Below are 105,107 nucleotides of genomic sequence, written 5' to 3'. Positions count from 1 at the left end.
AGACAGCTGTGGTAAAAATCAGGCAGGAGCTCAAACCAGCCCAGCCCCAGCTCACTTGGCATGAACAGCCTGGAGAGCACACCCAGACAGCAGAGCCAGCTGTAATGCCTGCAGCAGCTGGAGGAGAGCTCACATAATGACATTCCCTGTGCCTAATGCATATGGAAAGAATCAGGTTCCTTGTAAAAAGCACAGGTTCACCTTCCCTCTTTCGGCACCACACTGATGGCCAGGAAGTCTTTTCAGAGTGGCTGATTGTTCCAGACACAAGGGCCTGGTGTTAGAAACATCCAGACACAAGTATTGTCTCTCCATACCTTTAATCTGATGGGCCTAAATGTCTGACCTTCCAAAGAGTGAGAGCTTCATGTCAAATGGTCTGAGAGTTTAAAACCAACTTTTGTATAGGGTTTAAAATAGGTGTTACTGTTCAAATGACTAGTAAGTCAGTGTAATTTCATTTATAGTAACACAAATCAGAAGTAATAGTTTGACCAAATTTATTATTTTTCTGACTGTATTAATTTTACAAAGTTCTTATTTAAGCAACCACATTTAACTAGCATAACAAATTTTGCCTAACAAGGCAAAAACATACCATTATCAAGATATTTTAAAGCATGTTTTTTTCAATAACAGTTTAATTGGAACTTATATTTCAAAGTTTGCATGTTCATAGGAAGCTTACAGACATCTGGATTCCAGTTCAGGATTTATTTGCATACAAAAATATATTATAATGGAGAAAAGCATTAAAGTTTTCACCTATATAAAATTACAAATATATTTGCATAAAAGCAACTTTAAATTAAAATTCAAGCTATATTTTAAAGCAAAATACAGCTCTAACATTTAAGTTATTCCATCTGCTGCAAAGTAAAAAAACCGAAAGCCCAAACCCCAAAACCAATGTTGCCAGTTAAATACTTGTAGGAATTTACAAAGGTTATGTTCAGAGGGTATCTTGGGGAGCGAAGTTATCAGACAAGGACAGCAGTTCTCACTGATTGATGCAATTTATCCTTCAGAGGACATTCACATGCAAGCACAATGCTGAAAATTCATTTCACATACCTGAAAATACAGAACAAGAAAGATCACTAAGCTCTCTATTAAATAAGATTGCATGTTGTTGACATATCAGACACTTGCCTAAGCCCAGCTTGCTAGACTACCTGACAAGCCAAATTATGTCTTTTTATAAATTAACCTGAAAGCTGAAATGCTGGTGTGCAAAAAAGACAAGGCAAGTACTGTTCTAACAAGTGCATTAGGCCTGAAACAGTACCTGAACAAAGTTCTGTGTAACCTCAAGCATATACACATACAACTCCTCAAAAATATGATGATAAATACCAGATGGAAGTTGGACTTCTTCCTCACTGTACAGTGATACTGTACAAATGAACCTCTGCCAAGATCACTGGAGATTTTTCTACTTGAGATTAAAAAACAAAAAAAAAAAACACACCAAAAAAAAGAGAGCACAAAACCACTAGAGGAGGTGGCTGTTCCTGCCTTCACCTTTGATGTACTTGACAAGCGAAAAATAAAATCTGCATATTATAGGCAGCCCCTTTAGAGCTGCAACATGGCTGTGCAAGATATAGCAGTGCAAATATTTGCCAGTTTGGGCTTTCATTGTCCTACAGAAACCTTCAAAAACTTGGATTTTTTCAGAAGAGTGGTCAATTAAATTTCAGTGGTAAAGACGGAGTTAGCTCAAGCTCACTTCCATGACAGAAGACAGGAAACTAAAAAATGTATTTTAAGCATGAGAAGTGAAACCAGGAATAAGATACAAATAAGACAGCAGGGAAGCAGGAAGCTCATAAGGGCAGCTGTCTTGAATTGAGTCCCTATCTTCAAGAAATACAGAGAAGGGAAAACACCTAATGAGTACACAAAACTCTCGGTTCATAGTTTGAGAGGGCTTTGTTTATGCTGTTATTAAGGTCTAGTCCTACAGCTTGTCAGTTTGGGCTCTATAGCCTAGTTCCACATAAAAAAAACTCCAACCTGAAACACAAAAGAAATGTTATTATGTCCACAACAGAAGAGGAAGAAGCAAAAGGAACAGGCAGAGTACATGGTTGGCAATAGGTGGCCAGTTTTTTTGTTGTTTTTCTTTAAAAATCATAATGAAGAATTCATTACTGTAGCTGAAAGATACAATTTCTAGACAGTGCCACAAACAGTGATCCAAGTTCAATTCCTGGTAAAAACAAGCACAGACAGGATTTTGACATTAAGTCAATAGATACAGATATCTGCTCCTTCATTCTTTCATAAAGCAAAGTCTAGAACAAAAAGGTTGTATCCTCACCAGAGGATACTCCTCCAGTTACTTAGCTTTATAATGAAGAAATAGAACACCAGTTTTTAAACTGAGTTTTGAGTATTTAAGAAACTGATGTTTATTTATTCATCCACTGTCAAGGAGGGGTGAATTGCAGCTGACTCAGAGATGGGACCAGGGGTTCATTGAGTTCAGCCTTTGTTACACAGGATAAACTCCATGCCTTGAACATTCAGGCAAAGTCTGAATTTAGTCTGTTTTACCTTTTTATCTAGCTAATGATCCACAGGACTAGCAAACTAAAAGGAAGCCACATTATATAAACTATTCCTATTTTTCCCTTCCTTCTCTCCCTATACATTGGCTTTCAACAGTCTTTGAAACAAGTTCTAAGTGAGATGCAAGCAACTAATAAAAATCCACTTACTTGCTAGTGTTCTGTCAAGATCAGCAATGAAGTCCTCCAGCTCTTTTGTGTCTCCAAGCTTTGCTGCTAAACAAGAGTAAATACTGATTAGATAGGACATGTTTCTCTGGCTAGAAGAAACACATGAACCTCCAGATAATTTTCAGGGGTAGCAAATATGCTATGTATTATTGTCAGCAAAGTTCAACAGAGTTGCTGCAATATCCAAGAGCACTTTGAGAACATGGGAGACTGAATTGAAATTCTAGCTTTCATAGTTTTCTACTTGACAGAAGCAACACAAAGCAATACTTTATGTAGTCTCCTTTAAAAAATGGGGTTGCAGTGAAGAATAAAAGATACATATCAACTAATCCATGTCTTTGCTACTGTGGCCATGTTTCCTCTCTTCAGATGCTGCATGCAAGGCCCTAATCAATCCCTATGAGCTCCCAGCCCTACTCAAATTCAGCCCTTTAAAATCATATCAGTATCACAACTTTGCTGTTCTGCCAGATCCTTTCATCTTGGTTCATACACTATAAATGTGTAACTAAACAGCCATTAGATTTCCCACTCCTGGCAACACCACTGGTTCCATTCAATCTAGTTTTACTGCAAGTTGCTTCCTTATCTCATGCTGGTGGTCTTTTCCAAGACAGTTCCAACTCTTTCTGTCTTCTCATCAGGAAGAGCATATTGTCCTTTAGTGTAATTCTCCACCAAATATTTCCTGTCAGTTTAGCTGAGCTCTTGATTCAGTTCTTCACAGAAACTGTTACCCATTACTTCCCCTTAATATCCCACCAATTGAAAATAAAGCATTCAACTTGTTTTTTTGTGACTGGCCACTGTGGAAAACGCGAAAGCATGAAAGGCTATTGAACATGCACCACATAGTATAAATGTATGAATGTTCACTTATTGATATGTCTGCTCCAGAGTTAATCCAAATTCACCTGAATGAAACATTGTTCTGGGAAGTCAGATCAGCTGCAAGACAGAACCCTCTTTGAAAGAGCATAGCTTCAAAGAAGGGAGAAATTGCTCATATGTGTCTTGTATAAACACTGTGTAAGGTCTGCATGGATCTGAGCAATTGTATTAAATTAAATGGCAGCATATGGCTTCAGAGGAGACCCTCTACTCCTGCATCCATGCTAAGCATTTTTATAGAGAAATGGCACACTTAAGACACTTAGTTGCTTCAGTGTTTAGCAGAAGTTAGCTCAGTGTTTCAAAACCAAAAGACTTGCCAGGCCACCTGCAAAGTGCAGATATAGAATGGTATTGCCATTTATAATCAAGACAGCAATACTTGGATTTGTAGGGTTATCAACAGTAATCCTTAGTTTTGTTGTCATTTAAAAAGAAAAACAAACCCAAAACCCCAAACAACAAAAAAACACCAAGAAAAAAACCAAAAAAGTCCATCCAAGCATGTGAATTCTGGCTCCCAGCAAGAAGCTCATATAATTGAGGATTAGGAAGAAATGCCAGCTAAAATTAAGATACCTTTACAAGGAGTTACTGAAGGGGATGGCAAGCTTGGAGTAGATGCACTTGAAGAGTTGAGCTTTTCATCACTGAGACTGAAACTATTTCTGTAGAGGGAATCTGCACCTGTAAAAAAGCAACATTATAAAGTAAATTTGACACCTTCTGAAGTCTGCAATATAATATAAATCCAAAATGCAGCCTTTCCCATACAGACTTCAAAGTATGTAGAACTCAAATTTAAAGTCTTCAAAACCAGAGAAGTGAATAAATAAAACCTTTATTGTGTGAAGGCTGCTGCTCCCACTCCTACTGTTAAAAAGAAAGCAGGAATAGGCTCAGTCCTCACCCCCAACAAGGAAAGCTTTCCCTGAAGTCAGCACTGTTTGAAAAATTAGACAGAAATTACAATTATCCCACATCAGCAAAATTAGATCTGGTAGGACCTGCCTAATTCACAATATTCTGGGAAATTGTTAACTAAATTTTTCAAAAGTTACCAAAAAACTGACTAGAGAGCTCCAGGACAAGGACAACCCTTTAGAATAACAAGTATATTTAGTGCTGTGCTTTATTCCCAAAGCAAGTGTACCCCTTTCTCCATACATTACTCTGCTGCTTTAAGCATGACATTTTAAATTATTTTATTCTGCGATTCTCTGGAGTTCATGAAGCAGTACACTGATACACAAGATATCCTGCAATCTTATTTTAGGTGATCTTTCAAAGAAGGTCTTATATGTCCTGGAAAAGAACAGAAAAGGCCCCTGTACCATTTTGATGTTCTTGTATTTTAGAGAAGGCCTTAAGCTTGAAAAGCATCAAAAAGTATCTGTAAGTACAGGGACACCTCAAGTATTAGTCCTACCTCCACTGGAAGGAGGCACTGTCATCCTGCTAGAGACTCTAAAACTGCTGACCCCGCAGCTTCGAGACAGTGACCTGAACACTGTAGTTCTACAAAAAGACACCTTTGTGATACAAACGTGTCCATGGACTCCGTTTACTTGGCACATTGCCTAGGACAGCAGTGTGTGTGTCTTAAAACATGGGGTGGCGACTGGCAGTGCTTGCAGGGAGGCCAGCGGTTCTGCTCCCTGCAGCACGCACAGCACTCGTCCCTGGAGCCACAGCCTGGAGGTGCTGCACTGCAGCACCAAGCCCAGTGCAGAGAGAATTGCCACACTTCCTTGGAAGCCTGCTCCGTTTGCTGTGCCAGGAGAGGACTGCTTTAGCTAAATTAAGGGTGTCTAAATGAATTGGCAAAAGGGGGCAGGACCACAGCTAGCCTTGCCAAGATCTGCACATCTCCACCTCCACTGAGTGTCTGGATGTCTCCCAACAGCAGGCTCTGAGAACATCCTCTTGCAGACCAGTGCCTCAAGTTCAGCTGCCTTTGGGAAGAAGAGTGTGTGTCCCCACCCACCTCCTCTAGCCTGCTGTCCTCTCCAGCACAAAAGCACCTTCCACAGGAGCATAAGGCATAGTGACAAGGCAGACCAGACAACTGCACCTACAAAGCCTCTCAAATCTTTCCTCAATCATAAAAGCTGATTTGTTTGTTCTGTGCTGGCTTCCAAGCTCACCTCTGTTACAACACACACTGAAAAGGCTTGCGGGAAAAGCTTCAGCCTTTCCTCTTTCTCATGCATTTTGGCACACCACTGGGCTGTATTTTCAGCTCCCTTTGCCATCATCTTGGCTCCTGTTCTGGCAAAACACACGACCAACAGCACCACACAAATGTGAGCGATGATGTGACTGACATCCATCACCTGGGGCTATTTCACCTGGTCAGCCACCACTTGCTATTTCTTGTTTACAGACATGGGTATAGAGTTTGATGGCTTCTTCAAAGAACCCTCTAATTGGAATTTCTTTATCTCCACTCTTAAGAAGTGCTGTTCTTTCCAAACTTCAGCAGATCAAAACCAAGCTACTTGAATCATCAAATATAAGAAGGACTTCATGAATACAATGCAGAAATTAAATCATTTTAGATAGAAAAATGGGGAAAAATATAAGCCATTTTAAAAGCAGCTCCTAAAAACAGAAAAAAAAACCCAAAAACCTAAGGTAATGCTCTGCAATGATGTGTGTCACCAGTGCTACACTACATACACCACAGGAACCCTGTACATTAGTTGATACTTTCTCTCCATTAAAGGTATGGCAAATTTCCTCTGAAATCAGTTTACAGAACAATTGCCTACTAAGGCTACATTTTTTCCACCAAGATGCAAACCCCAGTGACTAAGAAGCACAGAATGGAAAATTCTAGCTATTCAGGGCAAACCCCTACCATCATAAAAAAACCAAGTAACTTGTAATAGCTGACACAAACAGTGCTGCAGCCAAGACTGTAATTCACTGAAACACTGACAGAACAGGCCAAAGATAAAACACTTTTCAGGCTATTTATTTGAATAGGGAAGAACAAAAATTTCCAAATCAATTAATATTTTAAAGATTTTACAGCTCATTTAATTAATAAAAAATACAGAGAACTATGGTTATAAATCTGAGTATACTTCTAATTGAACTCTCTGATACATCCAGACACCAAATGTAGCAGGGCTGGGTTGACATCAGAAAATGTAATTTCATACTGGCTTCCACAAACACGATGCTGGGAAATATTTACAATTGGACAAAGATAAAATATGACAAAACTGTTACTTTAAATCTCTGAATGTTTTTCTTCCAGTTTCAAAAGGTGAAATATTTTAACATAACAATGTTATCTTCTGATGGGTTGCAATAGTTTCAGGAAAATATAAACATTTATCTTTCTCAAAGCAAAATATACTTTAGCTACTGACTGCGGCTTATTCATGCCACCAAGTATCATAAATTCTAGTGATGTAAGAAGGAATGAATGCATTGACTCCACCAGCAAGGTCACTATACCTGCTGAAAACAATGTACTGTTAAAAAATACTTATGACATGCAGCACAGAAAAATACCCTCTTTGGCAAAGTGTGGCTGTAGTGCAGAAAGCTCTGGGGAAAGAACATTTCAGTCTTTGCTCTCTACCAGCTGTCCAAGCCAAGATTTGCTCATTCACCTCCAATAATGGCCCTTGGAAGAGTTCCACTGTCAGACAAATACAACATCCTCTGCAACCCAATAACCAGGGGCTGATGCCAGGGATCTCACTGCTGCTGTCCTTCCTCATCCAGCTCCTTCTCTCCCACAAGTTTCTAATTCATGATCTATTTTTCACTTTGTACATTGATTCTAGACCCAGTGCTTGTATGCAGACTATGCCACTTCAACTGTTTCAAAAATAACAGTCTCTCCAAAAGTAAAAAAACAAGCCTTAAAATCTGAGAGTTTTGTCAGTGAGTTGATTGGCATCAGTCAAGCTACACTGCAAAATTAGGGGGTAGGAATAAACATGGGTGTATTTTACTTTGGCAAAGTAATCTATAGTTAGTATAACTTTATTGTTCCAGTATATGGTTAAACCACAAAATAAACCATGGCAACACCATGTAAATATAGAAATGTCCCCATGAAATGAGCAATTGAAAGGCTCTCAGCACTAATGGACTGAAGGAGGAAAGCCTCAAACTTTTCATTTCAAAACAGACAATGGAAAAAATCAGCTGTGTCACTTCTTTAGTACCACGCTCTTTCTAGAGCCATGGCTCAAGATACAGTTTTGAAGAGCACTGGTGTTGGTAACATTTTTACTGCAGTTTTTGGTGGGGAAAGTTTGAGGGGAAAAAGTTAAAGCACGTTCATAAAGCTTTCAGAGAAAAGCTTCACAAGTCCACTCAAGTGCCTACAAGTAATTCATTATAAAACAGTAACTCAGCACTTAATGAGCAGACCACACAAATAATTCCTAACAGAACATAATCTACTTGCTAAAAAAAAATCAGAAAAAAAATTCTGGAAATGGTAATGTCACCAGAAGTGAGAAACAAAAAGCCCGTTTCAAAATGCATAAGTTTCAGCCCCCCAAGGACAGTGTTTATTTTTATCATCATCACAGTTACACTTGGCTGCATTGTTTATTTTTGTGGGGATTTTGCTTAGCTAACAAACATCTGTTTCAATACTGACCAAAAAATGACACCTTTTCTCTATTGACACACCTAAGCATCACTACTTAAAGTATTTCAAATCACATAGCTACACAAAAGTGATCTAGGAAGCCTGAAACCCAGATGCACAAGCATGTTTTCTCATTATATACAAAGCTACCTTCCCACTCCCCACCATGTTTACCAGCTATGAGGCAGTTTCCAACTCCAGCCTTCCCTTTACTAATCTTCCTTTCTAATGAGTAAGAGCAATGGGTATGCTGAAGTGACAAGAACAGGAAATCTTATGAAAATTTCATTTCTCAGCACACTGAAACACCTGTAGAGAAGGCTACACACCTGAAACTTCCAATTTTTCTTCCCCTTGAACATCAGTAATGTAATAAAAATTTTTCTCACATCATTTTAAAAAAGGGACTTTCTCCAGAAGAGAAAGTCTTCACTTTTTTCATTATAAGCATTTTATTGTCCTCTTGTTTGAGACAAGCCATAGGAAGTTCACAGGCACAATCCACCTCCTTTTCATGTTACAAGACTGACATTTGTGGCAGAGAACAAAGGCTCATCTGCTTCACATCCTGTCTCTCACACCAGCTCACAGCAGATGCCTGCAGAGGAGCTTCAGGGTGCTGCAGCCACACACTGATAGTTGCAGGATGAGCTCTACCAAGTTCTCCCAATGCACATACCAGTCTCTTTCCTGAGACAGCAGTGGCATCAGCCCAAGCAGTCCTCAATGGCCCCTGCTGGGATTTTATCAAGTATTTTTTAGTATGTGAACTTCTAATATCAATAATACCTTAATATTTAACTGCTTGTGAAGGAAATAATGCCTCATTTTTTTGAAACATGCTAATTTAATTTGACTTCCTCATACTGGTGACATAGCAGTCACTTTCCTAATGTCACTTAGGATTCCCTGGAAGACTGTCTTGTCCCCACCCAAAACATCTCTTTTTTGCCTGACAGTCCCAGGATATTTAAGCATTTGGAAAATATTTTACATCTTCAATCATTTTTGTTGCCATTTTCTTAGCCTTCTTTATGGTCACATATTACCTGACTGATAATGTAAACAGTTTTTTTGGGGCGAGTGCTGCAGTACTATCAGTGGCTGATGCTTCATCTCTGGATGGCCCAGGCATCAGCATGAGCATGTGGAGCCACACCTATGTAAACACAAGTGCTGCCACTACACCAAGCACTTTGTTAAAAGACCCTGCTCAACCCCCCTGCACCTACTTGATTTTAACATTAATAAAATTAAGAGTTCTAGATGCACTCAGGATTTCTTGTGTTTAAAAGCCACGAGGCACTGCTCAGAAACCATTTACTTACCCCTAAAAAACAACTCCAAAGAAACACTGCTGGCTGTATGAGAACAATAGTTTAATTGATTAATTTATTTTGCAATGCTTTTAACAGAGAGGCAGGAAGCTGAACCTGCCTCAAGAAAACATGGAGCTACAAGTGTCAAACATTTCTGAGAGAATGACAACAGATTCTAATGTAGTTTTTCAGTGTTAGAAACACTAAAGCACTTCCCTTCTCAACCTCTCATAAAGTCTAACTTCCCATTCATTATCCTTAGTCTAAACTTGGAAGGCTGTGCTGACACTGCCATAAACTGTACTGGCACTATGCACTGACTGGGTATGCATTTCACACGGGCCAGCCCGCACTCTTCTTTGCAAGCTTATTCTGACACAAGAAGACAATGCTATCTGTAAGTTCATTAATACAGCTGCAGCTACACAAGTGGCTTCTGCCAGCACAGCACTCTCTAGCACAAATCTTCCTTTATCACAGCCAAGATATGCTGTGAATAGCAAAGAGTTATAAAGTATTCCTTAGAAGCTCAATTAATAACCTAAAGAACGAAGCTGCTGGGCTCCAATTCGTTTGAATACGTCAACTTGAAACATAACTGGTACTCACTCACAGTCCAGAAGCTCTGGAATGCTGGAGTAACTCAGCAGTTGCATCACGATTTCCAGCACTGACCCACTCAGCTGTGGTGGTGAATGTAATACTCATGGGCCAGGATCATCACACATCTGCACTCAGAGCCTCCCTGTTCAGCAAGGTCTAGAGTCCATTGTGCTGCGTACAAGGCTTAGCCACAGCCAAGCCAGGCCTTGTCCAAAGATCATTTAGTCAAATGACAGGACAAGATGCGGGAGAACAAAGTACTATTGCATCCATTTTTATACAGAACCTTCAAAATCTTACTTTTTCTCAGGAGCCAGAAATAGGTAATATAAGAATTTAAAGTAGTATTTTTGGAGCTAGCTTCCTTGGGAGATTTTAAGGATAACAGAATATTTTCAGGATTAACTGCATTGACAGAGATATTCTGTAAACTTTTCTATTAAATTAAATGGGCTCATGCCCATGGCAGATCCCCCAGGAGAAGAAAGGCTTCCCTTACCCTACTAAACAATATTGTTCAAGTACGACCACTTGACATCTGCTAGTAGCTTCTCATGAAACAGAATTTAAGGCTGATTCAGGGGCACTGCAACAAACAGTTGGAACAGTTTAAAATGTTTCCTTCCCTTACAGTTCCATCTCTGAGTGGAAAGATATCACTGCAGGAGTGGCCAAAAGATACATATAATCAGCCGCACCAAATCAGTTAGGAGGATTAGATCAAACAACAAACAACAGATAGCACTAAAACATGATAGTCTGAACTGTTCTATACACACATGGTAAAGTGTACTTGAAATAGTCTTGGCACAGGATAACAAGATTTTACAGAGGTGTAAAGAATCTTCATTAACAAGATGATCATTCAAAGTACCTGCACACAATATGGTTTTTAAAGATTCATGTTATCAGAACTTATTCTTTCAGCCCAGTTACCCCTTGATTCTGCAGTGGCATTTTAACCTAACCCTTATCACAGTAAGAACAGTAAGGTCATGAATTCAGCACTATACTGACTAACACCAAATTCCAGAAATCAAAGGGAAAATAAACTAAATAAATACTTGAGTTTGAACTGAAAGAACCTGGGTAAGTAGGCAACTCCCTGAATTTATTCTTAAAATAGATGTAGGGAGTGTAGCTGGATTACATCAGACACTAGAGCCTGTTTTATAAAAAGAGCTCTTCATAAATCCACAATTACTCTCCAGTCCTACCATAACTTCAAAATAAAAAAATTACTGCATTGACTGACTCCTTTAGGAAGAAGTGTTTTACCAGGCTATTCCAGAGCCATGAGCAGAGCTGGCTGGTTTTGTTCCTTTTCCCTTAAGCATACCCTCATAAACTCTGGTGCACCCTCCTGTCCCTCACAAGCTGGTGCCCAGAAGGCAGTGACTTTGACTTCTCCAGAGCCATCTTTCACATGATACATCACCTAGGGAGCAACTCAGGCATGGAACAGGGTTTGAAAACTTGACAAGTTCCTCATACAACATCTTTGAGGACTTCATATAGAGCCATCAAACCCTGTCTATCCTACTACTCCCACTACTGTCTTCAGCCTAAATCCATGTGAATTTGCCATATATATTTTTATTTTCTAGATCTTCCTGAAGATCTGATCTGCCCATTTACATGAGCATGCTGTTTTCTCACCAGGCCTTCTGCCCTGCCAGAGAGCACTGCCATCTTCCTCCAAAGATCCTTTTTGTCAATTCAAATGGAGCAATTTTAGCAGTTTTCAATATTTAATTTTTTTGAACCACAGCAGATAGATATCTGTAGTTACTTAGCATTCTCCATACAAGAAGAATAAGTTCTAGATACTGGGTTGGGATTTTTATAATTTTCTCAACAGTAGATTATTTCACTCTGTCATTACAAGTGTCTCAATTGTGAAACACAATAAGTGTATGTGAGAGGTTAACATATCACAATTATGAAGGCTGCACAAGTAACACTAGTAACACTAGGGCTGCCAGTTTGACTTGGTAAAGGCAGATTTCACCATATACACTCCCTCAGCTAGACAAAAGAACACTGTTCAGTCTAAATTTGGCACAGAGTTCAAAATCCTCTTTGGAGGTAGAGATTTTTAGAAAGAGTTCTACACTCACTACATTATGAAACAGAAAAATAGCATCTTGATCCATGTACTTCCACAGAAAAAAACCCAAAGGCAGTGCTAGGCAAGGTATTCAAGTTCAGGGCAGGTAAAACAATACCTGACAACAAAATGAATTACATCCCTGATGATGAAATAAAGGGCTCTGATAATCTGTAGTGTCTATGCTCTCATAGCTCAAGTACTAGGGAGATAGCATTAGTATTTAAGCACTAAATCAACAGAATGGCACCTCGAGTCCCTGAACTGATAAAGAGGCAGAGCAGAAATTAGAGGAGCAGTCTTATTATAAATAGCTGCAAAGCATGTATATTTCATCAAACTTCCCATATAGTTAGGAACTTAACAAAAAACCAAACAACAACAACAACAAAAAAAAAACCTACAAAAAAATCCCAAAACAAAATGCAAACAGAAACCCCCAAACAAACGAACAAAAAAACCAAACACAAAACTCAAACCAACAAAACTGGTTATATTTTGCATTTAGCAAGACTTACTTCTAAGAAAGTAACCTACTGCTCTCAAATGAAACAGCAGTTTCCCGCTTCACTATCTGGAAGAGGAAAGATGTTTTCTCTCCCTGATTGGTAAAGCCAGTAAGAGGGGTTGAACTTTTTTCCAAGGTTAACTAGAAAAAATTTAGTTCCAATTCTACATTTTCCTGCTCCAAGTAGCTTTCTACCCTCCCTGTTCCATGTTCTGCACACATCATTCACGTACATCTAGTGTACTTGGGCACAAGGTAGCTTAAAATCAGCACCTCTGAAACAGTGACAACACTGCCGTCCATGCAGATGGACGGATGGATGGATGGGTGGATGACCATTCATACAACGGGGGAACCTGGCTGAGTTTCATGCACATTTTGGCTCGCTCGCTCTGTCCAGATGATTCTGGTCACCGAAACACAGCAGACAGTCCCTGTGAAGACGGTCCCCCTAAGAGACATCTTTCTCTGCAGATGCCGGGACGTCCCGCAGCCCGACCTTCTCCCAGCGACAGCTCTTTAGGCTCCGCTCGTGACTCTCCCCTCGTTCAACACCAGCGAGTAAAACCAGCGGGGCCAGCCCATGCGTCCTGCACTTCCAACCCAGAAGGCGAAAGAGAAGGCACGGGTGTTACGGAAACAGACGGGTTCCCGTCCCGGATCCTTGCCTCGCTCAAAGAGGGCGATGTGCTGGTTTAGCACCCGCTCTGGAGCGTCGCTCCCGGCCGCCCCCCGCCCCCGGGACCGGCACGGCCGGACCGACGGACACTCACTCTCGGAGTCGCTGAGGCCGCTGCCGTCGCTGGCGCTGGCGCTGCTCCGCCGCTTCATGCGCTCCAGGTGCTCGCCGTAGAAGAAGCGGCGCCGGCCGGCGGGGCAGGAGAACTCGGCCAGGACCGCGTCGAACTCGCCCAGCGCCTCCGCCAGGCCCCCGCCGTCCTCCCCCGGCGCTGCTGGGCGGTGGCAGCGGCGTCAGGACCGGACCGGACCCGCCCGACCCGACCCTGAGCCCGCCCGCCCCCCGCGCCCCCATCCCGGCGGAGGGAAAGGGAGGGAAGAGAAGGGAGAGAAGGAAGGGGTCTCGCCCGAAGGGGTCTCGCCCGAAGGGGTCTCGCACGAAGGGGTCTCGCACGAAGGGGTCCCGCCCGCCGCTCCCACCTTGCCCCGCCGGGCGCTGGGCTGCAGGAGACTTCATGGCGGCGGGCGGAGATGCCCCAGCGCCGCCGCCGCCTCCCGCCGCCTCCCGCCGCCAGTGCAGGCGGCCGGCCCCGCCGCTGTCCCTCTTATAGCGCGGCGGGGCCGGGCCGGGCCGGGGCGGGGCGGCGGCCCCGGGCGGTGCAGGTGCGCCCGGCCGGCTGTCCCAGCGGCCGCAGCCCGGCCAACAACGCCACCGACAGCGGGAAGCGCCGCCCGGCGCCGCCGGGAGCGCGGCTCCTTCGGGGGAATCGCGCTGCGCTAAGCCCGGCACCGGCTGTGCGCCCGGCTGCTGCGGAGGGAGCGGACAGCGGGAGATGTATCCTGTTGTCAGAGCCCGCTGTAAGGAGGGACTGTCACGGGAACGCAGGACTGGGCCAGCCTTACCCAGCCCCATGACTGCCAGCAGGACAGGGCACACAGCACGACGAGGAGGCAGCGGCTCGCTTGCAGTGAGCCCGTGGCTTTGCATGCAACAGCAATGCTGCAATGCTGCTCGGCCACCCGCGGGATCCCCTTCCTTCCCGGTCCCCGTGGGATTAGGCTGGCATCTGCCTGTGGTTATTGCCCTGCTCCGTACATCGGTGAGCTGTGGGCACGGCCGTGGAGGCAGCTGGGCCAGTTAATCCCAGAGGATGACCCGAGGAGAAGAGCATGTGGCAGGGGACACGCAGGGAATGCTCAGGCAAAGGGAGTCGCGGCCCCAGGTGCGTCAGCCAGGGTGTTCTCCAGTGAAGTGCTTCACTTGTTCTTAGCAGGAAGATTCTGGCACTTGTCCTGAAGTCAGGTAAACCTGATGTTTATACATGCCATAGCTACGGAGTGTTGCTCTTGTCTGTCTCTTGCTCGTTTCAAATGTAAGCTGTCTGAGCAGCTAAAATACCAGTTGTCTTAAATATTCATTGGGGAAGACTCTGTCATGTTTACTTATGGCCAGAAATATGAAAACAGACATCAGGTGCTATTCTGTGAGAATGTGTCAGGAGTTATGATTATGTTTGTGTGCTGATGAAAATATTTAGAATTAGTAGAGTCAGGGAGAGGTAAGAAAAAACATCTCTGAAACTTTTTGACATTTTCAGACATGCTGTCATTGCTCCTGCAAGATACAAAATTAGAAAAACAATGTTCTAGACAATAAAACAGATTTGTCCACCACTCCTTACTGGCTGATATGAAGGCATTTATTTATTTTTGCAATGAACCAAAAGAAGTTCTCATGATGAAGTTCAATTGTTGTTTATTCTGTGGCTTCCTCCTCTCTGTAGTCTTCCTCTGTTTTTCTTTCTGCTAATAAAAGTGTCTACAAACAATCCTTTTTAAAGACCATAGTGACACAGAGGGAAAGCGAGGTTAAGAAGTAGGGGACAAGAAGATACAAGGGCATGACGTCAATAGCACAAGCAGGATGAAAGACAATGGATGCAAGGCAGAAGGGGGAACTGTCGAGGACGTGACTAGGCACAGCTCACAGCCCAAAAAGACAAGGACCTGGCCCTGCTGTTGATGTCAAATCTCTTTTGCTCAATCACATATGATCAATCCTACCTGTACCACACACATCCCCACCGAGCGCTTGCTGCCAGAAAAGGGGAATGACCTCCTTCTCTCTTCTTGTGCTCCTGGCCTAGACTTTTAAGCAGGTTTTTCTCATCTGCTGCTGAGCCAATTCAACACTTTAGAACAGCAGAAAACTAATCCAGGAAGAAAGTGAGGGATTTTCTGATGAATTGAGTCGAATGGGTTCAGCTCAGGGAGCTAATAAAAGGAGAGTATGGATAGGCAGGGGAAAAAAACAACTGCTTCCCTCTAGTGATAGAAGAATTTATCCCTGGCATTCTCTTTAAATTATTATCTTTCACTCAAATTGACCATTTTCAGAGTAATTTCTAGGCATTCTGAAGAAATTATTCTATAAACTTTCGTTCTTTATAGCCATGTGTTTGGCAACTCTTCTTTCCTTAAGACAACCTGGACTTAAAACTACTTAGTTGTGTTTACTGCTCCACAGACTAATCTCTTAATATTTCTTTCAGTAAATACTCATGTTTTCTTCTAAGCAGCCATGATTCTGATTAATGCTAAAACTCACCAAGACAGCTGGTGAATTTTAGTTTAACACATAAACCATTAGCTTATACAAGAGGAAAAAAAGATTCACTTTTATGTTTATTGGTTCTATGTCATGGACCATGTAACTATGCACATCCATAAATATTCTTGAAAGGTCTCAGCATGCTCCAGCTGAATAGGCTGCACTTTTGCTACAGATGCCAACAGGAGCAAACCACATCTGGCAAAAGGAAGAAGTCACTTTTAAGTGCAGTGCCTTGAAACTCTGCAGGCTGATGAGCCTGGCTGCTCATGCTTATGGGGAGAAACATCCAACACAACTCCTAATGTAAACCTCAGCTACTGAATCCCTCTCATTTTCTAGGCAGCTGTCCAAGCTGTATTTAAAGTGAATTTCTTCTTGCCCATTCGACACAGTGTCTCCAGATCCTCCTCAGCTGGTGACGCGATGTTTACAGTGGTTTCCTACTGCATTTTTAACCTCACAAACTTGTGAGCCACACAGCTATTTAAATCAACAAATCCTGCCTGGAAACACGCTTCAGGGAAAGGCTTTTAAAACAGGCATTTTGATACAGTCAAGCTGCAAGGCTCATGAAGCACTAGTTTTCTAAACAAAGCATGGAACAATTTGGGACACAACACATTGTGTTGCTACACTGAAGAGACTCCTAGAATGGGTTTTAAAAGGCATTGATGCTTCAGGTTGAATAATCTAGTTGCTTCCAAAGCATGGCACAGACATGCCCACAGATCCATGAACATCTTCTGAGGCATTCATATAAAACAGAAAAAAAAACAAAACAGAATGAGAAATTTATTGGAAACTGTTTACAATTCACAGTACAGGTGCAGCACCATATGCACATACACAGAAACTGGAACTGCAGAGGGGAGAATTTGCAAATCTGAAATGGCTGAGAAGTTTTTGTCGAATGAGTAATTTCTTTTCACCACTTCAAAGATCAAGAATAACCCAAAATATCAATTTTGTTGAGTAATACCATATTCCCACAGTTAAAAACAAATGTGTTGTGAAACCTACACCTGTCTTCTCATTGGTATTGATATCAGACAAAAGCCAGAGTGCCAGATCCCTGCCCATGGAAGCAGCCTAGAGTTTTTGAATATTTAATTTCTAGACATCTTTTAATATTTATTAGTATGTGAAAATAACAATTCTTTACATAAGTAACAACACCAACTTGTTAAAGAAGATAATTAAAAACCTGCAAATGACAAACAACAGTCCATCATTGCCAAACTTCTAGTTGAGGGAAGCAAGGGTGCTCAAAATTAAGACAGCTGTCAAACAGAAAAACTAAAACTGCCAGAGGATGAAAAAGCACAGGTGCCAGCCAGACTGACACACAGGGAAACCCAACTCCTTGGGCTGCAGAGCAGGAATAGATCAAACATCACCAGTGCATCACAAACCTGCCCTCAGGATGCTCATTTGAAGGGAGTCAGTGGTTGACACTCCAGCCTATTTTTCCTTCATGCTGCAAGTGGAATTGCCTGTGTGAGCTAATTGCTGAACTTGTTTTGTAATGAGGAGAGCTGACTAATCAAACCTTGTCAGAGACATGAGCCATGCATTTTACATAGGCTGCCTAATTACCATCCAAGGTGTTTTTCTACTTCGTCTGCCAGCTGGGCTAAATAAAAGCCTATGACCTGTAGCTCAATCCACACCATCAGTGAGAAGAGCGAGTGACTTATAGCAATATATTAATCTTGAAAGATTGTCAAATAAAAAAATCTTTTGCCAGAGGTCTTTCACAGGACTTTATTTCCTCTTCTCTCAGTATGTGCTGTAGACCTTGAACTGGAACCTGGAATTTTAACAGACTGATGCATTATTTCCTTTTGGTTTTCTCTCTGCCCTTGACTGATGTACAGTGGATGCAAACTCATGGACCTGCTCACAATCATTCACAGCTGTGGCCTTGTGAGCAAATCATGCACCTTCCTGCTGAATTCTGCCAAAACCGAAACTCACTTTCTCTGGCACACTATCCTTCTACATTTTCTGCTTGTCAAATTAACCTCCTGAATGTGAACACAGTATGGTCTCTGTCTCTGTCTTTCAGTAACTAGAGGCAGAATCTCTTGGAGTTTTGAATGGATGTCTTCAAATAAGTTAATAATGCTGAAACAAATTTATGGCAGTTTGGATTTAATCACTATTGTCGTAGCTGGATTAAAACTAATTTAAACTGATAAAGTAGATTTGTAACCTATATTGACATCACTGGCATATAGTGTTGAATGTTGAGCTTCTGTCCACAGTAAAGAGAGATGCAAAACCACTCAAGATCTTGAATGTTCTGGGTCAAGGGACTTTGGCTGAGCACTGCATGGGAAAGGAAGAGAATTTCAGGTAAGGAGAGGGATGGCAGTGAGTAAATAAGACATAAAGAAGTTTGTAGTCTTTTTCCTGCAGTGCAAAGGAGCCACCAGAGAACAAACAGGGAGAAGGGGACAAAAAGTCAAGAAAATGTAAGCAAAGGGACCACGGCAGTAAGCCAGGAGGGGGAGAGAGCCTGGCATTTGGAGTGCTGTGTGGCAATTAGAGATGAAGAAATTGCCTCCATTCTGGCTCTGTTTTCAGGCAAACAAGGCTGTGCACATTAGGGTGCACATCAGACTCTGCACAAGACTGAGTGGAGGAAAGGGTTTGTTCTTCTTCCATAAAGTCCTCCCACATCCAAAAGTGTCCAGTAGCAGTAAAAATCCATTTTAAAGGGTAATGTGGGGGGGGGGGGGGAAGGAAGGAAAAAGAATACTTATGAATGTTAGATAAGAAATTTATTTCCTATGTTATGTTGTGGGCTCAAGCTCAGGGCAAACCACTTTCTCTACCTCTACCCAATGTTGCCGCCACCATATCAGCATCCATATATAAGGATCAGTGAATTCTTTACTTTTCTGCCAGTTTTGCTTCAAAATCTTTCATGACTACCACTCCATCAAGAAACTTGTACTATTTCAAATACAAATGAAAAACAGGTGTTGTTTTCCACCTAGTTTGGCTCTGAATTGTTGATAAATTGAGGAGTTAAAATTGCTGGATACTGTACTACTTCAGAAAAAAGTAGCAATTTTGTGCAAGGGAGAAGGAATGCTCTCTCAATAGTGAGTAATTACATATAAGGAAAAAAAAAGGGAATTTAAGGCTTGGGAGGCTTGTATTTTATAAAAAATATCTGACACACAAACCACATTGGAAGAAAATTTAAAGCCTTGTGAAGCAAAACATATAAGGGAAGTCTTATATATTAAAACAATAAGATATCTCTCCTAATTTTTCTCCTCCATTAGTAAAATAAAAGGTAGCAAATTTCATAGTAGATATATTTCACATCAGTTATTTACTGTGACTAAAAATTACACATTTTGTATTTTTCCTGTTGCATTTCACACACTTATATACACAGAGCCTGCTTGGCTCAGTCATCTGTTACTTCCTATCCAACACTGTTTGTGGACTCTGTGTTTCCAGAGCCTTAAATCTTGCCAGGAAATAGAGATTCTAAATAGATGCAATTAATAACTACAACAATAATAAAAAATATTTGTGGCCAAAATACCTAGCCAAAAATATACTGATCGCATCTAAAGGTATAAAAACATTTCTTGCTAGACAATTCAAATTAGATTTCCCTGGAAATGTTGAATACCCTCTGGGTTTTTTGGTTTGTTTTTAAAATGTACATAGGTTTCCATTTGGTTGTTTCCACTTGTCCTTGTATTATTAAACCACTATTTTGAGTTTTCCATGGTGTATTGCACCAATCTCAAGGAAATTTATATAGCCACAAGAACAGGGGAAGTTACGAAGTTAGCAGGGGGTGCTGGGTGTTGTTCCCATCCATCCCACTGAAGCAAGCTACCAAAACAGGCTGAAACAATCAAGACTTACTCTCCCTCCCATGCTCTATTGGCTGAAAGGCAGTAGGAGGCAAAGGGAGAAGCCAAGACTGCTTGTTTGCTGAAAGCATGTGGCTGCAGAGGCTAGAACACGAGAGAAGCTCTTCAGTTATTTGTGTTGCAGTAGTGGCAGTCATAGACCAGGACCCCATTGGGTCAGTCACCATACAAATGTGAAGCAAAACAAGTAATCCTTGAGCTTTGGTTAGCCAGTGATTCACACCCCTTTAAGGGATGGGGATTTGCATGTTTATGGTTGGGAAATAACAATGTTTGGGTCCGTTGGAGCCTCTCCTGTTTCCAGTGCACAGGGGATTGTGTAGATGGGAAGAAAAGAATCAATATTACAGCCAGTGACCATGAACTGCATCCAGCCCTTTCCTCTGAGTGAGGCAACTGCACTTATTTTTAGGAATAATTATTGAGCCATGGGTGTTTTCCCCATTTTTCTCAGCTTCAAATAATTTTTGTGACAAGCCATAGCAGAATCCCGTTTTCATCAGAAATGGGAGTTAAGTAAACCATGCTCTAATTCTCCTAGCCAGAGGGAGGATCTATGACAGCAACTTCTTCCAGATGCCCATCTTCTATTTTCAACTCTTATTTCATAAATAACAGGCTTATGCTCTCTCCCTACTGCCCAGCCCTACTAGTTGCACATCTACATCAGAGGACTTGCATCCAAAACTGGAGCTTAGAGCATTTACACAAGAGAGAGGCAGTTTAAAAAAATGAAAGAACATGAAACACCACTGAAAAGCAGAGAATTTGCCATTGCAGACACTTGAAAAACACAGCTCTGCACATCCAGATTTATCCTGCCATGACACCGAGAAACATTTGTATTGTGCCATTGTATCCAGGGTTGCTTGGGCCATAGGTCTTCCTGAAAGCAAATTCAAGGAGCACACATCTACTCAACACTTACACAGCAGGGTGCCACACTTGGCACTTGACACAGATGTGAGTTTCCCCTTTATTAGAGCAAGATTGCAAGCCCACAGTGACTAGGAGGAGACAAAGAGGAAAAGAGGTGGTTACCAGAGACAGAAGTAGCTTATGTTTTTTAGAGGATCTCTGCAACCAATTGATATCATGGTAAGCCACGTACCTGGTCAAACCAGCATGGCCACTGCCCACTGTGGCCGTCATTCCTTAGGCCTTCTGTCCACATGGTCGATGCTCATGAGAGGGTGTCTAATAATAAAGAACCAAATGCAGCGACAACTTTCTTCTGCTCAGTTATTTGCTGCTGCCAGTTCCACAATGCCCCTGCCCCCTAGCCTGGCTCCTCTGAGATGGGCAGGATTGTGAGAGGTTACCTGTGAAATATGGTAGGGAGAGCCACGCATGGTCATAAGAAACCCAGAAGGATCACAATTTCTTCTAGAAAAAACATACTTCCTAAGATGGAAGGTGATTGAGAGGAATTTTTAACTTCCTTGAATAGAAGGTCATGTACAAAATAGCCTGACACACACCTATGTGTGGACTGCTCATCAAATCCTTGATTAGCCTTTGCTGTCTTCTCATTGCCTGTCCATCTGTAATTGGTAGGCAAGCAACCCACATTTTGCCAGGTAAGGTTTGTAATAAGCTGTTGACTTGAATCTGTTCACAGAAGCAAACAGGAAGTGCCAGAGCCTGAAGTGGAGAGAGAGACTGAAGAAATACACTGGGGAGAACATAAAAAAGCTTTTAGCAACATATTGTCAGATAAGCTAAGGAAATCACATCAATATACATCTTTCAGCACAACTGGTTATAGTCTAGGTGGCACTTCAGCAGCAAAAAGAAAATCAGCCTTGCAGAGTTCAGTACTGTAATAACTATTTTTAGATGTCAGCATCCTGAGGTGCCTATAGCTTTACACTGGATATAGGGAGGCCCCTATATACAACAGAGCTCTCCAGCCTTCTGATTTTTTAATTCATTGCCTATTAAACCAGAAAGACTTCTCTGAAGGTGTAAGCTCCCAAAGAGAAGACGGACTACACCTATTGATATCACTACAGGGCTGTTGGTTTTCATTACCCATCCCCTGGAGAATCACCTTATGGGTCCCTCAGCGCTCACAAATGACACAGCTGAGGGTCGTGGTCCTGAGCAGTGCAGGAACAGCAAGGGACTGCTGACATTCCTATACCACTTTGGGGATGGATACTCTGCAATGCCTGAGCTAATCGTCAGTGCACAGCTCACCACCTGGAGTAGTCCTCCAACACCTGAGCAAACAAATCATGCTCTCTCTTACAGATCCCCCCAAAAAATCTATTCATGGCAAATCTAACGGCTTCATCCCAGTGGTCTGAATTTCCCTGGACAGGTATTTAGACATGCAGGGAATGTCTTACTAATAGAAAAGTTCCTCCAACTTCAGGAACTCTCAGAGATCATTTTAAATACAATCAAATGCATGGATTAGCTAACATTTGATTAAATGTCTCCAGTGACAGTTAACAGACTCCTTTAGTGCTTGAAGCTTTTTGTGGATTCCTGGATGTCTCTTGCACTACTGTTTACAGAGCCTGGCCGGCAGGTATAGTTTGCTTGCGTTTACAGATAGGCTTTATGACAGTTTACGACCTGTGGAATAAACCCTTGTCTCAAATGAGTTCTCTGTGCTAGGCATTGTACGGGGAAGAAGAAGATAGCTCCTGCTCTTGTCCTTGCTTCCTCCCTTCCATGTTGCTTTAAATATGAGCATTTATCATATGAAATCAGTCCTAAAACTACCAGGTATTAGTTCTTCCATCTTACTGCATACCTAAAATACATCTAGAAACCTCTCAAAACCTGAGCCTCCTCCTAAGTGCTAACAGCATGTTCTCAAATACTTTGTCTAGACTTGAAACATGTTCAAGCAGCAAGGTCCAAGTGGGGAACAGACAACATGTTTAATTCACGATAAATTAACTGGAATGAAGGCTAATCTTCAAGGCTGACACGTTCTGCCTCTCTTCAACAGCCTGAAGGCAGGAATGGAATTGAGCAAAACTTTTTGCACAGGACATGGGATTTCCCAAAAAAGCCAATCTGATCATCTGTGGCCTCAAACATTTTCCCAATATGTCTGTTCTCCAATGCTTTGAAATAAGTCCAACCAAGCTGCGCTCTCAACTTGAGATCCCCACATCAATGCCTACAGCTAGGTTATACAAACACAAGTCTAATTCCGATTTTTAAGCACATAGGGAACAAGACCTCTCTCCAATACCTGAAAGGAGAAAAAAATATAAGCATTTTCCTATTACTACAAAACACCTATAAGACTTCAGCGTTTCGTTACTATGAAAATATTCTGGATGCAAGGCTGTCCTCTAGTGGAAAATCCACAAACTCTTCATTAGGCGCTGCAGTTGAGGCAGTGAAAAACAAATGCCGTAAGTACAGATAATGCTGCTGCTGAAACAGCAAGTTGCAAGTGCATTCACACATGCCAACGTGATTATGCTTCAGCCTTCTGTGTCACACTTAACGCTTGACCTCCTCCTAGACGCTACAGCTGCAGAGATGTAAGAAACCACCCCTTTCCCCGTAATTGCCAATTCAGGACTAAATGTTTGCTATCTACATACCTATCAGCTCAGGATTTTCCATTAGTCCATGGGTTTTGGAACAAGCTTATTTTCTATCATGAGAAGTTTGTCAGCCTTGGGGTATGCCTGCTTGCCTGTGGGAACAGGAGAAGGAAAGAGGGCGTACTGTGTGAGATGGCATGACCCTATGTAAGATTAGATGCTGAGTCAATGAGATCTCTTGGCATTTATGCTGTCAACAAAATGATTTGGTTGGTGCAGGGATCAGCAAAAAGGATTTTAGAAAAGCCACTACAAGCTAGCTCAAAACAAAAGGTTTTCAAAGATCCAGAAAACAAGACAGGTAAGTAAATATGTGTACCATAATTAATAGCAATCATAATCAAGGCATCTACAGCTTCACATCCAGGCCTTGGAAAGAAGGACATTTGAAGGTGTTGCCAAGACTGGTAAAGAGCAAATGAAGCCTAATTAACTTATATAGCAAGAGACCACAGAATATTTCACACAATCATGGGGCTGCAGCACATCTTCTGGGGGTGGGCAGCAAAACCTAAGGTCAAGTCAGAATTGTGCCCAAGCCTTGTTGCACACATATCCCAGTGGTATTAGTTCTACATTCATAATTATGTATTCAGGAAGCACTGCTGCTGCTCCTGTTGTTCTCGGTTCCTCCTTATGTGGTTTCACAGACCCTGTGGAAGGGCACAGCCACACCAGATCCAGACTGAAATGCCAAGCCAAATAGGCAGCTTCTTGCACCAAAGGTGCAACATTTTGATACCCTGCTAGTCAGCATGGATAAATCCTGAGCCATGATAGCTCACAGTGCTGGCACAGTGTCCCAAGCAGTAGCAGCACCTCCACTGCAAGGGAAGAGGTCAGACTACTGCTGCCACACTTCTCCTGTACTGGGTTCTGGCCATTGTCTGATGAACTTGTTAACCACCAGAAATCAGAGCAGTCAAAACATAAAATATCTCTATCAGCTCAGCAAGCTTGTGAACGATCTAATGCTGCCAGCCTTGTTTAGATAAACCAGGTCCTGCATTCTACCAGCAGCCTTGTTCTGCATGTGCATATTTTCCTTCTTTCTGCCTGGACACCTTAAGGTAGCAGCAGGTAGTTAGGGTACACAGCACAACCTGCCCATCTGCAATGAAGACAAAGTTTGTAGATCAGACTGCCAAGCATGTTGCCCCAAGAAGTTCACACCTGCAATGACAGCCCTGAGGAAAACTCGGCAGGCTGTATGCCTCCACATAAGCTAAGAGAAAACCAAACCACTCACTGCATGACAGAAGACTCAAATTTCCAGAATTCTCATAAGTTCCCACAACTCTTAGCCTATAAATCAGAACTATTCATCTACATTATCAAGGAATCCACTGCTGAAGGGGTACCCCTGAGTGTTTTTGCTCAAGTCTGACTTCAAGTGTCAAGCTAAACAGCACAGGACTGGATAAGCAGTCCTATTAGAGTGCCGCAGCCTTCTTTTGAAGGCATGAATTAAATCTCTAGCAAAAGAAGTGTTATCACTAAAAAAAAAGAAGACACTGTATCACTTCATGTCTTTACCATATGTTGCCAATAAAGTGGTTCTCAGGTGCTGCTAAGCCAAAACAATCCCATTATGGCCCACTACCTTTCCCTGCCTGAGACATTTTTGAGCAAGCTGTTCCACAGCAAATGGCACATGGTGAATACTTAAGGCAAAACCACATCACCACTTCTCAGGGTAGTGTGTTACTATCACAAAATGGTTTGAATTGGAAGGGACCTTAAACACTGGTTCCAACCCCCCTACCATGGGCAGGGACACCTTCCCTTAGCCCAGGTTGCTCAGAACTCCATCCAACGTGGCCTGGAACACTGCCAGGGATGGGGCACCCACAGCTTCTCCAAACAACCTGTGCAAGTGTATCATCACCATCACAGGAAAGAACTTCTCCCTGTTATCTGATCTAAACCTACCTGACTGCAGTCTGAAGCCATTACTATTTATAGATACACAAATCTCAATCTGCTAAATAGTAATTTTTTTCTTAACTACTTACAGAGTTAACGTTAAACCGGTGAACAACACAACTCAATAGAAAAAAAAATTATGTCCATAAATATGCAAAAATTCCAAACCAAAGGCAAATGTGTACAAAATAATTTATTACAGCATAACATATGTTGGCAATATTTTACAGTGAATTTTTCCATTCAACCACTTTTTTAATCTAAACAGATGACACACAAAGGAGAATTTTAATTAGAACAGTTTATTTGTCTTAATAAAATCCCCTCTTCATGAACTGGTATTTGCCTTTGAGGGGCTAGTTAATATTACTGAAATTATTTACATTGCAGTGAAATAAAAACAAACCAAGATTGAATAATTCCATTACAGTTTCCAGAAATTTTCTGTACAAGCCACAGTATAATTATGTTTTGATAGCAGTTCATATAGAATGTAAAGCTGTCATGTGATATGTAGCCATTCTGTCTAGCAATGCTATGCTTTAAATAGGTATATTAGATTTAAACTTCCATTTCGATGCGTTGTATATTTAATCGTTAATGCACCAGAATACAAAGTAAGAAAAAGGTTCATTATGATTTGTAGTCTGCCTCTTTGTGCTCCCTTAAACAGTTTTAAAATGTAAAACACATTTCTGTTTTGCCTCACAGCACCTACAGCAATATCATTTAGGCAGGAGAAATTCTGGAGTATTGGCCATAATACTTAAGTAGACAACTAAGACTTTTACCCACCAGTGAGTTTTTTTATGATGTAGAGAAAAACTGTATTCCCCATTACTGTACCTTCTGCACTCATGCAAAATTGGAGCAGCTTTTTTCATCCTAAGTGTCAATAGGTGAACAGATGGGGAGAAACCAGAGGAAGAGGAGGACAGGGGAGATGGAACAAAGGTCAAACAGTATTCAAATTCACTGTCTTCTCAGGGAATTGCTTCAGGGTATTAAAGCTTTAAAATGTTAAACTGACTATCAAATTAAGGAAACAATAACTATGGAACACAAGGTAGAGGGAATAGTTTTCAAAAAGCCTTAGGTATTTGTTGGTTTAGGTTTTTTTTACAGAAACCTAATCTTCATATCTGTCAATACTGGTTCCATAAAAGACACGCACCTGACAAAAACATGCAACCCCCACAATGCTTTCATTGTTGCTGTGCTTCAAAAGAAACCAAACTGACCAAACTAAGAAATCCAACCAAAACAACCCAGAAAAAAAAAACCCTAAAGAACAGTAAAGACAAAGAGGGCAGTTCAAGCAGCACTTCAGTCTTAATCTGCTAAAAACTCTCAAATGATAATTTACTAATAAGATATGTTCACATATATCTGCATATGTAACAACACTTAAGTGAAAGCAGTCTTTAATATCCATATTATTGTGAGGGAGGGCTGATGAATTATTAAAAGACTTAAACCTGTACAAGTATAAACATGAAAAATGCTGATTAAAGATGTTTACATAAATATTGGCAGTTTTCATTGGGAGGGAAAAAAACCCTAATAGCATACTCCATTTGACTATCCAAATATTTTGTTTTAGATACCTGTTAAAGATATTAAAATACAACCTGGAAAAATAACCCTGATCTGTATCCAGCCAGCATGTGATGAGAGTCAAAGTTTCATATACATGTGTGTATGTAGGTATACACACACACAGGGGCTTGCACACATTACTTCAGATTTCATTGGACAGCAAATCATGGTTAATGGCTGTGTGATTTACAGATGCAATGCTGCTGTTGTCTTCATTTGTGGCAGGCATGAAGGCAGACGTGAAAGGAAACAGTTTATGACATGCAGCTTGATATTCTTCACACTGAGCACGGCAGCTTCCAAAACTGCCATCAAGTAACGCCTCAAAAACCTTTGTTAATGTCTAAAGAAACAAAAGCATCAGTTAATAAATGCAATTCACAATTGTTTTGTTTCTAAGGGCACATACTGTTAAGCAATACTAGTCTCAGCAAACAGGTTTCTCTGTTGGTATTTATGCATCTTTTACTCACAGGAAAAATCTGAAACCGTGTTCTTTCAAGTAATCATTTATCACAGTAAATGAAGCATGCATATTATCCTGCATTAAATTATACACTATTTAAGATCTCACACAGTGGCTTTATACACTGTATCTTTTACCTTCACATTTTTGTCTCTCATGTTTTTATCCAATCTAGTTGCAACAGCAATTGCTTTTTCTTGTCTTGATTTGTCCAGGAAATACATCATCTTTGCACCTTATCACAAGACAAAACCCACAATGTTTAGTTTTTCTAAATGCCATACCACATATACAGACAGACACACAGAACCTGAAAACTTAAGTATAAACCTGAATTAAACTTCTTACAAGTTTTAATAAACTATAGCTTCCTCCCTGATTTGTAACTGGAAACTAATGAAACAAAAGCCATTTTGAAATTTATTAGAAGCATAAGGACTGAATAATACAGGACAGCCGTTCCTGCAAAAGTGACATGCCTCACTTGACTGACAGATCTTCAGTACAAAAAAATATCATGGAGTACATTGATGACAAGCCCTTCAAATCAGCAGGCTAAATGAAATCCATCCAACAAATGCAGGAGTGAGTAGTTCTCAGAGATGTACTGAATTCTCTTTAGAAATACTGGAGCTAAGTGAACAGCAGTTACTAAACAACTGTGGAACATGGCCCAGTAGAAGTTCAGACCAGTCTACATAGCAAACACAGGACCATGGCTGCTCATCTGGAGCTAAGGACACAGCTTAGGTACAAGGAAAGTGCAGCACAAATTTGGTGCTTTGCCTGGACCAGACTACATTGGTGGAAAGGAAAACACTGCATCATGGAACTACACAGCTTCTCAGACAACAAACAGCTTACTAAAACTGGTCTGGGCATCTCTGCAAAATTCTGCTCCTTGTATTGTAGCTGCCTTAATCTAAAATCTCATCTTAATGAATGTGCTGGCAATTCATGCACTTTCCTTTACCCAAGTATAAAGTCCAAGTCCATTCCACTATGTAATCTACTGCAAAAACCAAAAAGCTTAATCATTTTACTGGAAAAGTTAAAACTCCACATTCTGGATGGTTTGACTGTCTTTTGGTTTTGCTCAGCTCATTTCCCCAATTATTAGTTTTCCCAATTAAATAAAGATTTCCTAGTTCTTCCTGCTTTTTGTAAGTTTAAGGAAATAAATTGCTAGACTCAATGCAGACTGCAGATAAAGATTCTGGATTTACCTCACTTAAATCACCTCCTTTTCAAGAACATGAAAAAGTAAGACAAACCTGACAGTTGGTGCTGAATGGAGGTAGCATTGTGTTTGAGAAATTCTTCATTGAAACTCTCCAGGTTTTTATTGACAAAGATTTTCTGCATTTCTTGAGTTAGGACCTTGCTCACAATTTCTGGGAGGTTACTATGGTCAGACACTAGAAGAGGAAAGGCAAGGGGAGAGAAGAAAAAAAAAAGCCATTTAAACAATTGTAGAAAACACTGAAACCGCAAGCATCACTGCTGAAAGTCCCAGTTTTAAAATTTGTGCACAGAAACACAAATCTCAGATCAAAATGTGTCAACACGAACATTGCTGGTGCATTTAGAGAGGAAACATTCATAAAGAGTGCTCTGTCATGTAAACTTTCTATAACAAGTTCACCACACAAACTATTTCAGTCAGAATCATTCTCCAGAATCTGCCACTTATTTTTGTTAAATCTTAAAGTTTTCCAGGATCCTCAGAACACTCACTTTTCTGGGAAATCTAGCCAAAATGAGTTGTTGGGTCCACCTGGTGGATTAATGGAGGAAGGTATAATACATACACAGTACACTGGGAAGCACAGCCTATGTTTTTTTTTGGTATTGCCATGAAAAAAAACCCATGTTTTTATTTTTCTTTGTATCAGTTTGTGTTTCAAGAGTATACATTACAAAAATATGGAATTATGTCCTTGAAAAATGTAACTTCTTGTGTCTTTATAATTACATATTTCCTACACACATACCAGCTTTAGAGAATTTAATCAAGCACTCATGTAGCCATGGGTTATTCCTGTTGATAGCAAAAGCTCTTTTGACAGACTGTAACATTAACAGAAACTTTCCTGTGGGAAGGAGAAAAAAAATATTAGGAAATCAAGATTAAGACTATAGAACATTTTATCTTCATTATTCATTACTTTCTTTAGTAAATCTAATACAAATACTAGAAACATCAGTTTCTCTAAAGAATTGAAAACAAAGCTTATTTTCACATTCAAATTGCTTGATAAACCAAAGTTCTTGCTGCTCCAACTCTGGCAACACAGCCCAGACGTTACCACCTATTTAGCTTTGGTCTCCTCTAAATAATTAAAGATCAAACCACAAATACCATTCCACAGTATTTAAGAGTATATACTACAATGTAATCTGCTCTTAGGGCTTTTTTGTTTAAGGGTGACTAAACAAAAACTGTATTTACTGTATTATTGGATATGATGCACACCTCAGCTTCATTCATGTTAGTATTCCAGATCACTTTCCACTACACTTGGATACACAGGCTGAACTGAAAGACTAAAATTTTGTAAAGCAAAAAAAAAAAAAAAAGAAAAAAAAGTAGTACTTTACCTTTTCTAAAGTATATTTCAAATGCTAATAAGTGTGTTTCTATATCATCTCCAATAAGATTCTTAAGTGGTATAAGGAACTTAATGGCTTCTTCTAATGGATTTTCTACCTGTTTTAATAAAAGAACAGTAAAAATGATGGCTTAAAATAAATGTCAAATAAAACCCACCAAAAGTTTCTGTTATTCAAATCATTTAAATAATCAGAGGTCAAACGTAAACTGAAACTAGCTTTCTGAATTAAACTGCACCACAGCATTTTTATTTAAACAGCAAGATTTTTTTAAAGTGTTTATTCATCATTTCATGTTGATAAAGACAGCATCATTGCTAACTCTGGCACTGCTTGTGCACTCAGTGCTGTAATTCAGCATTTAGGAAACTATTAAATACAGCCACCTTAGACAACAAGGTTTAAGTTTACTGTGATAACAGACATAGTTCTTTGTGCATAGCAAAACACTGGCTTATGCCTTCAAACTTTGCAAATTGCAGAAATTTCTGTTACTTTTCCCTCTCTTCACTGTATGAAAGGCAGATTTCTTCAGGCCAAACACATATTTTTGTTCAGTATCTGTTTTAATGAAGTATGACCTACTGTTTGGGAAAAAAACTCTGAAATGTAAAGAAAGTAACAATATTAATGTAGAACTTGGATTTATTGAGGAAAAAAACTTCTCTTTAATATAAAAAGAGACTGATTACAAAAAAGTACCTCTGAATGATTTTATAAAAACACCTAGATTATTTTAGGAGAATCTGATAGCAAACCCATGTTATAAGTTTTTTATGATCATCACAAGAGTTTAACAAGAAAGACCATGCTAACCCTTTCCAGTTTTTCAGGAACCAGCTCTTCCCTGGGTCCACTAGTTTCCTCCTCCTCTTCATCTCTCTTTTTCTTTTGATTTTTTTGCTGTCGTTCTCTTTCTGCATGCTTTCTTTCTTCTTCAAGTTTTGCTTTCTTCTGTGCTCTTCTTTGTTTACTGAGCATTTTCTTCAATTCTTTGGCTGAGAGATTTTCTATAGGTTAAAGTAACAGACAGCATAAAGTATTTAATTAAAAATCTTGTTTCTCTCAAACAACTCAGGTCATTATGCTTCTCCCCATCTCTATATGGCAAACTTGTGATTTCCATAACTACCAACAGTCACTAGAGTATCACCACTTCACAGGTCAATACTGCTGCTGGATTACTATTTACAGCATAACAACACTTGATCTTGCATATTGTCTCTTACATGGCTGTTACAGAAACCTTAGTGATTTCAAAGGTTAGCTACATAAAGTTGTTATATCTGTCATAGGTTTTACCTTAGAAAACGATCAATGGCAATACTAAGCTCTCATGTTGACTGGAGCCCAGCTTGCTTCTAATGCCATCTAGAAACATCCAGATGGATTTACACTCCATCTGAAAATATGCTAAACTTGCTATTTTTCATTTAAGTGTCTGACTAATATATAGCCATGTTAACTGCACTGATTTCATGCAAATGTCATGGGATAACTAAATGGAAATTATCAGTTTAGCCAGAATAACACTGCAGGTTCCGGTCTGTTTACTGTGGTGATTCACTGAGAACAGGGTTTTTGCTAAATGTGGCAAAAGAAAAATGGTCTCCCAAGGGACTTGCAGATCTTTTTTGTGGCTATGACCTCCCTGCTTGGGTCATCCTTATTCTGACGCAGGGAAGCAAGTGCTCTTTTTACCCCATCCACACAGTGCTGCTTTCTCCCACAGATAACTTACTGGATCCCAATGAGCAGCAGGCAAATGAACTAACATGACTTCTTAGACACCACCCATCTTTATGATACATTGCTATTCTCTGTAACAGATCCTCCGCCACAAACTAATTATATACAGAAACAATTTGAAGTTAGAGAGAACAAAAGTGCAAGTTCAACTATTTAAACATACATCTTCATTATTTATAGGCAGGTATAGAAAAACTTATTCACCTCAGAATAAAGGTAAGATTTTATTGCAATATTAAGTGGCATTTTTAGTTTAGCTTCCCTTTTTCCCCATGTCAAATATTTTTCCCTTTGCAAAAAGCCAGGAATTAATTTCTCTGCTTTAGTCAACAGCCACTGCAACACTGACCGTTAAGTGCAATTCCACTAAAAGAGAAGCAACTATTTATCCTAAAATTAAAAAAAATCTTAATCTGCCATTGAATCCTCAGATTTCCAAACTACACCCCATTGGCTTCCTAAGAATGTCTGTTGTCCATTAATATTAGTTTTAAATAATGTTCTAAATGCATTAATATTGCTAACACACTTACCCATTTATTCTTTGGTCCTTTTTGGTCTTTTGTGTGAAAAGTAGTAAAACTTAATGCAGTAGTAACTATTATTGCAATGTAATGAATTAAATACATTAGATCAAAATCAAATTCTTGTAATTTAGACTGCTTTTCCACAAAATCTATCAATTGCTCCATAATTCATTAGTTAATATTTATCTAATGGCTGAACTGAATCTGATTTTAATGTTCTGAAACATCACTCCTCCCCAGGTACTCTAAAACTACAGCTAGATTCATTCATGTTCTAGTTCCACAAAGTAATGGGATGTGAACAGAGCAAACTGTAGCCTGTTACCTACGATCTCTTTTCAGTTACTGTGACAGAAAGGTGGAAAAACTTCTGTTGTATTTACTCTGTAACACGTAACTTATTTAGCTTAAGCTTTTACATGTGTCAGACATATGAGCCTTCATTAAAGTGTAGATACCTGAATTCACTTCTTGCTCTTTGCTTTCATTGGTAAGAGGATTATCATGGAGCTTCAAGTAAATTTCAATTGCTGATCGGGCAGCCTTGAAGTAGAAGGCATGTTTCCTGAGCACATCTTCTAATCTTAGAAGGTCTACATAGGCACGGAGAGTCATCTTTCTCATGCAGTACGTGTGGAAGTCAAATTGATCATCTGTTATCTCAAAAAAATGCTTAAAAAAAAATGACACTCATTTACTCATCCTTTACTTAGTCCACCTTTTATTTATTATTTTTATTAGAGGTGAGTATAATTACAATTGATATTATTTACAGACAATATTTAACAGGTATAGACATATCCTTATCATACTGACTGTTCAAGAGAAGCTATTGGTTGGTAAAAATCTCAGTTAAATCAGTTAAAGGTTATAATGTGATTATTCAAAGACTAAAGTCAGCATAAAGTTAATGTAGGAATAGTTGCATAGACGATATTTTATGGTATTTTATACTGAAACTTTTTCACTTCAATAATAGTCTTTCATATTGAAGACGACATCTGTTACAAAAAATCATCATGTATTAACCTGATGTAAAAAGTCATACTAGAAGTTTTATATGTTTCTAGCATACAAAACTGTGCTGATTACATCAACAAATATCTTTACTTGCATGTGAGAAATACTGGGGAAGCAGTGGGTGGTGTTCGCACCTACTTACCCTTTCTACTTCATGACATTTTTTCAAGGCGTCACCGTACTTCCCTAGCCTTTGATAAGCCGCGGCACATTCCGTCTGGAACCACATGCACTGCATCTCGTTAAGGTTCTCCATAGCAGAAGTTCCCTCCTGAAATAAGAGTCATCATCAGGTTTTCCTATTGTAATTTACCAGCTGCATCTTTCAACTGTGGCTGCTTTCAGGCTGTTAGGAGGAAACAATCAATCCTTCAACATACTTGGAATACAACAAGAAATGAACACCCAGTGACTCGTGATATGCTATGCTCCCTCAGATAGAAAGTAATAGATTGAAATGATTTAAAAACCCCAATTATTTGAAGATTAATGTCTCAACGGGTTTTTAAGATTAACTCATGCTTGTACACACAGTCTCACTTCTACAATTTGGGGGTACAAAACATTATTAAAAAATATTCCTTGAGTCCAGCAAACAATTTTTGCTGGTTTTTCCTCATCAAGTAAGTGGCATCCACCAGTCTAAAAATCCACCAATATCATTAATATTAGCCATTAGGTTTTCAGAAGAGTCTTTATAGCAGATAAAAGACCGAGTTACGTTCAACATTTACTGTTACTGAGGATATCCTGTCTTTCCAGAAGTCTGTGATAAAATTCTTTCTTACTTTAACACTTCTGACACGCAAACATGACAAGTTTTAGTAATCAAATTTTCAGTAATTCCTAGAAATACCCAGCAAGCTTGAATCCAATTTCAAGTGTTACCATATCCAGAATTTAAAAGCATGAAGGAGCCTAATTTATGTACTCCAGGATATCCCACAAAGTAGTCGTCATGTTTAGTTCCACAAATTATAGAAAAATCTGGTATTTATGAATCCAAATTTTGTCCAATGTAAAAAACAGAATTTAAAGTGCTTATTCCATATTTCAGGGATAGACTCTGTTTTAACAATTTTTTTGTGCGTAATACTAGCTTAAAGGAATGAAATGTTCAAGTATAAATTAATCTGTGTTAATACTAAATCATAATGCGTATAGTACACACTCCTGTGCAGCTAGATCAGATAGTATCAAAGGGGAAACAACAAGGCATCCATCAGATGCATTTTAAAAGTGGTATTTTGAAGTATGGCAATAAAAAATAGTCCACAACTACCCTTGAACAATCATTTTTTCCAGTATTTAGTGGGTCTAGACACCTGGATTACTGCATCTATCTTTGAGGCCCACAGCACAAGAGGGACATAGGCCAGTCAGAACAGATTCAGAGAAAGGCCATGAAAAATCAAAAGGCTGGAACCTGTCCTGTGACAAAAGAGAGCTGAGGTTCACCCTGGAGAAGAATACCTTACAGCAGCCTGCCAGTATATGAAGGAAGTTTCTAACAGAGAAAGGAAGAGACTTTTCAGCAGGATCAGTAGCAATATCAACAGGAGCAAAAGATTTGAACTAGAAGAGGGCAGCTTTAAACTGAATGCAAGGAAAAAAAATTTTACTGTGAGCATGTGGCAATACACTGGATTGTAGTTGCCCAGGAAAGCTGTGGATGCCCTGTCCCTGCAAGTGTTCAAGACTGGGATGGATGCAGCTTTGAGTAACCTGAGATAGCCAAAGATGCCCATACCCATGGCAGTGGCACTGGATTATTCCATCTTTAAAAGGCCCTTTCCAATACAAACTGTTCTATGATTCTGCATAGTTCCTTACCATCAGACATAGGAGCATTATAATAAAAATGGATATCAATAAGAGATATTTGATCAAAAGTTAGGAGTGAAAAAGCACCAGAGGCAAGAAAAACACCTCTTAATCAAGGCAATATACTTGCCCTTGTGAATTTAGAGCACATATCCTCTGCATCCTTCACCATATTTGCTCGCAGCATGTATTTAGCACATTTAGAATTGATAAATCTGTCTGCAGTATCCAAAGATTGTGCTTCATCCATCCATTTGGCAGCTTCCTTGATGTTACCTACATGCTGTTAGGGAGAAATGAAATAGTTAACTTTCAGTAGAGGACTGCTATAGACCATCTCCTGAAATCTGTATGTTACTGGTATTTCTCCATCAGAACCAAAAGCCAGTGTTATTCTCACTCCTCCCGCTCCCAGATTTTTTTTGGAATTAAAATTCACTGTAATTTGTGACTGGCTTTGCAAAACCCAAACAAAGGTTTTAATTTCCTTCCTGACAAAACAGTGCCCAAAAAGAAACCTGCATGAAAACTGATGCCCTTAACAACTGCTAACTGAAATACTACCCACACATTCACACCAGTCTGATGGGTTGATTTTTTTTTTTTTAAATACACTACATCTCCACGTGTCCAAATTCCCCTTTTACCTTGTAAATTTTTGCTTTTAAATAGAATAGCTCTATTAATGTTGGAGTGCTTGCAATTGCAGCATTAATGTAATCCAGGGCCAAAGAACACTGGCCAAGTTTGTCAAAGTGCTGTGCCAGGAAATACCGAACCCAAAGCAGTGTTGTTGGGGGCTCTTTCTCTCCATTTTCTGCAACAAAATGGGAAAGGTTACAATAACCAGTAAAGCTGAAGACTGCATTTGAAAAATGAACACAAAAACAAAGCTTGGCAAATTCAGCAAATATGTCTTGTAATGAATTTTTTAACTGGAAAGTATAGTAACTATTTTTTTGCAAAATGTATCAGCACTTCAAAAGTTCTTGATAACTTCCATGAACAGTATTAGTAGTTACAGGGTAATTAATGTAAGACCATAGAAACTTACCACATGTACTAAAAAGGTCGCAAGTTTTCAAAGAGGCTTCATAACCAGTAACAAGTTCCTGGATTGTAGAAACCTACACATGAAAAAATAGTATAGGCTTAAGTTTTGCTTTACTATAATTTTAATAGAAATTAATACACTGAAAATAATACTTGAGCAAATTAGAGAAACTATACAAAAATAACTACTTAATTTGGAAAAAAATCTGATGTATCTTCACATAGTTTACTTCACCGTTTGCGGGTATTTTGATCACCCATTTTAACTAGTGATGCTGCAGGGAAACAGGTTGATCTCAGGCAGCTTACAGCAGAAGGTATTCAAGTGCATATGAATAGTATCTTATGTAAAAATTCCAAAATGTAACTTAATTTATGCTATTCATTTTTAAGCATTGAAACTGAGCCAATTAAAAGAAAGGTGCTTTGAAAAAGACCATGCATGAACTTCCCATAACAATGACAAAACAGACACTTCTGTGGCTTTTTGGCAGGTTGATCTGTACTATTAACAATTTTCGTTTTGTTTGAAAGGTATTGTTTCCTAGAATGCAGATTCCATCTCTTGACAAAAATATATACACTGACTGAAGAGCAATACTTCCTGAAATCAGACCTTGTCAACAATAAAGGTTGTCAACAACCTTGTCAACCTTTTCATTCCTAGGTTTAAGACTCAAAGCTCACCCACACAGTTTTTGACTCACACTATACAGGTCTGACATTCACAGTAAGTACAAACATTAGGATACATGCATTTCATGACAACTGTTCCAATTCCAGGTCCATGGCTCAAAAATGCCACTTAGTACTTCTAAACATGCTCAACCAGTTTTGTAGCTTCATTCAAAATATGTCTACCATATCCAACAAGTAACCAATGAGTCTCTCTAGGGAACAATATTACAGTAAAAATATTATCTATGTATATACACCCAAAATACAGAAGGGACTTAAAAACATAAGACATGACAGTAAGCACAGCAGGGTAATGGCTACATTGACCATCAGGTGAAATGTTGGGATGGTAAAAACCTAAAACTTCAATGGTTAAAAGTAAGATGATCCTATATTTTAAAAGCTGATTGCAAGAGTAAAATAGAATTGTAGGGACACAGCAAAATTTTAGAAAGTACAAATTGACAATGCATACATTCACTTCAAGATACACTTTGGGAGAGAAGGGAGAATAAACCTTGTTCCAGAAGATCAAAATACACAATTTGAAGGATATCACTTTATTTAACGTAATTCAGCACAATAGGCAAAAATGTTTTCAAAGAGAGCAGAGAAAGTAACACACCCAAGTCACACACAGCTACTGTAACTATCTTAAAAGTGTAATAAAATGTATAAACACATACATTCCGGAAAGCGCTGGGCAAATCTCTTAAGAAATGAGTTTCAGTAGCAAAATCTCATAAAATATAATAAAATGTTACCAGACTTCAAAATAACTATAAAGTGATAAAGCAATGTGAAGAAGTCACAAGTAAGTGAATGAAGGCAAACAAATGCATTTAGTTGTTCTCTGGCCTGCTTCAGACATCTGTTCACTGGAAGAAATCAACACCCTCAGAAAATATCTGAAGATTCTTTTCTCTAAAAAAAGTTTTAAAGCAGAAACATCTGCTTCAGGTAGCAGGGTTGTGGTGTGTATATGTAACTGTGTGTTATTTCCTTGCTGATTTTCCCTGAAATTTCCAAGTATTCCCAAAGTTATCCTCATCTGGCTGCCACTAACCTCATAATCAGTGAGCTGTGAGTAAAGGGAGAAACACTGCTCCAATTCTTGAATAAGCACACCCCACCACCAAATTCTACATGTAAATGTTTAAATTACTGCACACTTGGGAGTACAGCTTCACATCCGGACAAAGACCAAGCTACCACCAAAAAGAATGGCATCACTGTGCCTGAGCCACACATGCCTGGTCCCTGCTTTGGCTGAGTGCTAGTGACTGTATCCAGGGTTACAAGTGATGTCCTCCCTGTTCCACCTCAGTGCAACAATGCCCAATTGCTCATTCCATTACCAGGCAATGGCAGTGGACAGACCTGGGACATCCTTGTATGAGGGTCTTTAAACAGCTGACATTAACAGTGAAATAAAATACTCTGAATCTTGAGGAGATGGAGAATACCAAGATGTTCTGTTGTAAAAGATGCCAAATTCTTCCAAATTCAGAAGTCTGCAGTGGTTTTGGCTTTTGCAGCTCAAGAAAATACATTGTAATTGTCATTCTGGAAGCTACTATGAACAAAATACCTTTAGAAACAAGTATTCCGTGAAAGCAACAGCTAGGAAAATGCAAATAGAGTAGCTGGATTATTGCAGACATGCTCAATGAAAATGGCAGTATCTTTCTCCCTTACTTTTTATGCTTATGCTTCAGTCTCTTGCTAGCAATTTAGGAAATAATTCCAGGTTGATGTGTCACTTAGGGGAGCAAATTATCTGGAAATATGAACCATAATTTCTGTGTTCATATTAATTGCAAATCTAGTTGCAAAATCTGTCTCTTGAATTTGCTATCATCTGTATTCTAGAGTTACCACTGCCATCTTGAAGCCAATAATATTTCACTATTTGTAAAAGCCACAGCATTTATCATAATTTTATAAATTCCAAAAACTGAGCAGAGGTATCTGGAAATACCATGATACTGATCACAAGCTAATTTCAAATAGAATTATTCTAGAAAACCAGTGTATTTGTTCTCTTGCCATTGAGTTGAGAAAGCTTAACATACCACAAAAGTGTAGCTGAAGTAATGAATAAATCTCTCATTTCATTACAAAAAGACTGAATTGATTCCTGATGTCACCAGTTTCAGAAGCCTCTTAATCAAAATTCAAGCTTCAAACCTTTTCATAGGTAACTATCTACACCTTCCATTCATTATGGAGAACAACGAGTTGAGCAGCAGGAATTCTAGAGGGAGGAAATGGGCTTTCGCCTTCTCATTTGCACAAACAAGTGAAGTGCTCATTTTTCCTCCTATACCCTAAAGATGGAAATTGTACATGCTCACAAACCATTACGTATTCTTACCAACTGTAGCAATCCTGAAAGTTAAAGAAACATCTTCCACACTTGGTACTACATCAGCCAAAGACTCCACAAAGGTGGCAATGCTTCCATTCCTGTGCAGTTTATTTCCATTGGAAAGGATAATTTTGTAAGTGAACTTTGAATAAATGTCTTAAAATGAATAGTTGAGAAATACAAACAGACTGCAATAAATATAATGCACACACAGCTTAACTTTTTTTTAAATGATAAGTAACAAGAATCCAATTGACTTAAATCCCAACTCTGAAATACCCTTTTCTGTGAGCACTAGTTTGTAACTACCTGATTACACCAAGGTATGTTTTGTGTCCTCTTTCATAAGGGACAGCCTAAGGGACTGTTTTTCAGGTAACCAGGTGATGACTAGAATTCTTCTACCATCTTTTGTAGCTATCACAGTGGCACCTATAGGCCCATCATGAGAGCAAAATCTGTGCTGCATGTGATACCATATACCAAATCCTGCTACAGAAATTTTCCTTAGACAAAAAGAGGCCAATCAAATGTAAAAATAATAGGTAAGAACTACAGTAGCCTAAATTTTAGCTTGATTTTTTTTTTCTATATTCCATGTTATTACATGGAATTAAGTAGAATGAAATGACAAATGTGAGGTGAAATACATAATGATACATAATACATAATACATAGTCCGCTACCACAATGCAAAGATGCAAATTTTTCAAGTAAAAGGCTTAAATTCTCTGGCTTATTTATGGAACCTAAATAACTAGATTCCATATCCTATTAAAACTATAATAGACTTCTGTTTCAATGACAACCTTCCAAATACCAATACAGTGTTTCCTTCAATGAAGCAATTGCAAAAAGAGGAACTGAATTATTGTAATGTACTATAAAGTGGTTAGACTTAAGCTGTGTCAATAGTCATTTTTTTAAAGACTTCAGCTTGTTAATTTATCAGTTACAAACACTTCATTTAAGTATTTTTGTTTTCAGTTGCTCCTATTAGAATTCCATAAGTTACTAGCACTTCCAGAACAAACACAAGTCAAAAGCTACCATATAAAGGCAGCTTGAGAAGCCATCCATGTGTTGACATTTGGCACAGGTTTGAGTCTCTCTACCTTTTGATTTCCTGAAGATACATTTCATTTTTCTCAAAGCCAAATGACCAAGAGGGAACTTTGAATACTGGTACTGAGATGTATATACAATAACCCCCTGCAATGTTTTAGGCTGGGGACGGTGTAACTGGACAGTGCCCAGGCAGAAAGGGACCTGGGGGTGCTGGTCTACAGCCAGCTGAACATGAGCCAGCAGTGTGCTCTGGTGGCCAAGAAGGCCAGTGGCATTCTGGCCTGTATCAGGAATAGTGTGGCCAGCAGGAGCAGGGAGGTCATTCTCCCTCTGCACTCAGCACTGGTGAGGCCCCACCTTGAGTGCTGTGTCCAGTTCTGGGCCCCTCAGTTTGGGAAGGATGTTGAGATGCTTGAGCATGTCCAGAGGAGGGCAATGAGGCTGGTGAGGGGCTTGGAACACAAGCCCTGTGAGGAATGACTGAGGGAGCTGGCGGTGTTTAACCTGGAGAAAAGGAGACTCAGAGGCAACCTTATCACTCTCTACAACTTCCTGAAAGGTGGCTGAAGTCAGGTGGGTCTTTCTTCAGGCAGCAAATGACAAAACAAGAGGACAGCCTTAAGCTGCGCCAGTATATTATAGGTTGGATATTAGGAAACTCTTTTACAGAAAGGGTGATAAAGTGCTGGAATAGCCTGCCTGGGGAGGTGGTAAAATTGCCATCCCTGGATGTGTTTAAAAAATGAATGGATATGGCACTTGGTGCCATGGTTTAGTTGAGTTGTTGGGGTGTGGGTTGGAATTGATGATCTCTTGAAGGTCTCTTCCAACCTCGTGTGTGTTCTGTGTGTTAAGGAAAGTCACTTTATTCTCTTTCAAGCACAGTCCACTGCAGCCTACTCCTAAACAGCAAACAGTGCCTCTAAGAAGATGATGCTGCTGTCTCAGAAAATAGTTTAAGTAACCTCAGTGTCAAATCAACAAGCTTCTTAAATCAGTGTCTAATATTGTAGAGTTAATATTGTACCTTGATCTTCTAACAGAATTCAATGCATTCTGTAAGTCTGCAACCTCCTTAAGCTGGAGACGCTTCCATCCTTCTCATAACCTCCTATAAAGGGCTAGAGGAGAAAAACTAGACAACAGTTTTTCAGCAGGTGACCTAACAATGCTTCTCTTAAGCAACTCTTGGATACTTATTTGGTAGTAATTAGAGCAGATAGGTACTGGAAAAATAAAAATTTCACAAGAATCTCACCTAATCATGTTCACCTGTCTCAGAAGGCTCCTGATCAAAAATATAAGAGAAGGATGATATAGAAGTATCATTCTACACTCAAAAGCCATCTAGTATCAGACTGTAAAAAATAAGAGTGAAAGTCTGGGTGCTCCTTATTCCCTACCTATGGCAAGAGAACTCATTTGAGACATCCAATCCTGAAGGACATCAACCTTCAGTTGCAGGAAAAAGACCTGGAACATTCAGCAATCAAAATTGCCTTGGTATTACTGAGCAGGTATCTTCCAAATAGTTAGCAACCTGAATGTTTAAACACTAACTATATTTTGGCACAAGAATCAGACATATTCTCTATGGGCAGGCCCTTCATATCACAGACCATGTTACATGGAGCATTATTTTCTGAATTTCAATAACAGATAATTGTAAAGACAACTGTAGCACTTTCCTAAGAAGGGCAATAGTTTGTTGCCAAACTTCTCTCCCTCCTTCAAAAGAAGGGAGGAATTTCACAAGAATATAATCTTATATTGATAAAGCACTTCTACTGCTCTAGCATAAGGACATCTAATACAGAAAAGCCTGGGAAAAAAGGGAAAACAGTGGGGACAGCTTTATGAACTTGCTTATTCTCCACTGGAGGAAGGTATTTTGTGCTGTAAAATAAACAGGACAATTCCTAAAACAGATATTCTCCAATCTGGAATCTGACAATCTCACTCAGATGGTAGGCAGCTTCTTATGAATCAAAGTGTTAATATGGGTGGTCTTCACCACTAGGAAGATGGATTTTGCAGTGATTCTGAAGCTCTGGAGCAGTAGAAGGAATGCAGAAACCAACCTGCAAAGGCAGTATTTCCTCATGTTGCATTTTCACTTAAGGCAAAACGATGCACACGGAAAAAGAGCATGTGTTCTTGCCCTTCAAGGAAAGGTTATGTCATCTGTCCTTGAAAGTTGGGATTGAAAAAATGTTTCCACTTAAGTAGATAATTCTCCACAGAAGCATCTTTCCTGAAGAAGACTTGTTTCTTGCAGATAATGCATGATGCTAACAACATTAGTCCTGCCAGTCAAAGAAATCTGATCTCAAAGTAGCACTTGCTTTATCATCAGCAACTCAAACATCTCTGAATCAAATTGGTACTTATTTTTGAAAAACCAACTCCTAAAGATGCAAAAACTCTGCTTCAACAGCAGAAAAATATGTCTCAAAGCTGAATAAATCAATCCCTAGATTTACATCTCAATGTACAAATTAATTTTTCCAGTATCTACCTTCACTGGCTTTGCTAGTAGTGGTGCTGAAAGTGAAAGTTTTTCTATTTCCACAAGAGTAGTGTTCTTTATTGAGGAATATGGAATTTTGTTGAGTCTGTGAGACTGCTTTTCCAGCCCAGCAGAATCCATTAAACCTATGCCTATTTGTCACTCTTATGCCTATTTGAGAAACTGAAAAAACAGCTGCACTTATCAAAATATCTAAACCACCTATATCTAGATATCTCCATATTGACAGATTGAGATATTTAGAAACTATTTGCAAACAGCTTTGCTACAGAGTATCTAAAGGAAACTGCTGTTGTGCAACTTCGAAATAGTCAGTCCTCATCATCTAGGAAAAATGGGATAGCTAGAAACTGAATGACAAACAGCCTTTTAACAGCAGTTGAGTGTTATCCTTGTGCCAGAAAACCATGTTGACATTAACAGAAAGTCCTTGTGACCAAATCAGGAATATCTTTCACAGTACAAAGAAATATCTAGTGTATGCCCTGAGGCAGGACTCTAAATGCCTCTTGGGAAATGGAGAAGCAACAATAAAAACAGTCCACAAGAGTCCTATGTCAATACTTGAAGTCTTTGCTACAACAAAATTTTATCTAAGAGAGTGATAAGAAGGTGCATGAAGAGGTATCAGTACTACATCATGCAGAAGTGGTACCAATACAACCTGAGTAACACTTATGAGCTTAATACCAACTAAATTAAGACTGAAAAAATATAATGCAGTTGCTAGCTCAGAGTTCTGGAGAAGGTTTTTGATGATAACATTTTGAACAGGGCTTGCAGCTGGTCTATGGCACACAGTTAACACCAAACCAAGCCCTTCTTGAGCTTTCTCCAGTATCAGTCCATTTCTGAGACAGAGCTAATAATTCACACACACACACAAAGCCAGCCAACACAACAGAGCTGATAGCTGAACCCACAAAAAATGAAGATTCCCACTATAATAAGCTGGTTCATTGTTCTTCTTTTGATTCTATGGTCTCCATACCATTCTAAACTGAACTTTCCACAGAAACAGCTTAGCACTAGAAAAAGCTCAGACACAATGACAGCACAAACAAGACACTTTCATAGTCTCCCTAGAAAAGGTTACTTGATTGCTTGCGATGGATGAGTCAGAAATACAGTCTGGCAAGGAACTTGTACTCTCTTCTTGAGAAGGGTCCCTGGAAACACTGTGATGGAGGATCCCAGGTTCAGACTCAGTTAAGCTCTGCCCATATGGCAAATCTGCAATCTGAAGTTCCCATCCCTACAAATGCTGATGCTTAGATGTGAATTTTCAGGCCTGTAGAAATACTTCAGAATGGTAGCAAAGGCACACTTCTGATAATCTCTGTCTAGCATGGCCCCATCACATGATTAATGATATTTCAGTCCAGGGCACTTTGACTATACCTTTCTGGATGGAAAAGAGAAGGAAGTTCCAAATAAAGAAGCTGCCAATAGACTCAGAAAGAAAAAAAAAAAAACTCATAAATTCAGTAATTACATGGAGGTGAAAAGGGCAGGAGGAAAGGGCAGCTACACTTTTTCTAAAGTGTTTTACTGCAGCCTAATGAAGACAAGAACATCATCTATAGCCAAGAGGTATTTGGCATAAATTGAGATCTACTTTTTATCCAAAGAATAAAACATGCCAAACACACAAGCCAGTGTGCTCTGCACAAAAGGTCTGAGTTCATACTCTCCCAACGTGATCTATACAAGAAGGTGTTCACAGACAGCAACCTAAAAAGTTGCATTTCCTATGACTTACAATTCTATATAGATTAAGATCTAAGGTTACAGCATCTATAAGCTTAGACGGTTTAGAGAAGAACCAAAAAACTGCAGCAAGACTCAGACTGGTTGATCTCGATTTTTTCTGTAAGCAACATTTCTCCATTATTTAAAAAATGTTCCACCTACCTGCTTTCAAACACACAATATTAACATTCAGATTTATCAGTGTAAAAAGTAAAAGGTGTAGGGTATGCAAATGACTGAGTATTTCCACTTTCAGTCATGGCAGCTATACACTAACTTATTTGCAACTGCTTCCTTTGTCTCACTTGAAAAGTTTCTGCTCCACAACTTTTTATATAGCACACACAGATTTCCCTCATCCCATGTGGTACGAACAAGCCCCAGAAAATATTCAAATAAATTACTCCAACTGTGAAAGCCTAGTGACCCTCATACAGAGAACTTCCATTGCTTGCACATTAGGCTAACATCTGAACACAATAAAAAAAGGTCACAATCAAAAAATATTCTACAACCTTCACATTATGAAAAATCAAACCAGAAAAACAGGACAAGCAGCCTTTTACTTAACATAAATCACCTTAAATTTCTTGTTTATCTTTGACATATAGAGATATCAAGAATGTAGCTTTACTGTTTTGTGTAACGCCCAATAAAATAGTTGCTTTAGAACTGCAATCCATATGTAGGTATATCTGTTTTTAAATTTATTCAACTGAGCCATCAATACTCCCTTGTGCTTCCCTGATAAAACCATTTTTAAATGTGTGTGCAGGGAAAGACAAAAATTCATAAATTGCAGAACAACACACATCTTATGGTATCATGGTTAGTCACTAGCTTCAGCATTTCTCAGTGTGTGGTGGTTAAGCAGACATTTACTCTTGTGAATTTTGCCACAGGGCTACCAGCTTGTAAGAACTGGCTAACCATAAAGCAGTAATTTTACACTACCATATTTAAAACCACTGGTGTTCATTGCTGCTAGCACTGCTAACAGCTAATCTTGAAATAAAAGAAGTGATACTTTTTCTAGTGTCAATAGCACAAATGAACACACAGGCTGTCTGAAGCACTAAACTCCAGAAGAAAAAAAATCCTCCATTTATCTAAGTGAGTCTAGTTTGCATTTGTCATTCAAAAATAACTTGTAACAGCTATTCTGTATGCTTGCTCTGGTGAAGCAACATGCCCTTAAAAATAATGCTATGTACAAGCATTATCAATTGGAAAATTTATAGCAGCTGTAGTACAATACAAATACAAATTCAGAGCACATCAATACTCTAAGATGACAGTGTAGTCATCACACAACTAATTTCATGAGAATCTGGTTTTCTGAAAACTTTTGGACAAGTCTGGGGACTGCACTAAAGAAAGAAAATAATTTCACATGAACAAAACATCAGTAGGAGAAATCATGAACAGAGATATCTAGAACATTTCTTGTGAGCCTCCGAATGGGTTAATCCCAATATAGATCACTCAAGCTAAAAAAGCTCTCCTGATAAAATAGTTCATAAACCAACTGCTACACCTAGCAACTGCTCACTCACATGTTACCTCACAGCCCTAAACTGTCAGCCATCAGCATGTTTTACACTCCCCATTCTCACTGCAGAGTGGAAGCATCGCATCCTTGCTGTACCTACAATGACATTTCCAAGCCTGCTCCTTCCTCTGCTTACTTTAACATATTTCCTTACTCGTCCTTATGATCGAGCAGCACAAAACAAATGCTATCTTTCACTATGAATGTACCAGTTGTCAGCTAGATCTTGGGTAAGTCCACTTACCAGATCACCCCTCCTGGAATTTAAACTCAAAGACACTATTTCCTAACACTTGAAATGATGGAGCCAGTATGAACAAAGAGTTGTCCTTGGTTAATCTTTCAGAACTATTTATTTTTTAAATGCAGAGTTTCCTAACAGAACTAATGGTTTTTACTTCCTTATGTAATCCACCAATAATCTGCAGAGAACATCTAACTAAAAAAATAAAAATCAACCAACAGTGGCAACTTGCTTTATATTGCTTTAGCTTTCCACATTAAGGAAGAAATATGCCTTCTTTCCAGAAAGGTTAAAGAAAGATCTGCACTGAAGACAGCCTACCTTCCTGTGTAGACAGTCTTACACCTTTTTTTTGAGACTGTTGTTTCTGATGTTTCTTCCAGCCATTTTCTCTCATCCAGTATTTCCTCACAGTCTCCATGATTTTAGATACTCAGAAAAAGGGCACATGTGCATTAATGTCGAGCTTCAATGGAATCAACCAATGCACCTGCAACACAATCGACGTAAACCTTGATGTTGACTAATTGAAGATCTTCACTCTTTGGATTTTTACCTCATGGATACAGAGACCAGCATGTACGGGAAACCAAAGAGGATTTCTGAGCATTGATCAAGTACAAAGAGAATTTTCTGGGGAAGAGGTGAGGGTAGCACTTCAAGATCCATTTCTTGTGAGGAAGAGTAACAAATGAGGCTCTTCACAGATATTTCTAACACAGCTGGACTGTAGCTTATAGAATGTGAAAATTACTTTATCTCATGAAATTGCTTATACTTCAGTTTATTAGCTTCCAGCAGAACTATTCGACCAAGAGCGACAATTATATTCACCCTGGCAATAACTTTGCATAAACAACAAAACTCATAATAATAAAGTGGCACTCCTAAATCCTAGTTTTTGCTTCTCAAACGTATAAAGCCTACAGCATATTCCTGACATAATAATTATACCAACTATGCAAATTTTATTCAAGCAGAAAGATATAAGTATAAATGTCACTTATAAAAGATATCAGGATGTCATTTAGCCAAGTACTCTCGCTAATTAGAAGCTAAAAAAAAACTGATAAAAAGATTTTAAAATCCTCCATTCTATACAGTAGGCTTTTTAAATTTAAAGTTTTGCATAACACAAGGAAATACTCATGAAAAATGGCTAGACTTTGCTGATATCAATATTTTTATAATAACAAACTTCAGATACTACAGCACAAAGCAAGGCGTAAAAGCTATGAAACCACTTGTAGCATAAAAGAAAAGCCCAGTAGCTAGATAGTAAATCTCTTAGCCTGCACAGGAGACTTAGATACTCATATCACAGTACTTAAATTTACACACAGACTACATTGTGTTGAGACATCTTCCTTGTAAACGCTCCATGTTTCTCAGCATACAAAAACCACCATATATACAGTCACTTTTCAAAACCTTTCATTCACACAGTAGTAGTTTAGATAATTATTCCAAAAAGTCTCAACAAATGATGAAAATTAAACTGTTCATACCATTACAGAAATATCAACTATAAGCAAGAAAAACCTGCTTTCCTCTACAACTTTGAAATGTTACTTAAAACACAGCTTTTAAAAATATCAATATAGTAGTTATCTTGTTAATAAAACCCCCAAAACACAACGTAAGTTTCTTTATGTTGAAGTTTTTTATTATAGCCTCCCTGCTATCCTCCCATGTATCTCTCCTGCATAGAATTAGTTTACTGTAATTAGCCACCTACAATTCTTACTACATAGCCTTTGGTTAAAAGTCACAAAGACCAGAAATTCACTTTAAAATACATGTTACCTCTAAGTATGTTTATGAATTGATGATGCAAAAAACTTAGTATCTTATGGCAAGATAAAGAATATCAAGTGAATAAATCTCTAGTGGCAATATGAGAACTACATGTCTTCAATGTTTTTAAGAAACTACTTCTTTTCAGAAATAACTACAATTCTTCAAAACACATGATCATAATTGGATCCACTATGCCCAAGCACCTCTCAGATTTTTTTCTAAATCATGTCTGTGTACTCTGCAAATTAGGACAGCTAATTTTTTTTTTTTTTCACAGCTTTAATCCATACATCTTTTTAAGTTTGGCTTTGCAGAAACACTTTGTTGAGCAACTCCACTTTTAGCTTATTAGCACAACATACAAAGAAAAAGACTGAGTACAAACTTAAAGCTGTACAGACACAGACACTGGTACTCAAACACCTGCACTGTCCTTTCATCAAAAATGGCAGGGTGGAACAGACAATTGAGAATGTGAACTACTCTGTCTGCAAGTCAGTGCTCTTAGATAATCCATTCTGAATTGCATGAGACTCATAAATCAGCTCCCTAAGAACATAATCTGCTGAACTCCTATAAATTCTGTGTCTTCTATTCTCCCTTTTAAAACACACTGTATAGAAAGAGCAAGAACTTTCCTGGAGAAGAACTTCTACATATTAAAACTCCAAGATGAGGATGACAGCTCATAGGACTTATCACCTCCCATAAAACAAGCTATTTTTTGGGCTAAAGGCCATCTTCTTCTTAAAAATATGGTGTTGTAGTTGTCACTGTATATCACAGTAAGGCACCAGGTACTGAGAATAGCAAATATAGGTAACCTATCAGTTATTAAAAATTGAAGTCCTGATCTCCAAAGCACAGCACCTCATTTATAACCTCCATACAACATCTGTCAAGCCTTAGACAACCGTGCCACTGAGCACCTCCCAACAGGTGTGCACTTACACAGCACATCAAGGGTAGGGGCAACAGCACCCTGACCCCACCGGTGCCACACCAACAGCCCCTGCTGCCTCATGTTCTCAACAGCAGCAGGTTTGCTAAAAGAAATTGACTCCATCAGCAGAAACCTACTCAAAGTGAACATGAGCTATCCAACCTGAGAAATTAATTTGGATGCAATTATGACTTTATTAATCTTTTATTAGTATTTTGTCCTCCACTTTTCCTTCATCATATAGATGGGGGCAACCTCATCTTTAGTGAGCATCTGTATCAACAGCCTGGCCAAATGATTGCTGATTTCTAAGCTAGAAATATTCTTTACACAGCTCTTTTTCTTTAATTGAGACTACAAGCAGATGATCACTGACAAAATACCAAATGTACAACACTTTCTATTAGAATTTGCACTGTGAAATTTTGCAGAAATAAAGACAGATACCATATGTGCCACTTTTAGAGCTCCAAAATCAAGGCTGATGAAGGACCATACAAAAACAATCATCACATCCTCAGCCTAACTCCACTGCACTCTTCAATGTGCACTCACTGCACCTGTTCTTTGGCCTACCCTGAAGCATCAGTTTCACATGCTTCATGTGACCTGTGGTGAACCATGCATTTACTCACATTTAACATAAACGTACTGTGGGTCTGCAATTACTCAGCTGTGTTTTGAAGATAATCCAATTCTAAAAGGCAGATTCTGTGACAAGTTTTTTCCCTTTGTGAACAACCTGAAGCAAGAAATTCTAGGAAGTGATTAGGGCTATGCTTGCAAATGGATATAAAATCACAACTGGAAATTCCAAATTACCGTATGTGGATTAGGGATATCAGTGCTTCTGTATACAGGCATTCATGCATATCTGCATGAATGTCATGACTGTGCCTTTCTGCACTGTTTGCTGTAGTGTCTCAGTGCTGTCATTTACTTATATAAAATGCACTTGCCCTGGCACTGCAGTAGCAGTTCAGACAAGCTTGCCTGCTGGCAAGTAAATGGCGACAAGCTAGTCCTGGACTTGCAGGTGAAACACAGTAAGAAGATTAAGAATTGTGAAGGTTTGAAGAAACCAGTATAGACTGCCTAGTCCAACCCCTTGTTACAGAACATATACAGCTGAAGCAGACTACTCCTGGCCTTGACCAGTCACATTTTGACCCTCTCCAAGACAGCAACTTCACTTGCTCTCAACAACCTGTTCTTATGTTTGACAACCTCTATGACAATTTTATCTTTTCTTTTGCTCAAATATTCTCCTGTATTTTAATTTGCGCATATAATACCTTGTCTCTGAGCACCAATAAGAAGCTTCTGCCTTGTCTTTTTTCATTCTTGTCTTCAGTTAGTTACATACACAACATTCCATCTAAGCCTTCTCTTTGCCAGGCTGAATTAAGTCACTACACAAAGATGATCCCCACTACTGGCCCCAGTGTTACCTATTTGGGGACACCAGCTGGAGTTCATGCAGCAGATGACAACACTAAGCCTGGTAGTTCACTCAGTTTTCAGTAAAAATTACTGTCTACTAAGGTGTACTTCAACATGTTGTCTGTGCTATCACAGATGGTGCCAAAAGCCTTGCTAATACACAGGTCCAACTGTATGCTGAGAGCAATTTTGTAACAGAAGGCTATAAAGTTAATCAGGCATGAATTCCCCTTCATAAATTGATCCTACCTACTGTCTTTTGATAATGGTTTCCAGGATTATTTGCCTTATCAGCTTCACAAAGATTGAGATCAACTTGATTGGTTCATAGCTCCTCAGATCCTCCTTTTTGTCTCTCAAAGACTGAGTAGAAGTGCAATTACATTGTTTAGCTCTGCTAAGAATTGGAGATGCATCCCAATCAAGTTTGATGTGCATATACAGTATGTTTAGACATTCTGTCCTCCAGTACATGATGGAATAAGATGCATGTATTTAAGAAAGCAATTAAAGTGACACCCACATACTCTCAAAAATCACAAAAGAGATGTACATTCTCTGCTGCCTTGATATACCAAATTTGATATTTCATCAGCAGCTCTTAGACTACCAGAAGATTTACCAGAAGTGTTGAGCTTGAAGTGAGAATCTTGTTAGAGAAGATGACAAAAAACAGTATCATGGAAGGTGCTTTAAGTTTTACTAGATTCTGTCTCATGAGGTGTGAAGTTGTATTTTTGTTTGGTTTTTTTTTTAGCATAACAGCAAAGATGTCATTGAAGTCACTGACAATTGGTATCTTCTGTTTCTCCTCGATACATAACAGGAATCCACTCTTGTACATGTAAAAGAATAAACACAGGTATCATCAAGACAGCATTACGTGCACCAACTAGGCATCAGCTGAGCAATGCACTACTGTTGTGTCGTATGCAGTCAATTACAGAATGTATGCAGGTGCCTTGAGTCTCCCGATTTAAAAAGTGTCCTATCAGAGAAGAAAAAGTGTCCTAGAAGATGAAAAGATAAATATCACCATATCCAATGTTTGTCTTCATGCTAGCAGATATGAAGATGCCAGTTGAGAAGGTAAAAGAAACTTAAGTACCTGCTTGGGACAGATATCCCTCCCAAGAAGATGAGGCATGTGCTGTATCTACCAATTAAAGTCATAGATGCAATACATGAAGAGTAAAGTTTAAACTGCAGATTTAGTATCAACGCCACCATGACATTGTTTATCACAGAGTGTTTTGCCTTTACAGGCAACTCTTACCCAGAATTCTTCCATTTTTTGATAGAAATTATCCAAATGAAGTCAATATGGAGAGAAAAGGTCTGAGAAACAAACATGGAATGTTTGTTTCTCTGAGAGAACATAAGAGAGTTTTCTAGAGCAGTAAGACATTCACAGTGTTCCCTCAGGAAGGCTTAAAGAATAGCCAGAACCAAGAATGTATTTCAAGGCAAATTGTACAAACAGGCAAAGGTATTTCAGAAGTTGACCAAACTCAAGATTAGGTGAGAAAAATTAATATCAAGCTCAGAATGCAAGTTCTTTAACACTAGCAACCTGTAGAGGAAGCTCTCAGCTCATCTTCAGATCAGCCATTTCCTTTCGCCAAATCTCATGGGTGAGTAGAATCTGGTGCAATGCGTTTCACATTTGTGAACTCTGCCGTTATGTAACCAGATTAATTTACACTACTTCATTATAACCAAGGGTTTTCATGTTTATAAAACTTCAGGCTGCCATACAATGAATAGAAGGAAAGCATAGCTAATTTCTTCACAACGTACAGTGGTTACTTCAAGAATCATCTGAAACAAACTGGTAGTGCTGACCATTATACTTCAAGTATTTTTTTAACACAAAGCCATCAAGATAGTGTTCCATCAAATGATTTCTCTAATATTTTGCAGATAAAAAGTGATCTATGACTGAGTATCAGCAATGATGTACCACCGAACTCAGTCTATATGATATTATAAACTTCCTTTGAATAAGACACTGGAAAATAGTTTAAGACTGAGTCCAGCAGTCTATCATCCTCCAATTGACCTTGCCTTCAGTTGGAAAGACATGGAATCTGGCTGTGTACCAGTACAGCAAGTCGGGAAGTGATTAGTGCATGCCTTTGGTATCTACAAACAGGGAGCACAGTAACAATTATCACTTGAGAAATAACTTGAACTCTTTACATCCAAACTCCTTTTACTCCTTTTTCATGCACATAACCTGTACAAAATCAATTGCCAAAGTTAAAAAAAAAGCCAATATTGACTCAAATGGCCTGTGTTCAACTGTTCATCCTGCAATTCAATGCCCCTCTCCTTATTCCAGTATTAATTTTATGCTACAGCATGGTATAGAACTGGACTCAGGATACTGAGCAGCAGGCATAATTTTTAAAAATATTTTTATATTTTTTGTATTCTATATTATTTTTAGTATTCTTATAATCAAAAGTTCTATCCACAGCACAATACATTGATCAAATTAAAATGACAGTACAGTTTCTAGGCTAAGGACAATTGTTAGCTGCTTTTCTTATGGCTTCTCACCCTTCAGCCTGAACTACTTATGTCTCCTCCAGTCCAGGTGGCTTGACAAAGAATAAACAGTAAAAAAAGCAAACCAGTTCACATGCTACTTTATTGCAGTAGCATAACAGCACAAAACCTGAAGAAACCACAACCTCATCTGAAGAGCTTTGAAGGATTAAACCATGTCTTGTATAACACCCTTCTAAAACTATGGAACAAAACATAAGTCAGATCACTGATTTCAACCAGTAATGGACCACAAAGTCTGAAACCGGCTCTTGCTGCAAAAGCATGCACATTAATTTACAGCAACGCCATCTTAATACCTCCTACACATCAGGTTCTGTAGTTCTTTTAAAGTCTGCTTTAACACAGTCATCAGTGGGTTAGCAATTTCCTCCTACGAGGCAACAATATCGCTGGGAATGATGAAATCCAGCACCACTTGTCCCAGGTTTCACCGCACCATCTCTGTTACTTTCTCAAACATCCAAATTTCACAGTCACCAAATCTTGAAGCTTCCTTTTCAACCCAATTGTGCAGTCAAATATAAGCCTCTGCACATCACAAACTAAACACAAGTCCAACACACATTTTTTTTCTGCTCCAGTATTGCAGGAAAGGCATAGATTGCATAATGCAAAATGAAGCATATTTTACGTCATTAGAAACTTATTTATCAAGGAATTATTTACTCAAAACAAGTCTTTTGAGTGTACACAGAGCTTTGTTGCTTTTTGGCAGTCTTTTTTTATTGAACATATTTCAGATTCTCATGTCTTAGGCTGGTGAAAGTTTCTTCCAGCAATAACCTTAAGATTACTGTTTTAATGAAACAAACACCATTACATTTCCTACTTACAGCACCCTTCTGAGACTTTATCCAAAGGATCTTAAACACTTCTACTTGCGCTGTGAAGAAAGATTTAAAAACCACCTTTCCTACTTAATCAAAGCAAGGCTTATTCTTTTATGAAATTATGAAGAGCAAGTTGTAATCCACACCCTTCATTACACCAATATTTGCACATGAACGTAAACAAATTCCAATTCAGTGTCTGAAAAATAACATGCCATGCACAGTTGGCATTGCAGGGATTTCAGTTTTATTTTTGGTGGAGCATTCATTAATTCTTTCCAGAAGCAGCTGGGAAAGCTACCTCAATGTTAGTTTCGTAGATACCAAGTGCTCATGTAATAGATACCTTGGGAAGAAGCCTACCTAGCACAGCCCAAAGGCTGAGTACCATCTGACAGCAATTAGATAATAAATAACATTTTCCTGAACACATCTGATAAATGTTGCTCTTCTATACAACCACCCTTTTCTCCTTGCTGTTCATTAAAGGTCACAGACCCACCACTTCAAAATCCAACTGCAGTTGACTGCACCAAACTGCACTTCTTTACAAAGAAACACAAGGGTAACTTCCTGCCCAACTGGTAGAGAAATCAGAATTTTGCTAGGTATTTTCTAGAAGGCATAACAATACCGACTACAATCCTCTTTCAATCAAACCATAAAGTAATTTATGTGAGAAGCTAACATCAACTTAGACACATTAAATAACAAAACAGAATATTTTCCTGAAAGATATAGCACACAGGAGTTTGTTACAATTTTCTGCCCTCAACCCCTAAATTTTAGTAACTCTAAAGTTAACTGTCAGGGACTAAAATTGAAGTTTCGCTAAGTTTCAAAGATTCTTCTGTCACACTATAGCTATAAGTAAACCCAACCAAGTGAAATGTAAAACACAGCCTGCTTTGGTAACAAAATTATTTGAAATATGACAAAAATGCTTTTGCAGAAGTCATCAGCACAAATAAATCCCAAGCACATTTGGAAAAGGTGAAGCTCTTGATTTTAATTACTTTTGAGGATTAAGCTGACAGTTTTGAGCAACACTGATTTGGTATAATGAAGATGACTACCAGAAAGGAACTTTTCTGTGTAAGACTGCCTCAAAATATAGCAGCCCTCTTTTTTTTACCCATCATGTAAAAATTAATTAAGTGCAAGAAATCTTTTCAGATGCTGAATGAGTTTATATGTATCTTTCAACATCCAAATTCTTCACACTTTAAATAGCAGAGGTTAGAGTTCCCTAACATTGACTGTGCTTCTATCTAGATACCCCGTGCACCACAATGTAAAAAATTTCACTTGCATTTCATTTACACTGATCGGTGTGCATTAGCAATAGGCACTGTAGAAAAGCCAGTACTATACAAGTATCTTGTTTTCATCTGGGATAGAGTTAACTTGCTTCTTAGTAGCCAGTACAGTGCTGTGTTTGGAACTTACAGCACGAGTACAACGCTGATAAGACACTGATGTTTTAGTTGTTCCTAAGGTATGCTTACACTGAGGTAAGGACTGTTCAGGTTCCCATGGTCTGGGAGGCAGCAGGGGCACAAGAAGCCAAGAAGGAGCATGGCCAGGACAGATGACCTGAAGTAGCCAAAAGTATATTCCATACCATACAGTGTCATGGCCAGTATATAAATGAGGAGAGTTGGCTGTGAGCTGTCAATCACTGCTCAGGGATAGGCAGGGCACTGGTCAGTGAATGGAGAGCAATTATTCCATGCATCATTTGTTTCTCAAATTTTTTTCTTCCCTCTCCTTTTTTCATTACAATTATTAGTATTATAGTTTATTTGGATTCAACATTGAAGTGTCCTTATCTCAACCCACAAGGTTTAGGTGTTTCTGATTCTACTCCCCCATCAGGCAGGGTGGAGTGAGCAAGCAGCTGCATGGTACTTAAGTTGCCAGTTGAGGTTGAACCACAACAACACGATACCAGAATTTACTAAAATTATGTCAACTATGGAAAAAGTAGAGATTGCAGAAGTGTACTGAAAATTTCATGTTAGAACACTAGGAAAGAAACTCTTCAAAAGAAGAAAAAATTTAGTCCAAATAACAGAGTGGTCACTTCTGGTTGAAAAGCTGCATCATGTATTTAGGGTTTCTTCATATACAAACCCCTCCTTTTGCCTACTCATGAATGGATTAGAATACCTATAATGTTTGTAGCAAAGATCTGAAGAGATGTATCTGAAGAGACTGATCTTAATTATTCTGTTTCCTACACACTTTAGTAACACACTTTCGTTAAAAAAAATTTTTTTTTGGTATACCTTGCTGTCAAGTTTGGAAGGAAGAATTATATTTGAAACAGTTCTTTTGTGACACAATTACACCAAAAGAGAGTTTAGAAGTACAAAAATTATATACTGACGTTTCAGCAAAATACTGAAAAAGGAAACAAGCCTTTGTGGTAAATACTAATGTATTCATGCAATTCAGAAATTTACATAGAACAATAGCCACCTGTTGTTTTAAAAGCACTACTTCTGGTGACATCATAAACCATAAGTTGAAAGAATTCTGTAACACTTACACTCAAAGCACACAAAGTTAATGATCATCTTTGATTTTTCAAGAACCTCAGTGCACTCGGCACCAATCTGACTTCAAGAATTTTGACATCAAATGATCATTCACATATCACAAAATAGCACATTAGGGAAAAAATGTTCAACAACTCTAATTGGTAGTTTACAGGAAAAGTTACAAAAATGCTTAGATAGTCTATTAGCAATTCAATACAAAAGACTTCATTAAAACCAAATAAATACTAAATTTTACCTTTTCTGGATTGTAATATAAAGATTTCAAAGTGGTAAACAAGGGTGGGCAGCCTTTACTGAAGTTAACCCTCAGGAACTTATCCATTAGTTCTCTAAATTTTTCACCTAGGAACAAAAGTGTGTTTGGTTATATGTCAGTGATTGCAAGTGTTATATAAATATGCGCACTAACTGCTGTGCAACTCTGGATAACAGAGGAACTGAGAAACTACAATTGAGGGCTTTAGCCTTTCCTTTTACTAATGAGACACAAATATGCTCCAGATTAAAAAAAAAAAAAAAATCAGAGTAAAATGGTTAAGTTGCTAGTGTTAAGGAGTCTGCTGGCAGACATGACATTTCTCAAACCTGCAGTCTATTACAAAGAGAAAATATTACGTGCTGACTACAGAGGATGTAGCAAAAGCTATTTAAACAAACACTGAAAACACCCTATAATATTAAGAATAGCAATGGAGCAAATAATTGGAGGTTTTTATGAGTAAGTTAGACAAATATGTGTTAGGAGTAGTGGAGATATAAAGTATCCTGATTCGAGGAAAAAGGATGGATGAAATTAATCCTTTGCTACTCTTCTAGTCCTATTTTTATTAGTAGGACACGACTTGTGATATGATTGTTTCTGGAATTGAAAACAAGACTTATTGTTTCAGAAACATAAGCTCCATATCAGAATCACCTGTATCAAAATATACTTTAGGAAGCTAAAAATCTGATCCAATTATATTTCCAGTTAAAAACTACAATATTTGCAGTAAGTACTACCTTTCTAAGAAATTATGTTAAAAAAAAAAAAAAGAAAAAAAGAAAAAGCAGTACTTCAAACAGCAGACCTCCAGCCAGGAAAATAGCTAGTTTTAATTGTTTTTTCCTATGATGAAAGTGATTGTTTACAGTGGGGTGGGGGGGCCTGGAGGGAGTGGTGGGTGTTGTTTGGTTGGGGGTTTTACTATTATTTTTTATTGACTTTGTTTACTTTGCATATAGGGATGAACTTCTTCCACACTTCAGTGCCTCCTTTATTTTGGACTTTTCTAACTATCTCAACAAGGAAGTACCACACTTCATGTAATACTAAGATTCACCCATAAAACTGACAAAACTGTTGAAATAAACTTAACGTCAATAAGAACACATTAAAATTTCATTAACAGTTTTTTTTAGATATTCAGAAAATGCAGACACTACTGCTTCGTATACAACATTTTCATTTACGTCTACAAATTCTCGATTGTCCTACACTTACTGTTATCAGCAGTGTTGCTAATACTGAGACTAATGAAAGTACTTCATGTTCTCACCTCGCTGTACTAAATCAAACTGTATATAGATGCTGTATATATATAACTGGACTGTAAGCACATGCTTTATTACAGATGGAATAATTAAAATGTGTTGTCTCACAGTACAGAAATTCCCCTATATAAAGAAAAAAATCCATCTCAGTTTCTCCTGCTGAATTCTTCTAATTTTTTATCTTGCTGAAGAATCATAATTTAGAATTTAGGAAAGCAAGATTCAAGTGTCCATTAAATACCTATTTACTTACAGAAAACAACAGTTTTAAAACAAAGTAAAAAAAATTAAAAGGCACACAGCTGGGCACCCAGCTATGACAAGAAGCAGAGTTACAATTTAGTCTGAGGCACACACCTTACCACAAGAGCATAAACAAATATAAAAATGCATGCACACACACTTGATCAGTAAAATTGATGGTAACAGCCTTCCTCCATAAAGGTGGTTTCCAGCTCAATCAAGGAGCTGATTTGTTTCAAATACAAGGTTAGGATTCAATGCACAGCAAGGTCTGGACAATAACTTGTCCTTTTAGCATAAGCCTGGATTTAAGAGTAGTTGATTTTTTTAAGAGCAATTTAATTCTGAATCAAACAGTGACAGCTGTAACTGGTCAGTGACCACACTAGAACAGTAACTGCATTTAACCAGAAGTTCTGTCCTCTTGAAACTTGCCAACATTTTTCTGCAAAGGTGTTCCTTTCTACACCTTCACAGTCTCGCTATAAAATTTCAACCAAAAGAAATTCTTGTCTCCTGTACTTGTAAGCACAAAATCATTTATTAAATAGATTAATCTCTACAGGATCAAAAACAGTCCTATACATTCATGCCTGATAGGCTAAATAATAAGTTAGCAGAAAGACATTTAAATTTTGAAAAAATTCTGATTTGTTATAAAATGCTACAGAAAGTAGCCAAGATATTTTTCTTGTCCAATCTAATAATGGATTTTGCTTTCATTTACCCTATTGTTACAGCATGAGCAACTAATTCTTGTTACTATATATTATTTCTACTTAAACAAACATAGGCTGTGAAACTACACTGTCAGGTGTAAGGTCACCTAGAGAAAAACACACAGTGAAATGAAGTCAACAGCAAAACACACTATTAATAAAGATATAGGAAAGTGTTTTGCAGGCTATTTTGTTTGCTGTGTTACCATTACAGTTTTATTACATTAAAAAAAAAATCCATTACTCATCACCCAGCTTTTCAAAAATAGCTGAAATGCCTTAAAATTTGCCCCTGTATCTTCAAATAAACTGAAGGATATAGGATGATAAAAGGCACAAGTGGCAACTTGTTATGAAGCACTTAAAATCTTTTAATTTTATGCAGGAAATGTGTATGCACATTCAGGCACATGGGAAACAACAGGGAAGTGGACTAGATGCTCTGGAACATTTAAAGGTACCAACAATGTGATGCTCAGCAAATGAGCTAAACTAAAAACTAACCTTAAAAATTTAAAAGCATGAGGAGTTATGTTGGGAATTTGCAGGTGATCTCAACATTATGTACTTGATATCTAGCTTATATACTTTCCAAAAGTCTTCTACTGGAATTTCAGCAGCTAGACACTAACTATATATTTTTATAGCATTTACCATTTAATGTAGTCTCCTTCCTTCTGCTTTAGAAGAGCTCAGCTTTCTATTTTAGCATATACACATTTTCCTTCCAAAACTGAGCATATTTGTGCAGCATATTTCAAAACAAATTTTGAAACTGAAAAGTCACAAAGAACTTTGCTATAAAATGAAATAATTTGGGCTACATTACACTGCAGATATTTTTCTTACTTATCAAATTAGTAGCACAAAGGCAGTCTTTGTTGTCCAATTAAATTCTAATGGCTCTACAAGAAAGTATGTGTACATTTTTATAGCAAAAGTATGCATATTATGCATTGAATTAAAACGTACTATACCCTACGTTTTAACTCACAATTCTTAACTTGCAGAAAGATTATGTATAGAAATTCCTACAATCTACATATCATTCTATACTGTAGTTTTATCAACACAAATTCTACATAGCTCATATAATCATATTTAAGAGTATGAAGCTTTTTTTTCAACTCCTAAAACAAAAGAATTATGTCTCATCCAAGAGAAATGCATACATTTGATTTGTCTACATGTTCAAGTAGGTATTAAATGCAAAGTAGGTTTTAAATACACATTAAACAGCCTGATGAAAACTGCAGAAAAAAAATAGGAAAAAAACTATTACAGACAGATATGCAACTTGTTACCTGAAACAAAGTTTAAAGGTAATCTTCTAGGTGACACTGCTCTGGGATGTCTTTTACTAACTTCTTCATAAATCTGAAGCCTCTCTTCTAAAGTGCCTATTATCAGCAAATACAATAGATGTAAGTAACAGACATAAAAACCTATTCTTTTAAAGACTTTAAATTGAGCTAGACCCCTTGTGTGGATTTGGAGCAATTTAAACAGTTCATGTTACTTTTTCCTGTTAATCATAAACAAAAACTGTACTGAGAACACATTGTATATACAATATACAGCTACCAGTATTAATCACTCTAAGGATAAACTGTAAACAGGACCATTACCTTGCACATTCAATCACACAGAGCTGGAGTTTGGTTTCTTTCAGTTCAGTGTTGTTCAGACCCATCCACACATTGTATTACATTCATAGCTTCAATTAACCGTTTTTTCACTATGCATTCATTTCAGACACACTTAGCATTCACAGAAACATGTTGTATTTCTAAACCACAGGTATACAGATAGCACACTATACAAGTATGCCTCTATTATAGGTCCTCTGGTGACAGCAAAACCAGGGTACAATACTGCCAGTAAGTACTGAGCACCAAAACTATACCTTAATGTTTAACAAAAATAAAGCTACTTGATTTTCTGCCCACTCCTCCCCTTTCCCCCATAATATGCTTTGGAGCTCCAATGTGGTTAGAACTTAAATAACACTCATCTTTTGCTTTAAAATGCCATTTTTTATATAAATAAAATCGATTTTGCTTAAATATTAAATTCAAACAATTTAAAACTGAGTGTACAGATAAAGGGTACAATTCGTATGTTTTAAATATATCTGTTTTCCTTTAATAAGAAAACCAGTTTATCTTGTCACTGAGCTCAGATGTTGGGGAAGGGGGGGGAATCTATTACCCAGTGTCTCCAACAGATGTAGAGTTATAAAAATAATACTAAAATATTGTTTGGACTGGAACTAAAGCATATAAAAGCCCTAATTGAAGTCACAAGTTGGAGCTCCAGAACTTACCATGGGGGAGGAAATAGTCCTAAGACCACCTAAAAAATAAAGTAGCATTATTAGTTTTATAGAATTAGTACAGTTTTAGTCTACATAGGATTTTAGTATGTCAAAATCTACGGGACTGGTTCTTTGTTAAAAACTACATGCATTCGTCAACATATTTGCTGTATCATCAGAGAGAATAACTGAGTTCCTGGGTAGTCTGATTTCTGAGATAATGCTGACTATATGTAACAAATGAAATAATTTTCACTACCCAATCACTACCTGTATTCTCAGAGCTCATGAGATCTTATGGCAAAACTTCCTAGAAGAAAGTTGGTTGCAAAATGTAATGCAGCTATAACATCTACAAATAATATAATTGTGAGCTTATGATTTATGATGTCATCAGAATAATTCCAATAAACTTTCACTAATTAGTGGAAAAACTAAATGCAAAGAAGCCATTTCTGTGTAAATGTAAACACTCCGGAAAGTTATCAGTGCGAAAGACTGAACATAGCATAAACAGTTGCAATAATGTACTTTTGAAAAATGAGCTATTTTTTCTGGAAAAACACAATAGCAGAAATGTGAACTGGCATTGGAGTAACAAAGGTTTTAACATGTTTATCACCTTTACCTTCTAAAGTGACAACTTAAAAAAAAAAGGAAAAAAACCATATTTTTTTCAGATAGGCTATCTTAAAAGGTCATCCTAAATAGATATTTGAGTATTTCCTACATGCCCCTAGAAAGAGATACCAACTAAACAAGTTTCAAAATCACAATTTTATGTTGTGGCATATGATAGCAGTTAAAATCAACTACTAGACAGGAATTAATAGCCATTTGGTTTCCAAGTTCACATGTGGAAGAGGAATGTTCTTCATATAAGCATCTTAGTAAATACCACCCTTAATTCCAAGAAGATAAATACTTGGTGTTGATATTTTCAAGTATCCAAGTTTTTCAGTGAACATTTTAAAAATGAAAGAACATACTACATAATCAAAATCAGAAGCTACATAACTTTCTGCCAAGTAGAACTTTCTAATCTAAAAGCAGTACCATATCAAACAGGAGTTCTAAGTGTATCTTGTATCATACATATTTTCACTGTATCTGTGTAGCTTAACTTACTGGGTTGTAGGGCCTTTTCCAAGCCTTCATAATAATACCAGTTTTCTGCATTACGCTCAATTAACTCTTTGTATACTTCACCAGCTTCTTTCAGTCTTCCTAACTTGAGTAACATCTCTCCTAGAAACAACACAGTGCATAACTATGAATTACATCAGAAAACACTTGTGAGTAAAGTTTACAACACTAGATATATAGAATTGTTCTTAAGCATACACAGATTCTTAAAAAGAGACCTTCTTTTCCCAAAGGCATTTGCTGTTTGTTATAAATGCTACTTGAAGCTAACCACATACAGAGTTCAGAACATTCATCACTTGTGAAAACAAAGAGGCTACCTGAATATCTGTATCTGAGTATTTAAAATAGCTATTGACAATATCAAATAAACAAGCAACTCCTCCTTCCAGGACTTCATCACAGAACTAGATCAGATTATCAAGCTGTTCACTCAAGCACATTTTTCACATCAACGAATCAGTTTTTAACTCATTAAATCACACTGGTTTCCTACTAAGTAAATTGTTCTACCAAGTCTAGCTTGAAGGGAGTTAATTTTCTTTATAGCAGTTTATGCTGGGCTGTATTTTGGGATTTGTGACTAAATGTTGATAAATACACCAACATTTCCACCACTAGTAAGCAGTACTTGTAGACCATCAAGGTTTGTCTTTGTACTTTTTGGCAGAGTCCCCACCCTGCCACCCAGCAAGTAGACTTTGCAGGGTGGACAAGAAGGCAGGAATGGACACAACCTGGACAGCTGATCCAAATTGGCTGAAGAGATACTTTATGCTGTTCAGTTTCACACTAAGCAACAAAAATTAAGGAGGAGTGTTGGGTTAGGTAGCCATTGCCTGCAGACTAGCTGAGCATCAGTCTGTGGGAAGTGTATAGGGACTGCAGAAGTCGAGGAACTGGGTTTGATTTTCCTTCCTTCCTCTTCCATCACTCAAGCTATTTTAATGTCAATACATAAGTTCTGTTCCTTTTGTTCTTCCTAGTCCCTCCTGATTTGACAAGCAAGGCTGGATAAAGTAAGTAGGCAGCTGTGTGGGGCTTATCCCACTGGTCTGGGTCAGCCCACCACAACTGTGCAAGGAGTAGATGAAGAACACATGCCATTACTCACACATATTCAAAATTCAGTAATAGCACTTTAAATGCACAAAATAACAGAGTTATTTTTAACCAAAAAAGTCAACTTCAGTAAGCAAGTGCATTAGGAAGCTTGAAAAGGAAACAAGAACTTGATACTTCAATCAAAAAAAAGAAAAATTTGTGTTTGTACTTCAAACAGTATTCTTTATGAAGTTATTTTTCATAAGATTAAAACTAGGTCATAATAGTTCTGATATATGGAAAGCATCTCTAGTATACTAACAATCTCTGAGATTCCCTCTATCCCTGTGTCAACCCAAGATAGACCACCTGCATCCACTACCAAATTTGGTAGGAAAAGTTATTTACTTGTGTACAAAATCGTAAATCTGTTAGTACCAGCTTTCCTATAGTAATTGTTACAAGTAAATTAAAGACTTTACATGCTGTATTTTCTTCCTTTAGCTGCTTTATTGTGTCTTAAAGCTATTAGCGAAAATTTCTAACAAAATTAGGCAAGGGAAGAATAAAAGTTACTTACCTTTGATTTCTTCTACTATTAATTTATCACATATTTGCTTTTCATATGTCTCTATATGTTCTAAAGACTCCTGAAAAAGATCTGCCTCTCTCATCACTTGATTCTGATATAAAATCAGTTCACTATATTCATAATCTATTTTATTAGGAGGAACCTGCAGGGGGGAAGAAAACAACATATCAGTTGACATTTACCTTTACCTCAAATGTATGCAGTATTACAGAATAAAAGATTTAAGCTATGGAACCAGGTCTATTTATATACACCATCTAAACATTCAAGATGTAAAGCTTCCATTACTCATAATCAAATCAAATTCATTTAAGGACATCCATTGTAGTTAGGATTTCTTCTAAAATGTTTTCTCTTTTTTTTATCACCATGGCAAGCTAATTAAAAACTGAATTATATGAGACAAAGCAAAAATCTATTTTCTTTCTGAAGCACTTATGCACTCCACAACAACTTTGACATAAATTCTACAGCACATGGCTGGGGTCTAACAGCATTATTTCCAGTATACCAGAGTTCTGGATCAAACTATTTCCAAGACAAATGACCCATTCATGGCTTGACAACTGGAATTTTTCAGACAGAAAACTTACACATTTACACTAGTTCTCTCTAATCACGTGTTCTCTGTACTAACCTTCAATTTCCCAGAAAATACAGTGCACAACCATACAGAACTTTTCAAGCAACAGATTATTTTTAGGTCCGCCTGCAGTTGCAAACCTAGGACTTTCCAGAGGCTACAGTACAACTAGTGATTCATCCACCTTGCAGTGCTACAATAGCCAAGGAAGCAGGATGACACTGAAAATTATTCCTTTCAGAGATAACTCCCTAAGGCGGATTTAGGCAATGTAAAGTCTTGCCAGAGTTATAGTAATTCTTTTCATATTAAATGCTCTTCACTAATATACAAAACATACTCCAATTGCAAGAATGTTAGAGAGCAAATGCGATCCCCAGAAAATGCCCAGGAGATAAATAAAACTATATGACATGTACTGTTCCAACAGAAATTGAGAGAGACTTATAATCTAACATGATTTTTTACATAATAAAAGATGAGAAGCAGTTGAGCTTCAACAATGTAAAGATATTTTTCCCTGTGACACTACATACTTGGTTTCCTCCTGAGCAACCAACACTTCAAAGTCACATCGGTCACTAAACAGTTGACTATTATTTTCTGTTCCCTAAAAAAGCTTTTCCTTGGTCTTTAAAAAGACAAATTACTTAAGAGAAAACAACACAAATAACCAAAACATTACACTGGCTGAAAGGAACTTTCTTATTAAGAATACTATCCTAAACCACTACTTCAAGCCCTTCCTGAAGCACAAACTGATTCTATAGGATTTAACATTTGCGATTATGTGCTCTTCAGATTCTGAGAACCAACTTTTACAGTATTGTTGGGCATTTTTAGAAATACTTGCTTTTATATATAAGTGGTCTGAAAGATAGTATAGCTAAATAAAATACTGTAAAAATCTGACAATGAATATTACTATGAAAATATCATTCAAGCACATTTTTAGTAGCTAATACAGTATAGCAAATGATCACTAATGGAACAAGACTATACCTTACGCAAACTAGTCAGCACCTAGCATGAAATTCTATACACTTTTCAAAGTAGCTCTTATCTACAGCTCCACTTCCATTTCCACTTTTGCTCGATTTTTAGTCTATATCACCCACTAGAAATCACTAAAAAAAAAAAAATTGTTACCAGGAAAGCATTTTAACTGCTTCACAGAATGGACTCATGAAACACGGGTTGAGCATTAAGCAGGTCTTATCCTTACTGCAATACCATGGAACCAAACTGCAGAGCATCAAATTAGTTCTTTCTCTTTCTCTTTCACCTCCTCCTAAAAATATCTTTTCCTCCAATACACATATCTAAATTCCAAATTCCACAAGTAGCACAGCTTTTTTGGCACATCATGAATTGGTTTTAGGTCTTCGAAACACAGACTACCCAAAAACCCATTAAAAATATATACACAATACACAAATAGATATCAATGGACCTCCTCGTGGGTGTTTTGGCTCAGCAGGGTAACAAAAAAAACCAAGAAAACCCACAGCAACCAAAAAAAAAAACCAAAAAACCCAACAAAACAAATTATTCTTACACAGAGTACATCCACCAGAAAGATACTGCACTATCACTCCATTTAAAAAGTTATTTTTAAAAGTAATTTTAAGAAAAGTCTGTTTTCAAAGATACTTTGACATCTCAGTTTAATGAAGATTTAAATCTAATTCATCAGAAGGCAAGCAGTTCACAACCCCCGTAGTTAATCAGAATAATCAGATTGTTTTATAAAGAATAAGATACTCTATAACGACAATGTCCACACCAATGTTATTGCTGTTCAATACATCTTTACTCCTCCCTCCCCCTAGAAGAGTTATGATTCTTCCACAGAAGATGTCCAACTTTCTCCTGAACAAAATTCTGCTGTTTCAGAATAATTTTTTTCCTCTCCACCTGGACCAAAGAAAGATCAAATTTTCACCACAGGTCCCCTAACAACTGTCACTGAAAGAATGTGACAAGATGCAGCCAAAACATACCTAAGAGCAGACCCCCAAAACTCCAGAGGTTTTCTGTCCATATCTGTATTTGTGGGCCTGATGTGAAAATTAGGAATAAAATAAAAAATTAAGAATAAAAAATTGTTCTGGAAAAGAAGAAAGGAAAAATGGGACATATAACAGTAAAACAAATTGCATAGTTGTTTTACACCTTGGTTCCCAAAATTTTAATTCTGAACTGACTCTTATATAATTTTGACTTAACTTGGGACAGCACGAGCTGTTACATTTCCTGCAGTGATGTCTACCTTTAACCTCATAACCTGGTTTTGACTGAAATATTGTGCATCTGGCCAATTTACAGCTTTCAGATGACAGCCAACATTGATCTTAATACACTAAGAGAAGAGTCACCATTTCTAGTGATAACTTAGCCACTAGAATAAAACTGTCAAGGATAAAAACCAATTTATCACTTTAATTTGTTGATCAACTTCCTGACAATCTTCAACTTCCTATTCCTTCCTTTATTTTCCCTTCTAAGCCAGCTTACTAGCTATTACTCTTCCCAAACTCAGCATACAGTTTTTACTAATATCACCTAGGTTTTTTTCTGTTTACAGTAAACTAAAAGACTCTCTGCCCTTCAGACAGCTTTCTCTGTAGGCATCTTATCTTGCCATATTATTCTTTTCATTTTCTTTTTTTGACAACAGGCTCATCAATAAGTCTTGAACTCTCAGTAAGGAGTACTTTATGGATAAAATCCCTGCTGTCTGAACTAAAAGAGCATTTTACTTTTCACCCATAAGTTTGGCCTGAGGGACAGTTTTACAGTAAACTAAGTCAGACTAACTGCAGCCTGGATCAACAAAGCAGCTCACTTCCCTCTATTATTCCCCTTCCTCTCTCCCCTCTCACCTCATAGTTATTCAGTTCAGCCAAGCAGTCCTTCCAAAGGGTGATTATCTTTCTGGCACTTAGGCTTCCTGAACCAACCCTCCACAAGTCAGCCAGTGCTGCACAAGGAAGTGGTGTAAGCACACAGGAAACTCAGATTGCTGGTTTTGGCAACAACTTGTAGCTAGATTAGCTGCATTATTTTGTAATACTGCATCTTCAGATATTCATCTACAATCACTAAAATGACAATTCCTTGTTTTTTGGTTTTTTTTGTTTTTTTTTTTTTTTAGTTTTACTACTTGGTCTTGGCTGTTTACATTCATATCTGAAAGGACAGAGCTGCCTGAGTAATTCAAGTAAATAAATATCATCATCCTACATTACCATTATTTCTCAGTTATTATGAGAGCAGCATTTATACAGCATGCTACATTTCTTTGTCAATTCATTAGCATGAATGGTAGACAGTATCAGGCCTAATACAGATTGCCATAAAACTCCTCAAAAACATCCATTTGTTGAAGAGTCCTGCTCGTGAGTCATTTGAAAACCCTTCAGTCTTTTAATCCTCCTTTTAAATTACCACTCTTCTATTGCAGTTATATGCAATAGTCTGTAAAGTCTATCACAGAAGATTATCTATCAAGTTGAGTATATATAAACTACAGGCCAAGAGGGGAGATTTGGGAAGGAAAATAAGCAAGATGTGTATCTCCTTAAAGATCCATGCAATGTCCTGGACTGAATTATTTTAACTGCAGGTCTGAAAAACCCAGACACTGCAAAAAACAGTACATTTAGGGAATATTGTGGAAGAGCCAACGTATGGCAAAACTGAGCTACGAGTTTGCCTGGGCTTTCCTGCCTGTTCTGGACCCAACACATTGATTCTCTCTCCCAGTGTTTGGGGTCCCACCTGGCCTGCACTCATCAGCTAGCACAACAAAGCACAAGACTGTTTCCAAAAGAAATGCAACTAATGTGTTCATACATATTTTTAGTGTTTTGGAGGAGAAAAGACAATGTACCTACTTAACTATCTCTAACAATCCCAAAAAAAGGGGACAGACTTGATGGGGTTAATTTCCCATAAAATTCCTTTAAATACATCCATCTACAGTATTTAAATCTGGCTTAGCCGCTAGACTGCACAGCATATCATGACAGCCCTCAAACAACTGTATTTACACACAACCTTTTAGAAAAGATTATAACACTAACAGTATCACGTCCATTCTCTCCAAGGGGCCAATACCACTACTAAGCTCTGTTAGTCCTTGAAGAACCTCAGTTTCTTAGGCAACATTTGCTGTTTTTCCATCTAATATATATTCTAACTCAAACAGTTATTTTGACACCAATTCAGACTGGATGCTACTGACTCATTTGAAAATGATGACTTCTTGGTTGTCAAACACTCAAAGATGACCCGATTCTGATTAAAACTTATTCTTTTCAGTTTTTACTTAATACTGAAGTTACAGTTCTTTTAAAATATCAAGCTATATACAGGCAGCTTGCAACAACCTTTTTTTGACCATAATATGTGATCAAGACAAGTACTGGTCTCTCCTAGCCATATATTTCATTTCATACACTTAATCCCATATAAAACAACTCAAAAATTATATGAGATTTTTGTTTTAAAAACACAATCTAGAGTCAGGTAATAACTTAATATTTTTACACAGTACTTCCAAGATGCCTCCCCAGTTGACTGGATCTATAAACATGTTCCTTTTTCTTTCCACACTGCAGAATAATCAACATATCCACTCTGTTCTGCTAATTTAGACTTTACAGCTCTGCATTACCACTAACAGAACCAGGGAATAGTCTCTCTCAAAAAAAGGTTCTACTCAGTGATTTTAGGATTGTACCACTTGGTTTACTCAGGTCTCACCAACACCAAGTCTGATCAAAGAATTTTCAGCTACACGTTCATGTTACTCTGAAACCAAGCATTGACTTTAAGTGTACTATATACAGATGCATACAAACCATTGACAATATTTCATTCTTTGTAGAGATGTAATGGCATCCAGACTATGTCAGGAAAAAGGGCAAATGAGCACATCCAAAACATTAAAGTATTTTCTCTAGTTTCACCTACTGTAAAGGGGCAGGATCATTACAGGTTTTCTCTAGCTATAAGTCTCACAAACATTAAGTTAACTATGCATGAGGCTACTCTTATATCTTCAACTCTAATAGTTTATTTCTCAAAGCAGAAAGCTCCACAAATAACAAATATATTCCTAATTCATAATTTATTTCTATTTCCAAAGAATTAACTCCTCAGATTCTATCCCTTATACAATAAGTGTTCTCCTTCCAGACCAGGAAATCTTACCTGCTGGGTTTTCCTAAACTCTTCAAGTAGTTTTAAGGCCATATCATAATCTTTTAGTAAGTGGTATGCAATGGCATATCCAATCCAGGAAGCACGTTGTGTGGGGCGCAGCTGAAGCAGCTGGTATCTTGTCTCCTTCAGTGGAAGAAATGCAATTTTAAAAGAAGAATTTTTAATTAGCAACCTTTGAAATTCTAACAGCATGGCAAAAACCAGTACATTTCTGTTTGATAAATTTGGAGGTTACATTCTAAATACAAAAGTCATGGAACAAAGCATAAGATCTCTTTGTGGAGACACAGAAGGTGCCATTTTCAAGAGCACCTCCTAAGAGCCTAAATTATTTCCAAGACACAGAAGGTGTCATTTTCAAGAGCACCTCCTAAGAGCCTAAATTATTTCCAAAGACAGAGCTTTGAAATCTCAGAAAGCCCCTTCCACCAGGAAGCAGGAGCTCACTGCCACTTAAAGAGTGGCATTCACTGTCATAGGCACAAGGTCCACACACACCACTACAACACTTCTCAGAACTTCTTCCCAAGTCAAATCATATCCCTGGGTCAATTATTCTATTTCCCCTTTGCATTAGCAAATTCAAGGAAATTAACATCCTTAGTAAGGAGACCAACTAATGTGAAGCCCACAGTCCAGTCCTCTATTTCATATGAAACAGATTAATCAGTTCAGCCATTTTGAAAGTACTCACTGTTTTTGGACAAATTTTAAGGTTTTATTTATAATAATCATCACTGGGATTCCAGAATCAGTCATCATGGGGCAAGTTACCTACATACTAACAAGAAATGTGATAGTGTATTTTTTACCAAAAACAACTTCAGCATTTGCATGCAAAACACAGTTTGCAGAGCTCACAATTGCTTGGCAAGTACTCGTTAATTTAAGTACTGTCCCTTTTCGTTACTATTTTAGTAAAAAATGAGTTAAGAGCTATTTTTACAAAGTGACTAGTGAATCCAATTGCACAGAACAAATATTTCTTGTTCTGCTCGCAACCTTATATAGAGCTTTACTGCAATATCTTTTCCTGCTTTCCTAAACAATAGCTTAAAGTATTTTTGAAACATATAAAGTAGTAGCAATAGAAATGCTACCAATAAAAGGTGCTGCAGTGGAATAGTACAAGAGAAGTCTAGCATCAATGAGTGGGAATTCAAAGAGAATACTTACTCGATATCCTTCTAAATCCCTCATCTGAATCTGCAACAGAGAGAGATCTCTCAAAATCTGTAGGTTATCTTTATCTAGTTTGAGTGCATTCCGGTAACACTTGATGGCTTCATCATATTTCTTATCCGAACGCTGCAGAAGACCATAGACATGCCAACCTAATGCAGGTTAAGGAAGATACATTTACAGTTTCCACAAAGTAACTGCAGTGTACTTGTATTACAGGCCAAACAACTTGACAACTTCCTTGAAGATCAGTACCTTTACAAATGAAGATTGATTACTGCAGCCAGACTTTACTAACACATTGTAAAATATTAAATGCTTCCAAATTTTTTTAAAATGACATCTTACTGCTTAAGTCACATTCAGAACCCCCTAAGCACTGTTACACAAATGAAATTACCCAAACTCCACCAGGCTGTAAGAGTTAGTCACAGACTGATTGCTTAAAATATGCTACCACAATTACAGTAGGAATTCTTACTCATGGAAGTGTTTCATTCTAACAATGGAATTTGTGTACAATTTCTAGTTTTCCTTGCTTGCCTATCTGTAACCTCAATTAGACTCCAGCTTTTACAGTACAGAAAAAACATAGAACTCCACTTGATTCACTGACAAAAGGGAAAGTGCATTTTGTGCATCAGAAGTCTTTGTCACGATCTCAGCATCTTAGATTTCCATCAATAGTGTGCCACAGAAAAATTATGAGGTTTTGTAGTACAAAGGATACAGACGTGACTCTTCACATCATTACGAAGTCCTTTACGAACAAATTCATATGCTTCCTCCTTCTTCCCTAAGCAGTTCAAGGTCAGTCCTTTCATCGCAAGTGTCTCTGTAAGAAATATCAGATACTTATGTTTCTGACTTCCATATGTCAGCTTCACAGTGCAGATATCCTTTGAAGTTGCCACACAGTGAAGTCTCCCATTAAAAAATAAATTTAGATCACAATAGCAGCCTAGCACAGCTGAAGACTATTACATGGATCATTTCCTTTCTTGAAACTGGTCTTAAAAAGATCACTTTTAGAGCATCATGCAGATGTAATGAAAACTGACAACACAAACTTTTATTAATTAAAAAATACACTTAGCTAGCTTTGAGAGAGTTAACAATAAGCTAAAGCAAATTTAGAGAGCTCCTCAATGTGTATTAAAGTTCTTGATGGAAAGACCCAAGGGAAAAAGGCTGTGTTCACCACAAGAAACAAATCTCTGTCACAGTCTGTTCCCCTGTTAAGACTTCTTATAAAGCATTAGTTAAGGGAAACATATTTACTACTACCATATGAGGAGTGCAAGAGACCACAATGCAATAACATTTTAATCAACATTCTGAGAGGCACACAGTAGACAAGCAAGTTGCATGTAATGCATCCACTATGCCTGAAAACTGTTCCAGATTCATATTTAAGTGTTTTTATTAAATAAGAGGCCACTTGTTTTGGTTCCTGCCAGAAAATAAATCACCATTTTCATCATAATGTTCTGGTTTTCCTCTAACTACAACCTCTTCCCCAGTATTAACAGCAACAGACTGTGATCTCAAGGTCAGCTGTAACAGCAGTTCCAGGTGTTATTGATAGACCCATTTAACACTTTTTCTGTAGAGTACACCTATAAGTAAATGATGACCCAAAATTAGTCAAAGGCTTTTTTTTTTTTGTTATTTTTTAGTTGTCCTACATTCACACTGTAAGAACAGAGAAAGCCAGAATGATACCTTTCAAATAATATAAGACATTAAGACATTTTAAGAAGAATATCTGCACTGTGGGAAAGGGAGTAAATAATCCTGCCTTCCCACACCAGGGAGATAACTGCCCAGCCACATCAATCCATCTGTTTTGCCACCTTCTCACTAAACTTTTGAAACTCCTTTTCTCTGAGGCTAAGTGTGACAAGTGCAGCTTTCAATTGCAGATCATCTCACTGGCTAAGTTCTGCATCAGCTGTCCATTCCAGGCTTTATTCCCAAGCTTCAAAGCCATTAGTGGCTCAAAGCCATGTAGTATGTGGACTGCCAGGCAGCTAGCTAGCTGTCCTGGAAAAGTTTAAGAGGCAGCAAGAGCAGAAAAGACAGATCTGTAAACAGAGACACTATAGAAACAGAAGTGCTAGTAGAGACAAATGTATTAAGTCAGAGCTGAACAAACCACTCTAGCTTTGAAGCAACAAAAAAACTACTTTTATCTCTAGAGAAGTAATGAAGACAACAAAGAAACAGCAGACATGAATGGAAGCACAAAAAGGATTAGTCAAACATTTTGACAAGATTTGACAGCATCAAGTAGGAAAATAATTTTACTGACAGAGTACATGCACACTCAGTGTTAGGTTGCTTCAACAGTAAAAAAACTCAAAAAAATCCACTGTATCAGAAGGAAAGTGTCTGAATAATGTAAGAGAAACCTGCAACACAGTAAGACTAGAGTATCCTATTCAGGATGTAAATAGAATGTAACAGATGTAAATAGAAGCAATATTCTGCTGCCCTGCTTCGAACAGTATTTATCAGAGCAGGATCACCAGATTCTGTCTTCAGCTTCAAGTATTAACAGCAACAGTATTACACTTAACTCTGCTCCCTTTAAGCAGCAACTTGTTATGCAGTATAGAAAATTTAAGACTATGAACTTTACAAAAAACCCTCCAGATTTTTAATTTATTCACAGAGCATCTTCATATAATATTAAAAAAAGGCTGGGCTTGCTTTAAATAGGAATATAAGAAAAACCCACATTAGCATTCTGACCCAGAAACCTAGAAAGGCAAGTTGGAAGCTTCACTGAAGTGTTGCTTCCACCATGTATTTTCATCTTCAACATCCCAGTGCACAGGAGTGTTTGACTGAGGCAGAGTGGAAACCTGATCTGAATGCACAAAGACTGAAAACCCAGAGTAATTATCCAGTCATAACAACAGAATCACATTCCACAACAGGCTCTTTTCTTCCTCAGGACTATGATATAGACTAATAAAACATTTAAGCTCTTGATAGGAGACAAAAAAAAAAAATCTTGAGTCTGCAGTTACCTCCATGTTCAGCAAATTTTGGGTTAGAAAGGATCATCTTGCAGAACTTGAGTCCATTTTTGTACTGTTTTTGTTCGTAACATTTCTGTAAAAGATGTGAAATATAATCATTGAAATGCATTTAAAACCACATTACCTTAGCATACTATTACAAATGTAGTCATTCGTCCAGCAAGATACGGCAATCAGATCACTAACAAACTCTAGGCAAATATACCTATTCATATTAAATTGCTTCTTCTCAGCATTCAGAACATGCAACAAATACTCTACCTTATGGTCTACTTTTTGATTAAAAAACAGAAATAGGAAAGGGAAGTAGCAATATCTACCTCAATCCAGAAATTCTTAAAATAGAAATTAGAGTTAGAAATCTTGACTCAATACAACTTTTGAGGAGAATTAATCTCAGAGTCTAGACGCTCCTTTCAAAATACCATTTCCCTGGCCTAGTGACTTCCCAGAACAAGACATCTCAAGACAGAAGACTTTCCTAGTTGCCAATACAGACTTTTGGAAAGAAGAAAGAAACCATGAAGTAGGATAGACTTATAACCTCAGAAATCGATACAGAGGTATCAGAGTGGGAGAATTTACTTGAGTATTAAAAAAATAAAACATCTAATTTCTACCTGTAATAGTACAGCTAAGGGCTACTTAGAGATTTACTTAGAATACAATTTACCCAATTACTAGGTAAACTGGCAAACTGTATGGTTCAACTGTGGGAACATACGGAAGAAACAAAATGTGAACATGGGTCCCTTTTCTTCTTTAAGAAGATACTACCTAAATCACTAAGGTTTTAGTAATTTAAATCAACTAGTGATCACTACAGTGGATCACTAAAGCAAATCTGTTTAAACCAGTTAAAGGCATGCTTGTTTTTGAGGTCACTTAAGCTTTTTAAAGGAAAAACCACCAAACCAGGCCTAACTTAGCACCAGTTTATGTCATTTCAGTTATGTGCTTGAGTGCTTTAACGGTCTCTCATGGATCATTCCCACTCCATCGATCTTCCAGGATAAAGGCAAAATCTGTGTTAAATTAATATGGAGATAGTTAACTCCTTTGCAATCAGAACAGATTATCCCATTACTTCACAGGGTAAAAGCAATGTAAAACACACCTATACTCACTTTGGGGTAATCGGGTAAGGCAGCAAAACAAGGCTCCGCCCCAGTCTGTGAGGAAGGGCTTTACTGGAGATAGTTCTTAGGTTATTGCCGCCTGAAACTCAAGACACTTGCAGCTAACCATGACTAAGTGCAGATTAAATCACAGAATAATTTAGGTCAGCATAAACCCTTGGAGGTCACCAAAATCAACTCTTAAAACAAAAGAGTTAACCCTGATATTAGATCAGGTTGATCTGCTCGACTTCTGCCAGAGAAGCAAACAGTTATACTATGGGAATTCACACTTAAACAGCAACAGAAAAGCTCTGAATGTTTGTTTGGCTTTTTTTTTTTTTTTTAACTGAGAACAAGTTTCAACATCTTTTACCAGAAATAACCTAGGTTGTGGCAAAACTTGGAGTCCCCTCTAGGGGAAGGTGAAATTCTCCTATTAGTCTGCTTTCTTTGTTAACTTACAATGCTTTGTAGCATTTTTAAGGAATCCTATGTAAACACCAACAATGTGCTATATATGCTTTCTAAACTTATTCAGGTATGCCTAAAAAAGTAGCAATAGCAAACATTCATTCACAGTTCTACAATTCTTGCAATGTTGAGTGAAACCCCAAATATACAACAGTGCTTGACCAGAAGCTATTTGAGACAAGTGTGCACTTAAAATAGATTAACTGCTGGAGAAAATCAGATCCATTATCCTTGTTCTGACATTTTTATCCTATAGAGCTAAGTCACAGGCCTATAATGAGAACTGAAGATTATGAGAGATAAATGTGATCTTTGGAGGACAGACAAGATCACATTTTCTAAAGTCCAGTACATGAATGGGAGAGGGAAATTAATGCACTCCACACTGAGAGGAAATGCATGTTCAATATTCAGTTTTTTGGCTTGCTGACAAGATAACCAGCATCCTTAGTTTAGGCTGAGAGAAGACCTCAGAGGTCCAAGTGCAAACTTTAATCCAGTACTGCAACATCCACCACTAAACCATGTCCCTAAGTGCCACATCTACACATCTTTTAAATAGCTCTAGGGTTGGTAATCCAACCCCTCCCAATGCTGGACAACCCTTTCAAGTGAAGAAATTTTTCCTCATATCAAATTTAAACCTCCCCTGGTGCAACTTGAGGCCCTTTCCTCTTATCCTGAGCCTTCTAGGAGAGAAGACCAACCCCTATGTTACTACAGCCTCCTTTCAGGTAGTTGTAGCACAGATGGACATTTCCTAGTTGGGAAGCCTGATGTCTCCATATGTTTTCTCAAGTTTTTTTACTTATCTGGACAAATTAACTGAAATGTATTTACTAGAATCTGTCCCACTGCATTCAGTCTTTGGTTCACTAAAAACTCAAGTTAATTTGCTGAGGTTTTTTTGGCTTTTTTTAACTGTCTTATCTGTAGTGCTTAATGTGATGCTCTCCCATCACCGCTTTATGGCAATCATTTGCTGCTAAAGCTAAAATCAAATAATGAATGTTTACACACTTTAAACCTCAAAGGGAAATTGTGGCAAGACGAAAATGTTATTCAGATCTTCTGCTACAAGATGTTCCTGGAAGTATGCTATCTCGTCTGGCAAAAATCTCATTTATTCCCTTTTTCAACACTATCTCAACAATATAATCTACTTGTAGACTACCATACCAATCTAGATACCATTTTGTGTACTTTGACCTAAGTATCAAGTACCTCTACACAGATGTCAAATTGGCACTGAATCTGAGAAGTAATTGTAAAGGTAAAAAATCCTACTAACAAGGATGCAACAATGAAAAACAAGAAAGGACTTGATTCCAGTATCACAATTCTTTGTTGCATCTACTTAGCAAAATGCCATTCATAAATTCTATTTTTCTATGATGACATTTTTTTAAAGACCTAAAACCTCTTCCACTACTAAATATAAACCGTATCAAGGATTTGAATCACTAGCACTACTTGTAAAACAGAAGGATTTCACATATCATTACTCAATCACGTGTCATTTATATCCTACTTAAACTATTTACAACATCAGGTTAGTGCAGGGATGATTTTAAAAACTACAGCTCCCTAGACACAGCATCTGCTGCTTTGAAAAAGGCCCTGCATTGAGAGAACAGCTATATTTTTCACATACATAGTTCAATACACAGGCAATTTTATGGCTGAAGAACATCCCATTATCTCGGACATTAACACTTATTTCTAAGAAGTTGTCTTAACAAAAAAATAAACTCAACTAGTGACTTAAAGAGACTGCAGCTGAAGCAACCAAAGCCCTTCCTCACTCCATGGCCCCAGTGCCTCTGAAGGTATTCAAGTGATGTATTATTTCACAAAGCATTTTTATGTGAAGACTAGATAAAGAATAGTATCACATTCAAAGACTGAGGACAGCTATTGCATCAAACCAAGTAGTGTCAAACACAGCAGTCAGGCTTCCCTGATCAGCTTAAATGTTTTAATAATTTAAAGTTGTTTAAGATGGTCTGTGACCGTAACAAAGCTGCGCTGAAGTTCAATCGAAATTGTACACTGACCCGTCTGATGGTGAGCTTGTGTAAAGAGGGCTTGTAAGAAAGGTGGGGACAACCTTTTAGTAGGGCCTATTGTAATAGGCTATGGGGTGATGTTTCTGTGTTAAAAGAGCAATTCAGACTAGACATAAGGAAGACATTTTTTTTATGATTATAGTGGTGAAACACTGGTATAGGTTGCCCACAGTGGTGATAGATAATCCCTTCCTGGAAACATTCAAGGAGTTCTGAGCCACCAGATCTAGGTGAAAATGTCACTCCTAACAGCAGGAGGCTGGACTACACGGCCTTTAAAAGTTCCTTCCAACCCAAGCTGCTCTATAATTCTATGTGCTTTTTTAACAACACCACTGCAATTTAAAAATTGATTCTGCTGTCTCTTGATACGAGTTTATCAAACACCAAATCAAAACCATTACCAACATTTTAACATTATTCTCCAATTCTACTTGTACAGCACACATTCTGTTGAGACAGGACTGCATATCAATAGGTTGCCCTGCCAGAAGTATGATGGAGCATAAGAACCACCAAAAAGAAAAATAAGCACTTCAAACCAATTAAACAATTTTAACATAGCTGCATAAATACAGCTTCAAGTTTTATTAGAAGAACAAATGAGAGAAACATTAGGCTGGAAAAGACCTCTATAATTGCCAGTCCAGCTGTCATGTTCTCATTGAACCGTGCTCCCGAGTGCCATATTTACATGCCTTTGTAAATACTCCCAGAGTTGGTGACTCAATCACTTCCCTGGGCAGCAGTACTTAACCACTCCTTCAGCATGGAAACTTTTCCTCATATCCAATCTAAACCTCCCCCGATGCAACTTGAGGCCATTTCTTCTTGTCCTGTCACTTGCTACCTAGGAGAAAATACTGACTCCCACCTCACTATCACCTCCTTTCAGGCAGCTATAGCAAACGATAAAGTCTCCCTTGAGCCCCCTTTTCTCCAGGCTAAACAATCACAGCTCCTTCGGCCACTCCTCCAATAAGACTTCTTTAAGACATCATTTGTTTTAGTCTTCTCTGCTACTATACTTCCATATAATCCTGCCTGCAGACCTCTCAGCACTCAACAGTTTCGACATTCTTGCCAGGTAGTGTCTTGGCTCTTGCTGCCAAGATTTTGGTGTAGAACTCTGAGAGGATTTTGGCAACACCTATGATTCATTAAAAGAAAAATTACTCATATACTCAATGCTCTGTAACACTGATGGAAGTGCTGCTTAAAGAAAGAAACCAAGAACTAAATGTAGAACATCAGAGCCTAGGGAAAAAGGACAAGGCTTGCACATCAAGCCTTATGGAAATGATATTGGAAGACAGCTATGCTGGAAATCTCTCCCAGTCACAATGGTGATCAAGTTCAGTAGTAAAAAACCATCAGAGTTATCAACGACACAGATTCTGATCAGCACCTTTTCTTAGGAGCTATCTGACAGTACTTTGGGGCTGATCAAATTACTGATACACATTTCTGACCAAAACCAGGCACAACCAATACAGAAACATTAGCATGCTGTCAGTATTCTTAATTGGCACTTCATACTTTAAAAAGCCTTGTTTTACTGCACATCTATAAAACAATGTCATCAGCAAAAAACAGGCAATCTATTTCCTACAACAGCTGACAAAATTAGCTGCGTATTTTAGATTTAGGCAACACTCAGTAGTTACTGCTTCTAAGCTAATAATTATTAAATTATTCACCAGTTTGATAGCAAGGTCTGTCCATCTTGTTTGAAGGAGTTCAGCATCTGTGTTGGAAATGCTCCTCATTACAAACTATATAGATATTTGCAATACTGATACATGAAAAGAAAGCATCCTGATACCACTGAAGTTCAGAGACAGACTAGAAACCTCTCCATGAATTTTTCCAAACAGCATCCCTCTCTCCACACTGACTTCAGTTCACCAATGTTTTAGAGAATGAAAAAGAAGTGTAGCTGGAAGAAGCTTTGGGTCATGGAGACCAAGAAAGCCCTGTCTCAAGCATCTTAAACTTCTAGTCCCAGGGCAACCATTCCAGAGTATCAACATATTTTTCTACCCATCCTCCATACCCTACCAGGATTTTATATATGCGTGGACACCCCATGTCTGCTATCACTCTGCTGGGAAGAGCAGTTAACCTCATCATCTGGAATAAAAAGAGGAAGACAACCTAAATACAGTCTTTGCTTGCTTCAATTGTCAAAATGGACAGGCCACACGATTCTTCCCCAGACCTGGGGACTTAGCAATGCAGAACAGTGCTGAGTCAGAACATGGACTATGGTGTACAACAGAACAAGCAGCCAGCACTACATGGTGGTAACATTTTGATCAATGTATTAATGTCACAGTAATATCTAAGCTTTCACTTTCATGATACTCTGTACACAACAACAGCATTTTTGTCCCTTAAACTGATTTTCACAATTATTCACGTTCAAATCATCACAAGACACAAAACTTGGTACATAATGCAGCCGGTAGTAACAGTTGTAATCATTGCTGTTTGTATTCTTTATTATTGACAGAATAAAATTTATTTTGTATTTATTACAGGAACGAATATGTACAATAAAAGAACGTTTTTTCACCATTTATTGTTACAGACCTCTTTAAAAGCCCAATAAACTACACCTATTTTAAAAGGGGAAGCTATTATCAATAAGCTTGCCTTAATTTAAGACCTAGTGAAATTTCATGCTGTGCACACACACTCAATACAATTTGAATTCCTAGAATATCCTTTGCTGGAAAAGGGCAGAAATAACAAAACAGAGCAGAAAGAGCTCTTGCTGACAAGTACTTTGCATTTGTAACTTCTGCACTGCTTGACTTAATACAGTTCTCTCCTATTTATGAACACGTGTGTGCCCCTGCAAAGCAAAAATTGTAACAGCAACACTAGAAATGAGACAGACATTTTCCAGTAATTTTCAATCTGCACTTTGTGCAGAAGTACTGAAGAGCCCAATCTACCCCATCTCCTGGGATGAATTGCAATTTCCTTAGCAAGAACTCAGACTAAGCAGGTGGCTCCACAACCTAGTGGAACTGCATCTGAGAGCAATTATATAAACGAAACCATGAACACCAGAACTGTTTTGTGGGATCTGATACTATACACAGTAAAATAAACATCAGACTTTAAAAGTCCCAAATTTTTTAGGCATCTTCAAGCAAGTTCAAGACAATTACTAACACAAGGCTTCAACATTAATTTAATCTCGACATTCCATACTTAACAACACAGTGATTCAGCCAAAAATCACATGAATCACAGCAGATCAGAGCTGAGATCAGACACACCTGGTACAGGTCACTGGAGGTAAGATACAAGGGCTGGATGCAGGGAGAGAGGCTAATGAATAAGATAAGCTCTACTGCAGTTCTCACCAGAATGTTCTCAGCCTCCAGTTATTTGTGCTTCACCAACACTCCAAGCAAAAGGGTTTATCTTCACTCACAAAAAGAGTAAAAAGGGTTCCCACCACACACCCCTCAAAATGTCCAAACCTTTTTATACAGTGAATACATCATGCAGCAAAGGGTTCCACAGTAAAACTACCTTTTTGTTAACAACTTCTTGTTTGGAGCCTGCTTCTTTGCAGCCATCATTTCTACCAAAATCAAAATGAATCACAATAGCTCAAAGATGGGCAAGTACATAGTTAACTTCCCAAATTACTTAGAACTTAACAGAAGTTTTTTCCCCTCTAGAAAGTAATTTCATACTCCTCCTTCTGAGGAGGCCTGGGGGAGGAACCAAGAGAAAGTGCAAAGCACAATGTAGTGCACGTGGAGACTTGCAGTGTACTTGGGCAGTGGTGTAACAGCCTATTTCTTTTCCCAGGATTCACCAGTTTTCACCATATAAGGGAAATTGTATCAATGAAACTTCAAATACCTCTAAAACGCTGAAATCTTGGGGCAATCCATCTCATAGCCCAGATGAGGTCTGTATTAAATTAGGATTTCCGAGTCTTACATTCATCTACAACCAATTTTGTTTGTTATGACTCAACTTTCTCCAAAAACATGGAAGCTTTCAGGTGGCCTTCACTTTTTGTGCCACAAATAGTTTAGAACTGAACTTTTCTTGCTATTCAGTGCTTGTTCTGCTCCATATAAACAGCCAAATAAGAAATTCAAGCATAAAATACAAAGGGACTTAACTCTGAAAAATTAACATTTTTTAAAAGAAAAGTATAAATAGAAGTCCATAATCAAGAAACAACTCACAGCATTCCACAGAATCCTGCTTTCTGAGCCTTGCATGATGACCTTCACAAACTCATTTTGAAAAACTAAACAAAGAATATCTATCTGGGATAAAGTCTTCTCCAAATGAGACTCTCAAATCACTGACAAATGTGAAGTGTGACTATCCCTTATGAAAGTCTTACTATTACCATTAGAGTGGCATCTATCCTCCACAATTCTGTTATTTCAGTAGTTTGCAGCTGGCCAGGCACCCTCACCACCTTGTTTGAAAGCCCGTATGGAGAGTATTGCTTACACTCTTCCTAGGCTGCCTGTCCTCAGCAGCACAAGCAAAACCACACCAAGAATCAGTCGTAAGTTACACCAGAAGATTTTAAGTGACTGTTCCAAACTCCTGTCTTTAAAAGGAAGGGATCTTTAATGTCAGACACTTCAAACTTCCACTGTTCCAGTGGTGTATTAGTAATGGCTACCTCAGCTACAGAGGCTATCTCATTTAGGAGGCCCTCATTAGCATAACAACATAACTTCCCAATTACCAACTTTAGTAGTTCATTAACTTCTCCATATCATTCCCAGGACACTGACTAGTTGCATGCTTATAGACCATTATTATTTCATTCAATATTTTTTTAAAAAGCTTTCAGAATTCTATGGATAAGAATTAATTAAATCATACAAAAACCTGTATATTTATATTTTATTCAAGAATAAATCTTTTAAGGTCATTGAAGAAGTTGGAGAACAAAAAGAACATTACAGAGAAGTTGAACAAGTCCTCAGAGAGGGCATTTTAAGTAATTTCTAGCACTTCCTTACCCTGAAAAATGGAAAATGCATGGCTGAATGAACTGAGCAGCAACATCCCACTGCTGGAAGGCTATATACTTCCATACGTTTTGAGTCTTATTAGTTGAAGTCAGCTGCAATTAAAGCAGCAAACCTTATTTTAGGCAACAGCAATATGAGGAATTTGCTAAGAAACCAAAGGATTAGTCAGTTACAGGCATGATACTATCCACAGTTCTGTTAAAAATGAAACAAACATCAGACAATACCTTATACTGCACGAGCCTGGGCTCACACCAATACATACTAGAAGACGGTAAGCATTTACTGAAAACAAAAACAACTTGGCAAGTGAGCCAACAAAGAATCCCAAGGCTTTCCTCTAAAACCTACTAGACTACTTCCAAAGATTACTCCCATGCCCTGTCCAGACAGAGCTGATTTGATTCCATAAAGCCAACGTTTAAGAACAACTCTGAGACAGTTTGTAGTATGGATTCTTGGGTGAAAGAAAAAAAAAAATCAAAGCTGCTTAAACTGAAACATACTCTTAAGGTAAGTTTACAGCTCAATTTTAAATACACAAACAGAAGATCAGGCTAAGCTTATAGAAGTAAACACCAAATACATGATACCAAACTTCAACCTTAACAAGAAGCCTAAGTTACCATGAGTATGCTTATTTTAGATAGCATCTGCCCCATTTACTTAAAAAGGCACCTAAGCTGAAGACTAACTTTAATTGGCAAGAAACACACAAGCACTCCTATATTAATTCTTATTTATGAAGCTTTTCTCTTCCATGAAAAGGGAACATATTCAAATACTTCATCCATGCCTTCTGTGAGGCTGTGAAGTGGAAGAGAAGAGCTTGAAGCTGCTCAGCCCATTACTCCCACACAACACCACACATGTAAGGACCAACAGGTCTTCCAGGGGTAGAGCCTCTAGACTGAGAAAGTTTCTGCAGAACAGTGACAGTATGGCCTAAGACACAAAACAAAACTGGAAGACAGAACAGAACAAGAAAGGAGCTTTAGAACTACCTTACAGTACTCCTGATCCAACTAGGACTACTACCTATACTGCAACTGGTATTACTTCACTAATCACCTAACTGTTAGTTTTAAGTCAGCTTGTTCAAGCACTGCCAAGCATGCAAGCACACAAATTGATGGGGCTTAAAGACTCTTTACTCAGCTTCTCGAGCAGCCTTCTCAGCTTACACTGATCTCCAAGAGGCCACACTAGCCAGGGCAGCTCTGCTGTTACTTGGGCCGTCTTGTTCAGAACATTGATAACCTGTCTCATATGTTACATCTACACACCAAGCCACTGTGAAGGATTTCTCATGATCTCCAAATGAGTTTTCACTTTCTCAACTGCTAATTCTCTGCAGAGTGTTCATAAAAATACTAAAGTCTTAATATATGAATATAATTTCCTTGCATCTGTTCCAAGTAATTAAATCACCACATGCTTATAGGGTCTTATTATGCAGCCTCCCACTTAATCCCTACCCCCAATTTTGGAAATTACTAGAGATGCTATGCGCATTTAAAATATTCTAGCAATGCCTAAGTAAGCAAAAGCTGGTTTGATTAAAGAGCCTTTAGCACCACAGGCTATACTACTAAACAAAAATACTCTGAGACATGTCAAGCAATCAAAGGGTTCCATTTGTAGTATGCCAACATTAGAATTCCAAAAAAGAAGTGCACCACGAAAGAGTCAGAGCCAGTCAGAAAAAAAATTTAAGAAATTAAGTTTCAAGAAGTGACACTATATGAAGAGGCAAGCCAGTAATTTTGTGACAATACTTTAGGAACTGCAACTGGCAGCTACAACTGGCAGCAACTGCAACTACACGTTACCAGTTAAAGGATTCTGAAAGTTTTATAATGCAAGTAAATTCCTGCATGAACTTCACTGAAGTTTTATGTATCTCACCTCCTTGCCTAAGTAAAATTTCCAACGGTTTTATCCACTGTTTAATATTTAAAAAAAAACTGTCTAAAATATGGTATCTAGAAAAGCCATTCTATAATCCAATCAAAAAAACTTTAGAGTGGCTGCTACTGTCAACTTGTCTGCTGCTAGTAAGAATAATCACTTAACTGTTCTAATATTAGTCACTTATTTTTAGCCGAGAGAAAGAGGAGTGCTAGAATGACTTACTAAGATGCATACCATAAGCATGCAGTAAGCAACAAATCACCATTAAGAACAAGTAAGTTTTTAAAAACCTGTATACTACACGAAGCAGCCAAAAGAAAACCGCTCTGAAGAACCTGCTGAAACAAATCAGCTCCATACAGAGCACAGGAGCTTAGTGACACTGAGCTCAGCTTCATGAAGCCCAAATGTCTACCTCTGAATCACTACTGTGGTTCTGAAGCACTGAAACTACCTAAGTAATTCAAAGAGAACTAAAGAAATCTGCGCCTGCCAGCAGGATTACTTAGCGTGCTGCACAGACGTCCTCTGCCTGCAGAGTGGTAAACTGAAACAAAACACCTCAATTTTGTTGAGGCTGGAACTCCATTACTATCACACTGACAAGCTCATGAAAAGGGGAGTGTGGCGTTTTCTTGTCTCGGGGGGGGCGGAGCGGGGCTTTTTATTTCTATAAAGTGTTAGCATGATAAAGTATAGTGATTGAGTTAGAAACTCACAGCTAAAGTGAGCTCCTTCTTCAAAATTACCTCGCAAACACTAAACGTCCTTTGCACCGCCAAGTCCCAAAGAGCGGAATTTGCCCAGCACAAAGGAGGTGGACAAGTCCTCCGAAGTACGCATAGAAGCAGGACACTTCATTCCACCGCACGTCTTCAACTACGCTGAAAACTGCTGAGCGAGCACTTTTAACGCGATCCCTACACCGAAACTGACGCTCTCGCTGGAAACGAAGTGCAGATGGGAATCAACCAAGCAACAGCAAATCCTGCTACACTCGCAGCGCGCTCCGAGGTCTTCTCCTTCCGCGCTGCGCGGGGAGGGGAGCGGCGCGGCGCAGCCCCGGCTGCCCCGCAGTCCCCGCGGCGGCGGGAGGAAGGCGCTCGGCGGCCCGGGGGGCTGCCTGGCTCCCTCCCTCCTTCCCGCTCTCCCGCGGCCGGGAGCCACACCAGCCCTTCCCGGCCGCCAACACGAGCCAACAGTGGCTCGCCCGGCCTGGTCGGCGGGCCCCAGACAAAGGAAGGAAGGAAGCGAGGACGAACCGGGGCGAGGAGGCGACGGCAGCGCGGCTCCCCCCGGCGAGCGCGGCCGCCGCGTCCGTGTGCGCTCAGCCGGGGCCAACTCCGGAGGCGGGCGAAGTGACCCGGAGGGCACCGAGCGAGGCCGGCGAGCCGGAGGGAAGAGGAGGGAGAAGCGGCGGCGGGAGGAGGAGAGAGGAGCGGGGCCGGTGGCTCACCAGGATCCGCTTGAAGAGGTTGCTCTCCTTGGGCGGCAGCGGCACGGACGGCATGGCGCGGGCGGCCCTGGGACAGGCACGGCTGGCGGGGGTGGGGGCGGCCCGGGAGGGGCGGCTGTCGGTACGAGGGGCGGGAGGAGGGGGGAGCGCCGGGGAGGAAAAGCCCGGAGTCGGCGGGGCGGCGGCGGCACTTTAACTCATAGCCCTGCGCCGCCCGCCCTCCCCGCCGGCTCCCCCGGGCCCCTCTGCGCAGCTGCCGGGGCGCCTCGCCGCCCGCCTGACGCTGCAAAATGGCCGCCGGGGGCCCAGGGCGCAGGCGCGGCGCCGCTCCCCCGCGCGGCCGCCCCTTTCGCCCGCCCGGCCGCGGGGCGCGGAGTGAGGATTCCCTCCGCGATTCCCTGGGCGATTCCCGGGGTGGCGGCTGAAGCGCTGCGCTCCCGGCGCTCGAACGGCCGCTTCGGAGAGCCAGGCTGCCCGCAAGCCTGGGAGGGAGGGAGGGAGGGAGGGAGGAGGCGTTGGGAGGGAGCGCAGCCTCTGTCAGCGGCGGGGCTCGGAGAGGCTCTGCGGGCTTGCAGTGCCCTGGCTGGTATTTAAGGAAACAACAGCAAACTTGGCAGCCAGGCTTCGAGCAAGCAGGGACGGCCCCCGTCGCATTAAGGCATTTTCAGCAGTTGGTTATGTAAAACTTCCCGGCACCATCGTGCGTCCATAGAACAGCGGCGTTTTTTCATCGCTTGGCTCCTTCACCGATAGAGGTCTAAGGTCTTTTATTTTTTTTTTCTTGTTATTCCCAAAAATCATTCTTAAAAACAAAACCAAATCAAAATCGCCAAAAACCAGGAACGCTAAAACTACATGGCCTAGGGCATTACTTAGAAGGAAAATTGGTTAAAATGTCAGGGTTACAATCAATTAAAAAGACATCTCATAGGGGAATTAAACTAGAAAATAAACTAAAATTGACTGCAAATAAAATATCTGTTTACATAATTAACCTTTAAAAATATTAATTATATTTTGGCATTTATTTCAAAATATATTAGTTCTGTAATGGTATGGTTAACCACCTACAGTCGCAGATGAAGAACACGATAGATATCCCCAGGTAAAGCAAGTGTGTGTGAAACAGTAACTCACAAGAGCCAATTTGAAAGTCTGTGTACTTAATATGTTATGTGGTACTCGGTGAGCAGATGGCTATGAGACTGAAGATCCTAAGCAGCATGTCCTTGACTTGACACAAGCCTTGCTGAAGCTGATGACATGATAGCTGCTTTACTTTCCAACTAACAGAGGGAACAAGTCAGTAGACAATTTCTTGGAAGAGAGTGACCTGCATGTCAGCCTAATAACTTGAGGACTAATAAATTTAAAAAAAAAAAAAGATAAAAAAAAAGTGGTGTGTTTAGGAAGCTTCCTGAGATGAAAATAGCAAAGATGAGAAGGTATAGGCCCTATAGTTCTTTATAGCTGAGCCATCAGCCTGTGGATGCTTTTAGTGAATGGTTGTTGGTTTCCATAGTGTTTTGTTAATCTGTCTAGATGTATGGTCTGTCATAAGGAATATCTCTATTGTGTTTATTTCTCACTTTTTTGTTCTGGCATGCTTCTAATGATGTCAGCAGGGTCACCGATCACAGCATGTGTGTTTTACACACGCAGTACCTAATTCACTGTTCTTTCTGCTCTATGCTGTAGTAGTGCTGCATTGGGTATCCGATTGTTACAAAGCAGGAGTATTACTTTGAGGTATGGCAGCCTTGGCTTTGCCCTGCAGCATCATTTTCAGAGCCTGTTTGTACCATGGAGTGTCTTCAGCACTTCTAACAACTAGCTGAAGCCTCAACTCCATGAACCCTAGTTTCTGTCTTGGCAGAAGACATGTTATGCCTCTGGTTGGGTTGAATGATTGAATGATAAAACAGTGCATCATGGAGAATGGTCAGACAAATATTGTGCTAGGTGGACCTTTGATCTAAAGCAATAAGGCTGTTCTTGATAGCTAAAGGTTTCCAGATAGTCCAAACACTGGAAAGAATGCTGTCTGAAAGTAGGCAGGGGTTCAATTTGCATCTAGATGTGTCCATATTAAAAGTCTGTTAAAAGCAGCAAGAAAAGGAAAGCAGGGAGGCAATAAAAGAAACATTTGTAGGCTAGCTGGGAGAGAATAAACAAGGAAATTAGCTTTGTGGGAAGGCAGAGCTCCAACTGAAAGTGAGGTTTGGGAGTGCAGTCAAGAAAACTTCTTGTCATTTAATCCCACTGTGCTGAGCAAAACAAAGCTCTCTCTACAGGCTTTGTTATTAAACAGGACTGTATTCAAGATGTGTATGATTCTGTCACCATTTTTTCCTTCTAACAGAAAGATTTCAGATGCCTGAACTGTTGGGGCTGAAAGGGGGGAGTAGTATTGAAGTGTTGCATACATTGTAACATTTTTTTTTGCTATTTTTGCGGTGTGTATCACTTTGCTCCTGTGGAAGTTGCGGGGAGATGCTCGCACACCACTAAACTCAGTTAGGGCCCCTGGGTGAAGAAGGGCCCATGTGTGGGCATGGACCTGCCTTCAAGCCAAGCATGTTGCAAGGCCTGGAGCCTTTTCTGTCTGTTGAACCATCCCTTTGCCTCCAGTTTCTAAATTGGCAGGTTAATAGTACCAGGTTTTAAAGTACAGGACCACCATATCTGTCCCAAAGCTGCAGAACCCAGCTGTCTTCCTGCTGTCACTCTTCCTTTCTGCATCCAATGTCACTGTGGACTGCTGAGGAAGGTGCTGGCATCCTGCCCCAAATAGCCCATGCCCCATAACCCCTTATGCTCACCAGCTCCATCAGCAGCTGCTACTTCAGCCATGCAGGTTTTAAGGCATCTAAATAAACTGTGAGAGAGGTAGAAGTAGATTTCATGTCCATACTCAGTTCCCATACTGCAGTCTAAAGGCCCAGGGTAAACTTAGGGAAAGAATGTATCTTACATGTTTTGGGTATGAGATGCATGGACAGGTCCTGTGGTGGATGGTCCCTGGCAGCCCTGCTGGCTGCACAGAGTCCATCTCTTGTCTTGGCTGTCTAGCCCCTATGTGCTTTCCTGCCTGGTAGAGAAGGGAGCAGGACTTTGTTACAGTCTCTATTTTCACACTTAAGTTAAAATATTCACCCACAAGGCATAATAAACACTGAACATAATCATGTTGAATCAGAGGATTTAATACAAGAACCATTACTGGCTGGAGTAGAAGCTGATTTGATTTTCCTTGGCCTACCTCCTTCTTTTAAAACCAGTTTTGCAGCATGAGGTCTACTGGCAGCTTCAGATTATTAGGTTCTTGGTTGTCCTCCCAGAGAAGACCTTCCCAATACTTTTAAGTATCAAATTGCGTATTTAGAGTACCAATGCAAGTAGAATTTTATTATTTCATTTCACTGAGCCCAGAAGTCATAGTGGAAGCAGAGTGAGGTGTCTGGGAATGGTGTCTGGCTGATGGCATCTCTAATGGCACATCACTGTGGGCTCAGGCCTGGGGAAGATTTCAGGGTGCTGTTTCCTGTGGCCCTTCCTGTGGACCAACTCCAGGGTGGTTTCTGCTCTCTGGAAGTGGTTTTCCATCTGTCTATCTTGCCTCCTGTACCCGCAGGCAGAGCAGAGCCAGAACCTGTCCTCAGGCCTAAACAAGCGGTTAGTTGTCATTCAGATGCTGAGCTTTGATCGAAATCCTACCCAATGACTGGTCCCATTTTCAGTATTTTAGAATATTTACCACACCAAATTCCAGTGATGTTTTACATGCCAAACACAAAAGTTTTACCTTTTTGTTTTCCTTTTTTTTTTTTAATTTTGTAGAATGACAGTAGCTGAGAAGAAAGGTATTTTGGTGTAACAAATATAAAAAAAATTGCTTAAGTATTTTTAAAATTTTAATTAGGGAGGTAATGATATAATGTTTAACAATAGCTTTTAAAATATCCACATACCTAGTATGTTTTAAAACATACTTGCTGAGGAAGCTGCAGCTAACTAGCATAGTCATAAGCAGAATGGTAATTTTTATTAATATTTTGTTTGCCTTTACTAGAATAGTAATAATTCAATTTAAATAGAATTGAATAGTGAGCTCTGACACAACGTGGAGCTTAATGTTATTTTATTCAGATGTCTCTGAAATGAGTGTTTTACTGACCAGATGGGAAAGGCGGACGCTGCCTTTGCGGCCGGCGGGGCTCAGGCGCTGCCGCGCGGTGCCGGCGGCGGGGCACGGGAAGCGCGTTTTCCCGCAGGAATGCTGGGACGGGCGTGCGCCCGCTGCGCTTCCCGTCTGCCGCGGGCCGGGCCGGGAGCCCTGCGGCCTCCGGGCGTGCGGATGGTGAGTGCCGGAGCGCCGCCGGCTCCCGGGCAGCGCAGCCCCCGCCCCGCCGGCGCGCCTGCCTCTTCTCCCCGCCCCTGCCGCCCCCTCTCCCCGCTCCTGCCTCTTCTGCCCGCTCCTGCCGCCCCTCTCCCCGCTCCTGCCGCCCCTCTCTCCCCGCTCCTGCCTCCTGCCCGCCCCTGCCGCCCCTCTCTCCCCGCTCCTGCCGCCCCCTCTCCCCGCTCCTGCCTCTTCTGCCCGCTCCTGCCGCCCCTCTCTCCCCGCTCCTGCCGCCCCTCTCTCCCCGCTCCTGCCTCCTGCCCGCCCCTGCCGTCCCCTCTCCCCGCTCCTGCCGCCCCCTCTCCCCGCTCCTGCCTCCTGCCCGCTCCTGCCGCCCCTCTCTCCCCGCTCCTGCTTCCTGCCCGCTCCTGCCGCCCCTCTCTCCCCGCCCCTGCCGCCCCTCTCTCCCCGCCCCTGCCGCCCCTCTCTCCCCGCTCCTGCCGCCCCCTCTCCCCGCTCCTGCCTCCTGCCCGCCCCTGCCGCCCCTCTCTCCCCGCTCCTGCCGCCCCCTCTCCCCGCTCCTGCCTCCTGCCCGCTCCTGCCGCCCCTCTCTCCCCGCTCCTGCTTCCTGCCCGCTCCTGCCGCCCCTCTCTCCCCGCCCCTGCCGCCCCTCTCTCCCCGCTCCTGCCGCCCCTCTCTCCCCGCCCCTGCCGCCCCTCTCTCCCCGCTCCTGCCGCCCCCTCTCCCCGGTCCTGCCTCCTGCCCGCCCCTGCCGCCCCTCTGTCCCCGCTCCTGCCGCCCCCTCTCCCCGCTCCTGCCGCCCCTCTGTCCCCGCTCCTGCCGCCCCCTCTCCCGCCCCTGCCGCCCCTCTGTCCCCGCTCCTGCCGCCCCTCTGTCCCCGCCCCTGCCGCCCCTCTGTCCCCGCTCCTGCCTCTCCGTGCCCCGCGAGCTCCGCCGCGGCCGCGCTGCCGGGCGCTGCCTGCTGTCGGGGCTTTGCCCGTGGTGACCGCGGTGGGAGGCAGGGGCGTGTGGGAGGTGCTCTGGGGGCTCGAGCTGTTCCCGATCCAGTCGGCGAGCATTGCAATACCTCCTCCTGCCGTGCACCTGCGAATTCCTATGTGCCTGAGTGCTGCTGCATGGCATCTTTGGTTGTTAGAAATGCATTTTATAACCTCTGAAAGAGTTCGCAAGATTGAGAACTCTTTCCTGCCTTGAAATTATTTTTTAAAAATTATTATTTTAATTGGACAATTACAGTTGCCACATTTGCTTACTTGTTTTTGATTTGTGGTGTGCACGAGGTAGTTTTAATCACATTTAAAAGTTATTAAAATCTAGTTTGGAGATCATTTAATAGATCGTCTAATGCTCATAGCTCTGCAAAAGTTATATGTCTGTTTATTTTAATGGAAATAAGGTGTGGCAGCCCCACTCTGAGAAGGAGATACTTTTCTTATTTAACATAGCAAAATTACTTTGAAACTTCTAACTTCCATGAAGGTCGGTGTCATTTCATTACTCTTACTCTTTTTTTTTTTTCTTTTTGTGAGCTCAGGCAAAGCAACACATTAAACACATCAAATTTTTTATTATTTGAGTACATTGCTTCTTAACTACACCAGTAAAAGTTACCTAGATGGTTGTAATTAATATGTTTAATGAATTAATTAAAATAAAACAATATTTTTAAATTGAGTTGATGATGGTCAGCACTTAGCCAAAGAACAGTGGGCCATGCCGATCTGGAGCAAGTCCGTATTTATCAGAATTAGGTCTTTTGGAACTGAGTCCACTCATGCCTAAATCCAGGATCATAGATGATGAGCCTGATTTGTGCCTTTTGCTGTGTCCTCGGTGAAGGGAACAGGATCCCTCTGCTGCAGCTGGTTTTAGTCACTATAAGCAATCCAGGAGGGCTATAATTTGCTTTCTGTACATTGAAGCAGTCTTGAAGCTGCTGCTGTGGATTTGTTAGTACCTGCTGGCTGGGGAATCTGGGGAGGGTACAGAAATAAAATAAAGGTCCTTGCTTCCTTCTGTAGGTAGTAAAACAAGCACTTAGACAAGATGCAGTACTTCTGGTTTTACTGCACATTGCTCTTTCTTCATTGTTGACAAATGGATGAAAGCAAATAGATGAGAATAATGGGTGAGATGAGTAGTTAGAGTGTCACAGTTAATTTGTTAATAAAATGCATGAAGATGCGCAGAAGGTCTTGTCACTGAAGAGTAAAAAGTAATTTTACTTTGTCAGGAAACTGAAATGTGTTTCCAGGTGATCTTGTTGCAAAAAGCTTCATGCTATTATTTTCTCAAAACCCACTTTTTTGTAAAAATCAGTGGGCAGATGGGACTGTGGCACTGGCAGGGTTACTAGGAATGCTTCTTTGTATGTTAAACCTTTTCTGTGTGAGTAGCCCTAGAATAAGTGTGATCTTAATGTAGTCTTCCTGGTGAAGCCTTGCGCTCCAATATGAAATTTTAGAGCACAGTAGTAATTCATAATGTAGTTTGCAATGTTGATGATATAAAATGAAGAGGAAATGATCTTTCATAGAGCAGCAGTAATGCTAAGTGGAGCCTGGGTAATATAAAACTTTAGGCCAAATGTCTCAGAAAAATACAGGAGTTGTATTTCAGAGTACCTGCTTCTTACTCACTTTTTGGATGGAAAATATTATGTTGGTTAAGTGTAAATATATCACAGTAAGGAGTATTCAGGGGACGTAAAGCAGTTCTGTCTTCTTCATATATGAGTGAGTGATTTTTTTAAAGTGCATTGTAGTTCTCTTGACTGATCTGTTGTGTTGCCATCTACTAATGTCCTTCTTTTATGGTAGTGGATATAATTTGTGATTCTTACATTCTCTGTATAGAATTCTTTACCTCTAATATTGATTTGTTTTCTCAGCAACATTTTTCTTTCATCAGTAAGGCATGAAATGGTTGGATTTTTGCAATGAGACATATGGCAAAATGAAGCTATTGTCTGCAAAGCTGCATACACAGGAGCTTTTCAGTAGTATAAATAAACTGTTTGAGGAGGGGAGATAAAAGACTTTTTCCAACCTCGGTCGGTACAATGGTAGTGATGAGAGCTTCTGGTTTAAACTGGGACTAAAACAGGAATAGTTTTCTGCATGACAGTTGCATTTGTGTTGGTGTAATCAAACCAGGATATGGGCTTGATACCATCCTTGTGTTCATTTTGGTGTGTTTTTTTTTTTAATTATAATTTTTAATATAATGTTTTCTTTTTCTAGATAACAACACTGGCCATGTGAACTTTTAATTTCAGGTGGTGGAAAAATAAGAAACAAAATGAAACCTTTCCAAAAGGTCTGCCTTTTCAAGAGCTTGCTTGCCAATTGCTGCTGTCACAGCCAACTTGACAGCTGTCTTCTCCCTCCTGTTGCAAAGAAGATAGGCTGCATGGTGGGACTACGCAGCCACGGATTTTGGAGGCCAAAGCCTTTATTGGACACAGCTAGATTCACTCTGTCTTTTAAGAGTTGGCACAGGAAAAACCACCAGGATTCTCAAGCTTTGTGGAAGCATGAGGCTGTGCAGAAGTATCTGGAGTCTCTCAGCAAGGAGTACCAGGAGGTTAGTCATCAGTTAAGTGCACACTCATTAAATGACTTTGAGCAAAGTACCCTGAGGAGAAGATGTGCCGATCTGTCCCCCATTGCAACTGCATTTCAAGAAATCAAAGAGGCTGAAAGAGAAGTTCAGGAGTTAGAAGTGATGTGCACAGGTAAAGGAAAACATCTAGTTGCTTGCTTCAGAACAGCAGCTGTGCTTGTGATAAATTCATTGCCCAGCCTTTGCGGAAAGCTTGTAAGTTCAGCCAGCCCTGGAACACTCTCTGGTCCTCCCTTCTTCTGGGGACTTGTGTGCTACAAGGGCTTTCTGCATTCAACCACATCCTTCTGTTTTTCATTTCACCTCACTTTAATTTGAGGTCTTAATATGGTAATTTTGGGAGAATAGGGAACCTCAGTGATACCCATCTAACAGAAATAGTTGGGAAGTGTTCATTTTGAGGTTATTTTTTGAACTGAGAGAAGTTTGAAAGGAAAAAAATATTAGCAAGGCTAAAACCTTTGATAGATGCAGACCTCAGCCGTGTTATTTAAAATGGGATTCCACCTGACCAGTTCAGTGATATTTATTGAGCAAATGACATGAACTTTCATTAGGCTCTGAGTTGTCAGCTTCCAATTTAAATGGCAAAAGCTAATATTTCTTTAAAAATATTTGGGGAATAAAAAATGATGGTTGTGTAAGAAGCTGCTGTTTTTCAATAGCCTGGTACAGTAAAAGTTGTGGTAAAAGCGAATTAAAACTTTTAACTGGTTTTTGTACCATTTAGGAATAAGAAAGTACAGAGGGAATAAATAAAAGAATTTACAAAATAAGTAATGGTGCAACATTTGGGAAAAAGCCCCACCATTGTTACAAGTGTGAGGAGGTGCACAAGGTAGGAAGGAAAAAATGGCATCCATTCTGCTACCATGGTAAGTATTAAGCCCAGAGAGGGAAACGCTGACCTGAAGAGAAAGGGTTTGCATTAAAGCAGTGAAGGAGGCGAAAATCAAAGGACAGGAGAAATCAGTGCCCAGCAGTGTAAATGGAGGAGGACAAAAGTTCATGGTGCTTTTCAGAGAGAGAGACAAGGGGTGTGGACAAAACAGTAAGAGACATACTGAAATAAAGATGTAAATGTAACTTATTTAGATGGGTAGAAAACATTTGTATGTTTTTGTTTTAGAAATAAATAGATGCTTGTGCTTTTGGGAAATAAAGAAAGGTTATTTAAACTATGTTAATCCTCAACCCTCTCTAATTCTCTTCACTGGAGAAAAGAGGAGAAAGAGTGAAGGAGACAAGGTACAAAAGTTTAGTCCTGAAAAATAAATGTTCTTGAAAGAATTAAAAAGTATTAAGAAAATTCTGGAAAATTCATATTTCAACTTAGAAAGGCTGGTTTTGGATCAAAGTAATATAATGAAGAATTTTCCTAATTCCATAATTTATGTTGTGGAGGGATGGAGTGAGTTCTAGTTGAAAGAAGGAAAAAAGAATGGTAAAAAATTACAGCAAATACATTAATTAAATAGAGCCAAATTATTCTGTCTGTACCATTTATTCTGTGGCCAAGTTAAAACACAGATGTCCCCTTCATTTGGCTGTTCCCTGTTTTCCACTTAGCTCCCTAACTGACCCTCTTCTCTCTAGTATCTGAATTCCTGACAATTGATGTAGGATTTTATATTTGCAACATTCAGTGAACAGAAAAATATTTCCCAGTTTCCCTCTGGTGCTGTGAGTGACGAGATAGGTTAATTCTGTTTTGAAGGGAGGTAGGAATGGGATACCAATCCTTTGAATCTTAAGCTCATTGGTCACCATCAGACCATCTCTCAGTGCTGTTGACAGTATTTAATTTGATACTGTTTATCTAACTGATCAATAAACATACTTTTTGGACCAGCTAGAAGCAATTGAGAGTCCAGTTTTATGCTGCATCTGAGACAAATCTATGGTTTCCATACTGGCTACTAGGCAGAAGATTTTCACCTTCTCTTTGTTGCTTTGTTCTATCATTCTTACTCCCAGCTGCTCAAAGCTGGCTTCAGCCAGTCCCTCCTAATTTCTGTTGATAATTGTCCCATTGTAATTTAAATCTAGTTCAACTTGGCATGGCAAAAATGTGCGCTTATTCAACCAGACTTGGTTTTTCATTTCAGTGAGTTGAATTGCTCACTTTCTGGTGAGTAGAAGAGTGGAAAGAAAGATGAAAAGGAGTTCCTTGTTTCAGCAGTGACAGGTTTTCCACTTGACTCCAACTGTCTTCCAAGTTTTTACTTGGTGTATAATCTATTGCTAACTGATCAGCATTTTTTGTTACTGTGAGCTGGAGCCTCCACAGCAGAAAAGGGTTGGAGCTTCTGTGAGTTTTACCTGAGAATGTGTTGTAGTTTGTTAGTAAGTTCTAAAATGGGGGAAGGAGCAGTCTAATCACACGTAAAATATCTGCTGCTCCTTCTAGCACACCTGGAAAATATGATAATTGAGTTAGCAAAGTGCATCCTAGCTTGGGCTGCTCTTATTTGAGTATCTTATGCTGGCAAAACATTACTAGCTTTGCTGTGCTGCAGCACATGTCTTTGGACAGCTGTGTTATAGTTTGCTCTAGGTGAGATTGGCTAACATCTACTCCTGTTGTTCTAATTTAGAACTAAACAGCAGAGATGAGAAACAACTTCTAGAGCTTGCCTTAGAAGAGAAGGAAAGCCTGGATAAAAAAATGAACACGTTGTGCAGAAAGGTGAGCCTGAGGTAAATGTTTACAGCTTTGTAAATAAAGATGTCAGAAAACCTTTCCTCTGTGATCTTACCAATAGATTCTGACACTTGAATTTGATGAAACAGAAGTCCATCTTCTGTATTCTCCCTGAAAAGAAGTGGCAACATTAATTACTAATAAGCTTCTTAGTGACAATTGTGTCTTAGGAAATGATTGAGTAATTTCTCTTGCTTGCTTGTCTGTCTGCAAATGCTGAAGGGGATTAAAAAAGTGTTGGGTCTGTGCTACTAAGATTTGACATAGCATCCTAGTAACTGTTTGTGGCAGTGGAGCATGCACTCTTGAAGGAGTTCTGATTGGAACTTTCAGTCCTTCATTTTCTCTTCAGCTGACAGCATTCCATGAGTGGGGAAGATAAAAGCAAAGAAGTTGAAACAATTCACTGGGCACCACTGTGTTTGGGCTTATTTCTATACTCAGACTAAAATAATATGAAATGTGACTTTCTGAATAAGATTAACGCAAAAACTGGCTGGGTTAGCTAATAACTTTGTCTTCATAGGTAACTGGGAGTGGTATTGTTGACCTGTGGTGTGTACCTGACTTGGCAGGACCAGATTTTCAGCTAGCTTTCATGTGGATGCACTAGTATCTTGCATTTCCACACTGACTGCACTGAGTTGCAATGGTCATTGGACAGTGTTTAGTCCTATTTAACTAGCTTGCCAAAGGAAGTCAGTGATTGTGTGTGCTCAGGCTGTGGCAATTGTGATGTCTGGCTGTAAATTTGATTAACAGAAGATCCAAGGTCATGACAGAGATAATGGCATTCTTTTTTTTTTTTTTTTTTCAGCTTTTCCAGCTTCTAGTGCCAAAGGAAAAATATGATAGAAGTCCTGTCATATTAGAAGTGACAGCTGGCAGAACAACTGGAGGTCAGCAAAGCCCCTACAGTGAAGATTACTTCCAACCTCCATCCAACTCCATTAAACCTCTTATGGGTTATTCTTAATGCTTTTTTTATACTTTACTGGCATAAAGTAATACTTTCTAAAGATGATCATTAACCTGCCTAATGACTGGAGTTAGAGTTGCAGATAAATCTAAAAACTGCTGTTTATGTTGTAATGCTTTTTAATTTTTAGGGGACATCTGCCAACAGTTCACTAAAGAAATGTTTGACATGTACCAGAGCTATGCTGACTACAAACGTTGGACCTTTGACATTGTGAACTATACACCGGCTGAGATAGGTACAGCAGTTCTTCAGAGATTCCAAGACCATGGAATTGAAAGCAGTGTTTCTCTACTGTATTTGTCACACACTCTTTGTCTCTGCAGGAGGCTTGCATCATGCTGCTGCTCATATATCAGGAGAGAATGTCTACAGGCATCTGAAGTATGAAGGAGGGACTCACCGAGTCCAGCGAATCCCTGAGACAGGCATGTCATCGAGAATGCAGCGTATTCACACTGGAACAATGTCAGTCATTGTCCTCCCTCAGCCAGAGGAGGTAAGCTTTTCATTGGGTTGGTAAGGTGGTGCGGAACCCCTGCTCACCCATTTTGGCTTTGGAATAGGTGTAAAACCATGTTACTGCTTATGGGGATTTCACTGATAACCAAGTGTTTTGTGCAAGTCCCAGCAAATGAACCACAAGTGCTCTGACTCTGGATGGTGATAGTCCTTGGCTCTGTACATTACATGTATAAATGGATCATCAGAAGCAACTTTGCAGAGATTTGCTGTTGCCTGAAATAGCATGTGAGTGAGTGATCATTTAATTAAGTGTTCCAGGCCCAACACTGACAAGGTTCACTGCTATGAGTAAGCCAATTTTAAATTACGTCAGGTACTAAGACACAGAATATATCCAAGAAAATACTCAGTGTTGCATAGTAATGTGATTCTGTACATGCTTTTGATTTTTTTTTTGTTTAATGTAAATTATTGGTGTCCTTCTCTGGTAAATCAAGGATGGTCTCCTTTGAATGTGAATGAGTGTGTTGGCTAGTCTGAGATCTCACTAATACCAACAGTTCTAACTTAGGCCACCAATTTACACAAAAAATATACAAAACCAGATCCTGTAGGCTTTTCCTGCACCTTCTCCTGCTTCTTCGTAATACTTTCCTTGCAACATTGATCAGATCTGAATGTTCTTTTCCCATCCACTGAGCTCAGACTATGATCCAGGTCATCATGGACTCCTGTTTCCAGTGTAGCAATCCTTACTTGAATGGATCCTATTTTCTCCTCAGATGATTCTAAGTACTGTTGCGGTAATCATTCAGGCTTGACTCATAAACAAGATCCTTGCACTGCTGTTTAGAAGTGATTTTTAAATATTTGCTTATTTCTTGGCCTTTCTGCCAAAGCTAGTGATTTTGAAAAACAGTGATTGTGTTTTGTTTGACACACACACATACCTTGTTTTGTGAAGGACCTGGAGTAAGAGTTTGAAAAACTAAGTGAAATCTTTAAGGCATCATTTGCTTTTCAGAGATATTTGACACTGCATTTTTTAAATTATCATGATTATGACTGTTACTTAGAAACAGTTGTAAAGGAGCAGTTTTTTGAGAAATTATTTCTTATTAATGCTGAGTGTCACTGATGTCCAAATATTTTAGAATGAGCAGGAAGTACTAATTTTCTTTGATTCTAGGTTGATGTTAAAGTGGATCCCAAAGATTTGCGTATAGATACGTTCAGAGCCAAAGGAGCAGGAGGGCAACACGTTAACAAAACTGATAGTGCTGTGAGGATTGTGCACCTTCCTACAGGTAAGTCTGCCTGTACTTTGCACTTCTAATTACAATGAATCTGTATCTTGAAAAGGAAGCTTGTGATTCTGCAAGTTGTTTCTTTCAGGGCTAGGCCTTATACCAAGAAAGGAGAAGTAGCCCCTTCTGTTTCTGTCCCTCTTGTAGCCAGGCAATGTAAGAAAGGGGCTGTGTACCAGCGGCACAATGATTATGCCAGTTCTGTCTTCAGAGGGAGTGTTTCATGAATACACTGTCTTTCAAGGATGAAAGAACAAATGGAGGGTGACAGGGATGGAGTAGAAAATGTAAATAATTTGCCCTGTGTGCTCTGTACCTTCAGCAGTAGCAAGGGCATGCTTAGCCTAGCAGGAATCTGTGTAGTTACATGACTGATTAAAAAGAAGGCTTGAAGATCTTCATTCAATACTAGATAATGCTGTCATATGTTGGATAGAAAGGAGAGTGTATATTGATGGGAAGGTACTGTGTAGACTGGACCACTCTGTCTTTTTTGGGATTTGTTTTATTGAAACTCACTGATCTTCTCTCTGTAAGATACAGAATCACTTTAGGCACAGGAAATTGATCTGAAAGCAGCTATTCTCTATATGCCTTTTTCATTCAGAAATCAAATGAGAAGTTACGCATTTGTTTTCAAGTCCTAAAGGTCTTGTTTTATCTCATTTTTCATAATTTAGTTCAAGACTCACCAGTGTTGATTAGGCACCCCTTTCTCCTAGAATAATGAATTTTCCAGTCTCCAAGACCTTATCTGGGCTAAGATTTTAAAAACTTGTGTTACACTCCTTTAAACATCCTCTTGTGGACTGTGGACTCAAATTGCATTTTTAACATATGACAGCTAATTGGAGTGAACCCAGTTTCTAGAGGCAATGTCAGAAATTTCTTTGCTTAATGAAATTTTAAAATATCACCGACTTTTCTACTTTTCTGTAGCACATAACAAAACCCCCCGGTGCAGCTGTGACAAGTTTAAAAACACACTAATGGTTCTAGCCAGTGTGTTAAAATGACGTTTTATCCTACAGCTGAAAGGCCCTACAAACCAGCACTCCAGTAGGTTTCATTTGCCTAATGTGTTAGAATTAATTCAGCTTGTTTGTTCTTTGTTCTGATGGGCTCTTGGATGCCTCTGTGAAGGACTGGCAGTTGAGTGCCAGCAGGAGCGGTCGCAGCAGCTGAACAAGGAAATAGCTCTGCGGACACTGAGAGCTAAGCTGTACCAGCAGCTCCTTGAAAAGCAGCTCAGTCAAGAGCAGAGCGCCAGGAAGCTGCAGGTGAGCCAAGCGGTGCCTGAGATCTGGAGAGGGCGTTGTGTTGTGTTGTAGGTTTGTTTCTGACCTCTCTGGGTGATGGGGACAGAGCAAGTGAGAGTGTCTGTCTAAACTAAAGGTGCTTGCAAGGCAGGAGAATCTTGTACTTCAAAATGGTAAGTCTACCTTTACTTACCGCAGTGCAATGGTATTGTAGACTTCTCAGGCAATGAAAAGAGACATCAACCGTGGCTGGAAAAAAGGGTAAACAGACTGGCTGAAATTTTTCAAAAGGGAAAGTTCAACATCATGTACTGAATGTCCCCGTTAAAGCCAGAGTTACAGAAATTAAGCATCAGTAGAAAGTTACATTCAAAGAAAACTACTGAGTGGAGTAGTTTTCCAGTAGATCTGCAGTTCTCAGAAGTTTCTAAAGGAGAGTATTTTAAGGCCATACAGAGACTTTGAGAGAAACAAGTAAATGACAATACTGCCACTATGCAATTAAGTAGCAGCTTATTTGATACAGTTTAGGTAACCTTTTGAGGAAGAAACAGTTTCTGGAAGAGTTACCTCAAGTTGGCTACAAAGTGTGCTTTTCTCTCAAAATGTCCTGTCATTCTTTTCCCATTCTTTGAGTGTTTTCCCATTTGTGGTTCAAACTTCAACAGTGATCTATTGAAATAAAAATGCTTCAGAATTAGAGAATTACTCAGTACTCCAGATTTTCGAGCCCAGCTATTTAGTCACTTATTTCAGGTTGCATTTAAGTGTATTGTCCCTGCAGATTATTAACCCCAATGTAAGCAGTGAGTGTCCTGGACTGAAAACAGCGAGCCAATTATCTTTTGTTATTAATTTCAGTTTGAGAGCCTTCAAAGCTGCATAAAGGATTTATATTTATATTCTTATATTTATGTACATTTATACGACTAGTGTGGAAAATCAGTCAGAAGTGAGTTACCTTTCCTAGTGTTTCAGAATTTATTCAAGAAATTCCACATTCTAAAATATACATGTTGAGTGCAGATGAAATTTTCACCAAAGGCCACTGAAACAGACACATATTTATTTCTCTGAGCGTTTTTTAGCATTTAATTCTCCATCTTAGCAGAGACCACAGTGTTTAGTGAAGTGTTTAATCCCAACAGTGCTACATTTGGGTTTCTGCTTAAAGTTAAAATTGTTGTTTGCACTCTCACACTTCACCACTAGAGGGTAATTTAACTTCTTACTCTTAATCTAAGTCTCTTTTGCTGCTAATTTCCAACAACCACACATTGACTGTGCTGCCATTATTAATGGAGCCTAATTTAATTATTTTGTGGGGAAGATAGAAAGCCCCCTCCCCACAGTAAACCCCACTTGTATCTTTTTTGAAGTAAGGACTTTTGTACCTTACACAACCTTTGAGAGTTACGTGGTTCTTTCAGCTACAGAGCTAGAACAGAAATGTGCTGGAGGATATAGAAACTTGGTCTGTGATACAGAATCACAGTTCAGTAATGCCACAATATTTTTAAAAATCCCATGTGCCAAGTCAGTGACCACTAGGTTGGTAGTTGGAACAGGCTGACCCATTACAGTTTATTTTAAGCATCCTGTTCTAGAGAAGTATTTGGTTTTTTGAAAACACAACAGATTTTGTTTTTTCCTGCTTTGCTGCAGTTGGGAACAAGAGCCCAGTCAGAGAGAATTCGTACTTACAACTTCACCCAGGACAGAGTGACTGACCACAGGATCTCATATGATGCCCGCAATATTAAGGTAAGGGCTCCTTATGAGGGTATTTAGATACTCACATTTACTATTAAAAATAAAAAATTAACTTAGTGAGTACAACTTAAGATATAGATGTCTGTATGTAAAGAAGGTAGCCAGTTGTGCTCTGACAGAACACTAGATTTAGAAAGTTCAAACTTTCTTTCCTGCCTTCTTGTAGTCTTAGAGATTACTGGCACAGGCTGTAGCTCACTAGCCTACTTCTCTGTGTGTTTTTCTCCTACTATGTGAGTGGAAAGTGACCCAGCATGTAATCCTCAATGAGATCCATGAGTCCTTTGGCCAAACTGGCCAAGTGACATTTGAGATTCTTGAAGCGTAGTACATCCAAACCAAAAACCTGACAGGAAGGACTTTTTATTTTTGTTAGGCCATTCTTTTCTCTTCCTAATGCTGGAGTAAAGAATGAAATAAACTTTTGTGTTTCATCACAGGCCACAGTTAAAAGAAACTGAAATTTAATGTTTTCATTTTAAGATTTTCTGAGTAAATGTCTGCATATGCTTGAATCTTACTGATTGTTCAACCTGGAAAAGAGAAAGCTTTGGGGTGACCTAACTGCAGCCTTCCAGTACTCGAAGGGAGCCTACAAGAAAGAGGGAGATTTTTACAAGAGCATGTAGTGACAGGACGAGGGAATGGCTTCAAACTAAACTAAGGTATATTTAGATTAGATATTAGGAAAAATTTCTTTACTGTGAGGGTGAAGAGACACTAGAGCAGGTTGCCCAGTGAAGTTGTGGACGCCTCATCTCTGGAAGTGTTCAAGGCCAAGTCGGAGGGGCTTTGAGCAGCCTGGTCTAGTGAAAGGTGTCCCTGCCCATGGGAGGAGGAGCTGGAACTGGATAATCTTTACTGTACCTTCCAAGTGAATCTATGATTCTGTTTATTGGGGTTTTTTTACAATTGAAAAAAAACCCTAATAATGGATTTTTTTGTACTAAATTTTTGAAAAACAAAGTTTAGAATGATCCCTCAATATTTTGGCTTAGGTATCCAGTTTGCTCTAAGTGCTGTTGCATAAGGAGTGGTGCTTTTCAAACTACCCACAGGTGTCCTGGGTAACTCCAGGGAATGCAGGGCATACTGAATTTGGAATGGTTCATAGTTAATGGAGTGCAGAATACCATGGCAGAAGATAGTTCCATGACTGCATAAAAGTGGCTTTTGTTAGCCAGTTACTTAGTGTTTGGATCTTTCTTGAGTGAAACTGGAACCATAAACTGCCTGACAAAAGTTAATCAAGCTTTGCTTGCAAATCAGCCTCACTCTTGCCATGGACAACAGTATTTGAATGAGGTTCTTCAATCTTAGATTGTTCTTGCAGGGAATTTTCATGTAGGTGCATGGGTTACATGAAAGTAGGGTATTAGCTGCTTTTGTTGCCAGAATCCATGTGCCTTGCAGGCAGGCAGCTGATGTCCTGTGTCCTGCTGCTGTCCACCACTGCTGCTTTCACATGGGAGGGACTTGCAAGGATGAGCAAGTGGAGGGACTGCAGGCAAAGTGCATTTCAGGGGTTTGAGTACTTGGTGTTTCAGGATAATGCTTAAGGACAGTCCGTAATGCTTTTGTCTGCTTTTTTTCATAGGAAATTCTAAGTGGGAAAGAAGCACTGGATAAGCTCATCAACAGACTATTGGAGTTTGCAGAGATAGAGGCTGTTACCCAGTATCTAGAAAATTTGCAGGCTTTAGAAGGAGGAGGCTGAAGACCTCAAGTCGAATTAAAACTGAATTGTTATGTTTGGCAGCTGAATAAAACGGATGTGTTTCTTAGATGATTAAAACCTATTTCTCTGTTTTTCAATGTGTGATACTATTCTTTTTGTATCTTGGTGCAAGTGGGTTGAATTTATTGCAGCAGCCCTGGCAGAAAAGCATCAGCTTCAAGTTCCGTGTGCACTTCTTCCTGTCTTGGCAGCTGGGCTTTAGTAAGCTGGTATCCTTCCCTTGACAGTATCACAGCTGGAAAGGCACAGAATTGTGGTGATGGAGCAGAATAAATAAATACTACATAGTGCACTTTTTATTTGGTGGTGGGAGATGTTCCTCTCCAGGTGAAAGAAACTGAGCTCCCCTAACATAGTCTAGAACCTGGCCTCATGAATACTATTTATTTTTTGTCACTCACTGTGTGAGCTTCCTAAATTAAATCCCTTAGAAATAACTTTGTAATGTGATGCTTTATTTTTTTAG

General features: G+C 39.2%; 3 protein-coding genes and 1 long non-coding RNA gene across 12 annotated transcripts; 1 reads left to right on the top strand and 3 right to left on the bottom strand.

Moving 5' to 3' along the window:
• Window positions 1-483: 483 nt before the first annotated feature.
• Window positions 484-14,118, bottom strand: RGCC (regulator of cell cycle). Of its 4 annotated transcripts, none has more exons than XM_077781382.2 (5): window positions 13,967-14,118; window positions 13,582-13,758; window positions 4,221-4,328; window positions 2,727-2,789; window positions 484-1,074 (listed from the first exon to the last, which is right to left on the bottom strand). In XM_077781382.2, the coding sequence occupies exons 1-5, from the start codon at window positions 14,001-14,003 to the stop codon at window positions 1,067-1,069; spliced, it is 393 nt and encodes a 130-aa protein (XP_077637508.1). In that variant the 5' UTR covers window positions 14,004-14,118; the 3' UTR covers window positions 484-1,066. The 4 variants fall into 4 exon arrangements, with proteins under 4 accessions (XP_077637508.1, XP_077637507.1, XP_085412679.1 ...); XM_077781381.2 differs by having other exon boundaries at window positions 2,727-2,792; window positions 13,967-14,117; XM_085556553.1 differs by having other exon boundaries at window positions 13,582-13,761; window positions 13,967-14,085.
• A 1,050-nt stretch (window positions 14,119-15,168) lies between these two features.
• On the bottom strand, window positions 15,169-15,635 carry LOC146768691 (uncharacterized). Its single transcript, XR_014949276.1, has 2 exons — window positions 15,551-15,635; window positions 15,169-15,292 (listed from the first exon to the last, which is right to left on the bottom strand). It is a non-coding gene; the product is annotated as an uncharacterized LOC146768691 (long non-coding RNA).
• Window positions 15,636-25,693: 10,058 nt separating this feature from the next.
• Window positions 25,694-86,681, bottom strand: NAA16 (N-alpha-acetyltransferase 16, NatA auxiliary subunit). The gene is made up of 20 exons (XM_021530813.4): window positions 86,433-86,681; window positions 74,351-74,435; window positions 72,043-72,147; window positions 71,307-71,464; window positions 70,119-70,253; window positions 64,304-64,457; window positions 62,662-62,781; window positions 60,521-60,616; window positions 56,957-57,063; window positions 36,368-36,440; window positions 35,961-36,130; window positions 35,444-35,596; window positions 33,632-33,760; window positions 32,928-33,141; window positions 31,010-31,203; window positions 30,182-30,290; window positions 29,575-29,673; window positions 28,855-28,998; window positions 27,718-27,815; window positions 25,694-27,457 (listed from the first exon to the last, which is right to left on the bottom strand). Exons 1-20 carry the CDS (start codon window positions 86,484-86,486, stop codon window positions 27,257-27,259), a joined length of 2,598 nt encoding a protein of 865 aa, XP_021386488.1. The 5' UTR covers window positions 86,487-86,681; the 3' UTR covers window positions 25,694-27,256.
• Window positions 86,682-86,768: 87 nt separating this feature from the next.
• On the top strand, window positions 86,769-104,702 carry MTRF1 (mitochondrial translation release factor 1). 6 transcript variants are annotated; one of them, XM_077781378.2, is made up of 10 exons: window positions 86,769-87,194; window positions 94,035-94,528; window positions 97,014-97,105; window positions 97,938-98,019; window positions 98,230-98,337; window positions 98,426-98,598; window positions 99,754-99,871; window positions 101,015-101,151; window positions 102,796-102,894; window positions 104,501-104,702. In XM_077781378.2, the coding sequence occupies exons 2-10, from the start codon at window positions 94,093-94,095 to the stop codon at window positions 104,618-104,620; spliced, it is 1,365 nt and encodes a 454-aa protein (XP_077637504.2). In that variant the 5' UTR covers window positions 86,769-87,194; window positions 94,035-94,092; the 3' UTR covers window positions 104,621-104,702. The 6 variants fall into 6 exon arrangements, with proteins under 6 accessions (XP_077637504.2, XP_085412639.1, XP_021386486.3 ...); XM_085556513.1 differs by having other exon boundaries at window positions 87,004-87,187; XM_021530811.4 differs by lacking the exon at window positions 86,769-87,194 and adding an exon at window positions 90,752-90,792 and having other exon boundaries at window positions 94,070-94,528.
• Window positions 104,703-105,107: the final 405 nt, after the last annotated feature.

The sequence above is a fragment of the Lonchura striata genome, chromosome 1 (assembly GCF_050655825.1).
Source record: "Lonchura striata isolate lonStrDom1 chromosome 1, ASM5065582v1, whole genome shotgun sequence".
In the NCBI taxonomy this organism is placed as follows: Eukaryota; Metazoa; Chordata; class Aves; order Passeriformes; family Estrildidae; genus Lonchura; species Lonchura striata.
The sequence above is the reverse complement of the archived record's forward strand: the minus strand, read 5'-3'. Positions and strand labels throughout refer to the sequence as shown.

Excerpts from the sequence above, each read along its gene's own strand:
- RGCC (XM_085556546.1), bottom strand. The coding sequence starts at position 14,003 with ATGAAGTCTCCTGCAGCCCAGCGCCCGGCGGGGCAAG. Across the intron at positions 13,762-13,966 it reads CCAGCGCCCGGCGGGGCAAG|CAGCGCCGGGGGAGGACGGC; the intron begins GTGGGAGCGGCG and ends GCCACCGCCCAG. Across the intron at positions 4,329-13,581 it reads CGGCCTCAGCGACTCCGAGA|GTGCAGATTCCCTCTACAGA; the intron begins GTGAGTGTCCGT and ends GCTTTTTTACAG.
- NAA16 (XM_021530813.4), bottom strand. The coding sequence starts at position 86,486 with ATGCCGTCCGTGCCGCTGCCGCCCAAGGAGAGCAACCTCTTCAAGCGG. Across the intron at positions 74,436-86,432 it reads ACCTCTTCAAGCGGATCCTG|AAATGTTACGAACAAAAACA; the intron begins GTGAGCCACCGG and ends CATCTTTTACAG. Across the intron at positions 35,597-35,960 it reads TAAAAGCAAAAATTTACAAG|CATGTAGGTAACATCAAGGA; the intron begins GTAAAAGGGGAA and ends TCTCCCTAACAG.
- MTRF1 (XM_077781378.2), top strand. The coding sequence starts at position 94,093 with ATGAAACCTTTCCAAAAGGTCTGCCTTTTCAAGAGCTTGCTTGCCAAT. Across the intron at positions 94,529-97,013 it reads GTTAGAAGTGATGTGCACAG|AACTAAACAGCAGAGATGAG; the intron begins GTAAAGGAAAAC and ends GTTCTAATTTAG. Across the intron at positions 101,152-102,795 it reads AGAGCGCCAGGAAGCTGCAG|TTGGGAACAAGAGCCCAGTC; the intron begins GTGAGCCAAGCG and ends GCTTTGCTGCAG.